The sequence below is a fragment of the Abrus precatorius genome, unplaced genomic scaffold (genome assembly GCF_003935025.1).
Source record: "Abrus precatorius isolate BTA unplaced genomic scaffold, Abrus_2018 Scaffold6, whole genome shotgun sequence".
Lineage (NCBI taxonomy): Eukaryota > Viridiplantae > Streptophyta > Magnoliopsida > Fabales > Fabaceae > Abrus > Abrus precatorius.
Genome location: NW_020874406.1, coordinates 25,433,156 through 25,571,908, shown reverse-complemented (window position 1 = coordinate 25,571,908; position 138,753 = coordinate 25,433,156). Strand labels below are relative to the sequence as shown.

Here is a 138,753-nt window from a genome sequence, read left to right as displayed (position 1 = left end):
ATATTGAACTAAAGTTCATTAAAATTGAATATCCCAACCGAAAAGCTCTCATTCAATTTGAAAACTTCATCTGTCCAATTTGAAAACTAAAGTTTGTGAGAAAAGAAAAGAAACTTCGCTTTAATACCTTTCCAACCTGGGATTGAAATACAGTGTCCTGCATGGCTTCTTGTCATCCTTGTAAGGTTCTCTGGGTTTAAAACACCCCACACCTGCTCTCTTTTTTAAACACCTTGCTGCAGACTAAGATAGCCACCAAACTCTATTCACAAATCTGCACACCTGCAACCAAAAAAACATGTAAATAAGGGGAGGATGACGTCTTTGATTAAATGAGAGGGTTATCAGTTATTATATGTGCAAACCTCAATGAGGTGACTTTAATTTCCCCATTTCTATTTTTTAAATTTGTAACATTGTTATTGTTGTGTTATTTTATTAGGCTTTTGCTGACAATAGTCCCTATCTTTCATGTCTGTAGATTGCGTCAGAAAAAGGATTTTTCTCCATCATTATTAATCTTCAAGTGAGTTCCTTTCTTCATATGACTATGAATCAACTTTAAACTTCTAAGGCTTAGAGTTTGAAGTAAATGAATGCATGCTGTTTGGTTGTAGGTGCCTGGATCAACTCACTATAGTATGGTATTTTATTATGTGACAAAAGAGTTAGTTTCTGGATCCCTCTTGCAACGCTTTGTTGACGGTGATGATGAGTTTCGAAACAGCAGGTTTAAGCTCATACCATCAGTCCCACAGGTATTTGCTGAAGTTTGTCTTTGTTATAATTAGGCAAATGCCTTTGGCAGTTAATTTTTTATTTTATGGCTGTATCATTCTTGTGTAGTTACATCTTTATACAGGCATGTTATACTGTATCATCCTTTGTTTAAAGCATGTGTGCTGGCTGTATGTGTGCTTTGCCATTTGTTTCTTGCATTCACTATTTTTTTAAATATTTTCCATGTGGTTAATTTTGAGGATGTTGCTTTTATGGCATCTGATTTTTAGCAGGAGCATTTTTCTTTCTGCTGTCCTTCAGATTAAGTATTATACTATAACCTATGGTCATTAGTATTACAGATGCTTTGTACCATATGTTACAGGAAAGCTTGTCAATCACATAACACATGCCGTTATTATTTTTTGAGAGCAGGGGGCATTGGAGAAGAGAGGGTTAAACTCAATGGATGAGCTCATAATTTTTTATCAGTTTGATAAATGATAAATAACTAATAAAAATATAGATTTTGATATCATAATTTGTTTTTGCTGTAAATGCATCATACAACAACAACCAAGCCTTTTCTTATTTGGCGAGGTCACCTATATGGATTAGATGATGTTATGTTTTGTTGGTAATCATGTGTATAGACAAATTATTAACCTCTGCATCCTTCTTAATTTGTTTCACGTATAGTTTTCTTAGTTTGCCTCTGCCTCTAGCAATTGGGCTACCCTTCGTCTGCATCATAATATGAAAAGAAAAAAGAAAGAAACTAGTATCATTGTCTAGAACAAGATTTATTATAAATTTTATAATTGCATATTCATAATACATTACACAAGTAAGCAGCATTTTACAATGTTATTTGTAAGTGTTTTTCCTTCATATTTTTCTAAATGGTTTGATGCGGCTCTCAGCCTGCACATAGCATTGCAAAAGAATGCAAAAAAAGTTAGCTCAAATATAAAGGCTAACTGAATTTATCAATTTTCAAAAACTTTGATCAACTGCAAATTTTAATTTGAGTTGACAATTTTTACTGTTCAACTATAGAGGGTAACGAGGATTTTACAAGTTAAACTGTGGGTTTGAAAACTATGGTATAAGCACTGGTGTGCATCTGTGTGGAGTTTCCTTAAGAAGTTTAGATGTCATTTTTTTATTGCTTCATGTTTACAGTTAGATGACCCTATGCCTGATTTTGGTCTGGATTGTAGAACAAGTTAGACCTATGAAGGTAGGACAGTGATTTGTTAAACATTTTTTAGGATTGCATTACATCTTATTATAAACAAAATTCACGAAGTTAACCATCTAACAAGGTTCCTTTGTTTTGTCACTTCCATTTTTTTGTGAGACTCCATGGGCTGATATGCATAGCAAGTCAGTTACATGACTCTAAGGTGTTTTCTTTAAGATATATGATTATATACCCAGGACATTCTTGGAAATACTATGGCTAGGAATGCTATTTTTAGTTAAAAAAAAATGTATGATTAGCATTTAATATTTTTGGAATGCTTTACAAAATACAAATGATAAGAGAAGGAATGTGGTAGAAAGAAGTGGGAGTACAAGTAAATAATTTGGTTACTAGATAACTTCCATTCTCATGCGATGGAAAAGCAACTTAATCACCTCTGATTGAGGGAATAAAAGTTAAACATAACATGAAAATGTCAATTCCATGGAATCAATAAGGCCCAGAAATATTTTGTTAAAACTTAAACCAAATATGTAAATATCATATTGCCAAGTTCACTTTTCCCAAGAATAATTTTACAGTCCTTAAAACTATTAAGTTGATATGCTGCTGCCTGCTACCAACTTGATGCACATATATTTTGGTCTGGCTCAATCCACATATCTGAATCTATAAATGTTATCATTTTTTTAGTTTTACTACTTTCGTTCAGTTTTTTTCACTTATTTTTATGGTTTTTGTTTTTCTTTCTTTTCCACTTCTATTTGTGTAATGTTGCCTTAAAGGCTGGAGAAACAAGTAAACAGTTTTGCAGTTTACTCTTTCCACTCATTGATTTTCCAACTTAAAAATGCAGGGCTCATGGATTGTACGGCAGAGTGTTGGGAGTACTCCTTGTTTACTGGGAAAGGCGGTTGATTGCAACTATATTCGTGGTCCGAAGTATTTAGAAGTAAAATTTCATTCAATTTCTTTATTAACTTTTGTTTGTTTTTGCTGTTAGCAGTTTCCTACTAATGAAATCATGTGTGTCCTAACTTGTCTGCCATGATTTTTAAATTTTTATCTGTAGATTGATGTTGATATTGGTTCTTCTACTGTTGCTAATGGAGTTTTGGGGCTGGTTATTGGTGTCATTACAACATTGGTGGTTGATATGGCTTTTCTTGTACAGGTGCGTTTTCTATGGTGTATATTTTATATACTAGTAATTAACATCTAAACAAGTCATATGATTTAAGTGGCAACAATAGGGATAGACCTGTTTTCTTGCAGCATTCAGTGTCAAAACTTTCATGTTCATTTTGTAAAGGCATAATGACTTTAATTTTACGTTTGCTAATAATACTTTAGTTGAAATTGGTTGGTTGTGAATATTTCAGATTCCATAGACCTGCTAATTGACTGCAAATCTGCATTATTGTTTTTATGAATTATGTCAAATTTCATTACCTGTCACCCTTCCAATTGCTAGGAATTATAAATACTCTATCAAATTGAGCTAGTTCTGCATAAATCTATCATATACATACATATAGCCTTGGGATAAATTTTGATTGTATTTTCCTTGAATTTGACAATATTGATGGATATTTATAACGAAAAAAGCTTCTAGACCTTGTGAGGTTTTGTTATTACAAGTCGTGTGGTTTTGTGCTTGTGCTTTTGTATTTGGGAATGGTATGTATATTCTGAAATTGATTGCACCTAAATTCGGTAAGAAGAAAAAATTCTAACATGTTTCATTACTATTATGTGAATGATGTTCTTTATTAAAATTTAAATAACCAGAGTTTGGAAATCTTTAAAAATCAAATGACTTGGTGGATAGCAAACTTTGTAGTAAAAGGTGTGAATTTGGTTGTTATTTGAGTTGAGGACTTGAGGTTGATAACTTATTGTGTCCAAGTGTCCATCAATCTACCTAATATGTATTGGGAGGATGGATGCCATGATATGGTACTTTGAAGCAGAATTATGAATGAGGTCAATATAATAGCTTTACTTTCTTCACAATCGATGTTAATAATAGCTACCTAATTTTGGTCTGGCTAAATTTGTTGCTTTATGTACTTTTGCCTAATCAAATGCCATTTTTGCTAAAATCCTCACAATTTGGTGTGAAAGTCTTGGCCCTAATTTAAATGTAGGAGATTTTTCTACCACGACCTAGAATGTGTTTTTAACAGGAGTATCATGTTTGCGGAGGGTTGTATTACTGGATTTTAAATAAGAAATTTATTTTATACATCATGGCATTACTGTCTTTGGTATGCGTGCTTGAGAGGTAAAAGTTGTACTTGCTTCTGAATAAAAGCTTGACAAATTTAAATATTAATTTTTACTATGAATTGGTTGACTGTTCATTGATATGTTTTAGTGTTTGTATTGTGAAATCTTGACAAAATTGTTATTATTTACAGGCAAATACTCCTGATGAGTTGCCCGAGAGGCTTATTGGGGCTGTTCGAATCTCTCATTTAGAGCTCAAATCTGCCATAGTCCCAAAACTGGATCCGGAGCCATCATGATGACTGACTAAGTCGTTCTTGTTGTTTTTTATACATAATCATTTGTTGGCAATATGCACGTGTACCATTTTTTTTTTCACTTGGTTGTAGGTTCATTGTTTTCTAATTGGGGTTTTCTATTAAATATTAAAAGGAAATTGTTCGTTTTTTTTTTCCCTTTGTTTTTTGGGGGTTATTTAGTTCATTTAAGGGTTAAGCTGTATTTGGTCATTGTATTCATATTCGGATATATTTTATCTGATTATGATGTATCAGCATATAGTTCTAAACATTTTTTTGCAACTCCCAGTAACTAAGTAGAAAAGGGAAAATTTTCTGTCCTTTCACCCTGTCATGGAATTTGCTTTGGTAATAATGTACAGAGTTTCTGGTTCGTTATATCTCACTTCGCACCAAAGATTGTATCCACATTTTGTAGTGATGCACAGTTTCTTTATCATTTCTTAGATTCTCTACTCCAAAAGGTTCGTAATTTACTATTTCATAATAATGTGAGTCACATTGGACTTTTGCGCGTATGATCCCGGGGGTGTAAACTGTAGGGTTGTATGCGTGCTTGATGAGATTACATTGGATGATTGGATGAGAATGGTGTCAGTATTTCATTGACAATTTCTCCCATTAGTTTTTGTTCTCTCCCTTTTGGCATCTGAAACGGCGTTGCCCTGATTTCAGGTAGCAGTTGTAGAGCCTTCACTACAGGAATCTGCAGAATAACCTGTTCTGATTGTTGAAGGCCGTTATTTATTTCTTAAAACTTAAAAGATGATCTCAATTTTTCTTTATTTGAATCTTATAGACTCAATTCCTTAAAATGTAAATTTCCCTAGGTTGCACGGCAGTAATCAGAGAATGGTTAAGTATTAATAAAGTACGCCAACACTATGATGTCATGACAAGTAACTAAATCCATTCTAGTTGAAGCAATAACATGTAATGTAACATTATAGTGGCGGAAGAGGATAGCGCCAGTACGTTGCATGAAGAAACATCAAACATATGCTGATGGAGCCGAGCCCCAGACAAAGCTCTGATTTATATAATCCTTGAAATCATCTAAAGCAGCCACCGAACTTGAATGAAACCCATGTTGAAACTTAGCACTAAGAATCCCAGCCATCTTCTTCATTTCTTTATCACCCATCAACTTCTTGATTCCCATAACTATATGATCCTTGGTTACCTTCTCCGATAGATCATCAGTGACCTTGTAACCCACCTTAAGATGGGACACCACCAACTTGGCGTCATGGTATTGGTCACCCCTAATGGGCCAGGCCAAGAATGGAACCCCACGTCCAATAGCTTCCATCGTGGAGTTCCAGCCACAATGGGATAAAAACCCACCCGTTGAAGGGTGACTCAGTATCAACAATTGTGGTGCCCATCCACGTATTATCAAACCCTTATTCCCAACTATACTATCCAACCCATGAGGAAAATACCCTTCTTCAGCTCCTGGACTGGGTCTACCCGAACCGGGTTGGAGCACCCATATAAACGGTACATGCTCACACAACTCCTCCATTGCTTGAGCAAGCTCTTTATACTCCTCCACGCTGAGACCCACTTCGCTTCCAAACGACACGTATAGTACTGATCCACGTGGCTTTGAATCTAACCACTGGATCACTTCTTCTTCCGTGACGCTGGACTGCCGGTTCGATTGAACATCCCGGTCGAGTAGAAGTGAACCCGCGGACTTCCAATACTGCTCGGGCAAAAGCGGTCCAACACCCCAGACCGGTTTACCGATATCGTTCGCGATGTAAGTAATAAATGGATGTTCCAGATCATGACACGTGTTGATCATCAACGCAACGGTTTCTTGAACCTCCTCCAACCACGGTGGTGGATCCCCGTGTTTCGGGGGTCCCCTCCTTCGTTGCCCCGCTCCACTCGGAGGCGGAGGAAACCCAGCTCCGCCGTGATGCGTCGGCGGCGGAGGAGGGTGGTGAGGTCGTTGTTTGAGGTCCGAATACGTGAGCGCCATGTCTTGGGGAAACCCGGGAAGCAAACGGGTCTCACCGGGTTTTAATTCTAACGGGTTGACTTTCCAAAGAGCGAGCTCCATGGCGGTGGAGCAGGCGCCGGAGGTGAAGAAGGCCACCATGGGAATCTGGAATTTCTTGAAAACATGTGCTGACCAATTCATCATGATGTCAATGATGGCACAAACGGGTCGGGTTGATTCCGATAGGATTTTTTCGAGCCCTTGACTAAGGTCTTCATGGTGTAGCGGTGGCTGTGACGGTGGCGATGGGATTTGAGCGATTCTGAGGAGAGGGTGTTGATGAAGAAAAGAAGGAATAAATGTGGCGATGTTGGAGGAGATGATGAGGGTCACGTTGAAGTTTCTGGAAGCGAAGCGTTTGCATAGCTCTACGCATGGGAAAATATGGCCTTGTCCGAAAAAGGGTAATATGTAAATTTCAAAAGACATTGTTTTAATTGTAACTAAAGCTGTATTGTATATGAGATTTTATAGGAAAATGATGAATATGATTGATTGGTTTTACTTACCGGTAAGAATTGGAAAATAGGGTTTATAACAAAACAAAAACATTGATTTCATTTGACTATTAGGTATTGGAACCAACAACAGGTCTTGTGAATTGGTTTCTCAACCTTTGGGTCATTGTCAAGAGAGGGTAGCTCAAGAAAGGGTAGCACAAGTGTTGCAGCATTTACTTTCTCTGATCTCATCACTTGAACAATTTCACAGGCCATTGTTACACTTGCAGGAATTATATAAACTTGAAAGGTTGGATAGAAATAGGATTATTGATCCCTCCACTAAACCATGAAAGCTTTGAAGGTTATACAGTAACACTTTTTATTTTAGTTATATTAGATTGCTTTAAATGTTGGCATAATGGTGGTGCCACTTCCAAGTAATTCGCGAATAGGATGTCCACATGGAACAAGAAACTGACATGATTTGTGGTTAATTTATGCTTAGGCTGTCGTTTACTTAATGCTCAAGCTCAACACTTAGACAGCAAATGGATTCAACTTGCATGTTCATTCCAAAGAGGTGGATGTTCACAAAATAAAGTAAATTTATAAATTATATTAACATAAAATTCCTTTTTTTCCATAAATTTGCTTTACATTAATCTTCCTCCATCAGAAACAAAAAAGTAGACTGAGTTGTTTTTTATAGACATGAAGTTAATGCGAAAGTTGTTTCTTGTCTTCATGGCATAAACAATGGTGTAGCTCTGAAGAAAAGACCAAAGCGGATTTACAAAGTTATGGCATGGAGGAAACAATACCATTACCATAACTTGAAATATCAAGTTGTTGGTAGAATCTCAAGTGCAACTTCCTTGAGGGATGGCATACTGTTTTGCTGATGTAGACAAACATATTTATTACTACTCCCCACTCTTCGAAGGACCTTCCAGGGTCCTGGATAGCACCTGAGGAAAATGCAATAAACACAAAATACCGAAGTGGTATGTTCACTCAAACAAATATAAATAAGTTTCATATGCAGTTATTAAACCAAAGTCTAGCTACTAACAGAAATTCCATTTCCATCTCCAAGCAACATATTGAATATTTCTCAGGTTACCACAATATTATGGCCTTCCATCATATTAGACTGATTGGAGTTAAGTAGCTAGCAGACCTGAATAGTGTTCCTCCATTGCGACCTTTGAAATTATGAATGTAATACACGGTTTCCATCATAGGCAGGAAGGTCTTTGTAAGAGCAGCAAGTTTTGGGTAGAAGAATGGTGGATAATCTTGATCCGGTCAAGGATAACTACTTTCTGAGTAAGCCAAGGAGATTGAGACTGAAAAATGTTGCAAAAGTTGTTTACCCAGAATCACATCTTTGACATTATTTACTTCAGGAACTCATTTTCTAGTTCTTACCAAACAACTATTTTTGAAAGAAAAGAATTAACAAATTTTGGGTAAGATCTGGTGTAGATCAGCTCAAATATGAAAAATCTGCACAATTTGGCAAAGGATACACCCAGATCTTATACGATCGAGTTCTCCATTGAAAATAATCAGTTTCCGTTCAGTGTTCAAGACTGCCTCTTTATAAAGTTCTTCCACAACAAGCATTTCTGAAATACAATGGAATGGTAGTCATGAAACCTTCATTGTTTATATCAACAAAAACAAAGGGTATTAGAATCTACCATTGACATTAAAATATGGGTAGGCTACTAAGAAAAGTTCATCTCCTGTCTTCACTCTGTCTGACATTTTTACTTTCTCAACAAAACCAAAATCTTCAAAAAATGAAGGCTTTGTCAAATAGTCCAGCTTAAAAGAAGATCCACTAAAGGCTGATTGTCTGGCAAAGTCAACTTCGCTAGCCTCTGGAAAAAACTGATTTTTACAAGGTTATGCATCAATTTCAACTGGTAGTGATAAAGCTGAATTATGACACTAAAAACTTCCACATAATCATCTCTACAGAACAAGACAACCTTTTGAATGACAGCACTAGCATCGTAGATATACTATGCATATGAAGAAAGGAGAGATCGCATGCATAAACAAGAAAGTAAGAGCTGTTTGGACCAATCAAACTATTGATAGTCCCCATGGAGTTAAATCTTGACACTAAGGTGTACTGATCATAATTAATGTTTATATGCCCTGAGTTGGAGTTATAGAGCAAGATTCTTGAAATTTAATTTGATTGTATGCTAAAAAAATAAACCAAAATCAAATTCCAAGTTGTTAAAGAAACACAAGGAGGACAAAACCATTTTTTACATGTAGAGTAAAGCTTTTTTACTCCAGAAACACGTGCCAAGGGCATAAAGCAGAATGATGCTTCAAATCAAGAAGATTACTATTCTTGTTCGTGAGGCTTTCTCTGAACTAATGAAGCGGTCACAAAATTCACGAATCAATTGCATGCTCTCAGTCATTTCTATTCCACCTTCTCCATCACCTGCCATGCAATGAGTGAGATGAATCAATTTGCACATAGATTTAAACCACAATAAATAAAACTCAAAACCAAGCGGAAACTGAAATATGTGTAGAACCTGGTACAGACCCTAGTCCAGCTGTTGGAAACTCAATCTCCTGTATAAGATTGTTGTTCATTACAGGCTCTATAATAGATTAGCTCCTCACATGAGTGTGTGTAACTTGCATTCTTGATTCCTAATAAAATTACTATCAGATATAACTCACCATTAGCTGAGTGTTATCCTTCATAGCCAATTCCACAGCTACTCTAGCCTGTTGGTTAATTCATTAACAAAGACACAAATTTCAGTGCTCAATTAGCATCTGTCTGAGTATACATAATAGAGAACTATAAATTCCACCTTTTTTAATAAAAAAAATCTTCTGGTTCAGTAAATTTTACTTATACTGTTGCACACATCACAAGATTAACCTAAGATCAATTAACCACTTACTTGTTCCAGAAGCTGGGTGTAATCAGTAGGGAAAGGTACATCAATACCAACAGAGGCATTGCCACCCCCAGAAACAGAACAAGATGCTAATTTTCGATTTCTGGGTGCCACTGAAGATGCAGAAACTCCTCTAATTCTGATAACCCCATCATTTTTTAGCGAAAAAGTTTCCAACTTGGCAACCTAGAGATTCAAAAAAGGAATCATATATGGAGCAAAATTATAAGAAAACTTAACACTTTTTTTTTTTTTGGTTTCTGATCAAATTTTATGGCAATTGGGTATTGGGTAAGAGTGTTCCATAATATCTTACCGTGGAGGTTGGTATAGAAGGTGTTCCAACTGGAGAATTAGAGAGAATGATGGTATTGGATATAACCATTTTCAACCTGCACCGATAAATGCCAACAGGTATAATTCATATGAGAATAATCCTGTTCTTTTTTCATTTTTCATTAAAAGAAAATAAAAACATTTTTTTAAGAACTAATTATAAATAGTAAAATATATATATATTTTTTTAATATAATTGAGAAAAGGTCAGACATAAAAAAAGAATGTAAGATAAAGTTTAGTTGTTGTATAATTCAAAATATTTTTCTAGTAAAACTTAACTATAAACTTATTAAAATAATTTTCATGTATTGTTGATAATTTTGTTGATTAAAAATAAATTTAATTAAAAATGTTTTTACACCAAATAACACGTTAGTCAAAAGTGAAGGAGGGAAGTGCTGGTACATGGCCACAAATGTAACTATCTGTGTTTTATTTGTATTTTTATATGCTAGTTAATTTTGCAAATAACTTCATGTGTATATATAATAATAAAATGATTACATTTAATTATAAATATATATTTAATAAATAAAAAATTTATCTAATAAATTATCATTATATATTTGTTATGTTTAAATGTTTTTTTTTGTCTTTTTACTTTTACTTTTTTTTAAGTATATATAAAATTTTAATTAAATATTAAACAATTAAAATTAAAAATAATTACAAATTAAGTTGGAGAATAAAATAATAAATTATAAATAATTTAATTTTATATTTTTAATTATGTATAATTTAAATTAAATTTATTTAGATAAATTATTTGAGCACCCGTGCATCCTCTGTAGGTGCAAGAATGGTTTTCAGTCCTACGATTTATATCTGTTGAGTAAATTATTAGTTCAGTCTTTAATTTTGTAATTTTTTATTTTTATTTTAATTTAATAAAAAATTATTTTAATTCTTAAATTATTTAAAAACTTATCACATTAATTCACATAGTTAATACACGTCAATGATATTTAATAAAAATATTTATATCACATATTAAATGTTAACTATCAACCAAAATAATATTAGATGTTAGAGGAGAGATATTAATAGAGATTTAAAATAAAATGAATGATAATTTTAAAATTTTATAAAAAAGTATTTTGAACAAATTTTAATAATTAATCTCTTATAAATTACACTGTATCTTTTAGAATGGGAAACATTATTATTTAATGCGTCAAATTTAAATTAACATGCCAAATAAATCATTTTATTAATATTAATTGATCATAAAAATTAAATTAAAAATAATTTAAGTAAATTAAAAAATAAAAATGATAATTTAACTCTTCTGTCAATTACAGTTCAACCACCACCAACTTTATGCTTTTCATAAATTACATTCAATTTCATAGCACAAGATTTAAAGATGACTTCCAACTCACTCTCACTCTTAAGTCAACTATCTTCATATTTCAAATGAAAGATCTTATTATATTTTTAAGAATCTTTTATCATTAATGAATGTTGTTATGGACTGATGTTAATTCATGTATTTTACTAATAAATATTATTAAATTTTTTTAATATTTTAACCTACAAATTTTTTTAGTTAAAAATAATAATTTTTTTTACACTAGTATAAGTTTAAAAATATTTAGTAGTCTCTTACACTTAATTTGAATATTTCATTTAACTTATATTTAATAATCAGTAATATAATAAATTATAATTTGATAGATATAAATTAAATAAAAGGTACAAAATGTAAAAATTTGTAGACTTACACTAGTATGAAAATATCTTATTCCATATTAAAAATATTAATTGTCTAATTCCTGTCAATTTCTATATTATAAAAAAATGAACAATTTAATAAAAATACTTTCAAAGTTTACCACATTCTTTTTCAACATTATTATTTTGTTATAATAATTTTACTTTTATTTAATTATTATATTAATTTAAAAGATAAAAATTATTATTTAACTTTCTTTTATTATTTTATATAAACTTTTTAGCATTTTTGAATTTATATTTATAAATTTTATTTTATTATTTTTATAAATTGTTTAAATTTTCTTTTATTTATGAACCAGATTTAAAAATGTGTTGGATTCAATTTTTTAATAATAAAAAATAACTATGTATTTAAAGAAATTAAAAATAAATTTTAAAAAGAAAAACAACAAATATATTGAAAGAATGAAAAAGTTGAAAGGAGAGAAGAAGAGTTTGTATAAGATAAAGCAGAAGAGTTAATTCTAGGATATTTGAGTAACCAATTACAACTATATTTTTGTATAACAAGAAATAATATTATTACTAAAGATTAATTTAACTTTTTTTTTGTACATTAAAAAAAAGACTGGAAACAAGAGCAAGCTATTATTTAAAGAAAGAGACTAGCATTTAGAAACTGAAAATTTTTTGTAGGTGAATTAATTCAAGAGACAAAATTATATTTGGAACAACAATTTATAACCAGAGAAATAGAATAATTTCAAATTCTTCTATTTTTTATTATTATAAATATATTTTTTATTTAATACTTATTTTATAAAGTCATAAAAATAATTTTTAAAAATTGTTAGAAAGATATAGCAAAACTAGTAGAGCAAGCATATTTATAGCAATAACACTAGGAATATTTATAATAATAACACCGCATTTAACCTTTTGTTATACACTGGCAATTTTTATTTTTATTTTTTCATTTTGTAAAATTATTTTGGGAAGTGTGCAAATCATGGCATAGGCTAAAAAGTAAATATAAGAAATTTATAATAATCACAGTTAAGAGAATAATTTTAAATATTTATATTTATATTGTAAATCTTCTTAATCCTTAAATAAATCATATTAAATAATAATTTTATCAATCTTCCTATAAATATTTTAAATGATTTTTTGCTATTTTATAAAGTATATTAAATAATATATTTTTTTATTTTAAAAATGTAAATACTATTAATAATTTTTTATTTAATAATCAATAAAATTTATAAGTATAAAATTTAATAGAATTTAGAATTATTTATTATTTAATTTTTAATTTTTAAAATAGTAAATGAATATATTATTTTATTTAATACATATTTTATAAATTAATAGAAATTTTTTTTTTTAAAAAATTGAATATTAAATCAGTTGGTGCAATAATTAGAGGTACATAATAGGGTCTACAAAATGGTTAAGGGCTTGTTGAAATTAAAGTAAAGTGACAGGTCATAAGGTTCTGATTAAGACACCTATGCTTATAATTAGGTTCAGCGGTAATGCAGAGTAGATGAATCAATTACTTCATTTTCCAATGAACTTTTCAACTAATGTCACCACTTAAGTCTCAAATTTTCTCGAGGAATATTAACTTTTGACAGATCAAACACTTGACCAAAATTATAAAAACCAACACATTATCTTAACACGAGTCAATTGCATTAGAATCACATGTCTCTGAGGGTAATTGTCTAAACACAAAATTAAGATGATAGTTAGCATGAAATCTTGAACGGTAGTTCAAAATTAAACTCTTTTAATTTATACTATTTAAGCACTTAAACATTATCTAATGTTGTAATTATTATAATATACGCTTCATTGAAAAAGTGATATCTTTGCGTTGCATATATATAAGATGAATGTCACGTAATAGCATGCAAATTCCCTCTATTTAGTTAAATGACACAATTTTTATTATGTTTTATGGGACGTGACACAATTGGTCGACGACGATAATTATAAAGCAAAGAACAAGTTCTATACATAGCGTTTCATGTATTCTTCAACCGTAGAGTACTTAATTTGAGGATACAGTTCACAAGCTTCGACCCCTTCTTCTCCTATCTCAAAATTTGTGAGGCACCCTTCAAAGCAAACATGGTAGTAATGTATCATTCCCACTTGCTCCGCATATGCTTGTCCTGTGTTTGTAAATACAAATATTATTCTAATTTCATAGAGAAAAGAATATTATTGTAATGATGACAAATAGGTAGTGTTATTTTTGGAAAATATTTTTGTAGACACATGCAAAGGTGTCCATACTTGAAGAGAGAAAAGAGTTGAAGAGAACAAAGCGATAAATATAATAGAATGTAAATGTGATCCACAAATTAAAAAACATTAAATAAGTATTAATACAGACTATTTATAAATCATAATTATATGAGATGTATAAGAATGTGACAGTATGGCTAAGCATGGGGACAAATGAAAAAAAGAGTTATGTAAGTGAAAAAAAAAGGTAAGGATGAAAAATATGATAAAAGTATTTTGACTTCTTATTTAAATACTGAAAATTAATATTGTACATCATTTTTATTTTTTTATTGCATGCATAGTAAAAATATATACAAAGGAACACATATAAAGTCATCAAAAAACTTCTCAATCTTTTATGATTTAGTTTCTAATAGCTTACCGTGAGACTTGCTTGAAAGTGACATATATATTAGGAAATTGAGAACTAATAATCATCAATAAAATTAAATATGTTTAAAGAGTTGATCTATTATTTTTATTATAGATGTGACATATAATATATATATATATATATATATATATATATATATGCAGATCTTTTTACACTAGTGTAAGTCTAAAATCTTATACTCAATTTGAATCCTTTATTTAACTTATATCTAACGATTAGTGAAATAATAAATTATAACTGATTAGATGTAAGTTAAATAAAAGATTCAGATTTAGTGTAAGCTTTTTTAAACTTACATCAATGTAAAAATACCATAAAGTCATCAAAAAGCTTCTCAATCTTTTATGATTTAGTTTCTAATAGCTTACTGTAATTGACTTGCTTGAGAGTGACATATATATTAGGAAATTAAAAACCAATAATCATCAAGAGAATTAAATATGTTTAAAGTGTTGATCTATTATTTTTACTACAGATGTGACATATATATATATATATATATATATATATATTCTTACACTCAATTTAAACTTTTTATTTAACTTATATCTAACGGTCAGTGAAGTAATAAATTATAATTAGTTATATGTAAGTTAAATAAAAGATTCAGATTTAGTGTAAAAGTTTTTAGACTTATATCAGTGTAAGAAAATTATGTTAGGCAAAAAGCTGGGATAATTTCTTGTAAGAATTCAGATTTTTTCTGAAATCTTCACTAGACTCTTTGATAGAATCATCATCTGAAGTTTCTATGAGAAGGTTATTAATTTGGTCTTTTATAAAAAAATCAAGATTAAGATTGTTATTTTTCTTAAGTCTACAGTATTTGCTGATATAGCCTAGTTTATCATAATTGTAACAGGTGATTTATGTTCTGAGTTACTTAGAAATGTTTTTAGGGATATGATCTTCTCCAAGTTTCTTAAAAGTTGTTAGTGAACCTCTTTCAGAAGGTGGTTCTGAATCAAGATTATTAATGACGTTGACACTTTTGGAAAGAGATCTAGTTTTGAGCCTAGCACTAGACTCTTCAAAAGATTGAGGTATTTCATGAACAATTTTAAGTAGATTATTAATTATACTTAATAACTTGATGACTTTAGAGAAAAATCTCTTACACTAATATAAGTTTAAAAACTCTTATATTTGATTTGAACTTTTTATTTAACTTACATCTAACGTTCAGTCGAGTAATAAATTATAACTTATTAGATTTAAATTAAATAAAAAACTCAGAGTGTAAGAATTTTTAGACTTACATTAGTGTGAGAAGATCTTACCCATATATATTATTTGGAAACAATGGAGTTGATCTTTTATTTTTTTTTATATCTAATATATTGCAAATGATATTATATTTTTTTTATTTAATGATATTATATATTTTTTTAATTTAATGACATGGATCTCACCTTCCAAGGAACTTAGAAACTGCTGAGGGGAAATTGAAGATTTCTTCAACTCTTTCCCAATCAGTTTCTCCCAAATTTGGACAACCTCTCTTTGGGATAATATATTTTCAGGTGGCCTTATGTAAACTGTCTTGTTTAAAGTTCTTGGGTCATCTATGGTTTTAATAGTGTACATGGCTATATCATCTTCTTCCACGTAGATCCCTGCCAAAATTCAAGTCGAAACAAGTTCATCAAAAATTGTGTGAAATAATTTAAGAACTCAGAAGAGTCACAAAACATTAGGAGGGAAAGTACACAGCTAGCTAGTTACCCTTTACGTTGCCATCACCATACAAGACCACGGAATCTCTAGAGGGGATTAGAAACCCAGGTTGACAGAGTCCACCAAGAAAGTAGCCAGCAAAACAATTAGCAGAAATATAGGTGAATGGTATGTCAGCCTCTTGAATTGCCTTTCTTACTGCCATTTTGTCATCGAATGTTACTCTTCCAGGTTCCAATGCATGCTCCATTCTTGCTGGATCTGTCCCAAACTCTGAGGGCAAAAACCTCTGTGCATAGTACAAAACAAAAATTTCTCAAAATCCACAAGCTCGGAATATTATTGAGGAATTTAAAGTTCATATTTGACTTCTATGCACCTACTTTAACTGATGGAATTTCTTGTAGTAATGAATGATCAGAATCAAATTTCACTAATATAACCATCATAATAAAATCATTGATTAGGTTATTACACAAGGCTTGTTTACTCAACGCATCTTATCAAATATATTAAATTGTTTAATATTGAAAGATTTCTATGTTTTCTGATATAATATATTTTGTAAACTTCTGATCGTGTGTTGATATAAACAAGGGAATATGAAAAATTATCTTATAAATAATTTACCTTGACATTTCCAGCTTGTTTAATTGCATCAACAAGTTTAAGTTGAAGTGGGATATGGTGGCTGCGGATGTGAACACCGGATATGGCACAAATGACAACATCGACAAGTTTTACAGCATTCACAAGGCTTTGATGGTCATTAAAAGAACCTGAAACGAGCTTAGCTCCTTGTTCTTTGAATGACAAAAGCAACTGAACCTTCTCAATCTCAACACCCATCTCTGGCCTGTGTAGAATATATGTTTCATGTCCTTCACTTAAACTTGCCTTCACCAACCTTTTTCCAAGGTATCCACTTCCCCCAATGATAAGCACCCTGCTCTTTTCCATCTCTCCTCTCTCTCTCTCTCTCTCTCTTGTCTGTGGGCTGGAAAAGTGTATAAATCTATTCATGAGATATGTATATATATATATAAATAAAAATAAAAATAAAAACTATATGTCATATTATATATAATGCTAATGTTTAGTGGTTGAAACAGTGAGATCAATATTAAAATTCGCGAGGTTTTGGTTGAGCTAACTTGGGAGGGATGCGAATGAACTGTTGCTTTGCCTTAGAGGTAAAGTCAATATTTCTACGATCACAGTGGAAGTGGCGTCCTCGATCGACATAGACAGTACCCATAGTCAAAAGTTATATATTATAAACTCATATCAGTGATACATAACTCTAATACGCTCTCGAAAGAAAATTTAGCGAAGGGAGAGATTTTTTCTTCTTCTAATTTTTATTTATCAACAATTTCAATAACATACAAGACTTGATCTTTTTATAAGCAAATATTTTAAATAAAATAATATTACTATTCTTAATTGTTAACTATCCTCTTGCAAAATTATTAGCTTGATCGATGCAATGGATAATTTTTTAAATATGTTGAATAAAAATTCAAATCGAGTATACTAGTATAAGAAGATTATTATATATATATATATATATATATATATTTAATATTGGTCTAAAAATTATATAACCCATAATTTAATACAGTGATAATAGTTTTTATTTTAATTTTTTTATTATATATTGTAAGACATACATTTAAAAAAAGATAAATATTGTATATGTAGTGATCAGGATCATTCTTCACGTTTCAGAGATATATAGGGGCATGATTGAAGAGGCAGCAACCCCTGTTTTTGGCCCTCAACTTTCTTGCCTTTGGTACTTACCATATGTATGATGTGGCCGTATTTGTAATGGGAAGTCAATTAAAAAACAATATGATGGAAATTTTCACTTTTTACGATGTGATTATTATGATAAGATCATGTCGTTTGTTGTCAATTGGATGATTTAGTGGGTGCATGTAGGATACTACCACTCGTCCAAGCAAGCCAGCAAATTCACGGGCTGAATTTTTTGTCATATTTTTCTCTTTACAAATACAACATTTTTTGGTATACTTGTAATGTACTAATGTTAGAATCAAATAAAAGATATTATTCGTGATAATTATAACCCTTTTTTTTCTCTCTTCTTTTTTACTAAAAGGGGAAAAATACCATTTTAGCAAGTCTATTATTTAAATAATGTTGAAAACGAGTCACATTAGGCTACATTTATAAGGTTTAAGTGACTTTTAAAAAAATAATTAAGCCTAAAATTCCTCTATTTCCCTAATGCCTCTTTTGAGTTTTCCAGTCTTTTCTAAAAGTTTAATTTAGTTTGATAGCTTATAATTTTGAGTAAATTAAACTCATATTCTCTGAGATTTAATAATAATATAACATCTACTTTTTTTTATTATACACACTATTTTTTTTTTATGCAATTATATGAGTTATAAAAGGTTAGAGTAATGTAAAAAAAAAAAATAGAGTATTCAGTGAATTTTTGTTAAACCTCATGAGATAAAAATGTAATTAATTGTCATTTTTTTTTCCAAATTAGAGCTATCTCTATATAAATTTTTTTTTTCTCAAACTTTGAACTTAAAGACCTAAGTTAAAGAAAATCGAACTTATGCTATTTGAATCAGTATAAGTACTTTCTTAACATGCAATAAGACTTTTCAAATATATTAAAAATATGTTTCTAAACAGGTAACAAACTTAAATTATTATATAAACTAATGATCTTTAAATAATTTAAAAATTATTAAATATTTAAACATCAAATAAAATTTTATTGCATTATTTTTATTTACGTAAATAGACATATATTAAATTAAAAGACTTTTTGCATTATATCCAAATCCTAACTTACTTAACTAAATAAATTTTAAAAAAATATTAACTTATTTAATAAATATATAGGTCCAATCTAAACGTATTTAAAAAATAATTTATGTAATAAATGTCATAGAAATATTAACTTGGATAGGCTTAATATGTTTTTTCATAATATTAAAGGAACACTTGAAATCTTTTTCTAACTTGGTAATTTTTCTTTTATATTTCTATGATATTTAATCATTTCCTTAGTATTTATATAACACTCTAAAACTATATCTGTTTTAGGTTGGAGGGAATCCTTAACAATCAAATTAGACTTTAAATACAATTTGGATCTATAATGAAGGGATAATAATACTCCAAACATATACAGAAATATTTAATGTGGATGGCGAGAGTGTTAAGCTAACAATCTAGAAGATGGTGACCAAATCTTTCCTTTTCTTAGACCCATATATACTGTACACACACCATTTTCCACGCTGTGAGTTTTATTTGACCGATGTATAAGTGGCTCATTACCACTATAGAAATCATTCCCAAATGGACTAGAGAATGCAACCCTTTTCAACCATTAATTCTGCAGTGTTACCTCATCAAAAATAAAAAAGAAAAAATGTCATCAACCGACTCAAACAGCTGGTGGGAAACACCAATAATTTTATCTAACCCTACTTTGATTGAGGAAAAAAAAACTTAAGTATAGGATTATAGTTGCTTTAAGTGTTATTCTCCAATAAATATTTGAGCTTTTTCTTCGTAATATAAAACTATAATTGATAGATTTGATAAGCCTACTGCTCCAAAAACTTAAGGTGCCAGTGAATTCACGTTAGTTTTTATATCCACCAACAATGAAATTCGTACGTTGCTTGAACTTTCAAATGACACCAACTCATGCTTGACCAATATAATTACTGAATCTTAAAGCCTTTGAATGGAAAACGCTTTGATTAATATATATATATGGTCACTATAGGTCAGCAGATACGTAAACCAAAAATATTGTTCATTTCAAGAAAAAGTGTTGTATGTATGATGCAAATGAAATGTGACATATCAGATGGCCACCCAATTGAACAAAAGAGTGGAGACCCATTATCACCAAATGTCGTCTTGCACAGTGGCTGAGTTAAAAGGTGAATAGATTTGGTAGAAAATAAATAAACAACTAACTAAAGTAAAAATCCTTTTCAAATAGGAATTAAAATGAGGTCTACTTCATATTTTCATGTATGAAAAGATATAAAATTATATGTGTACTAAAATCATCGTCTTTCTCCTAAGAATATTTAGAAAAAAAAAAAGAACTTTTTAAATCATTCGTTAAAATGCAATGGAAAAAATTAAATTTATGTATCATACGTAAAAAGTTTTCAACTATCTTTATTACATGGCAAAAGCTTCGTGGCTTTGTTCGTATTGGTACCCTATGTTGACAGTTCTGATTAGAAGCTGAAAACTGTTATAAATTAATTTCATATTCCAAGCTTTAATATGATTTTATCGACAACTCCTGCTTCTTAATTATCCACAAAGTTATAGGGGCTCTTTAGTTTCAAAAAAAATATTCTGTTTATTTACCTTTTATTAATTCTTATTTTGTAAATAATTTTACATATAAATTTTTATTTTATTTTTTCTATTAAACGTATCTAAATCCATTATTTTTAGTGGCACACCATATATTTTTCCTTAAAAGTATATGAACAAATTTATATATAATATGAATCCTTTTATAGAATTGAATTAGGAAATCATTTGAAATAAATCTAATCCTTGGTTTTTTAAAATATTGCACCGAATATAAATTAGTTGATTTATTTCTTTTTATTAATTTATACTTATGTTAGAATTGATTTATTGTGTTGTTTTTTCCATAAAATTTAATTAGCCTAACACTCGTTAGATAAAATTTATTATTTTAATAATAGATACATTATAAAATATTTTTAATTTTGTAGTTAATTTGAGATATAAAAATTAATCTGAATAATTTATATATTACTGTTTTTTTTAATTATGAAAAACTTTAGGTGGAAATTTGAATGTCTCGGAATGTGTTTACTTTGAACGGCAAAACATTATTTTTATACATGTATAATAGATTTATATATTTATTCATTACAAAAAATAAATTTTTTAAGCAAGAAAACTGAATTTGGTAATTGATTTTCATTAAAAAAAAACCTTTTTTAATTTTATAAAAATTAAGAAATTAATTATTACAATATATAGAATTATAACTCATATAATATTTTTAATTAATTGATGAATTAATTTAAATTATTACAATACATATTTACATTCTTATTTAATGTAAAAAAAATGAAAAAAAATGAATCAAAAATTAAATGTCCCAGACAGTGTCATGTGATATGGTCTGATAAAATAAAGCCACGAATGCTAAATTCTTTAGCTCACCCCCCCCCCCCTTTTTTTTTTGGCTCTTTTTATTTCGTGTCTCTTCGTTTTCATATTTGATGGGATACTGTTTGTTTGACTATTTCTTTCGACCCAAAAAAATAAAAGACTATTTTTTATTTATTTTTTTTACTTTTCTTTTCTTTACTTTCATGTCACGTAGCTCTCTTATTTTAGTTGATGTAACAGGGTGTGTAACTTGTAGTACCCCCAATAATCAAAAAATATTTTATATTAGTAAGGAAAATCACCTTTTTTAATAAACTAAATAGTTTAAGTTATTTTATTTGTTATAAAAAAATTATTACATTAACATTTGTTTCACCAAATATCCTGACCTTTAAATGTATTACCATATTTTTTTGCTTCATATTTATTTTGATAATTATTATACTGGATAGGGCACTATTCGGTCTTACCTTTAAGAAAAGGTAACCGAGTACCCTTCGATTTAATATAGCTGAATACCCTTTGTCAAATTAAAAGGTAATTAATCTAATTAAGGGTAATAATCAAAATATTATTTACTTTAATTAAAGGGTCAAAACCAAGGCTGACTCAGCAAGCCCATTAGCCCAAAACAATGCCTATAAAAAGAAGGTAGGAAGTACAGGTAAATGATAGACTTTTCAATATAAAATAGCATTTATTGCTCAAAACTGAATCATGATTTCAGCATCGGAGTGCCTTTTGCAAGTACCCTCCCCACGTCAAATAACGTCAGTAAGATACGGAAGGACGTCACCCTATCTAAGCAGAGAGTTGAAGACTAGTGTTTCCCTAGCAGGAATATTTTGGTGCCCATCGTGGAGCACAATTTGTCCCATTTTTTTAAGAGTAATCATGATACTTACAAGAAGCAAGCAAGACGGACAGACTCAGCAAGGCAGAACTTCTCGGCAGCAGGAGGATACTACACCTAATCAGCTGATCCCTAAAGTTCTAATGGAGGGAGGTGGCGATGAAAGCCTCTTTGCAGTGTTGAGGCAACTCAAAGCAGAGATGATGGAAATAAAGAAGGAAAGGGAGAAAGACGCTCTTGAGCTTTCAGCTTTGAGAAGGAAAAATGCCAACTTAAGGAAAGAAATAAGAACTCACATACCTTCTCAAACTACACCCCTCGCCCAAGAGCAGGGGGAGTCCTCGGCGTTACAAGAAAAGCCAAGGGTAGTTCAGCAACTTGGAACCCAAATTGACCGAGATGATGTAGTGAGCCGAAGCCCGTTTGCTCACCATATCTTGGATGACAAGTTACTAGACAACTGGAGAGGCCTAACAATAGAAAAGTATGATGGAACATCAGACTCTGGAGAATATCTGAATATCTTCAAAACTCAGGTCGGTCTATATACAGAAAATGATGCCTTATGGTGCAGGATATTTCTTACTTCACTCCGAGGATCAGCCCTCAGTTGGTTCAATTTACAACCCTCATCAGACGATTCAATTTACAGTTTGTCACTAGTCATCCTCATCAACTGACCTCGTTGGCTTTAGTTAATATTTGCTAGGAGAAGGAGGAAACACTCAGGTCGTTTATGGAACGTTTCAGGCAAATGGCCCTCACTATCCGGAACTTGGATCCAGCAATTGCGATGCACTATCTCACAACAGCCCTTAGGCCAGGACTGTTTGTCAACAGTATCTGCAAAAGAACCCCTGTCGACCTAGATGAACTACGTTGTCAAGCAACCAAGTACATGCAAATGGAAGAACTGGCCGAGTTCCACAACCAAGCCCAGATGGAGTAAGTGCCCAGTTGACGAGAATCTAAAGGGAACGAACACGCAAGAAACAAACACGAAAATAAGGACCAAAAGATCAGAACTGAACGTCTCCCAAGGAGACCTAGGTTTGTAAGTTACACAATGTTAAACGCCAACCGATCCAAGGTACTCGAGCAGGCTTTAGCAACAGAGATATTGACAATACCGAAGCACACGAACACTCCCAATCAGGCTAGAAATTGTACTTAGTAAATTTAGTGCACTCTTTCCTCACTCGGGTTTTGTCCTCTTTTCAGAATGCGAAAAGAGGTTTCCAGATAAGGGCTTTAATGAGACACTTCAATAAAATGATAGAATTTTCTTTACAAGTCAATAGTCTCTTATTATTTCCTCCCAGATACCTCACTCGGCTAAGATTGAATCAAAATAAGTCAACAGTCTCTTAAAATTTCCTCTCGAGTACCTCACGTGGTTAAGGTTGAATTAAATATTCTCTCTCAAGTACCACACTCGGCTAAGGTTGAATTAAATATTCCCTCCCGGGTACCTCACTCGGCTAAGGTTGAATCAAAATTCCTTCCTAAGTACCTCACTTGGCTAAGGTTGAATCAAAATTCCCTCCCGAGTGTCTCACTTTGCTAAGGTTGAATTAAATATTCCTTCCCAAGTACCACACTCGGCTAAGGTTGAATTAAATATTCCCTCCCGAGTACCTCACTCGGCTAAAGTTGAACTAAATATTCCCTCTCGAGTACTACATTTGGCTAAGGTTGAATTAAATATTCCTTCCCAAGTACCTCACTCGGTAAGGTTGAATTAAATATTCCCTCTCAAGTATCACACTTAGCCAATGTTGAATTAAATATTTCTTCTGGAATACCTTACTCGGCTAAGGTTGAATCAATATTACCTCTCGGATCCTCACTCGACTAAGGTTGAATTAATATCTCTCGTATATCTTGTTCAAATAAGATTTAATTACTTTTTATGGATAACCTATCTCGGTTAGTATCTATATTCCCAAGTACCTCGCTTGATTAAAAGTTTGATTATTTTCTCCTATCAGCCCCTCTCAGTTAAGGTAAAATTTACATTTACGAGTACTCATTATGTTCGAATGTTCGCTGACACATACCTCACTCAGCTATTGTCTAATAATGAATGATTGCTGTCGTGTAACGTATTCGGTTCGAGTCGTTAAAAAAAATAATAAAAATTACAAATATCATGGATAATTATCATCCTTGGATGCATGACGCCTAACCCCCCTTTGGCCTTATCCTTGGATGCATGGTGCCTAACACCCCCCTTTCGGCATCATCCTTGGATGCAAGGCACCTAACACTCCCCTTCGGCCTCATCCTTGGATGCATGACGCCTAACACCCCTTTGGTCTCATCCTTGGATGAACAGCGCCTAACACCTCCCTTTAGCCTACTCACTTCTTCATTACAACCGAATACCTCCTCCGTCAAAGTGCCATGGGTAAATACATTATTAAGCCCTCGCCTCTTACCTCTTCGGGCTTGGGGCTAGTGTAATGGATAGGGCATTATTCGGTCTTACCTTTAGGAAAAGATAACCGAGTACCCCCTTCGATCTAATATAGCTGAATATCCTTTGTCAAATTAAAAGGTAATTAATCCAATTAAGGGTAATAATCAGAATATTATCTACTTTAATTAAGGGACCAAAACTAAGGCTGACTCAGCAAGCCCATTAGCCTATAACAATGCTTATAAAAAGAAGGTAGGAAGTACAAGTAAAAGGTGAACATTTCAATATAAAATAGCATTTATTGCTCAAAACCGAATCCTGACTTCAGCATCGGAGTGTCTTTTGCAGGTACCCTCCCCACGTCAAATAACGTCAGCAAGTTACGGAAGGACGTCACCCTATCCAAGCATAGACTTAAAGACCAGTGTTTTCCTAACAGGAACAATTATAAGAAAATTCATAAATTACTATTTAAGAAATTAAAAAATTATTTGAATAATGTAAAGATTAGATATTTTATTGCAAGTTATATAAACTTACAAAAAAAATTGGTTCTTAATACATAAGTTACATATAGCATTAATCATGAGTCATATATTATTTATAAAATTTTATTTTTATTGAAATAATATTGTAATAACAAATTTATTTTAACTTAAATTTTGTAATGATTGAATATTATTATTCTTATCTTTTTTTTTTCATCCAGTTTAATATGAATCCAATTATATATATCATTAATATGAGTCATATATTATTTATAAAATTTTATTTTTATTAAAATGATATTGTAATAATAAATTTGTTTTAGCTTAAATTTTATAATGATTAAATATTATTACTCTTATCTTTTTATTTTTTATTTTTTAATTTGTTTTAATTTGGATTTGACTCCGTACACTTGGATGAGTCTACTATTGATTAGAGATTTTTTTGCATATATAAAAATTCAAATTCAAAACTTTATTTAAGCAATACCAAGCTGCTTGTCACTCAAATTAACTTTTATTACTCCTATCTTTAATGTTAAGATGAAAAAGATATATAAAATATTAAAAATTTCGCTATTCATGAAAGAATATTTAACTATTATATAAAGAGTTCGGTTCGTAATTAGTTTATCACATGCATACTTATTTTTCTAAGATTTTATTATTATTTTTTCTAAATTAACATTTTATTATTGAAAAAAAAACTAGAAGGAAAATTGTGCATAAAAGTTTAAAAGATAAAAAAATGGAAAATTTTTTTAATTATCTTTCGTAAATATCGGTACAATACTCTATTTTTTATATTTATTTTGTAATGATATAACATATAGGAATTAATTATATGACTGCTATCATTATTATAATTTTTCGTTTTATTTTCAACGTCAATAAATCACTCAAGTGCTATAATTTTCACATGCAACGTTTGGACAACAACCTTAGTTCCATACTCTTCATTTTTCAAATGCTACCTACTCAGATTTGACAAATATTTAAATTAAAATTAAAAATTTTCTTATTTCAGAAGCTTGAAGGAACAAGATCACCAAACTACCAAACAAAATTCACCTCTGCGTCTACATAACACATAATTTAATACCTAGGTAAATATTATACATAGAGCTGAACCTGTCTCATTAGCATTTGTTCTAGGCCAATGAAAGGTTGCATATTTTAATGAACCCCATTGAAAAATCACAAATATAAATTTAAACTTACAAAAATAGTATTCAAAACAGATAAATTTCAGTTTTTGCGGGTTTTGATAGATTTTTATCAGTTTAATCTGCATCAGATTAGAATGAAAAAGTTAAATTTAATTTAAACTTAAAATTTTATATTTAAACTGTATTTTATTAGATAAATTTGAGGTCACCGACTGAATCGAGCTATTTTACGGACTCTAATTAAATATGAAATCTGAGATTATCGAAAGAGATCATGTCATGGGCGGCATCAGATCAAATCGATGACTTGAAAATGGCTGCTTCTATTCATATAAGTCAAAATTCTGCATCATTGTACGATTACTGCATATTTAACAATATTAAAAGCCTAATTAGGTTAGCTGGTTGTAAATATGATAATAAATCTTTCTAGCTAGCTATAAGTCTCAAGAAAATTTTCAAATAAGCCCATCCTAATTAAATTGTGACGTTAGCTTTCACGAACGATAAAATTTTAAAATGTCAAATTCACATGATGCTATCATTTTTCTTTCACCTTCGTTCTCGTTTGATCTCGAGGAAAACTTATCTTGAGTCTTTGAAAAATACATTATGTTATCATTATCAAGTTTTTATTTCTTTTACTTTTAATAATTTAATTCATCTCTCTGTAAGAACTGCTCACCTTCAAACGAAGATGTTGGTGGGGGATTATAATTTAAAATCGTTTTTATTAAACTTTAAAATAGGCAGTTGTTAAAACCATAACATCATCTTTTAGTGATTCATGATGAGTGTTCCAATCACTCTTATTCGTTCCTTTGAAATTGGCAGTGTGTGTGTACAAGGTTTTGTGCAAGGCGATGAGGAAATCAACCTACCTTTAATCATTAATTCATATAAACTACCCATATTGCAATTTCTTTTTTGCAATATGATTTGTCATCAGCTTTTTACGTGGAGTAACTTGCACTACAAAGAAGACACGTTTTCTATACATTCTTTTTTTGGTCGATAGAACTAAAAAGGAAACCTCACTAAATTAAAAATTTTATATATAATAATAAAATATTAATGTGCACAAAAGTGACCAAGCATATACATTTCGTATTTAATGTTTTCAGGTAAAGGGTTGAGTTTATCAAAAGTCTTTATATATACATATAGTTGCCTATATATAGTGATCCATTATGAGAGAATCAAAGTAGAGAATAATAGAGGAAATGGGTAAGAGCAAGGTTCTTGTTGTGGGGGGCACTGGGTATATTGGGAGGAGAATAGTGAAGGCAAGCCTAGAACAAGGGCATGAAACCTATGTTCTTCAGCGTCCAGAGATAGGTCTTGACATTGAGAAGGTGCAGATGCTGCTTTCATTCAAAATGAAAGGAGCTCATCTTGTAGAAGCTTCTATCTCTGATCATCAGAGCCTTGTGAATGCCATTAAACTAGTTGATGTTGTAATTTGCACAATGTCTGGGGTTCATTTTCGGTCTCACCACTTATTGCTGCAGCTCAAACTTATTGAGGCCATCAAGGCTGCAGGGAACATCAAGGTATGTTAGATGAGTTCCATGATTTCCCTTCTAAATCTTAGGATTAATTTCGTATATGGTATTTGTCTAATAATTTTTATTTTTATTTTTTGTATAGACTTTAAAGACTTATACTTCCAGATAATATATAATCCTAACCTTTAATGTATTAATAGTTTTATTAACTAAATTATTTGTTGTTATAATATGTTATGAGTTTAATTTTAATCTATTGTTAGTATGTAAATTTTTACACTTTTAAAAATAGTGTAAATATATCACGTAAGTGACTCGATATAGTTTAAGAAAAGTTTCAGATTTAAGTTTATATATATGCAAAAAAATTGTATTGATAGATTTATTTATCACATCCAGATACGCGACTTGTGTTTAATCCTGATTAAATCAGATGAAAAAAAAATATAAATATAGATATTTTTTATTAATTCTTATAAAAATTAATAATTTTTTATATGACAATTTATGATTAAGTGACAGTAGAATTTTTTTTAATATAATTAGGATGTTTTAATTAAACTTCATAAATTATATTATTTGTATAAACACATTATAATCAAACGAACAATCTAATTTTTATTGAAAAAAAAAAACTATAACATTGATCCACTAATCTAACATTAAATTGGTTGCGAATGACATTTTTTTTACAGTTTAATATTTACCAATCTAACTTTATTGCATTTATACTAATAGTTTAATATTTATTAGAATTATATACATTAATAAAGATTAATATGATGTTAAATTGTTAATAAATGATTTTTTATAGTATTTGAATTTTTTTAAAAGCATCAAATATAATATTATTTGCAAATAAGTATATTCATCTCTATCTTATCTTTATCTTTAACATATATTGAAATTATATACCTTAAAAAATTAAAAGGATGAATTTATATCTTATCTATGTATTGTATCCATCAAATTTCCATGTCAAAAAAGATAGAACATTAACTGAGGCATGCGATTTCTTTGATAGGACTTATGGATACATTTACGTAATTAATTGGCAGTATGATTATACATCCCTGGCTGATGAATTAGTTGAATCTGCTTCCAATTGTGGGGTAATACACAATTTAATGGATGGATTCAAACTTATTGCACTAGATACGCTTGTCGGCTACTTGTTGCTGCAATATCTTCCTCTCCACTTGAATATAGCTCCTACAATCTAATTTATATTTAAAAAAAACATGTACTTAATAAATTATAAATTTTATTAAAATAAATTAATAATGTAAAGTATATGTTGTTTATTGGGACAGATTTAGAACACAAATAAGAGAGGGTAAAAAATTAAATAAACTTTCACATATACATTAAAAAGTTTTCAATTATATAGATAGATAGATAGCATATAGCTTATAACTGATAAGGTAACTAAAATTTTATATCTTTTCAAGTAGCTAATTGAATTGGAATAGTTTGATGGCATTAGTCTAAATGTATTAAATAATTTAAAAAAATATATTATATTAATATAATCTTATAATTGAATGAAGAGGGAGAGAATTTTAGTATTTACATTTATGTGTAATTTGTTTTAAAAATTTAGGATAGAAATGAGATAAAATTACTATTTGCTGTGAGTAGAATGTTAGTCTAATTTTTCAAAAAAGTTATAAGGTCTTTTGATTTTGTAATAACGACTCTACTAACTTATTTTAAAAATAAATAAATTATAAACTTTTTAACAAGTTATAAACTTGGGTTACTAAATACAATTTTTGAACTACTTGGTGAAACTAATTATATGATTAATTAAAATGTGTTAATTGATTAAAAAAAGATATTAAAACTATTTAATGTGAGTATAAATTTTTGAAAAGATTAAACATAAAAAAATATTAAAAGTTAGATTCTAATAAGCTAAAAATTACTTGAAATATCTTTCTATTAGTTTCTTGTAATCAAAAACTATAAATTTTTGTTGGCCGAAACAATTGTTTGCAGCTTCTAAATAAGATATAAACAACTATTATAAATACAATCTTTATTTTCTTTTGTTATAGAGTATAAGAAAATCAAACTCAATTTAAGCAATGTTTTGTAACTAATTATTGATAAATTGTGATGAATCAAATGTAAAAAAAAATTATTATATAATTCGATTCACATGCGTTTTAGTTAAAATATATTATATTTCAAAATCATAATCGAATCACAATTTTTTTAATCAATACACACGCAGTGAATTTAATTTGAACTCACATGTTTCTCTTTTGTTTGTTTGTTCTTCCCTTAGCGTTTCTTGCCTTCGGAATTTGGGATGGACCCAGCACTTATGGGAAATGCACTTGAACCAGGAAGAGTCACATTAGAAGAGAAAATGACAGTGAGGAAAGCAATTGAAGATGCCAACATCCCTTTCACTTACGTCTCTGCTAATTGCTTTGCCGGATACTTCGTTGGTAACCTCTCTCAAATGGGGACCCTTCTCCCTCCACGAGACAAGGTGCTTCTCTATGGTGATGCCAATGTCAAAGGTACACAAAATCTTTCAAATCTATAATTCTTTTTCTTATTTCTTATATAAATGTGAGTTGTGTCTTCAATGGCTGTGCTCTTTTTTGGTGAATGTGTGAATTGTAATAAACTAATCATAGTTTAGAAGAAAAATACACGCGACACACGATCCAGTGGCAAAGCTATAAAATATACTAACATCAGTATGTTCTGAGATAGAATGTAATTAATGACTTTAAATATTCTTTTAAAACACTCTTTCTGTGCATTTAAATTATCATCTTTTATCTCTTTTCTTATTACATTATACATATTATTTATTATATTTTGTTATTCCTATTATTCTCATGCTGCCTAACATTTTTCTTACATTATGCATGATTTACGTACGAGTATGTATTGGTGAGCGAAGAACTAACTCAATATATGGGGTTTATGCATGTTGTAGCTGTTTTTATGGACGAAGATGATGTTGCCACATACACAATCAAGACAATTGATGATCCTCGAACATTAAACAAAACGGTATACCTGAGGCCACCAGAAAACATTCTCACTCAAAGAGAGCTAATTCAGAAGTGGGAGAAAGTATCAGGAAAGCAACTAGACAAGTCTACCATATCTGCACAAGACTTTCTTGCTTCCATGAAAGGTAAAAATACACCCATTAAATAAACTAGTTTTTTCAAGCAAATCATGTCAACAAATTAGAAAACGAATAATGTCTCAACTTAATCTTCGAGATTGTAGATATTTGACTTTTGAATTCTTTAGATATTAAAAGCTCTTATTAATCTTTAATTTTATAAAATAAACTATTCATTTTAATTTTGATTTTATCTTATCCTGTTATTTTGTATTAAAAATAAATGTTGTTTTATAAAGTTAATGATTTATGAAAAAAAAAGTAATATTTCAAGTATTAAATTACTACTGATTAATATGAATTCCAGGTTTGGACTATGCAAGCCAAGTGGGAGTGGTGCATTTCTATCATATTTTCTATGAAGGGTGTTTGACAAACTTCAAAATAGGAGAAGGTGCAGAAGAAGCGTCAGAGCTTTATCCAGAAGTCAAGTACACACGCATGGATGAATACATGAAAGTCTATGCGTGATGAGATTATAGAATTAAAATAAAATCATTGTTGTTGTTACAGTAAAACAATTAAAGAGAGATAATGCTGATCGTTGTTGTGAGTGATTCTATTTGTCAGTTGAATGATTTATAATAATGTTTCTTGTAATTGTTAAACTTCATTTTTCCTCTGAATTCCCCAACAAATCAACGTAAATAAAATACGGTAACTTTGATTACTGTTGCTGTTGCTGGGCTTTGAACTATTGAAGAGAAAAACAGACATCCAAACGATGATTTTGATTTGACAAAAAGAATGTAATACATGTTATAAGTGATTTTGATGTGACAAAACGAAAAAGATAAAAAAGTAGGAAGAGTGTTAAATAGGTATTGACCATGTTAAAATGTCTAAAAATCTAAATTGTTTAAAAAGGAAAAAAAAATATTTTGTTGTCTTAAAACGCAACTTCAGTTGATAAAAGAGGGAGAAAATTATGGAGAATACTAGGGAAGAGGTATATATTATTCAATTCAATTATTAAACATATGACAATTCAAAAATTTTATACCCTATATGAAATCATATTGGCTTCCATTCTCCACATGCAGACACAAGGTCATTGCTACCTTTGATGTTTAAGTCAAACTGTATTGAACCCCCTTCAACCTTGGGCTTTTGATCCCTATTTTCTCCTCTCCCTACTTCTTGATAATGGAAAGGTGAGCCATGACTCTTATTATAAAAATCATTCACTTCTACTATGTTATCTTTGCTATCTTTATTCATGTTTTCCATGAAATTTGACAAAGCAGAGTTGAATTCAGTCAATTGAGCTCTTGATGCTTCAAGACTACCTGGCCCATCTAGAGAGAGGTTTCTCTGGGCTTTCTCTAACACAGCTTGCAAATACTTCCCTTGGGCCTCTATTCTCATCTGCAACTTCTTCTGTACCTATTGGCAAAAATTATAATGAAAAGACTTTACAATTGAATAATAAAACTTAGAAAATTTTAATAAATTTTAATTAAAAATAAAAATGTGTTAGAGAGTATTTTATTAGCATCTTTTATATAAGAATAATCTTAACTCAGTGAAGTTAGCTATTTGACTCTGGAAAACCAAATTCTCAAAACACAATTGAATGCAAGTTAAAAATGATAAATACCTCCAACTGTTCTTCCAATCTCTTTTGAACTTCAATCTGACGCCTCAATGCTTCAGCTATTGGGATTTCTCTGTATTGTTTATGGAATATAGTTAGGAAAAGGAGAAACTAAACAGGTGCATGAGTTGCATTTACACAAATTAAAATTGCTAATTAGGGAGTTAAGAAGTTTAGATGAGAATTTGGGTCGTTGAAATTATAGTCATGCAATATAATCTAAACAAAAACGTTAAATTATTACTTAAATTATAACATACCCCCTTTCATTGTCACATCTGTAACTAGTGTTAGGCTCTGAAGAACGATTGCTGAAATTTACATACGAGCATCCTAACAGAAACAGAAACAAGGAAAGAATATTATCAAACATTTTCATATTTTATATTGTCAATTTTAAGCAAATAGCCAAAAGTAATATAAAGAATAAACTATGGACAGGGTATCGATGTTTGTCAAAAATTGAAATGAACTCACTATTATTCTCTTTGTGCAGTTCTTCATTTTGTTTTCGAGCCTGTTGTCCAAGTCTATACTTCTGCAAATTTACATATAACAAGCAATACCATGTTATGCCTCCAAATGGCAATTATTTGATGATGGCTGGGAGAAAACAAGAAAATCAAAGACAGAGAGGAAGACAAATTTGAACAATACATAGCATAATTTTAAAAAATAATAATAAAGAGAAAAACCGGGCCACGAGTGAGGTGTTCTGCCTTAAATATTCCAAATTATTGGTTCTTTACCAATCCAAAATTAATATCATTAGTATTCTCACTCCTATTTTACACTGATTTACATCCTTCTACAATATTATTGTCTGCTACAAATTATTGATATTATCAAATCAATAACTTATTTTTTGTCTTTTCACTTCTCCATCTATTTTTCATTCTACATTATTAAACGGTATAATGCCAGAACTTTCAAGAGAAAAAACTGGTTACCTGTAAATGACTCTTCAAATGATATAGTGTCAGACCTTTCAAGCCCATTAACCTCATAACAGACTTTGGAGTCGCCTCTGAACACAAAGCAAACCATTTATTAATGTCATTTTGTGACACGCAAGAACCTCCACAACCATTAAGCCAATAGATTAGAACATAATTTGAATGATAAGCATTTACTAAACTAATATTAGATGTGTAACTTTATATAAAGGGATTAGATATTTCAATTACACCTTCTCCTTTCATTAATTCTCCTAATGGACCAAATATTTGTACCTTCAGGAAAAAAAAGCACAAATAAGGAAAAATAAGAAATGCTGGGCTGCAGCATCATGAATATTATGTTGTGTCAGATCAATTTCTTGATTTAGTGCAGCAAGTAATTGAAGGTTCTAAAAACACCCCATCGTTTAACTTATTTTATACCCTACTTTCAACATCAATTCCAACCAAAACTTCTCTTTCAAGTTAACATTCGTTTACCAACACAAAGTAACATAATCAAAGAAAATGAAACAAGAGGTTATACATACTGTCAGGGCCACCAAGCTTTGTGACAGCATCAACAAACCGGTCATGAAGATCTGCTGTCCATCTAAGCCTTGGTTTTGGGTCTCTTGTCATAGTCATCACCACTCCATTATAAGCTTCTCTTCCACCACCCTCCATCACTCACTTTCACACTTCAAACCTCACCCTCCTGCGGTTTCACTTCCAAGTAGCCTTCTTTTTCTTATAAACCTCCAAAAAGCAAATTCGAACCAATCCCACTTGCAGCTTTTGCTTTATACCTCAGCCAAACCGCGCCTTCATTCGATCAAGAGGTCCCAAAAGCGAAAAAAAAAGGCAAAAAGAGAAGATATACCATATACCCCTCTGCAACTAGCTACAATGTTTTTGCCAATGGAAGAATCTGTAATTCCACAACACAAACTTCGATTATTATTAGCAATTGGAACTAACCAAACGAGTCAGAGAACAGAACAGAACGTGATTGATTAGACCCAAACAGAGGAGTGCTGCAGTTAAAAAAAGAAACAGAAAAAAAAATTGGCTCAATAGCGTAAGAAGCAACACAAACAAAAGCGTCTAATACGACGTTTGATGATCTTATACAATGCTCTTTTGTACAGTGATTCTAATTATTGTTTCTAACCATGAAAAATTAAATAATAAAACACTGTATTTGGGTGCAATGCATTACGATTTGTGCGTTATACTATGATTAATTAAAATTAATCATAAATATAATTTTTATAGTAATTGATATAAAAATTATTATTATATTTTTCTTTTACAAATCATGTTTGTAATTTTTATTTTTTTTGTTTAGAGCATTAATAAATGTTCAGAAGCAATTATATTTAAGTCGTAGTTTTACAAAACTTATAATATATGATTAAGTGAAAACATTTAATATATTTAAATTAATGGTATGATAACGTCCTCTTAGAAATTAGCAGTTAGCTAGAATTGTTTGAGGAACATGTTAGAGGAAATCTCGGCGACGAATCCGAAGTAACATCGCGGATACTACGTTATTTAATTGGGGAGCTGAAAGACTTATGTGCAGCACGTTGTGACCGTTGGATCCGAATAATAGAAGAGAGGGGAGGGTGTTAGAACGATCGAACGGTAGAGATTGTGGGGTGGGAGCCACGTGGATGCCAGCGTGGAAGATTCGGAACAAAGGGAAAATGAGAGTGGAAAAGGGAAGGTCACATTACAGTTTTAAGGGTCACATGGATTGGATTGGAGGGAAAGGGATGTGGATCCCACCAAATTAACACATTTCGGTTTGTCCGTTAAGGATCGTCCCCCAAGAATATTCCCAAATTACCTATTTTTAATAAATTATATTAAAAAAATAATTTATCTTATGCTTAACAACGTAAAAATTAGTACATTTTGATTTCATTATGATAAAATGTATTTATAGATGATATATTATAAAAATATTTAATTTTTATGAAAAAAATTTAATATCTAACCGTTATTTGTTACAAAAGAGTTAAACATTGTTTAATTAGGTCATAATGATGTTTCACTAAGATAGTAGCATTCTTGGTTTAAGAATTGTTTAGTCCGTGAACTCTTAAAGACCTGATAATGCTTCAAGATCTAACACCATGGGTTCTCTTCTGTCTTGTTTACTCTCTTTTTATCGTCTTCTGCTTATTTTTATATACCTAGATTTTATTCCTTTTGTTGTTTGGGTCCATTTTTATATCCCATCATTAATTCTTACAATGTTGTTTAAAACTGAAATTCTAGTGTAAATGAGAAACTCAGCTTGTAGAATTGAAAAAAATTTGCTGCTGATTCTTCATTTATCCGACCTTGTGACAATTCCTTTCCCTTGGGACAAACTCTTGCTAGCTTCTTACCTAAACTTTTACAAAATGGTTAAGCAAAATTATTTATTAACTTTTCTCCTCACATATAATGTTTGCTAGTCTTGGCCTGTACTTAAAATGAAAAGCTAGACCAAGCAATTCTTTTCAAGAGGGCTTTAAAAAATATTTTAACGAACGAAACTTCTAAAAACTAATTTTAATAGCTTTTATTTTTGCTTCTTTATTTTAAATTCTAAAATACAAAACTAGTCAATAAAATTTAACTTTAAATTTGAAAATCATATTTTAACTTGATAGTAATTGTAATCTTAAGAAAAAGGTAAGGTAAAACATTATATGCTAACATATATGCTTGGCTTTTTTCGCATTGTGGTACAAAACGACAAACCATGTGGTAAATTACAATAACAAACGGCAATGTGATAGAGTATGGTACTACATGACAAGTTGGCCTGGCAATCCAATCTACTGTGGATCACATGTTTGGTTGGGCTACAATGTCGTGATGGTGGGAAAATGTTCGAAATCGCATGCCAACAGCATAGGTTGTTTCTTCGAAAGTTGACAAATAACTTTTTTAAATTGTAGTAGCCAACCTTTGTAGCATTTTCTAAAGACAGCTTCTCCTTTTAATACAAGTTTTTCTTAGGCAACACTGCAAATTCCTTATGTTTATGCTATTGCATTTGAGAACCTTCATGACACCAGGGGGGGCTAGTGAAGGACATGAAATGGAAGGAGGGGGAAAATATCCTAAGTTGTAACATAATGCTGATTACTGTCAAGAATTAACTAAAATAAGATAAATGTTACAGTGCCCTTAAGGAATTAATTAAATTTTTTTAAAATTATTGTTAAATAACATAACAACAGATCTTTCCGTAGTTTTCAATACACTTCTAACTTAATTTTTTATTTATGGATTCCTTAACTTTAGATCACAGCAGGACCCATTAGATAAAAATAAGAAAGCTATCGACAAAAACACTAAAGATGCCACATAGTATTCTTGTCATACATATTAAAAAACACAAACTTTGATTACTATTATTTCTCATTTATATAGTGATCAGATTTGTAAACTTTTAGAAAAGCCCTCATATATACAAAATAGCCCTATATGCATAGGTTCATAAGCATAGCCCAATAAATGTTTTCCATCTGCATCTGCAATCAATCCTCATCAGTATGACGAGAGGGGGCTGTAATTGACCTTCACAGACAATAAGAAATCATTAACTAAATTGATTATCAATTCCAACACATTTTTACCATAACACATTTTTGCTAACCTATGGCTAGTGACTGCTTGACTAAAATTAGAGCCTGCAAGTCATGCTTATGATCATAAATGTTTTTTAATATGTATGACAAGAATACTACGTGCATGTAAACAAAAACAAGTTAAAATGTTAAACAATGTGATGAAGGGTCCAAAAAACAATGGTAATCATTACTCACTAACATTTCCAGGCCCAGCCCACTTTACAACTTCAGCAAACATGTTAAACAATGCTTTTTGGATCCTTCACCACATTGGAGGCATCAACAGCTTTACAAATCCCGGAAGAGCAGTGCACTAACATAAGGTGAACAATTAATTGAAAACCATTTGTGAAACAGCCAAAATTCATGTCCAACATTCATTTGAAAAACCTTAAACTACTAAAACAAAAACCCAATTTTGCAAACAAACGGTAAGAATGGGGTTAAACAGGTATGTAATAAGAAGCAATTAATATGTGAAATAATTAGTTACTTATTAGGCATGCATTTAATTAACCCCACATTGATGTACAGTGGAATTGAATTCAAAAGGAAGCAATGAAATGGCAGGGAAAATTTTTCAAAGATGAAATAAAGAGAGGATGGCGACTAATGCATGGTGGAACTAACATATTACTATAGAGTAAAAAAAGTTGAATAAGTACTTGAAGAGTGAGCAGTGGATCATGTTGCACATTGAGCAACACATATAGCCCACAAAAGGACCTATGGTACTGAAATTGTTTTAATAATTGAAATTGAAAACATGATTAAGATCATAGTGAGACGAAACAAGAATTACTAGTGAACGAGTTTCAAACTCAGTTGGACCGGGCTAACCGTTTAGGCAGTCCTCTGTCTGGTACGGTCATACCCTCAAAACCCCATTATTCAAGTCATCATTCATCAATGTGGAGGATGCCTACCACCACCCTAGTCAAATCTTATCAGTCACTTTCATTATTTTTATTTATATTACTACTATATTTATTAATAATTTCTATTTTTTTTATTTAGACGACAATTATCTTCTGCAGAAGAGAACATTTTTCAGCTGAGATTATCATAAATATTCAACACTCATTGCCAAGTTAATATTATTTTCATAATACTGTCCGGTATGCACAGTTGTTATGTATTGGAATTTTTAACGTAAATTGATTTTACCGTGTTAGATATTTATTTTAATAATTTTACCTAAACGTTCAATATACATATGCTATACTTTTTTTGTATACTTCCATGTTATTATTTCAAATGTCTTAATTTACTTTCTTATACCCTCTAATGAATTTTTCTTTTTGTTAATTACTCTAGAAAGCTTACATCTGCCACTTTTTAATGGTAAGCAATCTAAATTATCATATAAAAAAAAACTTAAGTTCCGTAAATATAAAAAAGAAATTTAAAAATTCAAAATTCTAACTATAAGATTTCCTCGATTCTCTCTCATCTTCGTATTGTCAATTTAGATTACTGCGTTTTCAGATACGGAATTACTTTTGTCTTGTATTAGACATCCCATTTCAAAAACAGATAATCTATTACTCAATATCATTAAACTTAACCATAATAATAATCATAATAATAATAATAAGTAGAGTCTTTGTCTGTTTTTACTCATCTGAGGCACTAATAAACTAGGACCAAACTAGATATAAAAGAGGATGGAGATGACAAAGACTCTAGAGAGTGAAACTGAGAGAAAGCCAGTTTTCAGAAAATTTACTTCAATGAAGACTGCATAGCAGTGGCTTAAAATAAACTAATCCCAAAACACCTCACTATGAAAGAGATTTACAATAGTCTGCAGCCTTACTACTTAATATTGTCAGTTATTACATGTTTGATATGCTTAGCAAGAAGTTAAAACTTTGTACAAAATTGCAGACTGATTTCTATTGGCAAAACCAACAGGAAAAGGACTAGTTTTAGTCCCCTATCCCAATAATAACACACTATTGGTCCATTCCTAATCTACTTGTGATTCCTAATCCATTCACCAAATTGAAGCTAATGAAAAAATCTGGAGTCATATTAGGCATGGTACTTCTTTAAAAACTATTATGAATAGTCATGGATGACAATTATGTATTCTATCTATGTTAATTTCGTGAGCCCAGTTTGACTTTTATACACCATGTTTTTCTGATAGTGTTCTGTTACCTTCCTAATTCAATTGAGAAATACAATGTCCAGAGTCCATATGCATAAAAAAAGGTTTTTTTTTTTCTTTTAAAAAAATCACATGAAAATAACACAGACAAGCTCAGATTTAAGAAAGTTGAACAACACAAAGAAATAGGCCCCAAAAAATTTTAAGCCAAAAACTTGCCTTATTCAAAACCAAAATGATTAGCATTTGCAACTTGTTCACAAATCTATCTGGTTTAACTCTGAGAAGTTAGTTCATCACTACCAAATGTATCAATTTCAGGAGGTGGCTGTTGCAGGACCTGCAAAGGGGGTCTGAAAAAAAATATTGTCCTGTCAACTATTTCATAAACCCAACTGGCCATTTGTGGAAAAGACTACAACTTCCAGATAAAGTTTAAGCACAGTGAAGGAGAATTCCATGGAGATTTTTAAATAACAAGTGAAAAATTGATGCAAGTGTGAGTTTGAAGTCTCAAATGGTTTGAAAATAAGCTTTAAAGAAATAATGAGAAGAGATTTAGACTACTCATAATATATTATAGTCATATTTGAATTTACTTTTAAATGTTGATTATTCTACATGTACTTTAATGTTAGTAATTGTAAGTATTTTTATATATTGAATTCGCATTTGTAATTTTTTTTAACATGTTTCTAAACAAATAACAAGAGTTTGAATGAAGATGTAATGTCATGTTCACTCCTGTGTTATGTTGCTTTCTATATTTTTAAAATTATTTCCTTTTCCTTACTCTATAATTTTCTTTTTCTTTCTTTTTAACTAATGATCCAGAGGTCCCACATAAAGTAAATTTCAAACATCCTCTAGAATACTAGTACTTGACTATTTGATCAGATCAGTTTAAATTCAAGTACCCAGCCCCTAACACCTCAGATTCATTGCACAAGTTCTTAGAACTTATGAGCAATTTATAAAATATAACTCTGGTTTCCACAACAACACGGTTGGAGTCTTGCTCCAACAGTATTTTAATTTGATATTCTTACACAGCATAGCATAGACATTCATTGTTACTTTAACTATGACAAGTTTTTCACTTACAAAAGTAGAGACTAGAAACCAATGGTCCTTCAACTTCCACCAAAATTGACTAGTGTAAATTTCTCCACAGACAATCCTTCCATTACATCACAAATCAATCCAAACAAAAGCCATGCTGAGTATTCTTTTGAGTTTACAAAATATATTAACACTTTCCAGAGAATTATGAGTTATTGGTTGTCAGAACTGAACTATGACAAGTGTTTTAACCCAATTATAACATCTAACTTTAGCCAATTTTCTTGTGAGATTTGATTCGAGCTGTGTAAGTTCCTTAACTGAAACAAGGTAAACTCAACTCAACTCAACACAAGGTGATGAACTAATTAACATGGAACTAGTTATATGCAAAAAAGAACAGCTTAAAAATAATGATTTTATTATCATCGACAATTAAAATTGATGTTAAAATTTATCTAAAATTATGTTGCCATTACAAAGGCGGACAAAGTTCCTGAATATTGGATCCACATTAACATGTATTAGTTTATTTTTATGTTTTATTTAATATATCCACTTTATTTATATTTTTCGTTTTATTTATTTTAATTACTCAATTTATACGTCTTTATGATAAAAAACAAATTTTAAAAATGTTACTGTCAATACATAGCCATGATTTTAACAAATTAAAAGTACTAAGTATTTCAATATATTATACTAATAAAAATTTATTAAAAATTTATTTATTATATTTTTATCTCATAAATAATTTTTAAATAAATGAAAGTATGGGTTTAGTTAAAGTCTTGAAATACAAAAAAAAAACATTTAATTTTTTTTATTTAGTAGACAGGAGAATTTGTAGGAAAAATTAAAACTGTTCAAAATTTATCATTTTATTTCTTAAAAGAGCTAAAGTTAGCTAAATTGTAAGTTTTAGGATCTTGCCAATAAATATCTTAATAGCGTTAAAGAATCAATAAATAAAAAATTTGATTGAAATTTATGATAATAAAATGTTGATAATATTAAATATCATACTTATATATATATATATATATATATATATATATATATATATATATATAAGATAATTATTCCTTAAAATCACGGTTAGCATTCTCCAAATTTTTATCAGATCTTATATTTCACACGTTAATTTGAGTGAAAGATCACTTGTATTTTAAATAAACATAATAAATAAAATGAATAGAAAATAAGTTCCTAGATAAGAGCAAAATAAAAGCAGAGTATAACCACGTATGAATAAAGTGAATGACCTTATTTTACCCAGGCTATTCATGGTAAGTACAACTAGAAGTAATATTTGATTTTTAAAATTAAAAAAAGGTTTCATATTTTTAAAAGGCCAAATAATTTTTTTAGGGATAGACCATTTATTTTAATGCATTATATTTTATTTTTATTTAATTGATATATTTGTTCATAGAACGATTATTTAGTAAAATAAGCAAATAATAAGTCTTCAATAAACAATAATTATTCGAAAATTTCTTTTCGAATTTACATATTGTAAGAAATCTTCATTTATTATTATTAGCTACTCAATGACTATCCTTATTAGAATCTGTATTTCAAATATTTAGTATACCCTCATTTAATAACCATCCAACAAAAAATAATAATCATTCACAAAAGTTTTCCTTGAATTCAATAATCCAATATAAAAGTGTATTTATCAACTACTTATTAAGAAGAAATGCTACTTATTAACAAGAAATACCAATTCAAAATTTTCTTATAAAGTTATTTTTCCTTTAATTAAAATTTAAGAATAATCATCTCAAAATAAATTTAATGTATAAATTGTAGCCAGCCTTTGTGACTGAGTTTGGGAAAAACTACAAAACCTTGTACAAGTCGAAAGATTTTAATCCAGTAGTTATAAGCTGGGTATTTAATTTGACCGTTTGATAAAAAACCGGTAATGCGCCTCCAAATGCGCACTGGCATGTGTATATATCCATAGCTTAACCAGCAAAATTGATTTTAAATAATAATCAAATAAGCATTACATAAATAGGGTAGTTTGAACTATTATTATTATTATTATTGCCAGAAGTTAAAATTACAATTGGCTGCATGGAAGCATCAAGCGAGGCATGTTAAATTATGTAAGTGGACAGTATCTCAATGCTTGTAACTTCTCACAAGGTGGCAGAATCTGGCAAAGCAAAGGTAAAATATCAGAATAATTTTAAATTTGCAAAGAACAAACATGTGGTTGCCGGTTAAGCATCCAATAACCCAAAAAATAACATGCAGCTAATATATTTATTGGTAACATCAAATAGTCCAAAACATTTTGAAAAAAAAACCATATTTACATTTTTCCAGAACAATGCAGCTGATATAATTTACTGCAAGAAGTATATATAATACAAATATAGTTTATTTATTGGTTTCTTAGGAGCAAGTGTCCTTCATAAATGAAATAGATACACAAAAACAGAATACTGTAGCGGGGCGTTTCCTTTCTTCGTAACGTCTTTACTGTGATGATATTATATCAATTCCCTAGAGACAAAAAAGAAAGAAAATAAAGTAAGGTGGAAATTATAGTAATATATACACTTTCACTTAAATAAGGGCCTTTCACACCCTAGAAAGTTTCATTAGCCCAGCTGTGCACAGTTGCACACACACCCCCCCCCAAACCAAACCCTTTAGTGTAGTGTCACCTTTGTTTTGTTAAACGTCTCAAAACACATTTTCCTCTTTTCCCTGCACTCTTCTCTCGCCATTACTCTCTCTGACATCCCTGCTTTGGTTTTGTGTCTTCAAAGCACGTACAAGACCTGATGAAAGAGGTAACGGTTGAAGCTGATGGTGGGCAAGGAGGAGCACAAGGTGCACCTGAGAGTGGCAAAGGAACGGCTAGGCCAGACTTACACAACAGGGCCATGAAAATTTTGAGGGCAAGAGAGCCTTATAATGGGTATGAAGAAGTGGGAGAGAAGCCTTCAGGGTTTGAAGTTATGGGGTGGTACCTTTATGAGTTCTGCTTCTACTTTGTTCAAACTGTTCTCATACCTGTTGTGTTCCCTCTCATAATCAGTCAGCTACAGCGTCTTCCTACAGATTCAGCTCAAGAATGGGCCAAGAACCACCCAGCCATGCACTGCTCACAGAAGGAAATTCATCTGTGAGTGTCTACATTTTTTTTATTTAATTTTTTGCTTGTGTTTTGGAAAATTTAAGGTCTTTTGTTTTTTTTAAGATTTTTCTAACTGTCGTGTTTCTTTTAAGGAAAATAAAAATTGTTACTTTGTGTTTTTTTCTTCTGCCGTCTTGATCTAAACTGGTTTATGTGTTTTGGGTGTTGCAAAAAATTTGAAAAGGTTGTGTTTTGCCATGGATGGGTAATTGGGTAGTAGAAAAAAAGGATTTTTTATTATGGTTTTAAAAAACTAGGCAGCGTGACTAACTGAGCATAGGGTTCCTTTTTAAAAAAAAAATAATATTTTGGGCCGTTGGTTCCACTATAGTTCGCAATCATGAAAAGCCGTGTCCTTTGTGGCTTTCTTACTATCCTACTTTACTCTTACTCTACTCAAGAGTTAAGATTCCTTTTTCAAAGCACTTCATTACCCATCGGACATCAACCCCATTTATTAACTATGCTTTCATGTCGACCTTTGATGTACAAGAAAAAACAAGCTAAAGTTATGCACTTGTATACTTGGCCAAAACAAGAGAGAGAAAGAGAGTAAAAATCTATGCTTTCCTCCTGGGGAGTATAAAAATGTTTGTCGGACTCGCCCAAAAGTCATCACTCATCTTTTACACTTTTAAGATATTCATAATATTATCCTCAACGGTAAAATTTACCATTATGTGTTGCTTTACTCCACTTAAGCATACTTTATTTCATTATTAGAAAACACCAATAGTTACCCACCCTAATCACTTCTTTATATTAGTTTTTAATACATGAATTTTTATATGAGATCTATGTTATTCCTACTTATCAATTTTCTTATTAAAATGAAGAGTATAATATAAAAAAGTATATGCTTTAATATTGCGTAAATTTGAATTCTTTCCTTTTCGAAGCATTTAGCCATCCGTTTTGTAAAATACTTAAAATTTAAATCAAGTCTTGTCGGCAGTTAGTTTACGTTGGTAAAGATAGCTACTTTAACGACAATTCACAGTGCCGACAGCATGAAACTGTTTCCATAATTTATCCATTTACACGATTTATTTTTTTAACAAAAATGCTACCACTAAGAATTAACTGATTTTTTCTTCTTGCACAACGCAAATCTTACAAAACACAGCCTTAGAATTACCCAAACGAACATACAGTACTCACTACAGGATTACTATCTATAACTACAGGAACTAGACGAAAATACAGTACTACTCACTATGTAAACAGTGGTATCCATGTGCAATTGCATGTTTCCAAAGTTCCAATTATAATCATGGCAGCATTCCCATTAACGGCAGCAGTTTGTGCTTGAGCATGATATTTTGTGCCAACATTAGAAGACAATATTTGAATGAATAATCATGCTATTTAGTTAATTTAAAAACATCTAACCAAGTTGACACATCTGAGTTGGATAAGGTTTTTGTTTGTTGTTATTGTTGTAACTTGTAACAAAGTTGACCCATGTGTAATGTTGTTTTGCAGGTATATCAAACTCACAAACCACACCATAAGAACTAGTGGTGGTTCAAATTTCTCCTCTTTGGAATGGACATCAATTGCTTGGGCTACAGGTCTAGCCTTGGCTGCTCCAATTCTTGGCTTCATTTCCTTCCACCTTGATGGTCACTTCCCTAAGCTCATCTTAGCATCAGCCACAGGCATTGGAGTGTTCTTCTGCCTCCCTGCAGGGTTCTTCAAAGTCACAGCCATCTTCATTCCCTACATTGCTGGCATTGTTGCAGCTAGCACAGTTGCTAGTGCTGCTCACACACACCATCTCGGCCTCATGATTCGATGCTTCACAGGACCAATTCTTAAGAGAAGTGAATTCTCCATTAGGCAAGGGGTTTCTAGCAGACTCTCCCTTCATGCCACAGCTGCTGGTTGCTTAGGAGCTGCCATAATTTCATCATTCACTTATCATATGCTTCGCGAACTAAATGACAATGATCGCGATGTTATGAGCTTGTGGGTAGTTTCAATCTTCAGTGGCCTAATATGGCTTGTGGGGGTCTTACATTTGGTTACAGCCATAAGCAGAACCACTGATTCCATCTCTTTTTCATCAAGGCTTCACCCTTTTTCTATCTTCAAATACCCTCATGCAATTGGAGGCCTTGGTGCTGTTTTCCTCTCCTCATTCACCACAATGTCAATTTTCACTGGAGGAGTGATTTTCATAGTGGGCCACCTATGCATTAAGCCATTGCATTTGCTCTATTTCTGGTTAACTTATTTCCTTTTCCCTCTTGTTTCTTTGTCATTATTACAACCCTTGCTGAACGTGATCAAGATGAATTCTGTGAAAATGCAAATCGTGGGGTTCATTCTGTCACTTCTATCATCCGGGTTTGGATTCTATTATGGTCACAGCCACTGGAAATGGGGTCACTTAGTGCTATTTGGTGCTATTCAAAGCACAGCAACAGGGATTTTGCATGCTTTTGGAAGGGTATTGGTGTTGGACTGTGCTCCTTCAGGGAAAGAAGGTGCATTCTCTATTTGGTATGCTTGGATGAGAGCTGCAGGGTTGTGCGTGGGGTTCACGGTGGGATCGGTGGCGCCAGGCCGCATTAGAACATCGTTTGGAGCTGCGTTTTGCACTGCCATTGTTGGAATTGTGGTGCTGCTTTTCGGAAATATCAGTGATGTTGGAGGTGCTGTTGCTGCAGGACATGTCAGAGATGATTGTGAGAGAAGTTCGGGTGTGCCTGGCTTAGATTCTAAAGAATCTGCTCGCGTTTGAATAATCAAATGATGAATCATTATCGTACATTATTGGCTTGTGCGTTATATAATTCTTTGCAAATGATGTTAATGCATGCAAGAGTAAAAGGTTTCATTTTATGATTGATTTTAGATGTATTCTAGTGGTTAGTTACTGTTGTTGCAACGCATGCATATGTTTGATCTCTGTTGAGGATTTGGGATCTCGCCTGTGTAACTGTGTTATAGTATTTTGTCATATTTGTTTTCTCTTATACATCATTTCTGCCCCATGCAATCACCTTACTTTCATCTTGCATCATTCATAACATTTAAATATTTCTAGTATTCACCATGAAATTTAAATTGTTACTCTTTGAAAATAATTCATATCTTCTGCCACCATTTTAATGATTCTGTGTCTTATTTAGGGCTTGTTTGCTTTGATGTTTGCACACCTGTAATCGATTTCTAATTTTAAAAATGTGTTTAAGAATTTTCAAACAGGGATGTTTAATGGTAGTGATAAATTTTTGCTTTCAATTGAATTGATTTTGTCAGCTTTACAAATATATCTTCAATTTTTATTTTCTTAAAAGTAAAATGGTGTTTTCGGGTAAGTTTATTTTAAAAAGAAGTAATTGTTTTTATTTTTATTTTTCGGGTAAGTTTATTTTAAAAAGAAGTAATTGTTTTTTTTTTTTATAACTTCTGACAAGAGTTTTTGAAAGAAATTAATATTATTCAATGTGAACTTTTTAAAATTAATGGTTTCATTTCATGAGTCGTTACCCTTAAAATTCACTCCAACTATGTTTACTCTTTACCTAGGCTCTAAATGTGTTTTGTGTAAAGACCCTAAAATGTACTAATCAATCGTGTTAATCAACTAATAATGAGGTTTCTTAAACATGCTTTTGGGGTTCGATTCTTATCTTGTGAATGAGAAAAGTTTTGTTAAGAAAAAAGATAGTATTTTTTTTTATTTGCAACATACGTTATTTGTTTTGGTAATTTTTTCCCTCAAAAGTAGAAAAAACAAGATGAATTTGGTCCAACAGGCTCGCCTATTTAATCAACCTAAAGTGGTGTGTTGGGCATAGAATTTTGCACCTGTTAATTTGCCTAACACACCTTACTTTAGCATGTTAGAATTCAGATTAATGATTGGTCGAAATAGGTTGACTTGTTGAGCCTTTTTTCTATACATAAATTGAAACAATAAAATTTTATTTATTTATTATTTGATTATTAATGTAATACTATTTTAATGAATTTTATGTTTTTATTAATTTTTAAACTTTGGCTTCTGAGTTCGTTAATTCACTGGATAACCCTTAAATAGACTAGATTAAGATTTCTAATCTATTTCAAAAAAATGAAATTGAATATTTTTTATGGATTTTTAGGGACTTAAATTGAAATGGATTCACTCGCTTTTCCACCTTCTAATAAGGAAATAGTTTTGATTGGCTATTGAAATTCCAGTTTGAGAATGATATATATATATATATTATTTTTTTCATATTTACCAATAAAGATTTCAGGTGTTCAAAAGTAATTTTTAAGTTATTTATTCAATTATATTCTTCAGTGAAACTTAGATAAATATCTGTTGCAATTGCATTAGGATGTTCTCCTTAAAATTGGGCTTCATTTAACCGTAAATGCCTACAAGCCCAAATAATGCAAAAAAAAAAAAAGATCTTTCCCCAAAAAAAAAAAGCACTTCGGCAATCGCAGGTTTTGGTTGGATCGGAAAAATCTGATTCCATAGACTGCAAAATGATGCAGAGATGGGTGAGCAAGCTTCGTTCGTTGGCCGTTCAGTCTCGTCAAGCTCTACCCCCACCCTCTTCTCGGCGTCTCCTCCACCACGCGCCGCCGCAACCCTTTCACTCTGCTCCCGCTTACCGCACTCCTCCTCCTCTTCCTTTCAGTTTCTCTTCATGGCCTCTGCACCCATCTCGTCCTTCGCTATTTTCTCCCTCCGTAAGCCAATTAAGAGTAAAGCTTCTTATATTCCCTCTTCTTTTTTACGTAATTTGATGTTAATATTTTGGGATTGTAATTGTAATGTAGTTGGTTCAAGTGCGGCACGTGTCGTCAAGGGAACGGAAGCTGAAGAGAAAGCCAATGACACCAGTCACTTCCAAAATTAAGAAAATCAAAATGAAATCGTATTCGTGCGTTTCATTCTCATTGCTAAATGCTATTATAATATACCCTTTCAGTGTTTGTGTGTGGAGTAAGTGATTTTGTTATGCTTAGAGCAGGTCTTATAAATCGAGGTTCAGAACAATGAACGATGGCAACATCAGGCGTTGGAAAGAGGGCAAGCGTCATAATGCTCATTTGAAGGTTCCCAATTTTATTTTTCTTTTCTTTTACTTGGGCAATTTGAGGTTTTGTGATAGGTGATAATGTGATGGGTTGTTGAAATGAAAAGTGAGTTTCTTTATGGTTTTATCTTAATGTCAACATCAATTGTCTAATAGATCACATCGTACTCATTACCAAATATGTGAGCACAGTCCTTCACAAAGTTGTTAACTTCAGTATATTCCCAGTGAATAGCTGCTGTCTTTCTTAAGCAAGTTTCCTGTGTCATTTGTAACACATTACTTTCTGAATTCCTTAAATAAATAGGTGAAGCAGGAAACAATGGCAAGTTTCATGCAGATGAGAGAAATTATGTTTGAAATTGAGGTCATAATAGTTGTTTCTAACTTAATAGTGACTGATAGCTAGGTTATGATTTGAATTTCTTCATTTGTGAAAAATGGAGCAAGTTAGCAACCTGTGTTTCTTTAGGATGCACGAGTGTGAAATTTGACTGGGTGATGAGGCAATAATTATGCTGTGCTTGTATTTGATGTGTTAAATAGCATTTTAAAAAATCAGAATGCAAAATGGTCATATTAGCAGAACTGGCATTTGTTGTGGCTGTATGCTCTATAGTCAATACAGTATAGTATGATCGCACAATGTATAAATATTACTAAACATATGATTCATCAAAGAGCAAAAAATAGTTGCATGTCATCGCCTTTGTTTTGGGTTTGTGCTGTGATGATGTTGTGGTATACAATGCATAACATGTTTCCTATTATTTTCATCATAAATGTTGGGCAGTTGGCACCAGGCTCTAGGCTGATCATGACTGAGAAGTGCTAGCAGCTTCCTCTTTTCCCATGATATGGATACTTGACATAAATACTAACATGTTTGTGGGTCACTGGTATTCTTCAGTAGTAGTACTTGTAAACTCCCCTATTAGCTGTCTCTTGTGAAAATTGCTTGTGTGAGGTGTTGCAATACAGAACACTAACATAATACATCTATTCATTTAAAAACTGAAGACAAGGGAATGAAATTTACATTTGAACAAATTAAAATCTTTAAATCAATTATAAAATCGACATGGTTACCTAGCAAACAAAAGGAGGGCAGGGCAGGGAAGATGGGCAAAACAGTTAACATTGCTTCTCTTAAATTCTCTCTCTCTCTCTCATACAATATTTGTGATTTAGCCAATTTTTTTAATTATATGAAATATATCTTCTGACATTTCACTGTCCTTGAACTTGATGAATTTCTGGTATTCATTGCAGTCAAAGAAAGCAAAACGTAGATTGAGAAAACCCGCTATAGTCCCAGCGGCTTATGCAAAAGTAATGAAGAAGCTCAGTTTTTGTGGTTAGAACATTGTAAGTTGCTGTTGGTCGCAGCATGAAAGAGGACCGATCAGGTTTTGCTTTTTGACTCTGATCATCTGTCCTCTTTCACATTCTAGAATCTGTAGAACGAGCAAATTACAAAGCAATTTCTTTCTTATTTGTTTGATTGGAGCAGTTAGAATTGATAACATCTCGAGGCTATGCCTATTCAAAGTGGTATGTTTTAGTGGACAACATATGCAATATTTTTAGCATGCAGCAGTGACCGATTGACCCCTTGTTGTGATACATTTGATTTGTCTTCTGTCTGATAAAAATATCGTGTCCAGAATATCTCTACTTAATGTTTAAGGAGCTTTGAATGCGCGTGCGGGTTCAGTGCAAGTTTTTGGCTGAAAATAGCTACATGATCCCTTTTAGACTATAAACAATTTTGTTCAAATTGAAAGATCGAGTAAACGATAGTTCAACAACGTGCTGTAATCATTGTGATGGAGTAATTTGATGTTAAAACTTCGCCAAAATAAAAGACGGGAAAATTATAAAACAGTGCCAGCTCGTTTAGGAATACTAAAAACTTTCATCCATGCTAAAATTATGGAATAACAATATTCTAGTAAACACCAGTTGAAAGTTCGGTGCACTTTCAATTTTGGGTTAAATTAAAAATATATATTTCTATGTAAAACATTTATATTTTAGTCCTTATTTTTATTTTTATATGAAAAATTTATGCTTTATTTTGGTTCCCATATTTTTTTTTTCTATTTTTGTCATACGCCTAACAATATTTTTTTCCAATTTAATCTTTATGTAAAAAATAATTTAAAACTATTATAATGTCAACAGAGTGGAAATGAATTTATAATTTTTTATATAATGATTAAAGTATAATATTTTTTCATACAAGGAGTAAACTAAAAATTAGTGTCACAAGGAGCGACTGTATTTTCAAAATTTAACCTTATTTTTACGATGCATTCGGACAAAAAGTTTGTATATCCTGAAGAGGCTTTTTTTTATTCTTTTGTTCTACATGATTTTTTTTATTTAGTTATTACACGTATGATTATTGTTTATATCATTTTTCTTACATGATACTATTATCAAAATAATATTAAAAAAAATGTCAAATATTAAGACAAAAAAAAAATGATAACCTGTTTGGTTTAGGAAATTTTTTAAAATGTACTGAGCTAAAATAATATTATAACGAAAACAATAACTAAATTATAAAAATTATACATTAAAAAAAAAAAAGATCTGCCCATACAACAACCAAAAATTATGAAGATACATAGATATGTAATATCCAGGTACTCACAATTTCAGCCAACAATTGCAAGCAAACTTTGTCTGAATGCTGGAATTGAGCAAAGTACAGATCCAAATATACCATTCAGAGCATAAGCAATGGCACAAAATGGTAAAGCCTCAGGTTCCTTGGCAGATAAAGCTGCTGTTCCAAGCCCATGAGCACTGTATAAATTCATTCAAGACTAAGCAAAATAAACATATGCTTCAAGAAGAATATTGTTTATCTACCTGAAATGAATGTTTCTTATAAATACTATTTCTCCATAGATGATATATGAACTGTGCAGAATATACCTAGATGCGGTTGCTATTCCCCGAGCGATTGGATCGCGGAGACGGAGCTTATCAAGTGTTGATTGCACAAAATTTGCTCCAACCAGACCAGTTACTACAACTGCAGCTGCTGTGATAGATGCATTGGCGCCTGCAGACACCATGGTGAAATTTCAAAGATGAAATTGTTTATCTTTTGCTTGGGGAGGGGGTAACACAGGGTTTAAACAAATTAGGATTTCAGACTACTAGTGTGTTTCCATTTGCATTAAATGTTTATGTGTCTAAGTTTACTTCAACGGTACTAGTTTTATCTTCCATGTTGGATCTACATTTACAAATTTTCCAACGTGTTTCAAAGTATACACTAAGTAGCCTCTACATTTACTGCATTAGCTTCAATTTAGATTCACATAGCGACGCAAAACATAATATTTACCTTCAAAAAAAGAGACAATGCTGAGAGCCAACGCTACCGTTATACATCTGGGTAGAATGGATATGGTTAAAGATGGTTCTAAAGCGAGTAGGCGTCCAGCTAGAGCAGTTGAGTACAATGAGAATATGGTTGAGATGATGACAGAGGTGAAAATCTCAGCAGCATGCCTTTTTACAAGCTGAACACAGTAGATAAATCATTACTTGATACTTCAATAGATTTTAGCCATTATTTGTTGATTAAAGGGATGAGGAAGACAAGTTACAGAGCATATTTTGTAATTGGAACTTTGGCCATGGATCGTGTTTATGTCCATATATTCAGCGCACAGAAAATATGAGTTCCATGTTCTAATTTGAATCCATATCTGTTCAAGTAAAATTGAACTCTAAAGATATTTGCTGATAACTATTCTATTCACCTCCTTATAAAGGTCTTATTATCCAAACTGGAAAGAACAGATTGAATCTAGCATCATGGCATCATCATCATCATCACCACCACCATTAATTATCATTAATTCATTTTTTGTTTGTTCTCACGATTTTTAAATAATACTAGATCTTAACAATGTACTCGTTATCATTAATCCACCCTCAGTATTTTAATTTTTTTCTTTCGGCAGGGGGGGGGAGGTACTTGGGAAAAAGCTATGGCCATGAAGAATATGCCAATTTAATTTACAGAACTGCCATTACACATCGTTAATTATTCAGAACTCAGTAATAAATAACATGTCAAGCATCGCCCAGGAATAAGGTTGACAGAAACTTGCCTAACTTTGTAAAAAATCAAAAGAAACAACTTGCATAGTAATGAAAATATATTTGGCTGTATAGAAAATATTGTTTTTTGCAGTATAGAATTTATGTAGTGATGATTACAAATCCAGATGGTTACCTTTCTTTGTTTGAACATAGAGAAGGCAAATGAGAGAATAACAGATCCCAGAAATGCCATTAGAATGTCACCAGCTCCAGGATTAGACGAGGAATTTGTAAGGTAATATCCTGTGAAAGTCAAGAAGAATCAACAAAATTACATCAAAGCTAGGTCACTGCGTAGATGTTAGTATATATTGATAAATTTGCAGTATATTCAGCTAAATAAAAGAGAAAGCCATTTAGCGCCCCAATTTCAAATTAACATTATTATCAGACCGTAAATCAAACCAAATACGGTGAGCTCAGTTCAAGATTAACTTGACATAATTTGTTTTTCCAGATAACTCATTGTCATACGCACTTTAATTTCAAGTTGGAACTCAATTTTGAATGAAAATACTTCAAATGTTTATAATAACTCATAAGAACAACATGGTGCTCATTTGGTTTACTAGTGCAAGTGCTTCGAACAACGGTTGGGCAAATGGAAGACTTTTTGAATTTTGGGAAAACTTGCCTCATAATGCTCAATTTCAGCTTTTGCAGTGATTGGTATCTAAAACAAACAGGCTCCAGAACAATATAGAGAGTTGAATATTTAACTTTTGATTATAATTTATACCTAGAACAGGATCTAGCCCTAAGTTCGATAAAAACCCAAAAGCAATTGCTGTTAGCTCTGCAGACACCGCACAGAAAATTATTGGGTGGAAGATCTTCTTCACATTTGATGGCAATCTGAAAATAAAAAGAGTAAGAAAAGGCCTATAGTTGTGTCCAATAAAATGCTAATAGCATGTTCTATGAAAATATTTCACTACTAGCTCAATATAAATTTTAAACAAAGAAAGAGAAAGTAATTGCCCCAGAATCAACCATGTAAAAATTGTAAATAGTAATTTAAACGTGTAAACCGCATATGCAGTGATGAAAAGGAACCTTTACCCAGAACCAACCATGTAGCCTAACACTGTGGATGCAAGCAAGAATGGAAGGAAGGTTCTGGCTCTTGTCCCCAATGCTGTTGGGTAAACTAATGAAACAATAAAGGATATTAGGAGAACCCCAGTCCATGCCCAAACTTCGGTGGAAGAAAATGGCGGGGCTCTCTCCATAGGCCCTGCATCTATCAATTCTGTCTTCACAGCTTTCCTAATCCCTATAGCTGTTAAACCCGCAACACAAAGTGTAGCCAGCCATCCTCCAACTACACAAGATTAACAAGTCTCAATTCTCATGAAATTGTAACAAACATTTAATTACTCACCCACAGAGACATAATCATCATCATCACAATAATAATAAGAGCTTGACGAGTAATCTATATGCTAGCAATCAGCAAATTCAAAAGTTTAATAAATAGTTGACCGAGGACTGCACTAAACTAAAAAGACATACTTTGAAGCTTCCAGCACTGTGAAAGACGTGCATTCTTGGATTCATGTTAACCGCATAAAATCACATTTATTTCATTGTAACGTGATAATGTTTGGTTGTACTTGATTAAAAATGATTTTTTCTTCCGAACCCATGTTTGAGTATACATGATAAATTGTAGTTAAGTTGAAATTTTTCTACTGAGTTTTAATCCAAACTATCACTTAAGAGAAAAGTTTCGAAACATAAACTGCATTACTTTAAGCTCACTTTTAAACAAAATTAATTGTAAAAAATCAAGTTGATCCAAACCCAAGTTTACATTCTCCCCCAAACATACACATAGTTCGAAAGACAAGCTGAACCCAAAAGATAATTTAATTGAAGGACAAAAGATTGATATTTGATAATAACCTTTGAACAATAGAGGAGACATGGCATGCATATATACCTATAATGAGGCAAATTTTGATGGCAGCAGAAGGGGGAATATCTCTAACAGAAAGGGGTATTACAACCAAATAGGGAACATAGAACAAAGGGAGCCATCTCTGAATGAACATAAGCCCTGGTTCAAAGAAATTCACCAAGGCCACAGCTGCAGAAGGCACAGCATAATCAAGAATAACCAAAACAGAGAATATACAGAACATCCCAAACACGGCACTAGGAAACTCAATTGAAGCAGCAGCAAAGGCTTTCTTCAAGAGAAAGTCCATGGCCAGAATAAGCCCCAAGGAAACAATCCAATGTAACACCCCAAACACATAAGGACGCAAACTTTGCCTCAAAGGGTCAGTGGAATTGCTCCCAGTTTCGGATTGGGGTGGTTCTATCAAAGGTTGTTCGCTTTTGCAAGTATCTGAGGTACCCATTTGCTGCAGTCATGAACTGAGGGTGTGCCCAATCAATACCTAGGATGGATATGGTTGAATGTGTAAAAGGAACCATTTTTTGAAGATGTGAAGTGCATTCAATGAATGATGATGACTGAGAGAGAACAGACAAAAGACAACAAATAGAGTATGTGGCACGACAGCGTCAGACGCAGGTACGACCGTGGGGTCCCGGAAACCATATATCAACGGACGACAAAACAGTGATAAGAATTTTTAAAAATATAGAAAAAAAATATACGTATATTTTTTAATAAAAAAAAGCTAATTAGTAATCAGTACAATGCATTAACGTTTTATTTAAAAATATTTTATTTTTTATAAATAATTATAAAATAAATTTTTATAAAAAATTGATGTAAATATTGTTTTTACTATAATTTTTAGACTTTATATTTGTAAAATATTTTGCACTATAAAAATATTATCAAAATTTAATTCAATGTTAAATTTATAAATAAATACGTATTATAAAAAATCACTTAACATAAATTAAAAATGTAAATAACACTTAAAAAAGTGTTATTGTTTAAAAGATATTTAAAAATAGTTTCATTCAAAAAATAATACTCATAAATTATTTAACAAACTTTTTTTTAAAACATATTACGAATTATTTTTCTCGCTAACTTACTTGTAATTAAAATTAATTTTATAATCCAAAATTAAATTAATAATTGTTCCCAAGACAGACGTACACAGTGAAGAGTGAGAAGAGAAAGTTGACAAAACAGTACAAATTGAGGTCTTACAAATCCATTGGAAGTTGATTTTCATTTCCATTCAACTCACCCACAAGTGATTATGCTCCATCGTAAAGAATCCATTACACGAATTGAACCCACGAAAATTGTATTATAAACTCATCTAATTGTAGTTAAATCCTTTACTTTTAAAAAAAATATTCAATTTAACTTCCGTTCAATAAAATATGAATAAATATTTTATTCTCTTAAATTGTTTGCTTCTATCACTTTAATCTTGTCATTGTTTTTAATTTTTAAAACAATCATTTATTTTAATTTTTTTTATTTTCATTTTGTATTAAAAATTATCAAAATGAATGTCAATTTTTAATAAAATTAAAGACTAAAATAATTGACACTTACAATTTAAAAAAACTAAAATAAACGATGATTAGTTAAAAAAAAAAAAAATCAGCACGAAGTATTATTCTATTAGGAGATATGCAGGGCAAAATTTTCTAGCAATGTGATATTGTGACATAATGGTCTTCAATCCTTTAGAGGCCCTCATGATGCATGTATCATTATTCAATACACCCTCTTACATTGTCTATGGCAAATTTTCAATGTCATACTTGAGGTGAGTCCTAAAAAATGCTTTAGAGTTTAGAAGTCAAGCAATTTCTCAGCTGCCTTCGAAGGATCTTCCCAGTGGGTGACCTCGGTATCTTGTCAGTGAAAAACACTTTCCTAACCTTCTTATATGGAGCAACCTACCACAAAAGAGTTACAAATGGCAAAAACTCTTAGAAGCTAACAATAATATGACATTGTTCATAGAGTAGCTAGCTAATGCTACACCTTGATACATGTTGCATATATGCAATTTAAAAGGCATCCCTACAGAGACTAGAACTTTGATTCAAGAGTAAATGTGAATTGAAATATCACAGAACTTGAGTCTCTTTTATCAGGAGTCCAGGACAAACCTGTGCAGCAATACAATCCATAATATGCTTTGGAGACAGTTCACTTCCAACCTTCTTGACCACAAATGCCACTGGAATCTCCCCATTTTCTTGATCCATGGCACTGAAATGGAAAATGATGCAAACACTTCAGGACATATTTCAATGGCTAAAGAGGAGCTCTAAGTGTATGGATGACTAATATGTACACTTTGGAACGTGCATATTTGAATCATTTAAAAAACAAATAGCTTAGAAACTAGAGAATAAGGTATATTTGTAACTTTATAAAAAGCACCAGGCTGGGAAGACTTTGCAAGTGGCCACCTTTGTGAAAGTCAACGTGGGCGCATTTCAATTGTTAAACAAGCACAGGAAAATTATTTCAATTGCATTCAGGTCATACAAACAACTGAGTGTTCTATAAATTGCTGAAAAGAAGACTAAATAAAATGTTCTTACTTACCCTGTAACAGCAACATCAACAATTTCAGGATGCAAAATTAACACAGCTTCTAAATCGGCAGGAGCAATCTGTAACAGATCATGTATAAGAATATATTTACCACATACAAATTACAGAATATATGCCATGCATGAGACTATATGTACATGATACATCACATACAGATTGAGTTAAATATATGTATATATAAAAAATATTCTCCTTGTGATTGAAAACCAAGCAATATACGGTATTTCATGTGTTGCACTGAACAACAGACACTTAAGTACTTATTTGAACATGAGAAGCTTTTTCAGTTATTTAAGTGCATGAATAACTATATTTAAGTACTTATTTGATAAGTTCCTTTTAAAAGGATGACTTATGTCATACATAAATTTAACGATGAAACTTATTAGGATGAGCTAAAACAGCTTGTTTTCATAAATTATACCAATAAGCTTATTGAAATAAGCAGAAAACAGCTTATGAGAGTCAAAGTTATTCTTCAATAAATAACTGTGCTTCAAAGTTATTTTTCTTAAATAGTAAATAACTACTTTAAGAAAATGTAAGATGCTCAACCAAAATACTCTGCCTGAAATTTAAAAGCAATGAAATCTGTCTCAAAATACTGGCAATTTACTGCCATCCTACACTGTTCCCCCCCCCCCTCCCCCCCCAAAAAAAAAGGAAAACCTGTTGATTTGTTATGCATTTATGAGTACATACTGCTATAGTTTTCATACAAAAAGGTCTGCATTCCTGTAAACTTAATTGATTGTGATTTATTTATTTATTGTCCAAGGAAGGACCAACCCCACAGGGAAGGGGGTGAAGCACAATGTGGGTTTAAACAAGCACAATATCATTGCATGTCCACAACTTTACCAACTCAGCTGTCTCAAGAGAACAGTTATTTATTTATGCTCAAGCAAAGGATGCTATTTACTTAACCAAATTATTGTTACTTTTATAATAAGAAAAATTGGATACCTGAAAGCCCTTGTATTTGATAATATCTTTTAAGCGGTCAGATATGTGTAAATACCCATCCTGATCAAAATAAACAACATCTCCAGTATGTAGCCAACCATCTTTATCAATTGTTGAAATTGTGGCTTCCTCATTATTCAAGTATCCTGAGAAGTCATGCAAAAAAAAGAAAAGAAAAGAGAACATATTTCAATTAGAATATCAACAAAATGGCAAAGCATTAGTAGGATGAGGTTGATTTTATTAGATTTAGGAACATCAAGGAAAACACATACATGAAATGACAGAAACAAGAACTCATACGAACAAACTAGGACTTGTTTGTTGAAAAGTTGATAAATAAATTATGGAGCCTTTGAATGAAAAAACACACATTTAAATAAAAAAATATGGTTCAAATTAATTTATGCATGTATCTTCATTATATTCAATGGCTAAAAATTAATTTCTTCAAAATCAATTCTACTTAACTGTTAACCAAACTGGCACTTTTAAACAGTTTACTTGAAGAGAAATTTTACTTCAATTTTCTCTAAGCTAAATAGAACGAGAACTTTTAGTAACATTTTACAGACAAAGGCATGAGAGTTATATCAATAGCAGCAATATTTGATTGTAAGAATTTAAATAAATAAGACTAAATCTCATTCCATTCATACATTAAAACTGAAAGCATGAAACACTGTAACAAAAATGTAAATAATATCAATCACTGGAAGAATACTAAAATGGAGCTTCTCGACCAAATTTATGTGAACACTAATCTCATCAACCATGATATGATATTCATATTGTCAATAAGATGTCTAAGAAACTGACCTGCCAATTTCTCAAGGCACAAGGCTAATATTTTATTCATGGCAATAAATGAATACAGTCAATACTTTCTAATTTATATTGATTCAGGAACACAGATTTTTACCTTTCATAATTGCAGGCCCTCTCAACCAAAGCTCACCCCTGCTGCCTGGAGGCAAAAATGCACTGCTATTGCAATCTACAACTTTTGCCTCCATGTTTGGAGCTAATAATCCTACTGAAGAATAATTGCAAAACTTTCCAGAATTGAAGCCCCGTGTTCCTACTGCAGTCGACTCAGTCATTCCATAACCCTAAAAGGAAACAATCTTACAGCTGGAAATTCTCAAAATCTAGGAAAGCAACATTACCATAAACAAATAAAAGTTCAACTTCGATGATCCAATATTAGTTGTTAATGTGCATATCAGTGGTACAATAAGATTATTCATAAACACGGGAAAAATGTTTTCATTTAACAAAGCTTCCTGCTCAGAAATGTTTGTGTGTATCTCCTTCAAACTAAACAGTATATGGAATCAGCACTCAGCTAATAACAACAATGACAAACAACAACCAAAAAAAAAACTCAGGCAATCAGATGAATGATGGCAGATGACCCACATTCTTTGAATAAGACAACTTTGTTCCAAGGTTCTTTACCTGTATAAAATCAACATTAGGGAAAGCTTGGACGACGTCATTAATAACTCCTGCACTCAAAGGCGCTGCACCACAGGAGATCTGTATCAAACTCTGCAACTTACTTCCATTAATACCCTTTGCCTTCGTTACCAATGCTGTCAACATCGGTGGAACAACAGGAAAATGTGTAACTTCATATTGATCAATCACCCTGATAACTTCATCAATGTCAAATTTCCTCATCACAACAACCGTAGAACCCAAAGACAATAACCCGATAGCAAAGAGCGATAAACCATATATATGGAACATTGGCAAAACAGCAAGATACACATTCTTCAAGCAAGAGCATTCATACTGAGAAGCTTCAAACCTCACAAAAAGCTCAACCATAGCAACAAGATTTTTATGGGTTAGAACAACTCCTTTGCTCACCCCTGTAGTCCCTGATGAATACAGTATACTCGCACTGTCTTCCTGTTTAATAACAGGCCTATGAGGCAAATCAAAGTCTCCAGAAATCAAGTCACAAAAACTTGAGAAACAACCATGTTTCAAACCCTTCTCATTTTCTGGCACAGCAATAATGGGAATTCCCAATGATTCTAATTTATTTAAGTTTTCAGGCACAGTAAAAACCAGACTCACACCGCACTCACTAATCTGCTTACGAATTTCATAGCCACTACTAAGAGGATTCGATGGTGTAACAACAGCACCTAGATACAGAACACCCAAGAACACAATGGGATAGTAAATAGAATTTGGAAGCAAAAGCAAAACCACGTCACCTTGTGAAACACCCATTTTACGAAGACCAGAAGCCATGGATTTGATGAAAGGTAAGAACTTTGAGTAAGGAATGGAAGACCCAGATGAGGAATCAACGAGGGCTGAAACCCCATTATGGCGGCGAGAAAAAATGAAGGAAACAAGGTCGAGAAAAGGGTCAGTGGGAAGGTCCAAGGTAGCGTGTTTGCTGTGGTAGATTCCGGTTTGCGGTTGGTACCAAAGAGGGTGTGAAAGGGTGTTATGGGACATATCACAGTTTACGTTTGCCGCCATTGATTCAGAAAAGAGAAAAAGGGAGTGTGTTGTGTGTCGGTGTTAGTGTTATGTATGCATTTGATTTCAGTGTTGAAAGTAGGCTTGAAAGTGAAGTTACTGCGACATGCATCGCATAGGGACATGCAATTGGCGGGTACTGAAAATTTATGAAATGGGAGTAATGGAATTTTTGATAATTTGAGTGAAAAAGGACAAAAAAATCGTTGAAGATCGAAATAGTTGGCATGGCGATGCCAATTTCTTTCACTCCGCATTCTGAGGTTGCCGCGGGAATTACTCCATTCATAGAGTTTCGGTCAGACCAGGCTTCTACGCATAAACACTACCAGCAGCAGCCAATAATAATAATAATAATCAGATGGTTATGATTTTTTAATATTTTATAGATTAAAAATATTTATATTTTTTAAAATAAATTATTAATTTTATTATTTATTAATATAAAATTAATTATGATAATTATTCTATGTACGAAAGACTACAAAATACTTTTTTAATTTATAAAATATCGTATTAATAGTTATTCTCATAAAAGGAGTTGTGTGTCATAAAAACAATAGTTAAAAATTTAAAATGATAAATTTTTATTTAAAATTAGGTTGAATTATATTAAAATTACAGGTAAAGTACAATTATAATGTTTTTTAAATAAAATATTATATTTTATCAGTCAATTTAAAAATTAAAGAAAATATCTATTCTTTTTATTATACCTGCTCTTTACAAAAATTTTAATTATTTTACACATCTATCATAAGATGAATACTTAATTGTTGTAAAATTTAATAAGATCAAACCACAAAATTTTCATATATATTAAATGAGTAAGAATAATAGATAAGAAAAGAAGTTAATTAATTAGAGAGCAGGAGAATCGAATTGGAAATTATATAATAATTTTTATATAAATTAAAACATTAAATAATTTCCTTAAAGCGTATGGAACGACCTTAAATGACAAATTAAAAAAAATGAAAGGAGTAAGTAATGCTAATATATGCATTTTAAGAAAATAACTAAACTTTATCAAATTTATTTTTTAAGTAATTTTATTAAAATATCTTTATTAAAAGTGTTGAAATAATTAGAGTAATTAATTGATAAAAATTATTTTAAGAGAAATAAGAGTTATTTATCTCATACTCCGCAAAAAAAAAATTTGGAGTATAAACAAGGAGTGTTCTCAGAGCTTCTTTCATCTTTCAAACTATATTAAGCTTTGATTAAGTAGCTAAAGCCTTCTTACCATATCCCTTTAGGCCTTTACCATTTTGATTTTGTTTTGTTTAAATGGCATTAGTTTTATTGTTGGGATTGTTCAAATAGGATGTTATGGATAGCATTTTATTTCACATTATCTAATATCCTTATACCTATTTTTTCTTTCCCTCTAATTTGACAATTAGGTGATGGAAACACATTTTCTTTCATTTCATCAGAAAAATATTCAAACAATAAAGATATAACTTTATGCCAAATATCCAAACATGGTCTATAATAAATATGAAACAATGATATCAAATACATAAGGTTGTGGATACAAACAATAAGAAATGATATTTAGTTATGCAATTAAATTTAAAGAACTCGTCTCATAATGAGAAAGGAACCATAATTGAACTGTCGAAAATTAAATAATGGGGTAAAATTTTGAAGTTATAGAACAAAATTATCGGCACATATATAATAAGTTCCCTAGCCCAAAAAAATTAAAATGTAACAAGTAAATGCAATTGAATATTAAGGCTTTTTCTAAAAGATGTTTCACAGCCGCAACAGTTTATCTATTCTCATTCCCTTCTTTAAGTTCGAAACTAATATAAACTCTAATTTGAGTCCGTAAATATTATGAGAAAGGTTATATCTATTTTGATCATTTCTGTTATGAAAGATATTAGTCCTTAATACTCAATTAAAAATATCCATTGCATACTAAAAGATATAATTATGTACGCTAAATTCTATTTATTTGAGTCCTCCCTGACCTGAATTTTAGATCTATCCTTAATTATTATGAGTTTAATTTTTGTATATCAATGTAAAAAGTTTTCCTGTGAACAAATTACAATACATCATAAATATAATTTTTATATTAATTATTGTAAAACGTTAACAATGTTTGCTAAAAGGACAATCTATAATTAGATGTAGCATAAAAAACATCTCCACTGCCAATGTACTTAAATTAAATTCTTTTTGTATTTCTAAATTGTTCCAAAACCACATTGAGGACTATGCATAAATTAAGCAATCACCCAGTGAATAAGATTAATTTGGCAAGCATATAATAACCTTCCCTCCCCCCCACCACCCCCACCCCAAAAAATAAAAAATCTAGCAGTATTTGAAAACGAAACTAAAGAATTTACATTTAACGAAGAAACAATAATTTACATTTGAATTGGATAAAAATCCAAAACACATCTAAGTTGATAAGAACACTAAATTTTCAGTAAGGGGTCTCAATTAAGCAACTTGGTTAATTGGTATGCACTAAACTCGGTTTAAGGCTCAACTTAATTCTGATAAACATAACTGGGAGGGGAGGGAGGATGGTACTGATAGTAATATCCTGGTGCTGATGTTGGATAGTCACAATATTGAGGTGGAAAAGGTTGATTTACATGATGTGGTGGGGAGGGAGAACTAGGCTCACTTAATGGAGAACTAGCTACATTAGTTTGCTGTTTATCTACTCTCACTTCAAGCAATTCCTCTTCTACCTCAAATGACCTGAAAATTGGATGCAAGTAAGCATCAGCCAAATAAGCTTCTATGTTGAGGTCAGGTTCTGTGCTTTTCTCCAATAAATCCTTCGACATTGCTTCCTGAATAGATGAAGAGAAATCAGTCTCAAATATGAGCAATCACATAACATGTAGCCACCTCCAAAGAAAAGGGAAAGAAGCTTTGAGAATTCTACATTATACCAAAGGTTTGGTACCCTTTCCCAGTTGGAAATTTGTAATATTACCTCAAGTGGGTACATCCTGAATGCCGGCTCGAATCGACGCTGGCAGTACTTGTGGAATGCAAATGTCAATATTGGTAACATGACAAGCAAAGGTGTAGAATTGGCTGCCTTTTTTGTGCTAAGCAGACCCAAGAGAAGAAGCTGGGATATTAGTAGGCTTGCTATAATGCGGCTGTGAACAAGTGGCCAAAATGCCGCAGCACTTTCATACTGTTGATTGTAGACATTTATTATCTGCATAATTCAACATCATATAAAATTATATTTAGCCTACACCATATGACCTCACCTTTTATAATTGCATTTTAAGAGAGAAATGTTGCAAGCTTGTGAGAAGTGAGGCATCATACAGATTATCATCTCACTTGGAGCATACATTGCTCTAGAAATTTGGTAAAGTTGATGTTATGAATTTTAATGGACATAACAGGTATCTCATTGTTATTAATTTGTGCTTTTTTTTTCTATGCTGATTTCTTGAAAGCCCTACTCATGACAAGTAGCTAATGTTATCTAGAGCATCTCGCTAGGTAGTACAAAACTTGGACGATTGTCAAGTATGTGCGAGCAGTTATGCATCATATACTGCAGTCCAGTAAATCCAAGTTAATTATCAGATGATAGATAATGCTTTGGTGCTTATTAGGCAATGTCTGACAATTCCCAAATCTTAGAAATCCTCAAGCCCTACTCAGCAAAATTGGTATGGTTTAAGTTCATACAAGAAGAGACACTACCTGATGGCGGTAAACCAAATATGCAAAGGCAAAGAAGACCAGTATGAAAGGAAGTAGGATTGGTGTCACCACAGCATACACAATTCCAAGAAGGAAGTATAGTTGAAGACTTGGAATAGTCTCTGGAAAGTCCACACTCCCAGGGTCCATGGCTTTTCCTCTATCTCTCTCAGTTTTAACTAAGAACATGTTCTTGAGATGATATATAACCAATGGCTTTAATCTGAGAATTTCACCAGCAATTCCAGCCCAGCCATCAACCATTATGTATGTCATAAAGAAGGTAGCCTTCATTGGAATGGAAACTCCAATTGTTCTAGGAATCCTATAATCAATAATATAATTTGCAAAGACTAGTCAGGTAGCAAGCATATGTATGAGATTAGTAACAGGAGAGAATGAAAAAATATCCGATGCAATGAAAAAGAGCAGGAAAAACTATCAAATACAGTGAAAACTTCAATCATGTTGCAAAAGGTTACTGCATTTATTGACATCAGATATACGAAATTGGAAGGAAGATACAAGAATAGGGCAAATCTGACAAATAATATACCAAACACATATCATGTATAGGATTGTTTCTCCAGATGCAATTAAATAGCTACTAGCTAGCCAGTCATTATTTTACTTCAGAACTTCTTAATTGAAGACTAGACTCCAGATCAAGTAACGAATGATACAAAATTTTTGGTTATTATATGGAGGTGGTCACCTCAAGTGGTTGAGTCACAATTGGTTGAATCAAATTTTAACAACGCCAGTGAATATTAAAATAACTTTATTTATACACTAGCGCCAAGTTCATAGTATATATCTGATGGTTAACACACAACATCTTGAGGGGTTCACTTCTCCATAGACTTAATCTTATATTTTGCATTTCCTACTCTTCATCATACTTGAGATTGCACATTTCTGCCTTTGTTTCCCATTTTCTTTAATTTTTTTATTTTATTTTTGGAGGTTTTATTATATATGGACTTCATTTAAACAATATTGATGGTCTTCTGGAGTTCAAACAGTCCAGGAAAAACAAACATGCCTAATGCCAACTGCGAAGTTGTAAAATCTAGTACAACCACTTGGAACATGGGCAATTATATATATTCAAGAGTAATAATTGTCTAGAACACATACTGTGTAGGTGACTGATGAAGGAAAGCATGCAGTTGCTCAAATGCAGTCCCAGTCACTATGCTTCCCAAGAAAACATTCACCAGCATAAAGTAATAATATTTTGCTGCTGTCTTTCGCTCAAGTGTTGACAGTGCAATATATCCCTCAATTTTTGACATGATCATCAGAACTGTGGGTAGAATATACAAAAATATTTTAAGAGCCAAACCAGGAAGGAAACCCTGTAGAAAGGACTTGATGAATTTCCTGTCAAAAGCCAAAAAGCCTTTATGAGGCTAACTATAAGAAAAATGCAGGCCATGAATCATGATCTAAAGTCTAAAATTAAGAAGCAAGTTATTTAGTAGTCAATTTGAAGGATGGGTACAGCAGAACTTTGTTAAGTCAATAAATTCATCCAATCCTAAACTGAGCCTCATCTAAACATTTCTATAATTGAATGCTAAAACCATCAGAACCTACAAGAGTATTAGGTGGCTTATGAAAGATAAAGGTGGCAAAATAAGATTTGGAACTATGATTGTGCATAGATAAAAGTTAGTAACAAATAGGTATTCTTATCATTTCATTTTCAAGTAGCAAATCTAGACCAGTAATGCATATAATATATTTTACAACTCAAAATTCATCAAAAGAGAATAAGAAAACACAGATATAAAATTTTTAAGAGAAAAAATGATTAAAATAGTGTATCAAAAAGATGGATCAAGTAATAAAACATACTAAGATAAAAGCAACTCGTTTAGTAATTGATAAAATAGTCAATTTCAATGCCTTCAAGACAAAAATACTGCATCATTACCAAGAGTCTTCAAAAGCTAAATTTAACAAGGATTGAGCATTATCCTACCCAAGAAGCAAAGACAGTGGAACGATGAAATTTAAGAATCATATACACCAACTTCTAGTCTATTTAACTTGTTTCTTATATATTCAAAAACATTTAAGTTCACTTACAATTCTATTACTGGTCCGAGGAAAGGGGCAACTCTTTCAAGACCCTCCAAATTCGCAAGGGATTGCACAAAAGCAATGGGAATCATGTAGAAGAATACCAAGGCAAACACTGACAATGATATTATAAGTTTTCGGATGCTTAAGGAAACAAATGGTATGGCCAAGTTCCGCCAATATACATCTCGAGGCTCTGGAGCCCAATCAGTTAGCCAGAGTGTAGGATTCTTGCTTTGTTGGGTTTGTGCACAAACCGATGCTCCCCAACGTGAATTGAATGAAAGAAAAGCAACTGGCAAAATAGATTTGGGATCTTTTATAATTCTTTGGCGCTCCAATGTCATCTGCATAAGAGATGCACCATAGCTATATTAAAGCACCTCAATCAAAATATATTAAGTGCATGTATTAGCACAAGGGCAAGGAAAATTACAAAATCTTAAAAACAGAAAAGGAAATAACTATAAAGATGTAACATGCACAAAAAAGAGAAATAAACATGACTTACCATTTTATCAAGCTCCTTAATAGATTGTTTGTAGTACTCAATAGCATCAACTTTTCCACCCCAAAGCCCTAAAAATCCTGTCTAAAGATGAGAAGAGATAACAACGTCAGATCCAGGATCCAAGATCATATTTTTGTTAAGTCATATATTGTACTGCTTGCTTTCCAAGCAATTAGATACCTTGACAGTTGGCCTTTTGTCAGGATGCCTATCAAACTTAAGCTGGTAATAGTCCAACCAATTTTGGAGTCTATCTCTTCTTTTTGCAAATTTAGAAAATTTGTTTGCATTATAAACAGCCTGAAAAATGAACGCATAATGATATGAATATGATGTAATGCAAAGAAATATTATGCTGGATTAAAATAAATCAGTATGAACACCACGTATAAATGTGATACTGTCATTCAAATTATAAATTTAGTTTATCTCTAATGAACTTCCCCAATGAAGAATATAATAAAAATTTTACCTGATGTCCAATATAATGATTTGGGTGGTTTGTTCGAAAGAAGCTATCAACAGTATCTGATACTGTGTGACCAGAAATGTGAGGAATATTCCGGACAACTACCTGCAACAAACATGTAAACCATGAAGATTTAAAGAGGTTCAAAGAAAATTAGAGCGGAAAATAAGCATTCATAGGAGTGACAATCCAAGCTAAAAAGTATTACAAAACCATTACATCTTACATCTCCATTGGAGTTTCATGACCACTTTATTCAACCACCAAGAAGTCAAGAACAGGGGGTCAAAGTTAGAATTTAACTAACTCAAAATTGACTCCCTTTAAAAAAGTAAGCCCTATAGAAACACAGCAAATAATAATAGCAGTATTCACGCAGTGAACTATAGAAGTACAGATTCAACTTTGGTTTTATCAAATACATTTTTCACCTAAAAGCCAGAAAGCATACACATGCAAATAAAGCCTTGCCAAAATACACATGCACATACACAAAAGATAGTAACATACAAACATCAATCGAGAGTGTGGTTATGAACTCCAACAAATGCTTACTTGCAAAAAGAAACCATTTTAAGTTTATTCTGGTCGATAAAAATGAATTAAAACTTATAAATAAAAATGAATTAAAACTTATAACTCACTGTAAATTGCTCCACACGCCTGCGTTGTGAGGCCAAGAAATGCAATCTCATTGTTGCTATGTTATCATATTCCTTGTAAAGCAGGAAACAAATCCATATTGTGAACAGGTATTCCAATGCTATGTGAACAAAAAATCTGAAATTTACAAACAGCTGTGTTAGACAACTATGAGAAGTGGTAACACAAACATATTATCATGAAAATGCAATGTTGATCATAATACACATCAAAATAAACATGAAGATTTAACCAAAACAAGAGAGAGGAAGAAGATCAGAAAATATGGTAGGAAGTAGATATAATAGACACCAGGGATTGGATATTAGTAACAGATATATAACTCTTTCTTAATAAAACCTAGTATCTTTGGCTCAGGTGCCATGACTCTGATTTACCAGATATTCCAAACATTTATTATATGTTTTTTTTTTTTTTCAGTTGTATACAATTAAACTTGAACTCTTCTAAGAAAAAAATTTAATACTAAGCAGTTAGATATGTCTTAAGCCTGTATTGAAACTGAGGTCATAGAAGTTCAGTATCACAAATTACTTGGGACAATATATTACAGGATACAATGTTTGATTGATATCCCATGTTTTCTCAGAGGTATATGTAAAAAGACTTTCTTAGATGTGTAATCATACAACATAAAGAAATTGCCAATTATATTCACCAACTTGTTTTGGGAGAATAAATAAAATTTCATTTTCACAAATCATGATACTTAGTCTGCTAGTTTACTGTCACCCTATTTAACATGAGACGATGTAAATTAAGCTTCAGATACATTTTTCCTAATAACATTCTAATCCATAAGTGACACGAGTAGTTCATACCAAGAGAAGGAAGTATCAACTTGGACCTCAAGCGAAGAATTACACCAAAAAGAACATTCAGAATTATATTTATTTATTTCATTTTTAAGGGTTAGAGGAAAACATAATCGTACCTTATAGATTTAGGTGGAACATTTGATATTGAGAGTTTATCAATATCACTCACTACCAATTCTCTTTTTAGGAAAAATAATGCCCCACTTGATACATTGACTGGAATAAGAATGAGAAGTGCCACAACTGAAACTGGAACAAAAATCTTTAAGCTGAAAATAAGAGATTAAAATTAGTCAGAACGCTCACAATCACAACACAGTAAAATTATTTCAATATTAACATTTTGAAAAACAAGACGCTTATTTCCCTTAATTTTCATGATCTCAAATGCATAAAATAGGCACAAACAGTCATGTCACGTGCAAGTTCATAGGATGGTATTAACTATGATACACAGAAAAAGTGCGGCATAACACGTAACACCAAAAAGTTCACACAGAACAAAAATAGAGGGAGCTTGAAGGAAACTGGAAAACGCAGCAACACGGACCACACCACACAAAGTTGAAACTTCCACGGAAGGGCTTTTAAAAAAGCTGCCATTACCAAAAGTAAAGTTGAAAACCACACGGCATAACTCTAGAATCTTTCTGACAATTAAATGCATACAAATAAAACCACCGAATGCTTAATATTTTGAGAAGTAGAACAATTTTCCAAACATGGTCGACACATAACAATGCATCGCATCCATCACACAACAGCAAGCTTTTTTTTTTTTTTCCTTTTATTTTCAAGTGACTAGGCAGTGTAACTAAAAATCAAATCTTTTCTGATAAAATACAATAAAAAGGAAAAAAAAATTCAAGCGTGGTTGCCGCATAACAATGCATCACATCAATCATACAACAAACAAACTCACAATTCCCAGAAGTAAGTAAATTAAATTTAAAAAAAAAAAGATCTAGAAATAAATCCTTTTCAGAACCAACTATGAGCTGAGTTGAAAATAGCATGCAGTTGTTAGAAACAAACAACAATAAAACATTACAAAGAAAGAACTTAGAGAAATTAAAGAAAAATTGAAACTTTGTGCGAAAAAAGAATGCCAGAGACTAGAAGAAGAGTACCCCAGAGTATAGATTCTAAGGAAAACAGCAGAGTCAAGGCCAGCATGGTTAATAATCTCAGTCTCACTCATTCTCAAAGCTTGTGGCATCCAATTCAGGAATGTTAGGTAAGTCCTGAAATTGAGGTTCACAAACTTTCCCACAAAATTCCTAGAGCTTCTTGGACTGCTTCTTCCACCACTGATATACCACTTGGGAAAGTAGACTCTATCATTGATGGGTTGGATTCTGAGCAGAGCAAAAGCCAGCAAAAAAGCAAAGGCTGAGAGTATGTTGATGGCTGCAGATACACCAATGTCTGCAAGGGTAGCCATTGCAGAAACCAGAAAGAGTAGAGAGAGAAAGTGTAGATACAGAGAGAGAGAAAGAAGATGGGGTGAGGAAGAAAATTAATAAGGGGTGGAATAGTGGAATGAGAAGGCAAAGAATAACTGATTCTCGGTAACTTCAATTCTTTAATGCAGGCAAAGAAAAAAAAGTTGGGTTCTTTGCTGTTGTTTGACTTTATTTAGCTTAAATTAATAAACTTCATTAAAATTTTGAGTTGGGTTTTGTTTGATTGTGATGAGTAAGAGGGCACTTAGCAAGTAGCATGCGGTAATAGAAAAGGATTTTGGGGATGGGAGAGAAAAGGTGATCTTGTTGGAGGTGGTGATTACAGTGTGGCATGTTCTGTTTTTTCTGTTCTTGTTACTCCACTGTTCACCTAGTACTTCTAGTTTTCTATCTCTTTAATTGTCTTGCTTTTGTTATTGTCTCTATGTTTATTCCTTACTGTGAAACTCATTAAATAATAAATTGAAAGGAATGAAAAGGGGTTTTCATTTAAAGAGACTAATCTTTTTACTTTTTTTCTTACTTTAATTCGCCTTTTCCACGCAGCGGGAAAAGTTTCCTGTAATGATGTGAATCGCTATGTTCGCGGCAATAAATCGGCTTACGTTATTCCTATTCTATTGTTTGAATAAATAATGTTTCTAAAACTATAATATATAATTCTTAAATGTTTAAGTATTTAGTTTACATTTTTCAAACTATTAATTAATTAATTAAATTATAATTGAAGTTTACTTTTATATTAATTATAATAAAAAATATTTTTATTAATATAACTATTCAAAATTAGATAATAATGTAAAAAGTATTTATACCATTAATGTCTTGAAATTAAAGCTTATATTTACTTAGGTATGATATATCTTAAGAATTTAATTTAAATGCATTTAGAGATGAACATTTTTTATACTATCACTTAATTATAAATTATTAATCAGTAAAAATCATTATATTTGTTTTAGTTAATATAAAAATTATATTAATAATATATTTCAATTAATTAATAAAAAAAAAATTTACACTCACAATACAATAAAATTAAACTTTTGTTTTAATAAAAATAAAAGTAACTTGATGCATATAATATTGTGAGAAATCAAAGAGGTTTTAAATGTAAAAATATTGAACCACGTACGACTTTATGAATTAACAGCGTATTATAATATCTATACATAAATAAGAGTTCAAAAAATATTTAAATTTGTTATGTAAAAATTATTTGCCCAACTTGAATTAAGAAAGTTCGAAAATAATATTTATACTATTATTAATGATATATTCTGGCATCATTTAATGAGTATAACAACATATAACATGTCAATTCTATAACATTATGAGTATATCAATGTTTTATAAATGACATTTAATATTATTATTCAACAATAAGTTCAACGTCAGTTAATGAGTTTAATATCACTCATTTTATTAAATAATATGATAAAATATTATAAATGACAATTTTTTAAAATTAATAATATGTTTAAATTCAATTTGTATTCAGTTATGTGAAATAATATTGAGTCTACGACGACAGATTTCATTTTATTTTTTAATATATATTAATTTTTATAATATATACTTTGTCAAGTTGTAGTTCGAAAGTAAACAATAAAATTATCATGAGAAATATTAATAATATATGATTTAATATATTGGTTCTGTTATATTTTTTTAGTTATTGAAAACAGTTATAAAAACATCATAAAAATATGTAATTTTTTTTTTAATTTAAAAAGTTTATTTTTTTATTCTAATAATTAATTTTCATACTTTTATACATTATTTAATAAATTTTATCTGATAACTAAATATATGTTAATGTGTTTCTATCACTCATTTAATAAAATATTACTAACTTTAATTGTAATTATAATAAATATTTATTAATATTTTGTTAGTCATAACTAAAAAATGTTTATTTTTCAATACATTAATCGTTAAAATTTAAAAAAAAATATTTATCAAATGATTTATATTAATAAAGTATTTATCCTTTAACCATAAAAAATAAATAGATTTATTCATTCAATACACAACATATCAATTTTATCATTCAGTATCGTGGGCATTCATGAAATAAAGTACAAATTTATAATTTTTTTTTTATAAATTAGGTATTTTTCTTATAAATACAAACAAAAGTAATATATATTTAAAAGGTTATATAATATTTTTATTTAAAAATAGATGATTAACATTATATTTTTATAAATGTCTATTGTCATACTAATACTAATATATTTTTATAATTGTAAAATGCATTACAATTGCTATAATTATAAAAAAAATATTAAAAAAACATTTTAAAAAAATTGATAATAAATACATAAGTATAATAATAGACACACTTTTTGCATTTTTAATAGTACATAATTCAACTGTATTTATACAATGACAGCATAAGTGTTAGAAATACATTTTTAAATATACCTTATCAATTTATTATTAACTATATTTTATTAAAAATTATAAAATTGAGTACAATCTACTTCATTTTTATAATTGTTAAAAAAATTAATTAATAACAAAAATTACATTTAAATGAACGTGATAAAAATTTGAGTTGTCAATATTTTTCTAAGAGCTTATTTTATCTTTGTATTTATCTTTTTGATGATTTTCTTGCATGTTTAAAAAAAAAAGTATTAAATAAAAAGTATATTTAATAATTTAAAAGTATAAAAGAAGAGTTGAAAAATGAAATTATTTAAGTACATTAATTATATAAATAATGAAACGGTGGTGTTTAAGAATACGGGGTAGTCACGACAGCGACAGCGACAGCGTGATTGGCGTTAGCAATTGGCAATTGGCAATTGGGTTTCATTGTTTGTAGGTAGCATTATCATTATTATTATTATAGTATTGGAAAAACTTTTAGGTTTGGAATACCCAACTTTGGAGTTGCTTTGCCCTTTTGATTTGGAGAATCTCCTAACACCCATGTCAAGAACAACACATCTTATTTTATAAATTACAATTTACAAACACCCTTTTGGAACTCTCCACCAGATAACATTATTATTTTTATTAATCATTCAAAATAATTTAAACACAACTCATTTATAGTATATTGTTTCAATTATTTTCTAAGTCAAAAGTTACATGGTGTCTTCACATGACCTTGGACTAATTTTTACCTCAAGTTTGTGGCTACAACTAATTAGAGAAAACTTCACACACCAAGTGTTTGAATTTTGTCATCTACAGAACCAACTTTAAGAACATTTTCTGGTCTCTTAATTTAGACTAAAAGAATCACATAACTCAATAATTAAAACATGGTGATGGCGTGTGTTTGAGGTGGAAGGAAAGGGATGGTAACCCACCCGTGACAGCATTGCCAAATGGGTCTCATTGTTTCTTTTTGGTTTATGCAGAATGCAGAATGCAGTATGCAGTATGCAGTATGCAGTATGCACTCACAAGTCAACTTTTCTAAACCAAAGCCAAACGACAACCTCAAACAAGGGGCCCTTTGCCTGTTTATTTTACTTTCCATTACATGCTTAAATAATTATAATTTATAAACATATAAATAGTATTAATATTCAATTGTTTTTTTATTATGTTTTATCATATTCATCATTTTATACTTAAATTTACAACATGTTTCAATTTATATTTAAATATTTATAAATATATTTATTTTAATACTATTAATTAGAATTTTTATATTAAATTGTTTTTTAACATGAACCTAATCACTCACTTGATGAAACTTTTATCAAACACAAGTTATCGGAGAGTGAAGTTACTTGATTTCAAATAATAAACTTAAAAAATACACTAGCAATTACCTTTTTCTGAATTTTTTAATTTACTATAAAAGGTAAAAGTTTAAAGAAGCTAAATAAAAAAATAAAATAACGTGATTGTTTTTCAAGTTGGGTCTGTAATTCACAAGTTAGGCATTAAAGTAAGAAATCATCTGAAAAAACAGATGAGTTTGTGGAAAGATTAGATGCTAATTAAGCTAAGATTAATTGAATTTGAAGAGTAATGTTGGATGAAAGAGTGGTAAATAAATAATATCACTTCACTTGTCATTGGAATCACAAACTAATTCATCTCTCTGCCACCTGCTTTAGTGCAGAAGTCACAGTTTGGATGACTTTCCATGATACATAAAGATAGGATTGAAACTTGATAAAATGAAATATTTAATCATTTTTAAAATTTGTTATTAATTTAATTTTTTTATAAATTTGTTATTACTTTATTATATTTTAAATTACATTAATTATAGATATATTTTTTATAATAATATTGTAAAATTATCAAATGTATTATTTTATTAAATTTAACATGTAATATTATTTAATTTTAATATATATGATATATGTGCGTGCGTACACATATACATTAAAATAAAAATAATATTAATTATTATTTTTAATAAATAATATTTTAATGTTTTATAAAAAATGTATTTAATTTTATTAATTTAGCTATTAATTATTATAGTATTACAATAAAGATTATAAGTACAAATTTATAAAAAAATGAAATAATATATTATTTATTAAAATATAATAAAGTGATAAAATATTAATTCCTGTGATTTTAAGTTAAATAATTAGATTAAAAAAATTTATTATTAATAAAATAATATTAAAAAATATTTTACTAAATTTAATATTTAGTGTTATTAATAACTTATCTAGTGGTTATAGTAAAGATAGATAGGATAGGACATGAAAACGTATCATATCTGTTATTAATCAAGTATTTATTAAACTATAAGAATATGATTAATTACACTGGTGTAATTATTATCTTTAAAATATTGTTTGAGTTAAAAGAGAGAAAAAATATAACAATTTTTTTAAAATATTTTTAATTTATTATATTTTCTTTTTTATTTACTTTTTCTTATTTCTCTATTTCTATATGATTTTTAAAATAATATTAAATTAGTTTTATATACTTTTAAAATAAAAAATTATATTAAATTATTATATATTTTTTATAAATTAAAAACAAATAATTTATACAGAATATAAAAATTTATATTTAAATTTAGTAAATATACATAAAAAATAAATTTATTATTTTCTGTATATTTATATCATATCATTATTTCTATTAAATATGCATCAAACACCTAAAATTTAATAATTAATTTAAATTTACTTTTAAAAGATAAAATATATATAAACAAGATATATAAATAAAAAATTAATTAATAATTTATCAATGCTTTTATTTTAACATTTAATATATATTTTTAAATATAAAAATATGAATTATGAAATTATGTATTTGTAAATAATTGATTTATTTAAAATTTGACGGGTATGATTAATATACGTGTATATTGTTAAAATGACAGCTTATTTAATTTGGTCTTTAAACATGCTTTTATTTTGACACAAAACAGCTATAATAAATGTAAGCAAGTTTTCCAGCTTCAAATTTTGTAAGACATAATAAGTACATGTCTGGAACAACAACTAATCTAAGGTCTTATTAAAAAAATTATGATACATGTTAGATTGATGAAAGATCACAGAAGTATGAGTAAAACTTGATTGGATATCATCATAATTGGCATAAAGCAATAATGTAAAATCCATTTGAAAAGTGTCAATACAGTGACTTGGACCCTTTTGCTTTTAGATGCCTATCATGATTTTGATGTAACCTATATTTTGGTTTTTCTTCTCATCTTTCCCCTCCCAATTGTATTTGGTACTGTTAGCAAATTGTGTGTATTCTGATCTCTCTTTTTGCCCTTTTTGGGTCTCTCTCTGGTCTCTCTTCAATGACTCAAAATGAGTCTCTTTAGATTAAAGTAAAAAATATGCTTGTGCAAATCCATCATTTTGAAACTTTTCATGGATTTTTTTTTTCTGAAAAATGTGATGAAGATTAAACGGCCCACGATTTGATGAGTGCATCAAATGTACCAAAACCCACAACACCCACCCCAAATCCCTGCCCCTTTCAAAGAAAAAAACAATAATCGGACCACCAGCCCATTCAAGAGTTTCTTTTTTGGTAGGCCTTCTTCTTCTTTCTATTATTTTATATGTATTTAAGGATATTCAATGCTGAAAAAAAAAGAGATAATAATAAGAGATATTAATAAACAATACATTTTTATTAAAAATAATACTATAAATGTATTAAATTTTGTGCCATCTTATAATTTTCAATATTTTTTCTTGTATCGTTTAGCATATATGAAAAAAATTATATTTATTTAGCAAACTCCCATTTTGTTAAATTATAAGTGTCACCTATGATTTTACAAAATATTTCCTTTAATTTATACGTTTACAAAATAATATTTATTTTACTCCATTTTAATTCAAACAACAATGATAAATTAAAGATTTTATAAAGAAAACTAATGATTGACACATATCTTTGAGGATTAAAATTGGGCCCTACTCTTTTTAAAATTTTAGGATGAACCATTAAACTTGATGTTGATGCTATTTTCTGCTTGAGGTATTCAACGAGGGAACATTTAGTCATGGTATATATAATTCTTTCTGGTCAGTAGCAAAGGAAGTTAACCTTATAAAGATCATCATTCCTTTTGATTTAAACCATACACTCACCAACAAATGGTATGAAAAAATATTCATGGTTAATGTATAGTTATGCCAGCATAGAGTAAGGATAACGCTAGAGAAGGTGATGCCAAATTGTTCAAATCTTGTATCAACATAACTGAATCTCGGCACTGCTTTTCCTTCTCTGTATTATGAGTAACAACAGCTCAGATAAATACATGCAAAGTGTTTTTCATCGTCTTGAAGAACAGCCTAAAAATAGACAAAATAGCATGAAAGACAGTGGAAATATGCAAAGCGTGAAAGAAGAAGAAAATGATATTGAGAATTCAATAGCTGCCTTGTCCATTGCGTATATATATGGCAGGTTCCTAAGCCTTTGCTGCTCCTACTGGAGTCTCAACCTTAGTGCTTATTATCTGCTCATATAGGTCTCTTATCTTCAAACCAACTATGGTTTGGAACAGACCTGTTCCATTGTTGCTACCTGGGAAATCAGCATGCTTCAACATTTGTTGAGTAACTTCTCCATAGAACTTGCTAGAGAGGTTGCTAAGGTGGCTTTCAACATATATTAGTTCATCTAATCTGTCAAATTGCCCATCCATTTCTACAACGGACACCTATTGCACAAAAAGAAAAAGAAAGTGAGCAAAAATAGACACATAAGTTACATGACTGTGTAAAGTAAGAGAAAAACCAATATATGAATACCTCATCATGCAAGAACATCTCAAGTAGGCGTTGAAAAGTTTCTAACTTGAATGAGCACGTTAGACCTTGAAAACTATACTGTTTTCCTTTGTTTTAAACTTTTCCAGAATCAGTGGACTATTGCAATTCTATTAGTAGTATCTATAATGAACCTAGTTCAAACTATAAAGTTAATTAAGAATTTAATTATATGACAGATTTGACCCACTTATAGTATATTAATTATTGAAGTGGCTGATAAATCATTCTCTTACTTTTTATGTCAACTGATAGGGTAGGCTAGTAATTAAATAGCCAACTACACTTTTATAAGTTTTTAATACTGTGAACAAGATACGACTTGTTAAATTTTCTATTTTTTTGGTCTAAATATGGATTAATTAACGCAAATATTATAGTGTAAACAAAAAAGGGAAAAAAGTTTTGGAGGGTAGGCATAAATTAAGAGGTACCTCGCTTCCAAAGTAAGTGTCTGGTCCATAGAAGAATTTGATGCCAGGATAAGAGCATGTAAGCTTCCTTCCGCAGGGTATCCAAGAAATGGTAGAGCCCTCATCAAACAAGTAAACTGGGCTAAAATGCTTAACCCCCTCTTTCTGTATTAATCTCACCCTTAAAATCTTACCTTCATTGTCATCTGGAATGAGTTGGGTTGGCAACACTTCTATTACTGCATCTGCATATTGCTTTTGTGGATCTGTAAAGAAGTTGATTCATACATAACCAGTTAACACTGATACAATTATTGAGCATAAAAAAAATGTTCAACTTGAAAGACTATAATTTGGGATGGGTTTTTATTCATGAGTTGGAATCTTAATTACCAATATAAGCGTCAAAATCAGGCTTTCTTGCTTCAATGCTAGCCTTGATGCTTTCAAGACTATGTCCACGTTCTGCCATGTCTCTCTAAAATATTTGTCAAATAATCGTTAGTTCATAGTAACGGAGAAGAATAGGAAAATTTTCAATTGTACTATGTATGTATTCACCTGAATTTTCCAAGCGAATTTCACCTCATTGCTAATGTCTAGGTAGATGCTAAAGTCCAAGAGTTCTCTAACCCGAGCATCAAACCTGCATGCCAGGGAAAGTCTCAAAATCACATAAGCTCATAGGAAGCAAAGACAATTAAGTGCCACAAGGTATTAGATTTTTCCCCCATTAATAGTTTACCAGTATTTATATTGTTTTGATCAATTTGATTTTCATTTTACTGAATTATGTAAAAATATTAATTAACAAGGTAAGTGGAATATAGATCCGTATCTGGGCACCAGAATTGATTGTAGTTACTAGATCCACTTTGGGTAGAATTAAACCAAAAAAAAAAATTATATCGCACATAATACCATGAATTATGTGCAAGACATTACAAAAGACTAAAAAATTGAGAAATATTTTACAAAAAAGGTTAATGAACTCAACTATATTTGCGGAGTTAGGAGCTAATTAAGAGTGAGTAGGTGACCAACACGTATTTATCATTTCTTTAGACATAAAAAGTTTCTTCCTTAAACTCTACGATTCATTGCAAAATCTAAATATTTTATAAGCCTAACATTTCGGAACTATGAAAATGTCGAAGCCCGGAATATTTCATGTCCCATGAATTGAACTACTAAAATATCTACGTTACTATACAGTAATATTGAACCGTGTATGCATGATGGCCCACCATATATGGAAAGGTTGGATGGAAAGTCGCTAGCAAATTCCTCAGCCATACAATCAAACAAAGATGGATAAGGTATCAGCTTAACGACCCGTGTCACATTTAATTATACTCTTCACAACCCCTTGATTGATAAAAGAAAGTTAGAGAATTTCAAACATCTGTAACATCCCCACCACCTGCTTCTGAAGATTCACTAAGCAATACACTCAACCAATCAAGTTTCAATTTCATACATACTAATAAAAAACAAGAAGAAACATTAGTGATGAAATAATCTTCTTATTTTTCCAACACCGTTCATAGACAATTGAACTTGTTTGAGGTTTCGAGTGAGCTAGAAAGGAGAGAGGGAGAGAGAAAGAAAAGATATACTTACATTGGATGCAAACCTTCAATGACTAAGATTTTAGGAGGTTTAATGAGTTCTGGTGGATCCAAGAGACCAGTGACATGGTTGTAAATGGGTTTTTCAACAGAAATTCCATCCTTAAGAGCTTTAACTTGTTCATACATGAGATCAAAATCGTTCGCTCTTGGATCAAGTGCAGTGACACCCTTCTCTTTTCTACCCGTTCTATCCAATGAATGGTAATCATCTAAGCATATCACTGTGGTGGTGTCACTGATGAGAGTGTTGGAATCAGGGTTGCCACCCTTTGGTGGTTCAGCTGCTCCTCCAAACACACTGGTCAACCTCCTCATGAAAGTACTTTTCCCACAACCTGAGTCAGCAGCTAGACCAATCACCACTGTCTGCGAGTCACCTGCTGCACATGTTATCACATAGGGGCTGCCAGTGTTGCTGCCTCTCTTGCTGTTCCTCCTACTTGTGGTGTAGAAAACTACTTGTTTTTGATGAAAACCCAATTGTGTTTTTGATGGGATTGAGATGGAGCAATTTGTGCTGAGAGACTGTGTTGAGTAGACAGTGCAAGCTGCCATTATTTCCTACTCACGTTCTCTCTCTCTCTCTCTCTCTCTCTCTCTCTCCCCTCTATCCACTTAATAGAATTTCTAGAGAAGAAGAGGTGTTAAGTTGGCTTGTGTTTTGAGGATTATGGAGGGGACATTCCAAGAAGAAGTTTGGAACACATATAAAATATGAGGTGGAATTAAAACCAAACCAAAGGCATTTCAGCAGGAAAAAAAAAGAGAGGAAACTAAGGTGTCTTCTTGTTTATGGGTTTCTGTGACTACCCCTGGTTTTGGACAAATTTGGAGGTAATTTTAATGCAAGAAAATCAGGAGTTTATTGAAATCAATCAGCATGAAAGGGGTATAGTTGTCCTTTTCGTATTTTCTTTTTTATCTCTCTTAAGAAAATATAAAAAGACAAAAGCAACAACAGATATTTCAAGTTATTAAAAAATGGGGAATTGATGAGGTTATGGCATAAGTGATAAAAACCAACATGAAAGGCTGCTTGTGCTGAGTGGTTAGTGCAGCTTGGATATTTGACATGCCACGTGGCAACAAGATGGTGGCTCTTTGAAGATGAGGGATTAGGGGTGTGGAGTGAAGTAGATTTCATTCAAGTGTATACCATCCAATTCAATCTTGGACTCTACCAATGTTTCTTTTGTGTGTGTGTGTGTGTAAATGTCCCATTTTTCCTTTCTTCTTTTAGATCAATACGTAATGCGTATGTGTGAACTATGAACTCTTGCCATAGGAACTTTGAAACCATACTTTGATCAAGGACCACATTTGTTCACTTCAAGAGTTTCAAGACAAGATGTGGAGGTTGGGTTGTGAAGTACAAAAGCATATGCCTCATAACCACAAACTTCATATTTTTATTGGCACTAAGAACCACATGATATAATATTGCTAACAGTGAAGTAGTAATATGGCTAATATTATGTGTGCTTCTCTGATGGTGCAAAAGGGACCTTGTTGCAATGGTCAGTGGCATGAGGTAAGTTAAAAAGAAAAGTAAATGCTATTACCAATCGCTTAATTCATTAAAAAAAAAGTGTAATTAAATATCTTAAAAAATGACCAGATTACTAAAACTCAAATTGAGACTTTATTAGAAAATTTACTGCCATCTTAAATTGTTTATTCAAAATTAATGATTTTTTTTAATATAGTGCTATTTTTCTTATTATGTTAGTCCTTTTATCATTCTAAGTAATCTTTAAGGACATATATTATTGAATATTATAATAAAAAATGTTGAATGTTCATCATGTAAAATATAAAGTTATATTGGTAATACGTTATTAACAAAATGTAAACCTACAATATGTTAAACATGCATAACTGCGAATTGAAAATTTTATTTTTTTAAAAAATATTTTAATGAATAGAAAACTTACAGTAGGAAAAATAGTTTATTCAGAGGAGCGAGAGAATTTTCAAAAGGATATACTTTAGAATGAGTTTCACAAAGGATAAATTATTTTCAAAAGTGAGCGAGCAAATAAAATCTTTAATTAACCGTTATTGCATTTGAGACTTCGGAAAATTGTTTATTATTATATTTTATTGTGAAGACCAAGACAATACACTTCATAAGATTTTATTTCGATAGCCTGATAAATATTATGAAGAGCTTCGTTGATCAATATCGTGAGTTTTTTTTTAATTATTCTAGAAAATTTCAAAGTTAATGTTTAATATAAAAAAATGGTGAAGTCAACTATGCAAAAACTTAGAATATGTAAACAAAAATAATAACGGTGAGATTTTTTTCCCAATAAATTTGGATCAACGTCCTCCATTAATGTTGTAGTAAATTATCCTAATTGAATTACAAATATGTGATTTATTTCTTCTTTAGATCTCCATCACTTATGGCCTTTTTAACATAAATAAATTCATATCGTATTCTCGAAATATATATGCATAGTAAAAAGTAATCTATGATTTATGTCTCAAATCAAAACCAGCGAAACATTAATTGGGATATATATTTAAATTCAATTTTGTTGGATTTATATTTTTCCTGTATCCTAATTATTTTAAAATTAATGAATTCTATATTTGTCTCTTCAATTAACTAAAACATGCAGGTACTATATAAAGCACCTATCTATCTGACCATGGTCAAATAGCTACATGCTACTATGATATATAAGTTTAAATGTGTCCAATAAGTTTGCAGAAGTGTTAACTATTTGGTAATTTATTCTGCAACCATTTATAAGAATTGATTGTTCCATCATAGTTGGAGTATATTATGCATACTCTTCTAATCAGTTCATCTTCAGCATAAGGTTTATGAAGTTGTTTCAGTTCGGCCAGTTAGTTCTGGCAATTTTCCAATCAAACCAAATATACCTTTGACTTTCGAAACTTACATAAGAGATTGTAGTCACTGCATGAACCCGCAAAGCGCACTGCCATGGTCCTTTTACAACATTCCGAAGCCAATTTAGCTTTACCCAAAATAAATATAATTATTTATATTGAACAATTGGGCTATTTGTTTGGTATGTGTATTGGTACCTAACTAAAATTTTAAAGTAAGTGTTCAATTTTAACTTTTGGGTTGTTTAATTAAAATACAAGGTTTAAAATGAGTCAACTTCTAAAAGTAGATTTCAATGTTAAAAACAATTAGGATTTTAACTAGGTGCTCTAAACCAGTTGGCGTTCACTAGGTAAGGAAAAATGCTTTGAGCATATTGCCACATCGCCTATAAAAAGTGAATGTGGAAATTATTATTAAAAAAAGCATCCCAATATATTACGCAAGTTTGGTAGTTTGAGACACTCAAATAGCAGAAGCCAAAAAGTTCATATAATGTATTTACATTTTCCCGTGAAGAATATTATTAAATAGAATCTGAAGAATTGCTGTTTTGGTCAGGTGCCGTTGGGTTAGTAAATCAGCAACTTGCTTGGTTTTGACGACATTCTATTTTGTCAACGTTGCAAAGGTTTTGACTTTTGACTAAATTTGAATGGGGTTATCCCACTAAGCCCTTCGCGTAGGTTTGCGAACACAAACTACCAAACTGCGACTGAAATTCCCAACAACAACAAGATTTGAAGGGAAAACAAAAGGGAAGAGCGAATAGTCTCTCCAAATTTAAAAACATAAGGTTCATATAATATATTCACATTAAACTTACAAAAGATCTACTAATAGGAATTACGAAACCTTTAAAATAAAATATTGTGTTTGTCATGAGGTAAGGATGTCAGTCATTTTTTTGTAGACACACTATGCTTTCCCAGAAGCCACCAAAGTCGGGTCCCGGATTTTGCTGGTGCCTAGGGGCATTCAGCTTTCTTGTTTGGTTGTTTTTTTTTTTTTTTTAATGTACAATATTCACGTTTTATTTCAACCATGGTTTGTTACACTTGAATTCCATTTATAAGCAAAGGAAATGAGCATAAAATGGGTGTGATGATCGAAATTTAGGAGACACAAGTAAAGGAAATTTCACAGCAAATTCAATCACATGAATATTCATCCTTAATATAATGTGAAAAACTTAAACAATTTTTTTAGTAGTTAAACATTTCTTAAATAGTAACACGGATAAAGATGTAGAGGGAGCAAGTGGAAGCTCTTCATTTCAACCCATCCCCTAAGAAATAAATAAATAAATAACCAAATAATTCAATGTCCAACAAAGGACACTGAAGCAAAAAAAATAAAATCATCACCATGAATACGATCGAGGCTTTCAACTCCTTGGCTGATCGGCTAGAACGCGAGGGCCATGCGTCTAAACAATATTCCTAGTTGCAAGCCCATCTTCACACGTATTCTTATCTGAGAGTATGGGCGAACTTGAACGTCCAAACTCTACTAATGTAAAAGATTCTATGGACGAATGTTAACAGTCACCCTTACTAATTTTGTCTATTTTATTATACAAGATATTTTAGAGTCTATCTGTTTCATGAAATTCATTTTAAAAGAATTGAGATTAAATTAATTAATTTATGCTTGAAAATGATATTTCAAATGAGATGATATACTCAAAAAATTTGATTATCTAATTGTATTATGTGTGTGAAAATTCATCAATAAACATTTTTTTATTGAATGTAAATTATCTAATAGAATATTTAATTCAAATTTTTTATGAAATAAATCAACTGTAAAATTTCATATAAAAATATAATTAAAAATTACTTCATTATATTACTTTATTTTAATAGATAAAATATTTTTAAAATATATAAATATCATTTTAAATAATATACTTATAAATATTTAAGTTATATAAAATTTAATATATATATATATATATATATATATATATATGTGTGTGTGTATGTATAACTTCAAAAATATTTAAAAGAATCACAAATAATATTTATAAAAATGAACTAATTTTACGCAAAGCATACATGCTATAAAACTAATTTCGGTAATGAATAACTAAATTTAAACAAACTATATTTACACCATAAAGGAACTTTGAAATCAATAAAAAGATTTAAACTCAGCTCAACTTTGGATGCTCCAGTACATCATTTCCTCCGTTACCCATAGTTTCACTTCGGAAGCGGTAACTCAATTGAAAGATTAGGATAGTTCCTAATTCCTACATTAACCATTTTTATCGGAATCAACAATAAATTTTGGCGGGCCATTAGTTTTTTTGAGGGACATATCACAACTGCAATACCACTACACTAGCACTTCACTGGAAATACACTAGTAGATACTAAATTTCACAGGATTCATTACACAGTACACACTAAACCCTGGTACAATTACTACAAAGAACACGATCAATATCACACAAGATATTTATGGGAAAAATAAGATAGACAAAAGAAAGAATATACTAAGCCACCGGGAAGTGACTGACATTGTAAAAGCCGTTGGATCAAAATCCTGAGAACAGTCTCACTTATGCCCCCGGAAATACATGTATATTTTCTGCAGACAGAGAAGAAATGGAAACAATCATCAAGCAATAGTGTTAAACACGCATTCTAAAATATTATATGGGCAATTTAGGCTGTTGAAGTAATAAAATGCACAAAAAAGTTACTGTTTACTATCCTGACGCGATACTAGCAAAAAGATCTTGAGTTAATTCTTAGAATAGTTTCTAGTTATAGACAGAGATCATAATTGAAGAAACAAGAATCTGAACACTTAAATTACCCTCCCCAAATGTTTCAAAACAGGTTGAACCCTTGTACTGTTCTGACTCTAAACTGTTTGCTTCAGGTTCAACCCCCCCCCCCTCCCTCCTCCTCCTCCTCCCCCCCTGTAGAACTCAAAATGAGTGCTTAAGCCTTAAATTCTTATATTAGCATATCACGATAATCAAATTATACATTTATTCTCTCTTGGTCCCATTTGATGTCTCTTCTACAAGACACACAGTTAAAAGTGTTGAAATTTCAGTTCAGTCTTAGACTCAAACATGTTCACATATAAACAAAGAGCTTTCTGTATTTTTTTAGCTTTCCCCTTTTCTTTTTTCTTCCTGGATGATTGAAACTATGAAGATCAATAAACTATTTTACTGCTCATGACTTTACAAACCAAAAACTAATTTGGGATGAAAAAGTAAAAAAAAAAGAAAAAAAAGAATTTTTTTCAGAACATATCGAGCAAAAATTTGAACAAGTACTAAAATTGGTATTGTTAATATTCCTTTTATCAACATATGTATGCACACACACACTCCCAACAAGCTGAACAAGGTATTTCAAGTTCACTTGTCTAAAGCACCTTCATGTTGTTTGTTGTTTCTATTGGAGCACACTATATATCACATCGCATGAACAGAAACAAAGGATGCCAAAAATAGTTCATCTTCATAGTAATAAGAATTCAAGTCAATGAAAATGTCCCTCACCTGAAGCACCCATAAGCTTAGAAGAGCCTCCAAGCAAAACAAGCCAAATCCAACCAAATAGAATATCTGCAAGAATACAAAAAAATTGATTGGATCCAAACATGCAAGCAGAGACAAAAGGTTATGTAACTTGATTTTTCCTACATTATAAATTCAAAATAACAAATGTTGGGAAATTTTCATTTTTCCAGCCTCTTCAGCAAGTAGAATGTGATCAATCAATGTTAATCTCCACCTATACTCTGATAATTCAGGGCATCCAGATTACTTTCATATTTCCATTAACGTCCAATTCCCACAAATTTTACATCACTTCATCTAAATTAAAGGTCCTCACAATTAGTTCCTTGATTATCATATTTTTTGGTTTGCTCAGACAAAGTCACCCAAAATCAACAGTCAGCTGTCTCCAACTCCCCATGACACTTGTTGCCATTGATTCATACCTAGGATCATAATTCTATAGGAGGAAGGGGCAATCAACTTAAGAAGACCAATAGCTATCATGCCTATTTACCTTTAAATTATTATTATTACTATTTAATTTATTAATTCCAGATTTATTAATTCCAGCGTTAAAAAAATTCTCATATGTCAAATTACAATATTCAAGAGTAATACATGAATAGAAATGGTCCTAAATATCCTGTGCAGTATGTTTGATCAACAAAAAACTGAATACCATAATAGTTACAACCCTACAAAATAAAATTTTCATGGTTCAGAATTATTAAATGATGATATTCTAAAACATGAAACAATTTCACCGAGAAAGAAAGTAAATGCTAATATATGTACAAAGAATACAACTTACCCCAACCAATACGTGATCTGAGAAGACATCAATTGCTGCAAGGATGCCCCTGCAATTTAAAATGAATTAGTTCAAATGTAACTAAAAAGCAATAAGTACTTATTTAATACATTTACAATATATACAATTAAGCAAAAGGACAAGATAAGATATCAGTATGAAATGGCATCTGACTATTACTGAGAAACAAGTTTTCGTATAAACCTCCAAAATACTTGCAAGGATCCTATCATTTTCTTACATTCATGAGCTTATTATAAAATCATTTTTTCAAACAAGCTGATAAGAGATAACTTTTGGGTTCAAAACATCAAATTATAATAATTTCCCCGCATCATACAAAGAAAAAAGCCTACTAAGAGTACAAACCAGCACAGCCTCCTTTGGGTCATTTGACTTTTATAGTATACTTACTATACTAAAAAATTACACCCCATTCCAACAGAGTTTAAAAACCTCATGGAACTTGAATAAATTATGTAATACAATTTGCAGAGCTTACGTCAATGATTTCCCGTGGAAAACAATTGGAGGAGCAATCGCAGCAAAGATGCAAAACGCAATATGAAGCTGCATCAAGCCAAGGCAATTAATAGAAGATTTAATAAGACACTCAGCAGTAGTAAGCCAAAATAATGTAACAGATTAACATACCAAATAGAACATGAAAAACCAACCAAACTTCAGTGCACTATCCGTCCTGCACATCAGAAACAATCATAAACAATAGCTATCATCCTCCCCAATCAGGTTATTAGGGTAAATTATAATGTCTCCCCTGCCTGTAACTAAAAGGGACCCATACTAGACCTAAACCAATAAACAGTTTGTGCTTAAGTCATGTTGAAATGCCTGTACAGATAAGAAGGAAACAATGTAGTTTACCTCATAGCACGATACAGGGGTCTGTACCAAAGAACATATGAAAGGGGAACACCAAGTAGAGCATAAATAACCGCAAGGAAAAAAATTTTAACACCTGCACATTGTAAGCTTCAAACTAAGGCCCAAATCACATCATTAACTAGAGAGTTGGGAACATCCCAAGTGTAGAAGAATTAGCTCACCGCCGCCTCTGACCCAACAGACAATCACAGCAACTACATTAAAAACTAGGCAGAGAACAATTCCTGCAAACATGTCCAAACATTAATGGAAGAAAAATAATTAGACACAGCCATAAGTGCATAATAGAACAGAAGACACAAAAAAGGAAAAAAAGTAGTTGGTTGTGTGTGTCCTTGTATATGTATCAAGTTAAAGAAGGATGTGATTTAGATACTCTATGAGACAAATTTCCACAAGAAAAAATATTTTAACATATTTAATAAAGAAGATATGTAGAAAGTAGAAACTTAATCACAGAAACCTACATTCAGGACTATCATAAACAGGAACCTCCAAGATAACAAATAACTATATATAAGAGAATATTGAAATATTGCCTATGATGAAAAAGATAACAAAAAAACAATAAAAATGGTTTGGACACATGCAAAAGTAGATAAATTAGTGAAAGCACTAGTGAGGAAAATGGATAGCATGACTTTTAGTCTAGTGGAAAGCAGTAGAGAGAGATCCCAAAAAAATTTTGCAAAAAATTATTAAAAGAAATCTTATAATAAACAATATTTTGAATGGTTTAGTTTCTTTTATAGAACTTAATGATGTTGCGTAATGTGTATTCTATGTAACCGACTTCATCTAATTGAATAAGTCTTGATTGTGTTGTTGTCTAAAAGTATAGGAAAGAACTAATTTATTATTTATTTACCATTGCATTCACTTTCGAAATGATGCAATGGAAAGTTTCCTCCAGACCATTAAAATTATCCAAACAATAAGGTAATTTTATTTCATTCTATCCCCATCCCATTTAGTGCTGTCCATCATCACATATACAAACATAGCTTAAAGAATGAATAATGATTATGAAAAAAAAAACACTTCTATTATGCCCTTCACCTTGGCAAAACTACGTGCAGTTACTAACTAAACCAAGAAGATAATAAACTACTTTTCTCGACAACAATCCAGTAATCAACCAATCAAATAATGTATAAATAAATAACATTGTTAAGCTACGGTACCTAACCAACTTGCAAATGCCAAATATTGCAGCCTCTGAGCATGAACTGGTATTTCATTTGCAATATCATGGTGAATGATTGGGAAAAATGGAGGCCAATTCTTATCATCAACAGGCACACCAGCTGATAAGCATATTTATTTTTGAAACAAGAAAAAAATGTCATTATTGACTCGGCATAAATTGGAGACCCAAATAAAAAAACACTTAATAGAAAGGCCAACATGGTGGGGTCTCATCTTTCACCTTGAGCAACAGCCTCTTCTCTTCTTTTTATTTCCTACAGATGCATTTTGAAAGAGTTGCAAAATCCACAAAAGCAAAGTATATCAGTTGATTAACAGTGGTAGAAGCAAGATCTTATACATGCAGGCAGTTATGAGAATATAAGCACATCACTAATTGATAATGACAATAAAAGCAACAAAAAAGAATGTTAGAAACCAAAATCTGAGGAAATCAATTGTAAAACCAACCTTCTCTCTCCTTTTTAAATCTGCTTCCCAAACTGCTAGCTCTTGACCTTTTTTCTTAGAGTCCTACATAAAAATAATGGAGAATAAATTCAGTCACTAAGAAGAATCTTATAGTCTTAAGAAAGTCCCCAAATTAGTAATGACATTACATTTGTAGTATCCAAAGGAATATCAACTGTAGCATCATGTCTTTGACCAAAGCCCAGTGGCTCAGAGGCTAATGGTGGAATGCGTGATTTTGATGCAGGAGCTGCAGTGCCATTCTGTAAGAATAAATAGAATGACAACCCCAAGTCATACTTGTGACTTAAATGAAACTATAGAGCATCAAATGCCAGGCTTACAAAACTAGCATTTTGCACAGAGATGAAAATTATCATGGCCATATTATTATAAAAGGTGCATTCTATAATTAGGCATTGAAGTTAGTTCATCAGAACTACAAAGTTTCAACTAGTTAAATATCTTATACACTTATACATGCAGCTTAATTAAGAACTCAAAGCTCAAATTGATCAACTGGTTGCATTCTCCTGTAAATGATAAAATTACATTTAGGCAATGTTGCAACCGAAAGCAAACTCACATAAACAGCACTCTGCCAGCAAACTCATGAAATGCAGAACTACCAAACCTGTCAAGCAATCATGCTTTTGAGCATTATCTTTTTTAATATACAGATATTCAATGAAGATGTCATAAAAAATTTCACATTGCAGTTATTGGGAATATGAACAGAATGTCTACAAGCCCATGGTATTATTTGCTTAGATGATACATTGGTCAGTGGGATTTCGCAGAAGTTATGTTCAACACGGCAACAGAGCCATTGATATATCCTACTTCACTACAATTCACCATTTGCCTTCATCAAACCTATCACTTCTTTTAGACTCTGCTCATCCACACCAAATTAACTTAAGCTGCTCAGCTGCATATACACAATTGAGCGAACAACAGAAAACGATATTGCATCAATCATTAAAACAAAAAACCACACTTCTTTGGCTAATTCCAATTACGGAGGTCCTAAATATTGAGCCATAACAAGGAATCAATAACACCGTACAGCAGCTAAGCATCGAATAACTATTTCATTCATCGCACATTTTCCAATACACGAGCTCACTTTTCATTAAGTAACTCGGAAAACTTCATAACCGAAGTCGCAGGTCTACACATTTTCCAGATCCAAGCCCTCCACACACCTTCAAACTAAATTCCTCGCTGATTTATCATTACAGTACCGATTCAGCACACACTTTTCTCAAATAATTTCATCCGGAACCAGACAAGAAAACGAAACGAAAGCATAACGACGCAAATTAACAGCAGATCCATATCAAATGACGAGCCATCTAAGCTGTTCCATTTTTATACTCTGCCGAGGTGGAGCCCCGAATTTAGGGAGTTTGAGGCGAAAACAATATTAGATCTGAAAGAGAACAGCCAAATATAGATATGGAAAGAGAGTGAGGAAGATTTAGATTACCGAGAAGGGATTGACTTCTTCTTCGTCGAATGGATTGGGATCGTGGTGGCGATTCATGGTGAGAACTTAGATCCGCAGAAAATGTGCGAAAGAAGTGCCAAAAACACCGAACCTGAAAGATTAGGGTGCGTGAGAGAGTGAGACAGTGCTAGTGCGTGCGGTAAGTGACCGCACTTATCTGCCTTTTCTATGTGGCTTCCTTCGCTTGTTTGCAACGCGGGATATGGATTTAGAATTAGGAGAACAAGCAACTGAAATTGAATTTCTATTTTTTGCCCTTTCTTTGCTTGAGATTTACGATGCGTGCCATTTGAGTCGGTTTTGTGCTGCTTTCAGTGCGGTGGCGAAAGTGGAAACTTCAAAGAGTTCACGTGATTGTCGCGTGTTGTTTTGTCACGTGGCGAATGTTGGTTGGGCTAAATATGAGAATATGTGGAGCATGTATCACTGGATTAGAGCTCGTACATGAAGCGGTGACTTCTTAACAGCATTAACACTTTCTTTTATTATTTTTTGAATAATTTGGCGCAACCGACTTCGGAAGCGACAGGTAAATCATAACCCCAGTTTGTCTAGATTAAAAAGGACGAAAGAACGATTAAGAATTTTGAATTTTAAATTTTGAAATGACCAAAAAAAAAATAAAGTGTGTACGAATGAAAAATAATAATAAGTAATATTTTTAAAATTATATTCATTAATTTTATTTAATATTAAATCTAATTATATATTATAAGCTTTAATAAAAATGTAGCATATATATACTTATTGTGTGTTATTAAAAATTATTTACTGATTTTTTTGTTTTTTTAATAATATTTTTCAAATTTTAAATATCTTAAAAGATATTTAATTTAAAAATAATTTTTATTTAATTAATGTCATCTTTCCCGTGCTGTTTTTTGTATGCATAAATGCTCGTTCTTTCATGCATAAAATATTGTTCACTATTTTGTGCATAATTATCTAATGTTTCATGCAAAAATGAAATAAATTAAATAAAGATGACAAAAGATCCTCCTTCTAATGAAAAACTAAATAGAAATATAATGATTGAGGAATAAAATGTTTAATTTGCATACTTTGAAGCCCTTAAAGATCAAAATATGGGATTACTGTGAAAGAAAGAAAAAATATGCACCAGTCACATACTCACATGATACAATTAATTGACATTTAACAAGAGAATAATAAAAAATTAATTTACACACTTCAAATTCTTGCAAATTAACATGCACACCTTTTAAAATAAAGAGCTAAGACATGTATGGTTAATTTATATTCTTTTATAACTTAATCTTTAAAATAATTTTGCTTTGTTTTTTTTCACGCATTTGTTAAGTTTGTAAGTCAAATTACTATTTTAATTAAGAGAAATTTTATAAATACACTCTTTTTAATATATATTTTTAATGTTAATTGAACTTTATTAAAAACTACAAAAATTATATGAGTTTTAAAGTTAATTTTTAATAAATTTTAACTAATAAGTTAACAAAAATATATTGTCAGTATTTTTCTTTATTACATCGTTGCATGTTTAACTTAATATTTAAACACCTAAAAAAGTTTATGTTGTGACTTGAGTGTTGAATTGCGGCAAGACTAACTCTGAATAAATTGTATTGTAATTTATCTTGAAATGTGCATCAACTGCCTAATAGAATATAACGACGAATACATGTTATGACTCGATTTGTTGGGTGGTTCTTTTTCCTTTTGCAATACTATAAAACACGAGTTATCAATTAATGGTATTCCTACATCGAATAATTATTATCTATCTCACTAACAAATCAAACCTTTTTACTTATTGACTAATGTATCAAGAAAATTTTCCATTTTTGACTACTTGTTCGTTGCATTTGAAATTTTCACTTTTTTTTTTTAATTTCTTAAGTAACTAATAATTATTTCAAGTTATTTAATTACTCACTTATAAATTTTATGGAATTTGAATACGCATATCAGATGAAACACGCAATCATCCATAAATTATGCTAATTATGTTGTATTTCGCACATTTATTACACAGTGAATTACATGTGGTTTACTCGAGCAACACTTTACCTTGCCATCTATGCTTATTTTGCTTTTAATATTTTTCACTTTTTTTTATTTTAAAAAATTTACGGTGGGTCCACCTCACTCTACACATATCATGATTCACGACTATCAAAGCATGTTCGCCCCATCTTTGCCCGTCCATTGTTAACTAAAACATCTAGTTAGAAGCTCTTGTAATGTCTAAAATTGACAATATGTATTTCCATTCGTCCTAATAAATAGGATCTAATAACACAATAATTCGTCTGTTATTTACTTCACGACACAGTATACAATTCATCAAGAAACATCTAAATTACAATTATATACGCATCTTCGTACTTAGCAAGACTAAAACTTCAATTGAAAAGACTAGCAAAGTAATTAAAAATAACAAAGCATCTAATATAATCCCATATATGAGTATGTTAAACTTCTAGCGATGCATAATCACAAATATCATATGAGAAAAAAGTTGAACTATACATAGAAAATCTTCTATAACCTGTATATATATTGTAGGAAGGATAAAGAAAAGGATGGTTAAGCAGCATACTAGCTGTCCACCTGTGGTCAGGATCCTTCACAAAACACTTGCTCAAGAAATCTTTACAATCTTCACTCAGTCCATTGGGTATCATTGGTGCTTCTTTTAGGAATGCAAGTTTGAACATTATGTCTTCTTTACTTTGAAGGTTCTTCCAAGCACGTAACCCAGTGATCATCTCAATTACTATACACCCAAGAGACCATATATCTAATGATGTTTCAATTCGTCCCATAACTGATTCTGGTGACATGTAAAAGGGAGTTCCTCTGAACTTAATCTTCCAAAAATCAGCATCAATTGTCTCTTGTCGAGTCTTGGATAATCCAAAATCCGCAATCTTTAATTGATACCTTGCACCATCCTCGGAGGAAGGAAAGAGAAGAATGTTATCCGGTTTAAGATCACAATGAACAACTCCTCTTTCATGAATGCAAGAAAGCCCTTTGAGAAGCATGCAAGTGTAGATTCTTACTTCATTTTCCATAAGTGGCTTCTTCCTTATTAAATCTCCAAGAGAACCATAAGGAGAAAATTCCATAAAAAGATCGTAGGTGAGATGACCCTTTTGCACTGTGAATTGGCCAAAATAACATTGAACGATTTCTTTGCAACCAATGAATAACTCCATTATTTTTTTTTCTTTTTGCAGTACGAATGAACCAAATGCGTTAGATGTTGAACTCTTCATAGCTGCGACCTTCGAATTCCATTTTTGGGGAGCACTAATAACAACAAGGTAAACAACGGCATAAGAACCCTTTCCCAATATTCTTACCTTCTCACATTCTGCCATGTTTTCTTTCCCTTGTAACTCTTTAGTTGCGTTGAAAGTAAAATAAATTTGTGTGTAAGGTTTATTTATATACTATTTCGTAATCGAAGCTTAATGTATCGCTTCTGATATTCTAACGTGCCTAAATCTTCGGATACACTTTTGCAAGAAATTTGATGCTGTGTTTATTAAATGTGTATATCTTGTGAGACTTTCATGCAATTAAAGATTTTCTTTGATGTTTCAAAGATACTTTAGTTTCGATTTATAGTCTTTCTTTCAATCTTGAATCAATTATATTGATTTGTTATACTCGGCAATCAAGTTTGTTACTTGCTGTCAATGGTAATTTTAGATTCTTCATTTAATGCTACTATAATAGTAATTAACTAACACCCAAAAAATATATCATTTCAGACGTAAAAAAAAATTGAACAAAAAAAATTGTAACTAAATCGTGTGACACTTGCATTGAATTAATGAGTTTAAAAAGATTTCTTTTGATGTCTGAAAAACATTTTAGTTTTGCCATACAGTCCTTTCAACCTTGAATCCATTACATTGATGTGTTATGCGGGCAATATAGTTTGTTATTTTCTGTCAATATTTATTTGGTATTTTTAGATTCTTTATTTAATTCTAGTTTTAATTGTAATAAAATTACACAAAAATAAATAACAATTTCCGGTGTACCCAAAAAATAAATTACCAAAAAAAAAAAAGTGACAAGGTTGTTCTTATTATTGCATATTAGACCTACACGATTATTTTAGACAACATGAATTTAATCAAGTTATTATTTTTTTGTTGAACTAGTCAAGTCATCGCTCTAGTAACAAGTGGAGCAACAAAATAGCTAGATAAAAAATGCAAGTTTCAACCTTATATATATATATATGTTAGGATCTATTGACACCAGTATAATATAACGATTGACAAGGATGTTAAATTCCAAGTTAGTTGACACTACCATGGATCCTAATATCAAACTCTTGCCAAATCAGGGGAGCCTCTTCTAGATCCTGAAAGTTACAAACGATTAGTAGAGAAGTTAAACTACCTCGCTATTACATGTCCAAATATCTCGTTCATAATAAGTGTAGTAAGTCAAATTCTCAACTCTCTATGTAAGGAACATTGGGACACAGTTACTCGCATTGTTGTATGAAGCCAAAGGACACACTTGAAGTTGTGTGGTATTTTGATGCAAATTGGGCAAGATCTCCCATAGATAAAAGGTTCATCTCTGAATTATGTATATTTGTCGAAGATAACCTTGTCTCTTGAAAAAGTAAGAAGCAAAATATTGTAAACTGATCTAGTGCGAAAGCAGAGTATCAAGTTATGACTATAACGAGTCAGAAGCTTATATGACTCAAACAGTTGCTTCAAGAGCTAAAGTTTGGAGAAGTTACACATATGTCACTTATATGTGATAACCAGGCCACCATGCACGTTGCCTCAAATCCAGTATTCTATGAGAGGATAAAGCACATTGAAATTGATTGCCACTTTATTAGAGAGAAAGTCATGTTTGGAGAAATATCTATTAGTTTTGTCAATTCCCATTATCAACTAGTAGATATATTTACTAAGTTACTAGGGAGTATAATAGCATACCAATATTAAAGAAAGTGTATACGAGGCAATATAAGAATAAGGTAAGAGACTAGAACGAAACGAACAAAGGTAGTTAGGATCAGTAATTAATAGAATAAGGGATATAAAAGGAAGAAGAGAGACAATAGGAAACATGTTAGTTTTAGGAATTGCATTAAGAGAGCATTCGGAGACTCTAGGAGTATGTTGTACACATTGTACTATTTCTATCTTGGGGTCACATTGACCAAAGGAGTTCTTGTAAACAATACATATATTTTTCTCTTACTATACTAGACCAGTTTTAACAGGGTCCTCGGATTAACTACATATGTAACTAGGGATGGTAATGGGTAAAGTACCCAATGAACATCCGCAAAATTTATCCATAATGAGTAAGATATTTATCCGCTATATGAGTACGAGTATGGGTGTGGGTAAAAACCCGCAAATTTTAATGGGGATGGGTGCGGGTATGGGTATCTAAGTACCCACCTCGCCCCATACCTGCATATATATATATATATGCTTGAATTTTATTCTACAATTATATATTGAATTTTTGTATTATTATATTACTTATATGAAGTTATATAAGATTAATATAAAAATATATTTAATAATAAAGTAAACCAAAAAATTTATTTTGGTTTATATTTTTAATAGAAAAATTTATTTACTATTTTATATCATTTAATTAGGCTAATACAATTTAATTATTACATAATTAATATGAGATTGACTTTTTAAAAAATATTATTTATATATGACACACATAAAATATTTTTCACACAAATATTTTTGTTAATAAAATCATATTGATGTTTAAATCATAAAATGAATGATAAATAATAAATATATTGTAAATATTTTATAAATTTTACAATCACCCACTATTACTGTAAACTTATTATTTATTAATAATATTTAAATTTTATTTTTTATATTTTAATTTAAAATAATAATTTTCTAAGCAACATATATATTACAAGCACAACTATAATCTATTGAATCTAAATAATATTATTCTTACTATTTATTCACGTTCAAAGAAGTTTTTGAAAAGATATAAATATAAAAATTATTGTTAGTTTTTATTTGTTAATTTTTTTCAGATAAAAAAGTATAATTTTTTTAATATACACATATATTTCTTTATTATAAAATTTTATTGTGACTATTTATCTTTTATTCAAATTATTTCTTTTAAAATTTATATACATTATAAATATTTAATTCATTAAAATAATTTTTCAAAAATTTGTATCTTTGATAAAATACTTTCGTATAGTATATGAGTTAAAAATACTAGTATTAATATATATATATATATATTAATTATATTATATTATTTTAATTAAATTTATTATTTTTCTTACAATTTTAAATTAAAAAGTTAAAAAAATATTTTATGTATCCAATTTCTGTTGTTAATATTGAACTTTTCTACTCTAACTCTATTTTCATTCTCAATGTCTGTCTCATTAAAAACTAACAACTATGAAACGTTATTCATTAAAGTTAATTGTCAATGCCGTCACAAGAGGTTACCAAGTAATTCCACGCGAATGAACAACTATTGTACATATCTATTTCGTTGTCGCTCTGACATTGCCAATAGATCAAATCTCACACAAGATAGGGTTATTACTGACAAATAACTTGTGTGTTTAATTTCGCTTATTGTTTTTAAGAATTTTAGTTTAGAAAATTATTATATTAAGATACATTTAACATTTATGACCTTTGAATATTTATTTTTTATTTATGTTTGTACCTTGTTCAGCAACTATATATTGAATTTTTGTATTATTATGCTACTTATGTGAAGTTATATAAACATATTTTTCTCAAACAAACGCGGGTAATGGGTACAAGATGGGTATGCAGGTACCCAGAGGGTACGTGTACGAGAATTAATGTTCATACCTACGCGGGTATAGGGCCAGATACAAGTATTTTTTTTAAATGCGGGTATGGAGATGGGTAGTATAGTACCCTATCCATTGTTATCCCTATATGTAACAAGCTTGATGCATATGATTTATATGCTCTAACTTGAAGGGGAGTGTTAGAATCTATTAGAATATTGTAAATATAATAATTGTATATTTTATACTTATGTACTATTTCCTATAAAATTGAATAGCTCTGTTGTGTTCAATACATATGGATTTATTCTAATGTCTTAATATTTTCTCTTTCAATAATTTCATTTATTCATTTACATGTATGTTTCTTTACTTTCTCATTTAAAAAATATGTGAATAAATTAAGGCTTAAAAAAGGTTTTTGTCTTTAAAAAATTTGCAATTTTTTTTTTCCTTTTATATGGTCCTACATTTAGACACTTTACTTTTTTCCAGTATCTATCTATGTAACAGCAAACTTAACTCATAATATGGCAGGGTTGATGTAGCATCTACAGTTTCATTTGCTATATATTTCCAAATCTCCATTTCAAAAGTTTTGACTTTATGAGCTAAAATTCCACTCAATTATACGAAAAATATGATGTTATTAATGACATATCTCATTCATGATATCTTCAATCAAATTAATTGAGTCAACTCTAATGTTATGTAAACAAAGATTAAAATAAATTAGCAAATTATTAATAGAAAGACCTAATGAAAATGAAAGATATATTTTGATGAAAGATTGGAAAAAGGTATAAAGGACGGACCAAATAAAAAATTTTGAATTTTGGAAGACCAAAACTTTATTTAAGCTATAAATTAAGTACTCTTTTGAAACCTTTGGTCAAAACATGAAGATTTAAAGCTTTCTTATCCTTTTCAATTATAGGGATGTAGCAAAGGTACTTCAGTTTGGGGAAAAAATAAAATTAATGATATGCATTTCAAAATATTATCGGCATAAAAATTAGGTCATTGTAATTTCAGGAGTTGAAAGTAAGCAGAAGTGCTATTCTTGTGCTGGCATTCCTGGCATCATCCGGACAACAGGGCTTTGAAATTCTTGTTGGTCATAGGCTCTCTAGTAGCGGGGTAAACTATCTTATGTTGATTTTGCAATTACTGGTATCAGAGATGGACCTTGAAGCTGGAGCAAATGAGGAGCTGCCAGAAATTTTCAGGGAGAGGTAATTATATTTGAGTGTCTGACTGAATACAATCATGAAAAGTCCATTTCTCTTATAAATAAATTTTCATCATTTTTAGATAATGAAAAATATTTGTAACACTGTGCTATACAACCGTTTTCTAGGGGATACTTCTATTTTTGTTTTTGAATGAATAAACATAATCCATGTCTGTGTTTCTTACATTAATGCTGATTTTGATGCTGAGATATTGATGAAGCCATCCAGTTTGAATTTATTTTGTTTCCAATTTCACGTGTGCAATGTGATTGAAGTCTGTGATTTTCTCTGACTCGTGCTGAGAAATTTGTTGTCAGGACATTTCTGATACGGGAGATACTGATATTACTTAACAGACTAGTGTCTAGTCCTTCATATTCTGCCACCGTCTTGCGGAGTCTAACGAACACTAGGGATATGGCTGGGTTGACAATTGATGTTGCAAGCAGATTATCTCGGAAAGGAAAGAAAAATGAGGAGCAAGACAATATGGCAAAACATATAAGAGAAATCGAAATCGTTGACCTTGCTCTCCTATTCAAGAAAAGGGTATTCACATATTTAGGTGATGGCTTATCATGAAAGCGTCCTCTTTGTTAAAAGGGTATTCACATTTATGCATGCATGCACGTATGCATGTATCATTCTACTCAGGTTGGAGGAACTGATACTGAAATGGTGCCGAGTAGATAGGCAGCAAAGGCACGCTAATCTTTTATGACGAGTTTTAGCAATCGTGCCTGGGAATATTTTGGTTGGCTCGAGAAATATATCTTTTATTCAAAATTTTGTGTAATTGTGCGGCAAAATGGTGTGGTGCTTGAGAATATGATCATTGAGCAATTTGAGTTCTGAGAAAATGATGTCCCATTTTTCCAAAATGCAATTCTCCCTTTGCTTTTATTGGCTCTTGTCTCAATCTATCTCTGTCTCTTGGTTCGTTTCCTTTTTTGAATTGATAGGGAAGCTGGACATTAGGAGTGTAAATGGATTGAATGAAGTCGAATATTTAACGTTATGCTTGGATTGTGATAAAGATAAACAATTTAAACTCGACTCATTTATTAAAAGCTTAAAATTGGTCTATTTAACGATCTTTCTATTTTATGCATCAATTGCGTTAGGTTAAATGGTAGATAATAGAAAGTTAATGTTAGAAAGAAGGGATTTGTTCTATTGAAAACATAAAAAAAATGTTTACAAAATTAGTTTTTTTTTAAAAATAAAAATTAGATTGCACGTTTAACCTTGAAAAGAAAAAAAATAAGTTTATGTCCCATTTAGTACATTAAAATAGATATTGAAAAGATTATTTTAAAACTTTTTAATTAGTAAAATAAACAAGTATAATTAACATTTAATAAGATAGTGTCAAATCAGCGCTGAAAAATTAAAGATTAAGTTTAGATTAAATTTTTTATATATTTTTATCGTTACGTTTCTAATTAAATGGTGACGTGCTGTCTTTTAGAAAAAACAGCAGCGTATATTTCTCAATTGAATGTTATTCAATTTTACAAAGAATATTTACATACTAATTACATGTAAGGATCCAAATTTTGTTGTTTAGTTTATTTACATATTAGACAAACTAAGTATTTGATTTTTCGTTAACATGATAAACTAATTACTTCCTGATTAACGTATGAGATGTTCTTTTTAAAGAAAGGGAAAAGAAAAATGTTAACAACAATTTGAATACCTTTCCTTTTCTTTCTTCGTTTTTAGCAAATGACGACAGTGCCTAACATAGTTCCCCTAAATCCTAACGCCACATTTTACGATACACATCCTTAACTGCAAATTGCCAAATTGTTCAAAATCTCCAGGTTTGGATCCGAAGCTTCCCTCACCAATCAATTTTGTGCAAGTCTTTCACTTTCGATTGAGAATCTTGGTGCAACTGCAATTTGTAGATCTCAAACAATCACACAGAGAACGTAGTTTACTAATTGAACTCCTTGCTTTTGAATTTTGTAATTTGTTTTGCATTCGATTTTATGCAGGAATTAATTTCTAATATATAGTCATCTCTACTCTTTGCTGAACCAATGTCATGGAAACAAACGGTTTTGAAGTGTCTGCTATATGAATTAAGTGTTCATTGAGGTAATTTTGTTCAACTTCTCCATTGCTTGTCCTTTCTAATTTGTTTGTTTTTTCCCCATTCACTGCTAATTGTTGTTATATCAATTTCACTTGCGTCGAAGATAGGATATATCTTATAGTAAGTATCACTGGTAACATATTATTTCTATAATCATGAAAAAGATAGAGAAAGAATGGGATTTAGATATGAGATGCAGGAAGAATCATCTACAACGAGTCTATTGAACAACGATTATTATTGATTACACTATTTAGAGAGCTGGCTTCTATACAGGGAATGAGTCTGCTCATTTTTTCAACCACAATGAAGGTAGTTAACAGATTGCTACACCTTACACAAATTGCGACGATCATGACTGTGCCAGATTGGGGAGAACAATCTTTGAGACTGTCTAGTGCATAAACATCCCAACCACCATCTCTCCAGTAAGTAGTATATATTTTTTAAAATAATTATTTTTAATTATATTATACCTCTGTTTCAAAGATTTTTTTACTATTAATTTTTTTAAAAAAAGTTATAAGATATATTATAATAATTAGTAAATATTATTATTTTTATTAAAATTTTCTATTTTGATTTAATTTTATTTTTGATTTATACTATTAGAGTAATTATAAAAAAAAATTCTATTGTGTTAAGCCTAATTAGAAAGCATATAATATAAAATATAATTTAATATTTAGTTTAAATTATGTGTTATTTTTTATTTAAATTATTTTATTATATTTTTAATTTGAAGTTTTTTTTGTCATTAAATTTTTTTTATAAAAATACTAACTATTATTTCATAATTTTTTGAATAATTATTTTTAATTTTATTGTATTTCTATTTCAAAAGTTTTATTATTATTAAAAATTTTGATATATTATAATAATTAATAAATATTATTATTTTTGTTTAAAATATTCTATTTTAATTTTATTTTATTTTATTTTTAATTTTTGATTATAGAGTATAGAATAATTGGAAGAGAGTATTTTTTTCGTATTAAGCTTGATGAAAAAAAATATATTAAATAGAATTTAATATTTAATTTAAATTATTTATTATTTTTATTTAAATTATTTTATTATATTTTCAATTCAAATTTTTTTTATTATCGGAACATTTTTAAAAAAAAATTAATTATTAATTCATAAATATTTTAGATAATTATTTTAAAAATATTCACTGAAAATTTGACCATGTTTTAATCAAGATGAAAAGAAAAATTTTTATTACAAAATTTTTAAAGTTTTTATTAATTAATAATTAAAAAATTAATGTAATTAAGCAAATTTATTTATTTATTATTAAAAAAATTAAAATTAAAAGATATTATAAAATTTATTATTTTTATTATTTTAAAAAACTCTTAAAAAATTTCCTTTTTATGACATGTATAAAGGTAGATTAGGTTTAGTAGATAGATTAAAATTAAATTTTAAAAGGTTAGTCTTCCAAATTAATTTTGAGTGTGTGTAATTATGTTTTAAACACAAAAATCATTTTAAACAAAAAATCAGTCCAATGCTGAACTTCGAAGAGTCTAAGGTCAAAACCCTAAAAATTATAAATCTTCGTGCGAGCAACACTTGCAGTTTTTGGTACTGGTTCGTGCTGCTTCACGTGTTGTTCGCTTCCCGGCACGTTTGCACTGTACCACTTTCCATCTCCAAACATGGGTCGGAAACACGACGTCGTTTTGCTCAGCGAACCAGTCGCCGAAGAAGCCCCCAACAGCCCCGAACTCGAATCAGAGAAGAAGAAGAAGAAAAAGAAGAAGAACAAAGACAAGCATCAAAACGAAACAAGCCCCAAACGAAAGCTCGACCAACTCGACCTTCAAAACGGCACCGAATTGAAGAAGAAGAAAAAGAAGAAGCACCACGAGTCGAAGGAGAGCGCCGAGGAAACCAACGGCAACAACAACACTAACGGCACTAACCATGACGAAACGGTGACGGATGGTTCCGTGGTGGTTACTGGTAAGAATGTCGGCAACGCGAAATATGCGGCGGTGAAAACATTTGCGGATTCGGGGCTACCGGAGAACGTGCTGGAGTGCTGCAAGGGTTTCGAGAAGCCTTCGCCGATTCAGTCCCGAGCGTGGCCTTTCTTGTTGGACGGTCGTGATTTGATTGGAATCGCAGCCACTGGCTCAGGTGTGTTGCAATGTGTGTGCATGCGTGTTGTGTGTTCCATGAACTTGATTCTGATTTTGGTGATTTTGAAATCAGGGAAGACGTTGGCTTTCGGCATACCGGCAATTATGCATGTTCTGAGAAAGCGTAAGAGTAAAGGTTCCAAGGGTCGGAATCCTCTTTGCCTCGTGCTCTCTCCCACCAGAGAGCTTGCACAACAAGTATGTATATTTGTTAATGCGCGGGGTGTGGTTAAATTGAATTTGAATTTACGTTTCACTATTTTTATACTTGTCATGTGCATTTTGCTCTTGTCTGGTGCAAATTAAGAATAGCATCCTATGTGACTTTAGTTGATTTTAATCCTTGACCTTTCTAATTATTTGGAAATTTTATTTTTGAAACACCTAGCCTTTGTTTGGGGAAAAAAAAGACGAGGCACGAATGAAAACTGTGAATGAATCAAGACATTGTATGCATAATATTATGAGGCTGGCAAATTGCTAGTTGTTCTTTTCTTCATATTTTTGTTTTCCAAACAAATGCTTTCATTTAGTGCGCTTCTTAGAAGTGGAGTTTGTTAGGTGAAAAATGGAGAAGGAAAAGTGGAAATTGATAATGGTAGGGTATTCGTGCAATAGGTATAAGTCTGATATATTCACCTTTTTTATACCTGAAGTTTGGTGTAATTGAGAGCTATCCATTGCTGATAAAAGGTCAGAGTATTTTAAGATATCTATCTCAATTTTCTGGGTAAAAAGGGTTTACTTGGGTTTCTAAAATTCAAATGAAAGGTCTGTAAATAATGTAGTTGCTAGCTATCAATGTATTTAAGATGTGTACTCGAACAAGAGAAACCACAAATCAATTCATCATTTATGTGCTTCCAGCTGCTATTGTTCAATTAAATTGTATGAGAAGTCAAGTTTTTGTGCCTTGTGACATTATTTCCAGGGACTTTATCTTACATTTCCAGTTTCCACGGGTGTCAGATGGTATTGCTGATTTACTGAATGATAATAGCTTATAGTTATCTTTAATTATGTTACAGATATCAGATGTCATGTGTGATGCTGGTAGTTCTTGTGGTGTGGAATCGATCTGTTTGTATGGTGGAACCTCCAAAGGGCCACAAATCTCCTCACTAAAATCTGGTGTTGTAAGTTATCAAGTTCTCCTTTCCTTTGGATGGTTTGTATTCAGATGGCAGTTGAAGCCACATGCTTGTTCACTTCCGTATTGATGGAGCTTTTTTTATCACTTTTTATATAAACATCACTTGGATATTTTAATCTCACTTTTTTGATCCAGGATATTGTCATTGGAACCCCTGGTCGTATCCAGGATCTGATTGAAATGGGTGTCTGCTGCCTTAAAGATGTATCTTTTGTGGTAAGCTGTAAATTTTCTGGCAGAATTCTGTTGTTTAGTCCTCTCTTCTTTTTTCGTTCATTCTTCTTTAATGAAAACAAGTTGTTATTCCATCATTCTTTATATTTTTAAATTGAATGTGAAGTAGATGCTTTTTATAAGTAACATATGCTGAGCCTTTTGCACATATTTTCGTTTATTTGTCCTAGGTACTTGATGAAGCAGATCGGATGCTTGACATGGGTTTTGAACAAGTAGTTCGCTCTATACTGGGTCAGACATGTTCTGGTATGAGACATTTTGATAAACTGTCGCCTTTATTTCTTGCCATTAACTTATTCTTATCTAGTTTTTTCTGCTTGCCGTAAATTTGTTGTAGTCAAACTACTTTGAACCTTCTGTTCAGATTCTCCAATGAGCTTACATAGATGTATTTTGTTAACTCAATTTTTTCCCAGCTTATTTTTATTTCACTAAAGATTATATAATTGTCTGCAGTTCGTCAAATGGTTATGTTTAGTGCTACATGGCCTTTACCAGTTCATCACTTGGCACAGGAGTTTATGGACCCCAATCCTGTAAAAGTCTGTATCATTGTTTCCAAAAGATTTCAAACTGTTCTTTTTATGAGTAGTGGGATTGGAGGAAGAAATATTTAAATTCGTGACAGGTTGTTGTAGGTTCAGAAGATTTAGCTGCCAATCATGATGTCATGCAGATAGTTGAGGTGCGAATTTATCAAATCCACATTTCATATATACAGTATTTAGGCTTTCCATTAGCATCACTTAATTCCTTTTACATTCATAGGTCTTGGATGACCGTTCACGTGATAAACGCCTGGTTGCTTTGCTGGAAAAGTACCACAAATCTCAAAGGTAGCTCTTCCTCTGAATTCCTTCTTCAATTTAATTGCATTTTTTTCTGAGTGATCAGTTGCCTCTTAGAACTGGAGATGTCTTCCCAGTCATCTCCTTTTTGTTTTTGTCAATTACCAACTGTCAACTGTAAATTATATAGATCTTTTTGGTCTAGGTCTTTTCATCTCAATTAAATGATAAAGTTGGGTATGAAGTTAAAGATCATAGTTCAAAATTTAGCTTGCTGTTTGTGGATTTCAGGGGGTGGGATGTGGAGTATGACTTTCCTATAGGATATGAAAAAAGAAATAGGAGTGTAAATTTCCATGACTCTAGCTGAATTTTCTGTACATGAGAAAAAATGTCAGTTTCCAATGGATGTTTTGATATTTATTGATGATTTGTTAACTGTTTAGATCTGCCACATGTTGCTAAGATCTTGTACATTTTTGCAGGAATCGAGTATTGGTTTTTGTTTTATACAAATGGGAAACCACACGAGTTGAAAATATGCTTCAAGAAGGGTACATAGTTACTGCACACTATTTTTTTTAATAATATACCTGGTGAAAATATCTGGTCCTGGCTCTAAAAGATCTAGCTGATATAGTTTTACTTGTAATTGCTACTCTGGATATGTTAAATATCGTGTTCAGGGGTTGGAAGGTTGTGTCAATACATGGGGACAAAGCCCAGCATGATCGCACAAAGGCACTGTCATTATTCAAGAAGGGGAGCTGTCCTTTGATGGTAAGCTGTTTTTCATTGTTATAATTAATTATTAATCATACAAGTTTGTTGGCCCAAAAGTTATAAAAAGCTTTATTTGGAGAATGTTCATTTGCTTCTCATCATTTTGTAATTATCTTTTTGCATTACGTTCTCTCTACTTGCTATCTCTTGACAATGAGATTCATACATATACTTTTTTGTATTCTTTCTCCCTTTCAAAGTCCTAGTTTTACCAAACTAACTGGTGGATGAATCTAAAAATCCACTTTATAATTCCCCTTGGTCCCAACCAAAAATGTATAGATTAGAAAAGAAATTATTAGGACAATCTATACCTTATCATTGTTAAGGCTACCACGATCCCTTGAATGTTCTCTGCTCTTTTTGTTGCTTTCTTCAGTCAGTTATTTGACTTCACAATTTAATGGCCAGATTGCTACTGATGTGGCTGCCCGGGGATTGGACATTCCAGATGTTGAAGTAGTGATCAACTACAGTTTTCCTCTGACCACAGAAGATTATGTTCATAGAATTGGGCGGACTGGACGAGCTGGTAAGAAAGGTGTTGCCCATACATTCTTCACGCAGCAGAATAAGGTATTATTAAATATTAATTCTCTTTTTATATTCTAGGTTCTTATTAGGCCCTCTGCATGTATTTATCATATAGTTGGTGCTTTGTCTTTATGCCCTGGTATCAACTGACGAGTGGAGATATTTCAGGGGCTTGCTGGGGAGCTGGTGAATGTTTTAAGAGAAGCAGGGCAAATTGTGCCAGATGCCCTCTTGAAGTTTGGCACGCATGTAAAGAAAAAGGTCTATTTTCTTCTCCATTTTGTCTATGCACCAACTTAGTTATTTTTTCTGTGATGAAGCTAGGATAATCGTTTCTTTGTTTGGAAATTCTTTTAACTTCTACAAAACTTTTTTTTTTTGTGTTTACTTCTGCAAAACATTTGATTGATTCTTAAATATGATTTTTCCAATATATTTATAGGAGTCCAAGCTTTATGGGGCTCATTTCAAGGAAATTCCTGTTGATGCTCCAAAGTCTCAAAAAATTACATTTGACAACTCTGATGATGAAGACTAAATGCTGGTGACTTATGTTTATTTTTGGTCGGAGGAATATGTGAATTCGGTCATTTTAACTCCTTAGTTTAGTTATTTATTCCCTTAAAAGATAATAAGGAATTATTATAAGTAGATTAGTGAGTCTTATCTTGTTGTAGCACTTACTAATATGTGCTGGCAAGCATTTGTTCTTTTCTTCACCTTATGAGATGATAATTTTTAATTCACACATGTATTTTTGCCATCTGGGATTGTCTTTTAATTTTCAAAGTTTGACATTTTATATTTTTAATTAATTGATTAATATATTTCTTTACTATTTTTCTTTGGTTGTCCCCTTGATTTTATTCCCCTGACTACATATTCTTTTTGTAACAAAAAATATGCTTGTTATACCGATTTATGTGGATTGTAATGTGAATACGTCAGTTCCATTGAGAATTAATACATACATACTTATGAAAGGATACTTGACTATGTTACACAGGTAACGAGGATTGAGTACGGTGTATGATATTATGGTGATTTTTTTATAAATAAGATAAGAGGTATGCAAAATTTAACAAGTAATGTACAACTTTTTTTAAAATTATTTATATTTTATTAATTTATTATTTGGTGATTTCTTTCACTTTTCACATAACTAATATTCATGTTAGTTTGTCATCATCACTGTACTACTATTAGTATTTAATCTTTCACAAAATATATTAAAAAGCGTGTATGCACTATCATATTAGTTATGATATTAATCCCATTATTATTTAAAGAAAATGTAGATTTAAAAGTAAGGTGGTAGTCATATATACACAATCATCAGGGTACAATATGAGTATGCTGTTAATCAAGAAGTATCTGTGCATCATAGATATTTGAACATCAGCACCAGTTTGAAATGTTTATTCCAGTTTGCTCACTACTAATTTTATGGCAATCCTGAGTTGATACCGACAACCGTGTCATGCAGATTATGTGAGGAGGGATCAGTTTTATTGTTTGTTTTCTTGTTTTTGAAAAATGTTTATAAATTATTCTTTAAAATCATTCTAAAAGGAGGGATCAATTTATACTGCCAACGTTCTTTTTAAATATAATGACCTTGGTTTGATTTAAAGAAGGATCGTGACCGATGGAAGTTCCTGCCCATGGCCATGGATTTGATTTTCGATTCGCAATGGCCACCATTGATGGACGTACCCGTAACCGTCCTTGGATTTGTTTTTCATTCTCTTGTAATTAAAAAATAAAAATAAAAGCTAATTCAAAAGCATATATAAAAATCTGAATTTACCAAATTATTATTTGTTTTTTGGGTACACCTGAAATTATTATTTGTTTTTGGTGTAATTTGATTACAATTAAAACTAGAATTAAATAAAGAATCTAAAAATACCAAATAAACATTGACAGAAAATAACAGACTATATTGCCAGCATAACACATCAATATAATGGATTCAAGGTTGAAAGGACTGTATGGCAAAACTAAAATGTTTTTCAAACATCAAAAGAAATCTTTTTAAACTCATTAATTCAATGCAAGTGTCACACGATTTAGTTACAATTTTTTTTGTTCAATTTTTTTTTACGTCTGAAATGATATATTTTTTGGGTGTTAGTTAATTACTATTATAGTAGCATTAAATGAAGAATCTAAAATTACCATTGACAGCAAGTAACAAACTTGATTGCCGAGTATAACAAATCAATATAATTGATTCAAGATTGAAAGAAAGACTATAAATCGAAACTAAAGTATCTTTGAAACATCAAAGAAAATCTTTAATTGCATGAAAGTCTCACAAGATATACACATTTAATAAACACAGCATCAAATTTCTTGCAAAAGTGTATCCGAAGATTTAGGCACGTTAGAATATCAGAAGCGATACATTAAGCTTCGATTACGAAATAGTATATAAATAAACCTTACACACAAATTTATTTTACTTTCAACGCAACTAAAGAGTTACAAGGGAAAGAAAACATGGCAGAATGTGAGAAGGTAAGAATATTGGGAAAGGGTTCTTATGCCGTTGTTTACCTTGTTGTTATTAGTGCTCCCCAAAAATGGAATTCGAAGGTCGCAGCTATGAAGAGTTCAACATCTAACGCATTTGGTTCATTCGTACTGCAAAAAGAAAAAAAAATAATGGAGTTATTCATTGGTTGCAAAGAAATCGTTCAATGTTATTTTGGCCAATTCACAGTGCAAAAGGGTCATCTCACCTACGATCTTTTTATGGAATTTTCTCCTTATGGTTCTCTTGGAGATTTAATAAGGAAGAAGCCACTTATGGAAAATGAAGTAAGAATCTACACTTGCATGCTTCTCAAAGGGCTTTCTTGCATTCATGAAAGAGGAGTTGTTCATTGTGATCTTAAACCGGATAACATTCTTCTCTTTCCTTCCTCCGAGGATGGTGCAAGGTATCAATTAAAGATTGCGGATTTTGGATTATCCAAGACTCGACAAGAGACAATTGATGCTGATTTTTGGAAGATTAAGTTCAGAGGAACTCCCTTTTACATGTCACCAGAATCAGTTATGGGACGAATTGAAACATCATTAGATATATGGTCTCTTGGGTGTATAGTAATTGAGATGATCACTGGGTTACGTGCTTGGAAGAACCTTCAAAGTAAAGAAGACATAATGTTCAAACTTGCATTCCTAAAAGAAGCACCAATGATACCCAATGGACTGAGTGAAGATTGTAAAGATTTCTTGAGCAAGTGTTTTGTGAAGGATCCTGACCACAGGTGGACAGCTAGTATGCTGCTTAACCATCCTTTTCTTTATCCTTCCTACAATATATATACAGGTTATAGAAGATTTTCTATGTATAGTTCAACTTTTTTCTCATATGATATTTGTGATTATGCATCGCTAGAAGTTTAACATACTCATATATGGGATTATATTAGATGCTTTGTTATTTTTAATTACTTTGCTAGTCTTTTCAATTGAAGTTTTAGTCTTGCTAAGTACGAAGATGCGTATATAATTGTAATTTAGATGTTTCTTGATGAATTGTATACTGTGTCATGAAGTAAATAACAGACGAATTATTGTGTTATTAGATCCTATTTATTAGGACGAATGGAAATACATTGTGTCAATTTTAGATATTACAAGAGCTTCTAATTAGATGTTTTAATTTATTTCTTGAATCTTTTTCACTATTAATACTCTTTCTTTTAACTTTTGTACAATTGAAGTTCAATCTCTGGTTTTGCGATGAAAGTGAGTGTAAAATGTAAGAAAAATAACTTTAGTGAGATTAAATTTTAATACAAACACTTAACGTTAAAATTTTTGCGCATAACAGTGTTCTTTTTAAACGGTTGACGTATGTATTTCTTTTTGTGAAAAACGATTGGGTTAATAATAGATTTTGACGTAACGCCACTAATATCCTTTGCTCAGAATTCGTACAATTTATATCCACTGGGTTTGAGTGAAGGTCTAATAATTTAGACACATCGTTAATAATTTCGTATTTTCTAAGATGAAAAAAAAAGTGTAAAGTAAGAAATCAAAAAAAAAAATTTCATCATTAATTTAAAATTAATTATATTTATAAAATACTTAATTTTAAATCAAAATAAATAAATCTTTACTTTCTCATGTTACATGTCTATTTACTTTTCATATAACATGAAATTAATTAATCTAACCGTTTATTTGTTAAAATTTTAGTTAAATAATCAATTTTTGTTTAAGTGAGTTTATTTTTTGTTCATTCTCTTCCTAATTTATATATATATATATATATATATATATATATATATATATATTTATTTATTTATTTATTTATTTTTATTTTTTTTATTGTGCCATAAAAACTAACAATCTTGTTTATTAAGTTGGGTTAAATTCTAGGTTTGTATTTTTTTAAAAAAATTGAAAATGGGTAAGTTAAAAACAGTTTTTTCTTTTTAAAAGTAAAAATAATATTTTTTAGTTAATATAACTTTTATTTTTATTTAAAGATTTTTTAATTGTTTTAAAATATAATTTTTAAAAATTAAAAAAACTAAGAGTATGTTTGTTTCCAAACTCAGAATTCGAAATCTAGTCACATGCTTGAGTACTGCTAGCTCTTATTGGAAACACTATTTGTAAATGTTTCTAAGTCCCTAAAATTTTGAGATTTTTTTTTCAGACTAAATTGTATTTTTTTTTTCACAACTTTTGGTATTTGCTCGACATTGTACGATTTTAATTCCTATATTTTTTTATTAAACAAATTTCATCCTTTCCTTAAGATATCATCCAACTCTTAACAACAATATCCTCATGTACATGCCAACCACCTTGCATTCCAATCTTAAAGTCCTACAGAGACAATGCCTATGTTATTAGATTCTTAAAAGGATTGAACAAGGAATATTCAACAGTAAGGTCTCACATCATGCTTATGGATCCCCTGCTCACGATTAACAAAGTTTTTCTTTGTTGGTTGGTTAAGTATATTTTTTATTTTTAAAAAGAGAAAATTCTTTTTTAAAATGAAAATAAAGATGCTCTTAGTCTTAAATTTAGACGTCAATTGGAGGAGGGGAATTGAGAATTGAAGGAGAGAATGTGGGAAATTTCCAAACTCAGAATTCGACCTCTAGTCATGAAGCTCGTGTCTTGCTAGCTCTCACCTGGTAAGACTTCTAGTAACAGTTTTAAATCCTTAAAATTGAGATTTATTTTTCTAAAAATGAAATTGAGCGAGTAAAAAGCATGACCCATAAAATGTAGCCTGTGATCAAATTAGTCCAACTTAGACTCGAAAATCTCTTGACCCAGAATGGATGAATCAGAATGTTTCAACAGGCTAAAATAATAAAAACATATTCTTTGCTTTATTATTATTTTTTATAAGTTCCTTAAATTAAAACTAGATATATTGTCATTTTTCAAAAAAAAAGAATCAAATTCACTCTTGGTGTTTTTCTTTTGCAGCAACACCATACGTCAATTTGTCGAGTAACATCTACGAAAGATTTAGAGGTCAAACAAACGACGCCATACGCGTACCATTGAACTAGTCTCCAGAATTTTGTTATAATTGAGATCGTAATTTTTTCTTTAGCTGATATTATGAATATTTTGACTTATCAATATCAGAAAAGTTTGCTAGACGTCTTTGTCGATTGTTCCCAGAAAGCACAATGAAGAAAAATGCAACCAATAGACTCTTACAATGAATCATCTTTAAGTTAGCATCGATGAGGACATGGTTTGAAGTTGGCAGTTTGTGACGCGGAAAAAAAAGACATTAAGTTCAATTAAATAAAATAAAATAGTAGCAGTTGACCACTTCCTTTGTGGCGCTTATGAGAGTAGATTCAGAGAATATTACTCGTACACGTAACAATGAACATGGCCATATAAGCACAACAATAAAGCCAGAAAGGAATTCAGAAATCTCATCGTCACAAAATTTCTTGCAACCCTTCCCAACAGAAAACAAATCCAAAAGCATCTAAGTAAAGGGCATTGAGAGTATGGCAGATAGTTCAGTATCATTTTTACTGGACAAGCTTACTTCCTTGCTTCAAGAAGAAGTGAATCTACAGATAGGGGTTCGTGAAGATGTTCAGTACATCAAAGATGAACTTGAACGCCACAAGGCCATCTTAAGGGTGGCTGATTCTCTGGAAGACAAAGACCCTGAACTCAAAGCATGGGTTAAAAGAGTAAGAGATATCGCTCACGACATGGAAGATTCTATAGATGAATTCAATCTTCACCTTGTTGATCCACATGGGCAAGGCAACAATTCATTTCATAAGATTGCTTTTGGCATTAAGACCGTGAAAGCCCGGCATAGAATTGCTTCAGACATACAAAGTATCAAATCCAAAGTGGAAATTATCTCCCAGGGACGTCCTAGCATAACTGGAATAGGCTCAAGCTCGAGTCAATGGCTATCATCAAGACTTGACAGCCAAGGAGATGCACTTCTGCTAGAAGAAGCTGATTTAGTGGGTATTGAGAAGCCCAAAAAGCAACTTGGTGATTTGCTTTGCAATGATGAACCAGGTAGGGCTGTGATTCCCATTTGTGGAATGGGAGGGTTAGGGAAAACTACATTGGCAAAACAAGTCTACGATGACCCAAAAGTGAAGAAGCGTTTCAGGATTCATGCTTGGGTTAATGTTTCTCAATCTTTCAAATTAGAAGAGCTCCTGAAAGACTTGGTTCAACAGCTCCATAATGTCATTGGCAAACCAGCTCCGGAAGCAGTTGGAGAAATGAACAGTGACAGGCTTAAAGAGGTGATTAAGAACTTGCTTCAGAGCAGCAGGTACCTCATAGTGCTGGATGATGTATGGCATGTCAAGGTATGGGATTCTGTCAAACTTGCATTGCCTAATAACGACCGTGGCAGCAGAGTCATGCTTACCACACGGAAGAAAGATATAGCTTTGTATTCCTGTGCCCAATTGGGTAAGGACTTCAACCTTGAATTCTTACCCGAGAGAGAAGCTTGGTCTCTTTTTTGTAGGAAAACGTTTCAGGGTAACTCATGCCCTCCTCATCTGGAACAAGTTTGCATGAATGTCTTAAAGATGTGTGGGGGGTTGCCACTAGCAATTGTGGCGATCAGTGGTGCTTTGGCTACAAGAAGCAGGGCAAACATAGAAGAGTGGCAGATGGTTTGCACTAGTTTTGGGTCTGAAATCGAAGGCAACGACAAACTGGAGGATATGAAGAAAGTCCTTTCCCTAAGTTTCAACGAGTTGCCTTATTACCTTAAATCCTGTCTATTGTATTTAAGCATCTTCCCAGAATTTCATGCCATTGAGCGTATGAGATTGATTCGGCTGTGGATAGCTGAAGGGTTTGTCAATGGAGAAGATGGAAAGACACTAGAGGAAGTTGCAGACAGTTACCTCAAGGAGCTAATCAACAGAAGTCTGCTGCAAGTGGTAGCAAAAACCAGTGATGGCAGGGTGAAGACTTGTCGCATGCATGACCTTCTAAGGGAGATTGTCAATTTGAAGTTAAAGGATCAGAACTTTGCAACAATAGCCAAAGAACAAGACATAATCTGGCCAGACAAAGTTCGACGCCTATCAATCATAAACACGTTGCATAATGTACGACAAAACAAGACCATATTCCAACTTCGGTCTCTGCTGATGTTTGCTTTATCAGATCCACTAGAGCATTTCTCTATACATGCGTTATGTTCCACTGGTTTTAAGTTACTGAGGGTGTTAGATTTGCAGGATGCACCTTTGGAGGTTTTTCCTACTGAAATTGTCAACCTTTACCTTCTCAAGTATCTAAGCTTGAAGAATACAAAGGTGAAAAATATTCCGGGTTCAATTAAGAAACTACAGAACTTAGAGACATTAGATCTTAAACATTCCTATGTCACTGAATTGCCAGTTGAAATTGTGGAGCTGCAACGATTACGCCATCTCTTGGTGTATCGATACGAGATTGAATCCTATGCATATTTCCATTCAAGGTATGGCTTCAAGGTGGCTGCTCCAATTGGACAAATGCAATATTTGCAAAAGCTATGTTTCATAGAGGTAGACCAAGGAAGTAAAGCTTTGATGATTGAGTTAGGAAAACTTACTCAACTGAGGAGGCTTGGCATTAGAAAGATGAGGCAAGAAGATGGAGCTGCTTTGTGTTCATCCATTGAGAAGATGATCAATCTCCGATCATTGTCCATAACTGCAATTGAAGATGATGAAATAATTGATATTCACAACATTTCAAGGCCACCTCAGTTTCTTCAGCAGTTATACCTGAGTGGACGGTTAGAGAAGTTTCCTCACTGGATAAGTTCTCTCAAGAATTTGGTGAAGGTGTTTCTAAAATGGAGCCGGTTAGAGGAGGATCCTCTGGTACATCTTCAAGATTTGCCAAACCTAAGACATGTTGAGTTTCTTCAAGTTTATGTTGGCGAGACAATGCATTTCAAGGCTAAGGGATTTCCAAGTCTGAAGGTGTTGGGTCTTGATGATATAAAAGGATTGAAATCTATGATTGTGGACGAGGGAGCAATGCCTGGTCTCAAAAATCTCATCATCCAGCGCTGTGATTTACTGAAGCAGGTACCATTAGGCATTGAACATTTAACTAAACTAAAAACGATAGAGTTTTTTGATATGCCTGAAGAATTGATTGCAACACTGCGTCCAAGTGGAGGCGAGGATTATTGGAGAGTGCAACATGTCCCAGTAGTTTATTCTACGTATTGGAGGGATGGTGGTTGGGATGTCTACTCATTAGAGACTTTAGGTGAGAGAGAGAGTGATTCCAGTCATAGCGCTGCAATCCGAAGTCTTGAACGTCGTATGCTCTGGAAGGTTTAACTTGGTTTTCATTTTTTTTAACACACTTCATATGCTACTGATGCCAAATTTTTGTTTTACATCAGATTGCATACGTAAGTGATGGCATTTTTTTAATATTCCATCAGATAGTATGCGTAAGTGATTGTGATCTGTAACTACTAAATAAATCAGGAAGCATGATTTGTTTCTTTAATTCTGATGTTACTGAATAAAAATGTTTAATATTTTGGTTTACCAACGCATCCATTATATGTTCGCTTTTGAAGTTATGACTGTGATATGTAACTACTAACACTAGTTTGTTAGCTAGCAGTAAAGGATTCAGAAATTTTATGCTGTGGGAGTAATATAAACATGATTTTTTTTTCAGACTTGCTATTTGTTGGATAGTGGCAAGTAAATTATTCCTCTTAACCAGTCTCCAACTGCATAGTTTATGTATCTCAATATTCCCATCTACCTTTGCTTAGTTATTTGGAGTTATGGGCTGATTTGAACAGGTTACTAATGCGTGATCCCAGAGCTAGGTGTGTCATATGTCTTCTGCGACCATTTTTTTTTCACGGCTAATGATAGTTCATGAATTTTGACAAATATTTTTCATATTTAAATTTGACAAATTTAAATCTATCCAGTAACGGTTCTATATTACAATAGATGCGAGGGTAGCAATTGATAGTTAATAACCTCCTTTGGTTACTTTTCGTAAGCCAAAAGTTCATACTAAATAGGATTTTCCGTTCTTATATGCTCTAAGCGTATCTTTAGTTGATAATTGTAGTTTTTTTTTTTTTTGAAGTGTAAAGATTTTTGAAGTTTTATCTCTCTCAATGAAGTTATTTTTAAATATGTGACTTAAGAAACCTAATTATTTATCTACTATTACAAACTTTATTGATAGAGGGAAATATGAAAAAAAACTTTCCAAAGAAAATATGACATAAAAAATGAGCCATAAAAAATAAACTGCAGCAAAATAATTGAGAGTGAAACACTAAACAAATAAAAGAAAGTGATAGATTGAGATGGAAATGAAATGCACTGAAAACAAACATTGAACCAAAATCAATTGGAAGAATGTAAGAAAATGAAAGCTTATAATTATTATTTTAGAATGGTTTAATCTAGTTTTCAATGTTCTTACAGATAACATATAACATATTATCTTTAAATGTATGTTTTTTTTAGATGACACATAGTATTGATTAATGATTGAAAAAAATATTAATGCTAAACTTGAGTCAGAAAACAATTTATGGTCTAAAGTTTTTTGTTTAAGTAGAAGTAAGATATAAGATAATATTATATCACAAATTTTTAAGTTTAAGTACTTTGGATTGATTCCATAGAATGATTAAGAAACTAATGAAGATATTACTAATAGAATACAAGCTAAATAATTCAAGTGAAAAAAAAAGTTATTTATGACCATTAAATATTTATCAAATTAAAAGAAAATTTTTTATTATACTATAATACGATTAAGTATCTTATATAAAAAATTCTATTATATTATAATATAACCAGCTATGAGAATGTAAAAAGAAATGAATAGCACATTAAAAAAGATTAGATATGAAATGATATTATACGTAAAAATATTAGAGAAACACCTACAATAAAAAAATAACTGAAAAATGTCTAATGTGTGGTTTGATCACGTAAAAAAAAATTTTAAAGACTAATAAAAAGTGTGGAACGTACCAACATCTGCTAGTAATATCTTTGACCTGTTCTTTAACTCGTTATCAATATTTGTTCTCCCTATGGGAACTTTTCTTCTAATAACTAATTTTTTTTTATATAATCACTAACAACAATAATAATAGACTCAACCTACTTGCAGTTTATATAGTTTAAGATTTCATAAAATGCTTATGTAGTGCTCAACTAACGCGGATGATACTTGGGTACTCATAACTAAGCCTTGTTTTCAAAATATGACCCGTAGAAAATGTTTGAAACTTGCGTTCTATTGTAGAAGGCAGTGCGTACTGCTTTAGGCATAAACTCTCTTCGGTAAATTACATCCACAAGCAGTCCATGAGCCTATCCTTCTTATACTAGAGAATAAACTGTCTTTGACTTCTGGACCAAAAGAAAAATTGTATTTGACTTTGCTTCCGGTACAATGAATGTGTCCTTAGGTGGTTGCTTTTTCATCACTTTTTCGAATTTAATTTTTAAAAGAGAGTAATATATTTTGAAAACTTGTTTCCAAAAAATATATAAAAAAAGGGGCTGATGGGACTAAGATATTTAATTTTTCGAATTTCAAATATTGAGCCTAGTGTGCCCAGACCATTCAAAGTACATTATTTTAAGGCAAAGGAAATTATGAATAAATATGAAATTTTAATATACGCCGCCTTTTGTGTATCACTAATGAATGCCAATACTTCCAAAATAAAACAGTGTTTGTTCGAAACAAGAGAAATGGAGAGCGAGGAATTTTTATATAGTTTACATGTTTTGTTAAAATATTAGAGAAAATTAAAATAATAAATTTTAATGTACTATGAAAATTAAAGAAATATTTTATACTGTATATATGTAAAACAATCGTAACAAAGTTAATAATTTATTTTAAAAAATATAAATACTTTTAATATTTTAATAACAAGTATCAAATAAAATAACTACTCAATTTTAACTCATTAAAAATCAGACATGTTAAAAGGAAGAGAAACTTTAAACTAACTAAACAAAATTATCTTTAATTCATGTTCCGATGACAAACATAGAATTGCGATCAAACAATCAGAACTGCCATCACCAACTCAAACCCGTCGCTCAAACATAAAATCGTGATCAAACAACTAGAACTATCATCACCAACTCAAACTTGACGCTGACATAATATTCTCAAACATGCTCATAGTTGCTATCATTACGTATTATTTCATATAAATTCAAATCCAGAACACTATACACTGAGATCATGTTCGAGATAACCCAATCACCACATAATATAGTCGCATCATCATGTTTTGACAACTTTAATAAATGACAATTTCATTAACATTTATGTATTATCCTACGAGTGTAGGATGCACATCCATGTCGAATGAACATGATGACAAGTGTGTAACCCAATGAAATTCCTAACATCCCATGTATAACAATGAAGTTTCATGACTTAGATACATATTTTATCATATTCTATAGTAACCCTAACTAAATTTTCTTTTAGACATCAAAGTGGTTCTTACAGAAATACTTACCATTAGAGCCAATATATGACCAAGAGTCATTGTCAACCACCGGCTAAGATACTCTATATCAAAAGAACTCTATCTCAACAATTTGGTATGCATTAATTTAATAACAATTTGACTATGTTAAATAAATAATAAATTTATTTATTTCCCCTTTCTCATTTTTCAACAAAATAAAATGTCTCTCCTCTCTATTAAAATCCTTTACTTCTTCTCACCTCCCCTGAAACAAACATGTATGTATTAAGGATTTCGTCTTGCTTCTTATGTACTAACACATCTGAATGGTTCTAATTTTAGCTCCTGAACGACGTTCTATTTTAGTCATTATAATAATTTTATATATCCTATAACTCGATTAATCTCAACGAACTTCTTAGAGTTACTAAACTTGGTTTGGTCATCAAATTGATCAGGATGGATCACCGATTAAACCAATTAAATTGTGTTATAGATCATATATGAGATGAATATAATCATAGAAACATTATAAGTTGATAGACCGGTGATCAGCTCAAGCTAGATTTCATTGATAACTAAGGAAGTAGTAATGTATCATTGTTTTCAATTCTAAACAGACTGGTAGTTTCCCCCAGATTTTGAATGTATCCTCACCCTTGGGTGTAAGATTGAAGGCTTAATTGTTTTAAAATTGAATAAAATTAATTTTGATAAAAATAATTTTAAATAGTTGGGCATAATTAAATGTGTAAAAATTAATTTTAGTCACAAATTTTTTATGAAATGCATTTTTTTATTAAAAGTTATTAAAACCAATTTTTCAATTATAAATCCAATAAGCCTACCGACTGATATAGTTAAACCCTTCCTTTTTATTTTTGGTCAAGAACCTTTCCTTAAACTTACACACTTGAGAGAGCTACTCGTTTACCCAACTTGAAATCGCAACCGGTGAATTAGTAAAATTACGCAGTAACTATAAAGGGGAGAGAAAATAATATATGGATGAAATTGTACTAGCAGAGAAAAAATGGCCGGAGAGACGGGAGAGAATCTGGACTTTTCATTTACTAATGTACCAAAGCTCTTTTTGGGGACTAATAATTTTCTTTACACTTTTGGCAAATGCAAATCGTTCCATTCCCTTTTCCCAAACCTAGTAGACACCATCTGTCTAATTCGAAATAATATATATAGAATCAAATTCGTTAGCCTGTCAAATTTGTGAACTTACGCTGCTAAATAACTTTAATAAGATTAAATTAATCTAATCATTAATTTGAAAATTTTTGTTAAAAAAATTAATTTTATGAAATTTCACACAAAATAAAATTAACAGATATTTCATCACATTATTTTATTTTAACAGATAATATATTTTTAAAATATAAATAAATATTAAATTTTGAATAACATACCTAAAAAATGTCCAAATAATATAAATTTATATATATATATATATAATTATAAAAATAATATAAAGTGATTTCTTAATTGGATTCATCTGAAACATTATTAAATGATATAAGTATGCAGGTGTTTTTTCCAGATAAACAAGTGCATGCACATGTGTATTTTATAAAAATAAAAGAAAGTATATTGTCTTAATCTACCAAATATTTTAATGCATAAATCAAAGAAATAGAAAAGGTTAACCAGCTTCTAAATAGGAGAAGTTGCGTTTCCACAAGCAATATAGTTTTAATATCCTTTACGCGTTTCTTCCTCATATTGTCAAACTAAAACAAGTCAGCAACCTCATATAATTATTGATTTATCTTAAGAAATATTTAACTTTTAGTTGAACTTACATATTTTATGTTTCCTTTTCATATAGGTATTTAGTTATCTGCTTCTTGTGATGCTGTTAGATTTCAATTTTTTCTAGTTATTTAGGTATAAGATATCAACAACAAATGAAACTCTAGTTATTAAACTCGACCAAAGAGTGTCTTTCTCGCTATAAGACACTACCAAGAAAGGCACTTCATACAGCTAACAAGCATGAAATCTAAGTCTCTCTCTACTAATCTACAGCGTATGTAACTAATCTAGAAAGCAAGAGATCATGGCAGAGAGTGCCGTGGGTTTTCTTCTCCAAAGGCTTGCACCGATTTTTCAGAATGAGATGAAATTGTTCCCAGGGGTTCAAGCAGAAGTAATATATCTTAAAGAACGGCTGGAGTCATTAAGAGCTTTCTTAAGGGTTGCAGATGCATTAGAGGAGAGCGATGAGGAACTCAAAGTTTGGGTTAAGCAACTCAGAGATGTTGTTTACGAGACTGAAGATCTTCTTGATGAATTGGAACTTGCCCAGGCACATAACCAGACAAACAGATTTTGCATCTCTCTCCACATCAGGAACATGAAAGCACGTTATCGGATTGCTCATGAGTTAAAAGGCATCAACTCACGCGTGAAAACTATTTTTTGAATTCATAAGAGATTCCTCAGTAAACGTGGCACTGCTTCAGAGGCTTCACATTCCATTTATACAGGTACTACTAACTGCAAAGACTCTTTAAATCTTTAGTGATGCATATCCTAAATTCCTAATGTTCGTGTGACAGTAAATTGATGCTGGTCCAATTGAAGCATTTTCCACACTAATCACACAATTTCTTTTCGAGCTGTTCTCTACTTTTCTTTATTCTCTCATTTTACTATTAACAGAAAAAGAACAAAGGGGGATACTGATCAATCTGCAGGGGTTTCACCAGTTAAGTCTAGGATATGAAAGCTTCAAGTAATAACAATTTTTTATGGTCCATTAGTACTAACAATTTAAACACCTCCAATTGGCGACCATGTTTACCTCTCCTCTCACGGCATTGATTTATTTATATGCCACTGACATTGCATGTCTTTTTATACTAGACCAAAAAAAGATCAACATAATAAACGAGGTATAAAAAAAAGTGAGCATGGGGCAGTGTGTAAATTGCATTCTAACAAGGAAAGTATTTGCTTTGCTATTACACAATTCTCACTTATGAGTACAATAAACATATTCTTAAACAGGAGACACATGGCATGATCAGCGCGGAGATGCCCTTCTCCTGGACAACACTGATCTAGTGGGCATAGAAAGGCCTAAAAAGCAGTTGATCGGGTGGTTGATTAAGGGTTGTCTTGGACGAAAAGTGATTTCTGTTACTGGAATGGGAGGGATGGGAAAAACTACTTTGGTAAAGAAAGTATATGATGATCCAGAAGTAATAAAACACTTCAAAGCCTGTGTTTGGGTTACAGTGTCTCAATTTTGTAAAATTGAGGAGCTTCTCATAGACTTGGCTCAGAAACTTTTTTCTGAAATACGACGACCAGTTCCAGAAGGCCTCGAAATTATGTGTAGTGATAAGCTGAAGATGATTATTAAAGACCTATTGCAGAGGAATAGGTACCTAGTGGTATTTGATGATGTGTGGCATGTATGTGAATGGCAAGCTGTCAAATATGCATTGCCTGACAATAATTGTGGCAGCAGGATCATGATCACCACACGCAAATCTGATTTAGCCTTCACTTCCAGCATAGAATCCAATGGTGAGGTGTATAACTTGCAACCCTTGAAAGAAGATGAGGCTTGGGATCTATTTTCCAGAAAGACTTTTCACGGTCATTCATGCCCCTCACATTTAATTGACATCTGTAAATATATATTACGAAAATGTGAGGGTCTGCCCATTGCAATTGTGGCAATCAGTGGCATCTTGGCCACACAAGACAAGCGCAGGATAGATGAATGGGATATGGTTTGCCGTAGCCTTGGAGCTGAGATTCAAGGCAACAGCAAACTTGATAATTTTAAAACAGTATTTAACCTCAGTTTTAATGAATTACCTTACTACTTGAAATACTGTTTCTTGTACTTGAGCATCTTTCCTGAGGACCATCTGATTCAGCGCATGAGATTGATTCGCTTATGGATAGCAGAAGGATTTATTGAAGCCAAAGAAGGAAAAACAAAGGAAGATGTAGCCGAGGATTACCTCAAGGAGCTCCTGAACAGAAACTTAATACAAGTAGCAGGGACGACATCTGATGGAAGGGTCAAAACTTTGCGAATCCATAATCTTCTACGAGAGATGATCATTTTGAAGTCTAAGGACCAAAACTTTACAGCCATTATCAAAGAACAAAATGTAGCATGGCCTGAAAAGATTAGGCGCCTTTCCATGCATAGCACATTACCACATCGACAGCAACAGAGGTCTGTTTCTCAACTCCGTTCCCTCTTATTGTTTGGGGTTGTTGAAAATTTATCCCTAGGCAAACTGTTTCCAGGCGGTTTCAAACTGCTTAGTGTTTTAGATTTTCAAGATGCACCTTTGAAGAAGTTTCCAATAGCAGTTATTGACCTATATCATTTAAGATATCTAAGCTTAAGGAATACAAAGGTGAAAATGGTTCCTAGTCATATAATAGGGAAGCTGCATAATCTAGAAACATTGGATCTTAAGAAGACTTCTGTCAGAGAATTGCCGGTAGATATGCTAAAACTGCAAAAGCTTCGCCATCTCCTTGTATATCAGTTTAAAGTCAAAGGTTATGCACAGTTCTGCTCCAAATACGGTTTTAAGGCCCCCCTTGAAATAGGAAATTTACAGTCATTGCAAAAACTTAGTTTTGTAGAGGCCAACCAAGGCGGTGGTACAATAATATTGCAGTTGGGGAAGCTAAGTCAACTAAGAAGGTTAGGCATCATTAAACTCAGAGAGGAAGATGGGAAGGCTTTCTGTTCATCCATTGAGAGATTGACTAATCTCCGTACCCTCTCTGTTACTTCTGAGGGTGAGAATAAATTCATTGACCTAGAATTCCTTTCTTCACCCCCTCCGTTACTTCAATGCTTGTATTTGTCAGGACATCTACAAGAGTTACCAAGTTGGATACCGTCTCTGCATAGCCTAGCCAGGTTATTTCTGAAATGGAGTTATTTAAAATATGACCCACTGTTACATCTGCAGGATCTTCCAAACCTTGCACAACTTGAACTACTTCAAGTTTATGATGGTGACACATTGCATTTCAGGTGCGGAAAGTTCAAAAAGCTCAAGGTTTTAGGTCTTGACAAATTTGATGGACTCAAACAGGTGACAGTGGGGAAGGATGCAATGCCTTGCCTAGAAATGCTGATAATTGGGCGTTGTGAATTCTTGAAAAAGGTGCCATCAGGCATTGAACACTTGACTAAACTGAAAGTCCTTGAGTTTTTTGATATGCCAGATGAACTGATGAAGACAATATGTCCACATGGTCCTGGAAAAGATTACTGGAAAGTTTCACATATTCAAGATGTTTATTCTACTTACTGGAGAGATGGTGGTTGGGATGTTTATGCACTAGACAGTCTCAGAGATTGTTCTCCCCAATCTGGCACAGTCATGAGAAGTCATGATCGTCGCAATTTGTGTAAGGTGTAGCAATCTGTTAACTACCTTCATTGTGGTTAAAAAAATGAGCAGACTCATTCCCTGTACAGAAGCCAGCTCTCTAAATAGTGTAATCAATAATAATCGTTGTTCAATAGACTCGTTGTAGATGATTCTTCCTGCATCTCATATCTAAATCCCATTCTTTCTCTATCTTTTTCATGATTATAGAAATAATATGTTACCAGTGATACTTACTATAAGATATATCCTATCTTCGACGCAAGTGAAATTGATATAACAACAATTAGCAGTGAATGGGGAAAAAACAAACAAATTAGAAAGGACAAGCAATGGAGAAGTTGAACAAAATTACCTCAATGAACACTTAATTCATATAGCAGACACTTCAAAACCGTTTGTTTCCATGACATTGGTTCAGCAAAGAGTAGAGATGACTATATATTAGAAATTAATTCCTGCATAAAATCGAATGCAAAACAAATTACAAAATTCAAAAGCAAGGAGTTCAATTAGTAAACTACGTTCTCTGTGTGATTGTTTGAGATCTACAAATTGCAGTTGCACCAAGATTCTCAATCGAAAGTGAAAGACTTGCACAAAATTGATTGGTGAGGGAAGCTTCGGATCCAAACCTGGAGATTTTGAACAATTTGGCAATTTGCAGTTAAGGATGTGTATCGTAAAATGTGGCGTTAGGATTTAGGGGAACTATGTTAGGCACTGTCGTCATTTGCTAAAAACGAAGAAAGAAAAGGAAAGGTATTCAAATTGTTGTTAACATTTTTCTTTTCCCTTTCTTTAAAAAGAACATCTCATACGTTAATCAGGAAGTAATTAGTTTATCATGTTAACGAAAAATCAAATACTTAGTTTGTCTAATATGTAAATAAACTAAACAACAAAATTTGGATCCTTACATGTAATTAGTATGTAAATATTCTTTGTAAAATTGAATAACATTCAATTGAGAAATATACGCTGCTGTTTTTTCTAAAAGACAGCACGTCACCATTTAATTAGAAACGTAACGATAAAAATATATAAAAAATTTAATCTAAACTTAATCTTTAATTTTTCAGCGCTGATTTGACACTATCTTATTAAATGTTAATTATACTTGTTTATTTTACTAATTAAAAAGTTTTAAAATAATCTTTTCAATATCTATTTTAATGTACTAAATGGGACATAAACTTATTTTTTTTCTTTTCAAGGTTAAACGTGCAATCTAATTTTTATTTTTAAAAAAAAACTAATTTTGTAAACATTTTTTTTATGTTTTCAATAGAACAAATCCCTTCTTTCTAACATTAACTTTCTATTATCTACCATTTAACCTAACGCAATTGATGCATAAAATAGAAAGATCGTTAAATAGACCAATTTTAAGCTTTTAATAAATGAGTCGAGTTTAAATTGTTTATCTTTATCACAATCCAAGCATAACGTTAAATATTCGACTTCATTCAATCCATTTACACTCCTAATGTCCAGCTTCCCTATCAATTCAAAAAAGGAAACGAACCAAGAGACAGAGATAGATTGAGACAAGAGCCAATAAAAGCAAAGGGAGAATTGCATTTTGGAAAAATGGGACATCATTTTCTCAGAACTCAAATTGCTCAATGATCATATTCTCAAGCACCACACCATTTTGCCGCACAATTACACAAAATTTTGAATAAAAGATATATTTCTCGAGCCAACCAAAATATTCCCAGGCACGATTGCTAAAACTCGTCATAAAAGATTAGCGTGCCTTTGCTGCCTATCTACTCGGCACCATTTCAGTATCAGTTCCTCCAACCTGAGTAGAATGATACATGCATACGTGCATGCATGCATAAATGTGAATACCCTTTTAACAAAGAGGACGCTTTCATGATAAGCCATCACCTAAATATGTGAATACCCTTTTCTTGAATAGGAGAGCAAGGTCAACGATTTCGATTTCTCTTATATGTTTTGCCATATTGTCTTGCTCCTCATTTTTCTTTCCTTTCCGAGATAATCTGCTTGCAACATCAATTGTCAACCCAGCCATATCCCTAGTGTTCGTTAGACTCCGCAAGACGGTGGCAGAATATGAAGGACTAGACACTAGTCTGTTAAGTAATATCAGTATCTCCCGTATCAGAAATGTCCTGACAACAAATTTCTCAGCACGAGTCAGAGAAAATCACAGACTTCAATCACATTGCACACGTGAAATTGGAAACAAAATAAATTCAAACTGGATGGCTTCATCAATATCTCAGCATCAAAATCAGCATTAATGTAAGAAACACAGACATGGATTATGTTTATTCATTCAAAAACAAAAATAGAAGTATCCCCTAGAAAACGGTTGTATAGCACAGTGTTACAAATATTTTTCATTATCTAAAAATGATGAAAATTTATTTATAAGAGAAATGGACTTTTCATGATTGTATTCAGTCAGACACTCAAATATAATTACCTCTCCCTGAAAATTTCTGGCAGCTCCTCATTTGCTCCAGCTTCAAGGTCCATCTCTGATACCAGTAATTGCAAAATCAACATAAGATAGTTTACCCCGCTACTAGAGAGCCTATGACCAACAAGAATTTCAAAGCCCTGTTGTCCGGATGATGCCAGGAATGCCAGCACAAGAATAGCACTTCTGCTTACTTTCAACTCCTGAAATTACAATGACCTAATTTTTATGCCGATAATATTTTGAAATGCATATCATTAATTTTATTTTTTCCCCAAACTGAAGTACCTTTGCTACATCCCTATAATTGAAAAGGATAAGAAAGCTTTAAATCTTCATGTTTTGACCAAAGGTTTCAAAAGAGTACTTAATTTATAGCTTAAATAAAGTTTTGGTCTTCCAAAATTCACAATTTTTTATTTGGTCCGTCCTTTATACCTTTTTCCAATCTTTCATCAAAATATATCTTTCATTTTCATTAGGTCTTTCTATTAATAATTTGCTAATTTATTTTAATCTTTGTTTACATAACATTAGAGTTGACTCAATTAATTTGATTGAAGATATCATGAATGAGATATGTCATTAATAACATCATATTTTTCGTATAATTGAGTGGAATTTTAGCTCATAAAGTCAAAACTTCTGAAATGGAGATTTGGAAATATATAGCAAATGAAACTGTAGATGCTACATCAACCCTGCCATATTATGAGTTAAGTTGGATGTTACATAGATAGATACTGAAAAAAAGTCAAGTGTCTAAATGTAGGACCATATAAAAGGAAAAAAAAAATTTCCAGACTTAGTTTACAAAAAATTAGAAATAGGAATCAAATGAAAAATTTGCAAATTTTTTAAAGACAAAAACCTTTTTTAAGCCTTAATTTATTCACATATTTTTTAAATGAGAAAGTGAAGAAACATACATGTAAATGAATAAATGAAATTGTTGAAAGAGAAAATATTGAGACATTAGAATAAATCCATGTGTCTTGAGCACAGCAGAGCTATTCAATTTTATAGAAAAGAGTACATAAGTACAAAATATACAATTATTATATTTACAATATTCTAATAGATTCTAACACTCCCTTTCAAGTTGGAGCATATAGATCATATGCACCAAGCTTGTTATATATGTAGTTAATCCGAGGATCCTGTTAAAATTGGTCTAATATAGTAAGAGAAAGAATGAGAAAAATATTTGTATTGTTTACAAGAACTCCTTTGGTCAATGTGACCCCAAGATAGAAACAGTACAATGTGTACAACATACTCCTAGAGTCTCCGAATGCTTTCCTAATCCAATTCCTAAAACCAACATGTTTCCTACCATCCCTCTTCTTCCTTTTATATCCCTTATTCTATTAATTACCGCTCCTAACTACCTTTGTTCGTTTCGTTCTAGTCTCTTACCTTATTCTTATATTGCCTCGTATACACTTTCTTTAATATTGGTCTGCTATTAGACCCCCTAGTGATTTAGTAAATATATCTACTAGTTGATCATGAAAATTGACAAAACTAATAGATAATTCTCTAAACATGACTTTCTCTCTGACAAAGTGACAATCAATTTTAATGTGCTTTATCCTCTCATAGAATACTGGATTTGAGGCAACGTGCATGACGGCCTAGTTATCACATATAAGTGACATATGTGTAACCTCTCCAAACTTTAGCTCTTAAAGCAACTATTTGAGCCATATAAGCTCCTGACTCGTTATAGTCATAACTCGATACTCCGCTTCTGTGCTGGATCAGTTTATAATATTTTATTTCTTACTTTTTCTAGAAACAAGGTTATCTCCGACAAATATACATAATTCAGATATGGACCTTCTATCTATGGGAGATCCTGTCCAATCTGCATCAGAATACCACACAACTCAAGTGTGTCTTTTGTCTTTATACAAAAGTCTCTTTCTTTGAGCTCCTTTGATGTATCGAACAATACAAGTAACTACGTTCCAATGTTCCTTACATAGAGAGTTGAGAATTTGACTTACTACACTCATTATGAACAAGATATCTGAACATGTAACAGTGAGGTAGTTCAACTTTCCTACTAATCGTTTGTAACTTTCAGGATCTAGAAGAGGCTCCCCCTGATTTGGCAAGAGTTTGATATTGGGATCCATGGTAGTGTCAACTAACTTAGAATTTAACATTCCTGTTTCTTTCAAAATATCCATTGTGTACTTCCTTTTCAATTGTTAGATTGTTGATTTGTACAGTTAAAATTTGATGTAAGTCTTTGTGTCAATAAATCCTAACCTATATATATAAGGTTGAAACTTGCATTTTTTATCTAGCTATTTTGTTGCTCCACTTGTTAATAGAGCAATGACTTGACTAGTTCAACAAAAAAATAATAACTTGATTAAATTTTAGCTTATAAAGTTAAAACTCCTGAAATTGAGATTTGGAAATATATAGCAAATGAAAGTGTAGATGCTACATCAACTCTGCCATATTATGAGTTAAGTTGGATGTTACATAGATAGATACTGGAAAAAATTAAAGTGTCTAAATGTAGGACCATATAAAAGGAAAAAAAAAATTGCAGACTTGTTTTTAAAAAAAATTAGAAATAGGGATCAAATGAAAAATTTGCAAATTTTTTAAAGACAAAAACCTTTTTTAAGCCTTAATTTATTCACATATTTTTTAAATGAGAAAGTGAAGAAACATACATGTAAATGAATAAATGAAAAAAAAAATAGTAATTTAGATGGCTTCGCATTACATTTCTCATTTTTTCATGCATTAATTTTCAATCCACAAAACAAAGCTTTAATGAGTTATAGGATACTTCCACAGGCAACAGTAAATCAAATGGTAATTGATAGCTGTAGGAGTGTGGCTGATTAACTGCTTGAGGTATTTTGTTGAACATTTCCACATGGGAGAAAAATGCACAAGATAACCCATAGCTGTGTGTGGCTGATAACAGTGGTTTAGCTATCATAATAAAAGTAAACACATCACAATATTCACAATCTGATATACCAAAATGTTATGTGGACAATATCAGCATCTTTGTTAGCAAACATACCAGTAAACCACCTCTATGAGATGCTACACAATCAGCCAGTCCTTCAAGGATGACTTTAAAATTTTGGAAATCTGAAGCAGATTCATTGTCATTCATAGCACTGCTATCATCCCCCTCTTTGCAACCACAGCAGAAAGTGACCAACAGTTTTGGACCTTGAACGCATGAAAATAAAATTTAAAACAAATAAACAAATAAATATAAAAGTTGGGATCTGCATGGAATGCACAGCACATACAAACAGACATTAACTCTCAGTTCTAAAACTAGAACGGTACATAAGCAACCAGAGCATGACAGTCTAAATTAAACACCCTAAGAACACAGATATGTGGAGCTTCAACGCATCCTCCGCTTAAAGACCCTTGATTCAGTAAGAAGTATCAGACTTTGTGCACAAGCAACATGGAATTGGATTTAGATGTACCACATCCTACTAACTATAAGAGCTTCATTTGAAGTTAAATAAAATGGAAAACTGAACTAATTAAGATTGTTATTGAGTTCAAGAATATGCTCAGGTATTTGCCAGTGGCCAGTCAGTTTTGCCAATAATTTGATTAGATGACAATGAGGCAGAAGAATGTACTTCCAAACATCCATGCCGTCATTGTAACAATAAACAAAAGGAAGCAATATAGTTTTGTTGATCTTTAAAAAGTTAATGAATGCATTCAAATATTTTCAAATTACGGAGTTGAAGAAACTGCTAAAAAGGAGGGGAAAAAAAAATAATCCCATCCAATTCCAAGCCAATTGACTGAGGTCTACATTTATTATTTGTGTTGTCAAGTGTTGCTTCAACAGATTAAAAGAATACATGATAGGTTTTAGTATATTATTTTCATTCAAAATAATTACTTTCGTACCAAATAATAAGTAAAGATATAAGTGAGATGCAAAATATTTTAGTGGAGGAAACTTACAATTTAGAACTAGGTACAGAAGTCGTAGAGCATGCTTTTTAACAGGTAGCCCAGCATCCTTCTTAAGCAACTCACAAATAGTTTTAAAAACTGTTTTCTTGCTAAACCTGTGTTCACAAAAATTTCTCTGGGCATAAACATAATATCTTCAAAAGTTAATTTTTTAACAGAAAGTCTATCTTAAAAACTTACTGCTCCCTCTCAAAGTAAGCATTACATCTCAGGAGGAGTAGCTTCATAATAGAAACTGTCTCAACTCTCACACTTTCTTCTATGATCCTCGTGGCAATTTGATGCATTATCTCAAAAAGACCAATCCAATTTACACGAGTTTGTAAGGAAATTTGATGGTTCCAGCACTCTTTTCTGCTTAGTATTCCTTCGTTGAAAAGCTTTCCATCTTTTACACCTTCCAATCCATCAGAATCCACAAGGTCCTTCTCAACACAGACTCCTTCAATGAAGACATTGTCCCTGAGCAGAGTGCACTGGAAAGATCAAATCATAAGTTCATAAGAACAAGAATAGCATAAAGGAAACAAAGAAAAATTGATTTCACATACATTGAAGCTCATTTAGCAGTTTATATACCCTATCCTGAATTTAGTCTTCCTCAAGAGGAAAAAAGTTTAGATCAGTAAAATTAGAAAAAGTAGTCTATCATGAAGGTTCGGCAGCATTTTCGGCAAGCAACATGATGATAGAATCGTTTATACAACAAAACACATTGAGCAAATAAACAACAAACCAAACTTCATTTCCCACCCCCCCCCCAAAAGGCCCCAGTGCCCCTCCACCCAAACACCGACCTCCAAAAGCCCAGTAAAAATTAGCCAACAGGGTAGAGACAGAGGGAGGGAGAGCAAAAGAAAAAAAATTCCTGTATTACATTTATCATATTTTGTCCCAGCACGGGAACTGACAAAATAAGTATAAAAAATTACAAGTAATACATTATTTTTGCCAGTACAACATTTTAATCTCATGAGAGCATGATACATATTAATTTCTTGTATCTAGCATTCTCTGAATGCAGGCACACAAACACACACCTATGGACATGCACACATGTGCGCATGTTTACACTTGTTCAATTATAGTGTAAGCTTGAAACATTTAGGCAGACATTCGGTTTTCAAGATGTTTTCATCATAGTTATTGTTAAATATATGTAAATATATTATTTAGGAAAATACTATCTGTTAAATATATTTAAATATATTATTTAGGAAAATAGTAAATATATAATTATAGTAATTAGATAACCGTATATTTGTCCTTAATTTTGTAGTTATAATTATGATTCTCGTTATCAATATAAATATACATCCCGTATTGTTGATGAGACTCACGAAATTCCTTTTATACTTTCTTGTTTTCTCTCATCTTAACATGGTATCAATATAAATATACATCCCGTAGTGTTCATTTGTTGGCAACACTGTTCACTAGCCGGCAACTTTTCCAACTATACTGTTCACTCACAGATACTTTTCTGGCCACACTGTTCACTCTATGACGACTTTTGTGACTGTACTGTTCACTTGCTGGATACTTTTCCAGTAGCACTGTTCCTTGCCAGTGACTTTCCAGCCACACTGTTCACACCACTGGCAACTTTTTTGGAGTGCTTCTTTGACCGGCTTCTCACCACTGCTGCTGCTATTTTACCTTGTTTTACCACTATTTGATTGTGTTTCTCTCTCTTCTAGGTTGGCGACTCCTACTCCTCTCAAACCTGCTTCCACTCCCAACATTCCACTAGCACTTTTCAACAATTTCTTTTGTTGGTATTGGGATCGCCAGGCCTCTGGTTACATTGCTTCTATTGTGTACACGGATAATTCTTTTGTTGGTAATTCTCATTCCCCATCTCTTCTTGGTCCATAGGTGCTTGATTCAAGTGCCACTAATCATATTAGTGATAATAAATCCCTCATTTCCTCCTTCTCTACATTTGGGTATTTACCTTTTGTTACTATGGCCAATCGGTCTCAAACACAATCTCAAGGTGTTGGCACTGTCTCTCTTCTTCCATCATTATCTAGCGACAATGTCTTATATGTTCTTAGATCTCTTTTTAATCTTTTATCTATAAGTCGGCTCACTCACACACTTAATTGTGTTGTCTCCTTAACTAAGAATTCCGTTTTACTCCAGGATTGGATGACGGGGCAGATGATTGGTATCAGCTATGAGTCACGTGGACTTTATCAACTCCAACCCCTCACACATGCTAGTTTGGCGGTGGATTCCCCTCTTCTTTTGCATGCTAGGTTGGGACATACAAGTCTTCAGAAGCTACAACTATTGGTGTCAAGTCTGTCTCAGTTATCTACACTTTCTTGTGAGTCATGTCAACTAGGAAAACGTGTACGTAGTTCCTTTTCGAGTCGTGAAAATAAGCAAGCTACATCTCCTTTTAGTTTGGTTCATTCTGATGTTCGGGGTCCTAGTTGTATTGTTTCTACTTTAGGTTCTAGGTATTTTGTTACTTTTATTGATGATTATTCTCATTGCACATGATTATTTTTAATGAAAAATCTTTCTGAATTATTTTCTATTTTTCAAAATTTTTTAATGAAATTAAAGTTCAATTTGGTCTTTTCATTCACTCTTTGCGTAGTGATAATGCTAAGGATCACTCAGTTTATTATTATCACTCAGCCACATGATGCATTTACTTGGTTGTGCATGTGGACGATATTATTATCACTGGCAATGACCATCATGGCATAACACAGTTGAAGAACTACTTATGTCACCATTTTCATACGAAAGACATTGGAAAACTTTGATATTTCTAGGGAATAGAGGTGGCACAATCCAAGCATGGTATTGTAATTTCTCAAAGGAAGTATACATTGGATATATCGCAGTAAACAAGTTTAATGGGGGCCAAATCTGTAGATATTCCTATGGATCCTAATTCTAAACTTCTACCAAATTAGAGGGAGTCTCTTGTTGACCCAAAAAAGTATAAAAGATTGGTTGATAAACTAAATTACCTCAATTACTCGACCCAACATCTCTTTTGCTATTAGTGTGATAAGTCAATTCCTCAATGCTCCCTCTGAAGGACATTGGGATGCATTGATTCGCATCTTGAAGTATATCAAAAGTGCTCTAGGAAAAGGTCTCCTATACGAGGACAAGGATAATGATAAGATTGTTGGATATTATGATGCAGGTTATGCAGGCTCTCATGATAGGAAGGTCCATCTCTGGCTATTGTGTTTTAATTGGAGCTAATCTAATTTCCTTGAAGAGCAAGAAGCAAAATGTGGTCTCTCTTTCTAGTGCAAAAGCAGAATATTGAGTCATGGCTTCAACCACATGAACTTATATGGCTAAAATTGAGATTTGGAGAAGATACACAAATGACACTCATTTGTGATAACCAGACAACCTTACACATTGCCTCAAATCCAATCTTTTATGAACGAACAAAGCATATTGAGATTGATTGTCCCTTATTTCGTGAAAATATCTTATCCGGAGTTATCGCCACAAGTTTTGTCAATTCAAATAATCAATTGACAGATGTATTCATAAAGTCTTTAAGGGGGTCCTCGTATTCAATACATATGTGATAAGCTTGGTGCATATGATTTATATGCTCCAGCTTGAGGGGAAGTATGAAATATATGTAAATATATTGTTTAGAAAAATAGTATTTGTTAAATATATTTAAATATATTATTTTGAAAAATAGTATCTATATAATTATAATAATTAGGTTACCGTATATTTGTTCTTAATTTTGTAGCTATGATTACGATTCTCGTTATCAATATAAATATACATCCCGTACTGTAGTTGAGATACACAAAATTCCTCTCATGCCTTCTTGTTTTCTCTCATCTAAATAGTTATCAAACCCAACCCAGACATTTAAATTGATCACAACTCGTAAGATCAACCAGTGAGCCACTAGATGGATAGTAAATGTATAAATTGAAATATAATATAAATACCATAAGTTCAAAAAGAGAATGGGGCCAATTTGAATTGAAACCTCGGGCTACTGGACACAAGCAACATAAATATCAATAAGAAGTTGTCAAAAATAAGGGAAAGTGTCACCCAAATAATGCATACCTTCGTCCAAAATTCTTTTCCAATTCCATTAGGAGCTTCAAAAGCATATGCAGAACACATAAAGAGCTATGGACAATGATAACCTGAGGAAGAAGGGTGAAAATTGTCAGCAAGGGTTATAAAATAAAAAACAAGGGGAGAAGAAAGGACATCTGATGAGATTACTTTCATGAACTTAAGAAACCAGCATAGTAACTTTCAAGCATAAGGACCTTTAAATTCTAAAATATCATCAAAGATAAAATGACAGGAGCCAATAATGACCCAATGTGCCCTAACTCTAATAGAAAATTCATTCAGAGAAATCATAGTATTCCAAAATATTGAAGCACTTAAGAAGTTTCTTACAAATTTGCTCCAGTGAACGCCACTCAGCAAAATAAAGAAGATTCAACTGACACACAACTTAATTTTAAACTAAAACACTCAACTTATTAAAATGTATCCCCAAAAATCCATCTAATAATTAAGCTCATATTTCAAACTTAACAAATAAGACCCACACAACCCGTGCAGCTCCTTCCGGACACAAAATCTGGAACATGCATCTCTATGAAAGAAAACTCCTCTAAACTCTAAAGTGGGTTTGTCTTTCAGACTTCAGTACATAAAGGGTGTATGCAACCCTAAGTTAACTGAGTACATTATAATCTTAATACATTAATATCTTCAAGGGTGGATAGTTGATTCATCTTTATTTATTAGTGAAATGTCAACTGTCTATCATCAGGGATGCAAAGACGTATTTCGTATAATAAAATGAGAGAAGTCACTGCCTATGGGTTAGTTAGCTGAAGGAAAACCAGCAGGATCTATTAAAATTGCTAACTAATCATTCTTCTCTAGAGCTACTGCTGAATGAGGAAATTGAACTACCCACTGATAAGAGCAATATAAGCTTGTGAGCAATTTGAAAATGAAGCATATATTCACAAATTTAATATAAAAGTACTCACATTTTCCGTACCACATAGATCAAGCAACGGGTCAATCAAAGTTTCCAACACATCTGTTCCATCAGCTATCTGCAAAACACATCAATAACTGGATAACATACAAATTACAACCTTGACTAATATTAATAAACAATAGAAACCAGCTTTATAACAAGAGGAAACACATCAAATATGTAACCATAAAAAGAGATTGGTTCAAAGACTCTTAAAAAAATAAAAAAACAAAATACATTCATTATGCAATTAAAAGAGAAGAGAAATACAGAAAATGATGACCAAGGTATCCTTCTTACTGTGCAGTAAACATGAAAACAAAACCCCCTTTAAAACAACCATGTGGAGTAACCAACAGGCAAGAAAAGTATAATCTACCAAATGAGATTTGCTGAGCCCATGCAAAATTTCTAACTCATTTTTTTTGCAAATATCCCAAAATCTATGAAGCATCGAAACTGCTGTTCGGTGGACTATTGGGTGTCGAACACGGCTCCGACACTGACACTGCCCGAACGCAGCTCCGACACGGTTACACAGTTGTCTAAAAACCTAAAACCATTTTTGTGGCTGCACATGGCTGCGATATGGCTCCGCATGGGAGACGTGGTGGCACCAGAAAAAAAATTTAAAAGTAAAGAAAAATATTAAAACTTAAAAAGTTAAAAAAATCTTTCATCTGCCCCTGAAAACTCCCTCTTTTCTTCCTTCTTCACGTTTCGTTTCTGTTCTGCTGTGTTGGGTTTTCCCTACACATTTCTCTACTTGCCGTTCCCCTTTTTCCTATCACCGTTCATCGTTCTCTAACAATGTTCATCTCGGTCATTTTTACTAGTTTGCTTGCTCATCTCTGTTTTCCGTTTTTCTCCATCTTTGTTTCATTTTTCTGTTTTCTTGTTTCTGTTGCTGTTTCAGTGTTGCTGTTCTGGGGTTCTGTTTCTGTTTTTGTTTTTGCTTCTGTTTTGCATTCATCTATGCACATGTACATTTCATTTTTTCCACTGTTTGTTGAATATTTGCTCTTGTTTCTATTTCAGTTTTTGCATTGTGAAATAATGCTGCTTAGTATCTTTTGTTACAGTATCATATGAAAATTGTGAAGTCAAGCTCTCAAGATAAATGAACAAATCTTAATTTTCAATTTAAATTTTTTATGTTAATTATATTTATAAGCGGTGTCCCAGTGTCCTATATTCTAGACATTAGCCGTGTCCCAGTATCTATGTCGTGTATGGCGTCCCTGTCGGAGTCGGTGCTTCATAGCCCAAAATCAATAATAAAGGCACTCGCCATGTTAAACCAAACTACTATTTTTAACCTGGTATATCACCACTGGATCAGAAAGATACATCTTCATATATGAATTCTAAAGGAAAGGATAAACAAACTCAAGGTTGAACTAATACCTTTGTCAAAGCAAGGTAAAGATGTGACACCTTCACTGCTTCTGGAGTATGAAAACAATCCTTTAGATAATGCAAAGCTTCTCCTGAAGAGCTTAAATTTGTAAATAACTCTCTTGTTATTTCGGAGGGCAGACTCATGTTCATGCAGCCAAAAAGAATATGAAAATCTCTTTGACAACCAGCAAGCAACTTGGATATTGCATTACTTCCCATCTTTTTGTCAGTTGGAGATCCCCATATTGCCAACAATTTCTGGGAGAGGTCAAGATAAGCAGCCGGATCACCACTTAGATAATCTTGATGATTAACCATGTTTGTTTCAACTCCTTTAGCTTTAAAAGTTGTTTCAACTGGCAGTGGCAAACAACAAAAACAAGCCAAAGGGATTGTCACTATGTCAGAGGCAAACAGAAAGTTGTTTTAAACGAGAAAGAGGGATTTTTCTCATGCCTCACCAGTTGGGTTATTTGAAGATACTCCATTTTGAAATTTTGAAGAGATTTTATGGTTGTCGGGAGCAAGAGTTCCAAAATCCCTGTCATTTTGACTCTTCATTAATAATAACTTTATGCCACATATCGATGCCATATGTAGTGCAACAAAACATGAGAGAAGGAATATAAAATACAATATCACGCCTTACACGCTAGACACTGGCTAGTTATTCATCATGGCCAACCTTGGGACAATTGAAGACAGAACTTACTGCTGACAGGTTAAACTCACTCAAGACTAATCTAGTACTCAAGCAATTTGATTATTAAATATTTGACATGAACTCTGAGTAATTTCGTTGGGAATTGGGACCATTTGTCAAGACACAATTGGCAATGGCCACATACAACTCTTACCATTGATATGACATGCAGTAATACAAACAGATATACAGGTTTTTATTCAACAATAGTTGCACTGAAAGGGCTACAAATTTTGTTTTATTTTCAGCTTTAGCTCATAAAGTTCCAAACAGAAAATCAAATGCCTCTTTTTCATCATAGTAGAGTAGTTCATTTTCAATGGCTTCAGCCTTATGACATCATTCAAGATATGCAAGCAGCAATGGTATAAACCTGCAATATAATAAAGAGCAAAACTATATGTTGGCTTGTTGAATAATCTGAGATGCACCGAAAGGGGACAATATAGACCCAGAACCAAATGAATGGCCTACCTTTAAATGAGGTCTAAAACAAAATTAAAAGTCTGACTTACTTGTTTATACTCTTTGAACATTTAGTACAAGCATTATCTTCTTCATTCCTGGAAGATATGAATTTGGCATGATCTTCTTTCTTGTCTCTTTCTTTCCTTAACTTGAGACACTCCTTTTCCTGAAAGTATGTAATTAAGTTATGACATGCCAACATTTTACTGACTCTTGGAGTCAACCAATTAAAAGCAATGAATGTGTATAGTTGCAACCAGCATACCAGATTTGCAATCTCCTTTGATGCACGCCCCAGTTCCCTCTGTCCTTGCCATGATACCAATAATAACAAGTTCAGTATAAGAAAAGCTTAAGTGAATCTTTGCTATTTAAATTTTAAAAGAGATCAACCGTG

At 31.5% G+C, this 138,753-nt stretch overlaps 21 protein-coding genes across 38 annotated transcripts in view; 10 read left to right on the top strand and 11 right to left on the bottom strand.

Moving 5' to 3' along the window:
• LOC113868395 (protein ENHANCED DISEASE RESISTANCE 2-like) overlaps window positions 1-4,829 on the top strand; it is a 13,541-nt gene extending 8,712 nt beyond the window's left edge. For 2 of the 5 annotated variants that reach the window (XM_027503906.1, XM_027503911.1), the window contains 5 exons: window positions 482-526; window positions 618-758; window positions 2,787-2,882; window positions 3,003-3,104; window positions 4,354-4,820. In XM_027503906.1, coding sequence (XP_027359707.1) covers window positions 482-526; window positions 618-758; window positions 2,787-2,882; window positions 3,003-3,104; window positions 4,354-4,461 — 492 coding nt within the window. In that variant the 3' untranslated portion in view covers window positions 4,462-4,820. Of the gene's footprint in view, window positions 1-481; window positions 527-617; window positions 759-2,786; window positions 2,883-3,002; window positions 3,105-4,353 lie in introns of all 5 variants that reach the window. The other 3 variants (XM_027503907.1, XM_027503908.1, XM_027503910.1) reach the window with 3 other exon arrangements.
• A 487-nt stretch (window positions 4,830-5,316) lies between these two features.
• LOC113869599 (scopoletin glucosyltransferase-like) lies at window positions 5,317-6,976 on the bottom strand. The gene has a single exon (XM_027506017.1). It carries the CDS (start codon window positions 6,902-6,904, stop codon window positions 5,453-5,455), a length of 1,452 nt encoding a protein of 483 aa, XP_027361818.1. The 5' UTR covers window positions 6,905-6,976; the 3' UTR covers window positions 5,317-5,452.
• A 574-nt stretch (window positions 6,977-7,550) lies between these two features.
• LOC113869106 (protein LOW PSII ACCUMULATION 3, chloroplastic) lies at window positions 7,551-10,272 on the bottom strand. 3 transcript variants are annotated; one of them, XM_027505252.1, is made up of 9 exons: window positions 10,183-10,272; window positions 9,870-10,052; window positions 9,640-9,687; window positions 9,489-9,528; window positions 9,291-9,394; window positions 8,625-8,817; window positions 8,451-8,549; window positions 8,099-8,216; window positions 7,551-7,886 (listed from the first exon to the last, which is right to left on the bottom strand). In XM_027505252.1, exons 1-9 carry the CDS (start codon window positions 10,249-10,251, stop codon window positions 7,760-7,762), a joined length of 981 nt encoding a protein of 326 aa, XP_027361053.1. In that variant the 5' UTR covers window positions 10,252-10,272; the 3' UTR covers window positions 7,551-7,759. The 3 variants fall into 3 exon arrangements, with proteins under 3 accessions (XP_027361053.1, XP_027361055.1, XP_027361054.1); XM_027505253.1 differs by having other exon boundaries at window positions 7,552-7,886; window positions 9,291-9,391; XM_027505254.1 differs by lacking the exons at window positions 9,291-9,394; window positions 9,489-9,528.
• A 3,629-nt stretch (window positions 10,273-13,901) lies between these two features.
• LOC113869519 (bifunctional pinoresinol-lariciresinol reductase 2-like) lies at window positions 13,902-17,214 on the bottom strand. Its single transcript, XM_027505876.1, has 4 exons — window positions 16,885-17,214; window positions 16,303-16,543; window positions 15,990-16,193; window positions 13,902-14,065 (listed from the first exon to the last, which is right to left on the bottom strand). Exons 1-4 carry the CDS (start codon window positions 17,212-17,214, stop codon window positions 13,902-13,904), a joined length of 939 nt encoding a protein of 312 aa, XP_027361677.1.
• A 10,239-nt stretch (window positions 17,215-27,453) lies between these two features.
• Window positions 27,454-31,524, top strand: LOC113869210 (isoflavone reductase homolog). The gene is made up of 4 exons (XM_027505428.1): window positions 27,454-27,923; window positions 30,172-30,412; window positions 30,841-31,044; window positions 31,346-31,524. The coding sequence occupies exons 1-4, from the start codon at window positions 27,594-27,596 to the stop codon at window positions 31,507-31,509; spliced, it is 939 nt and encodes a 312-aa protein (XP_027361229.1). The 5' UTR covers window positions 27,454-27,593; the 3' UTR covers window positions 31,510-31,524.
• A 521-nt stretch (window positions 31,525-32,045) lies between these two features.
• On the bottom strand, window positions 32,046-34,666 carry LOC113869427 (myb family transcription factor PHL11). Of its 3 annotated transcripts, XM_027505747.1 has the most exons (7): window positions 34,125-34,666; window positions 33,825-33,867; window positions 33,586-33,662; window positions 33,113-33,173; window positions 32,896-32,968; window positions 32,639-32,708; window positions 32,046-32,424 (listed from the first exon to the last, which is right to left on the bottom strand). In XM_027505747.1, the coding sequence occupies exons 1-7, from the start codon at window positions 34,167-34,169 to the stop codon at window positions 32,053-32,055; spliced, it is 741 nt and encodes a 246-aa protein (XP_027361548.1). In that variant the 5' UTR covers window positions 34,170-34,666; the 3' UTR covers window positions 32,046-32,052. The 3 variants fall into 3 exon arrangements, with proteins under 3 accessions (XP_027361548.1, XP_027361547.1, XP_027361549.1); XM_027505746.1 differs by lacking the exon at window positions 33,825-33,867; XM_027505748.1 differs by lacking the exon at window positions 33,825-33,867 and having other exon boundaries at window positions 34,121-34,242.
• An 8,369-nt stretch (window positions 34,667-43,035) lies between these two features.
• Window positions 43,036-46,537, top strand: LOC113869607. The gene is made up of 2 exons (XM_027506026.1): window positions 43,036-43,543; window positions 45,041-46,537. The coding sequence occupies exons 1-2, from the start codon at window positions 43,200-43,202 to the stop codon at window positions 46,302-46,304; spliced, it is 1,608 nt and encodes a 535-aa protein (XP_027361827.1). The 5' UTR covers window positions 43,036-43,199; the 3' UTR covers window positions 46,305-46,537.
• Window positions 46,538-47,979: 1,442 nt separating this feature from the next.
• LOC113869482 lies at window positions 47,980-50,270 on the top strand. Of its 2 annotated transcripts, XM_027505812.1 has the most exons (5): window positions 47,980-48,256; window positions 48,347-48,450; window positions 48,541-48,625; window positions 49,879-50,015; window positions 50,120-50,270. In XM_027505812.1, the coding sequence occupies exons 1-4, from the start codon at window positions 48,050-48,052 to the stop codon at window positions 49,966-49,968; spliced, it is 486 nt and encodes a 161-aa protein (XP_027361613.1). In that variant the 5' UTR covers window positions 47,980-48,049; the 3' UTR covers window positions 49,969-50,015; window positions 50,120-50,270. The 2 variants fall into 2 exon arrangements, with proteins under 2 accessions (XP_027361613.1, XP_027361612.1); XM_027505811.1 differs by having other exon boundaries at window positions 49,879-50,270.
• An 831-nt stretch (window positions 50,271-51,101) lies between these two features.
• On the bottom strand, window positions 51,102-55,196 carry LOC113868706 (plastidal glycolate/glycerate translocator 1, chloroplastic). The gene is made up of 7 exons (XM_027504535.1): window positions 54,686-55,196; window positions 53,803-54,064; window positions 53,480-53,595; window positions 52,874-52,983; window positions 51,974-52,151; window positions 51,556-51,685; window positions 51,102-51,423 (listed from the first exon to the last, which is right to left on the bottom strand). The coding sequence occupies exons 1-7, from the start codon at window positions 55,107-55,109 to the stop codon at window positions 51,273-51,275; spliced, it is 1,371 nt and encodes a 456-aa protein (XP_027360336.1). The 5' UTR covers window positions 55,110-55,196; the 3' UTR covers window positions 51,102-51,272.
• Window positions 55,197-56,432: 1,236 nt separating this feature from the next.
• LOC113868705 (4-coumarate--CoA ligase-like 6) lies at window positions 56,433-60,894 on the bottom strand. The gene is made up of 6 exons (XM_027504534.1): window positions 59,687-60,894; window positions 59,148-59,337; window positions 58,226-58,371; window positions 57,251-57,318; window positions 56,806-56,908; window positions 56,433-56,589 (listed from the first exon to the last, which is right to left on the bottom strand). Exons 1-6 carry the CDS (start codon window positions 60,731-60,733, stop codon window positions 56,476-56,478), a joined length of 1,668 nt encoding a protein of 555 aa, XP_027360335.1. The 5' UTR covers window positions 60,734-60,894; the 3' UTR covers window positions 56,433-56,475.
• Window positions 60,895-63,083: 2,189 nt separating this feature from the next.
• On the bottom strand, window positions 63,084-70,889 carry LOC113868906 (CSC1-like protein At1g32090). Of its 5 annotated transcripts, none has more exons than XM_027504893.1 (11): window positions 70,130-70,889; window positions 69,116-69,268; window positions 68,163-68,298; window positions 67,522-67,623; window positions 67,230-67,349; window positions 67,050-67,130; window positions 66,545-66,885; window positions 65,588-65,833; window positions 64,448-64,772; window positions 63,711-63,944; window positions 63,084-63,564 (listed from the first exon to the last, which is right to left on the bottom strand). In XM_027504893.1, the coding sequence occupies exons 1-11, from the start codon at window positions 70,441-70,443 to the stop codon at window positions 63,253-63,255; spliced, it is 2,364 nt and encodes a 787-aa protein (XP_027360694.1). In that variant the 5' UTR covers window positions 70,444-70,889; the 3' UTR covers window positions 63,084-63,252. The 5 variants fall into 5 exon arrangements, with proteins under 5 accessions (XP_027360694.1, XP_027360696.1, XP_027360695.1 ...); XM_027504895.1 differs by having other exon boundaries at window positions 63,197-63,564; window positions 67,041-67,130; window positions 67,522-67,619; window positions 68,159-68,298; window positions 70,130-70,614; XM_027504894.1 differs by having other exon boundaries at window positions 63,197-63,564; window positions 67,522-67,619; window positions 68,159-68,298; window positions 70,130-70,614.
• Window positions 70,890-76,940: 6,051 nt separating this feature from the next.
• Window positions 76,941-80,806, bottom strand: LOC113869881 (phosphoribulokinase, chloroplastic). 2 transcript variants are annotated; one of them, XM_027506386.1, is made up of 6 exons: window positions 79,761-80,596; window positions 78,699-78,783; window positions 78,531-78,615; window positions 78,159-78,403; window positions 77,333-77,615; window positions 76,941-77,176 (listed from the first exon to the last, which is right to left on the bottom strand). In XM_027506386.1, the coding sequence occupies exons 1-5, from the start codon at window positions 80,324-80,326 to the stop codon at window positions 77,364-77,366; spliced, it is 1,233 nt and encodes a 410-aa protein (XP_027362187.1). In that variant the 5' UTR covers window positions 80,327-80,596; the 3' UTR covers window positions 76,941-77,176; window positions 77,333-77,363. The 2 variants fall into 2 exon arrangements, with proteins under 2 accessions (XP_027362187.1, XP_027362186.1); XM_027506385.1 differs by having other exon boundaries at window positions 77,134-77,615; window positions 79,761-80,806.
• Window positions 80,807-84,767: 3,961 nt separating this feature from the next.
• On the bottom strand, window positions 84,768-91,272 carry LOC113868453 (secretory carrier-associated membrane protein 4). The gene is made up of 12 exons (XM_027504042.1): window positions 91,044-91,272; window positions 89,701-89,814; window positions 89,552-89,614; window positions 89,322-89,355; window positions 89,077-89,199; window positions 88,054-88,116; window positions 87,872-87,965; window positions 87,641-87,686; window positions 87,489-87,556; window positions 86,987-87,035; window positions 86,173-86,238; window positions 84,768-85,238 (listed from the first exon to the last, which is right to left on the bottom strand). The coding sequence occupies exons 1-12, from the start codon at window positions 91,098-91,100 to the stop codon at window positions 85,206-85,208; spliced, it is 810 nt and encodes a 269-aa protein (XP_027359843.1). The 5' UTR covers window positions 91,101-91,272; the 3' UTR covers window positions 84,768-85,205.
• A 2,245-nt stretch (window positions 91,273-93,517) lies between these two features.
• On the bottom strand, window positions 93,518-94,432 carry LOC113870471 (mitogen-activated protein kinase kinase kinase 17-like). The gene has a single exon (XM_027507061.1). The coding sequence runs from the start codon at window positions 94,430-94,432 to the stop codon at window positions 93,518-93,520; it is 915 nt and encodes a 304-aa protein (XP_027362862.1).
• A 4,483-nt stretch (window positions 94,433-98,915) lies between these two features.
• Window positions 98,916-99,904, top strand: LOC113869806. The gene is made up of 2 exons (XM_027506285.1): window positions 98,916-99,116; window positions 99,434-99,904. Exons 1-2 carry the CDS (start codon window positions 99,034-99,036, stop codon window positions 99,696-99,698), a joined length of 348 nt encoding a protein of 115 aa, XP_027362086.1. The 5' UTR covers window positions 98,916-99,033; the 3' UTR covers window positions 99,699-99,904.
• Window positions 99,905-102,782: 2,878 nt separating this feature from the next.
• LOC113868738 (DEAD-box ATP-dependent RNA helicase 5) lies at window positions 102,783-107,705 on the top strand. The gene is made up of 13 exons (XM_027504586.1): window positions 102,783-103,374; window positions 103,450-103,574; window positions 104,405-104,512; window positions 104,665-104,745; window positions 104,934-105,012; window positions 105,223-105,308; window positions 105,395-105,451; window positions 105,535-105,602; window positions 106,040-106,108; window positions 106,241-106,334; window positions 106,749-106,913; window positions 107,040-107,132; window positions 107,314-107,705. The coding sequence occupies exons 1-13, from the start codon at window positions 102,891-102,893 to the stop codon at window positions 107,407-107,409; spliced, it is 1,605 nt and encodes a 534-aa protein (XP_027360387.1). The 5' UTR covers window positions 102,783-102,890; the 3' UTR covers window positions 107,410-107,705.
• A 1,671-nt stretch (window positions 107,706-109,376) lies between these two features.
• On the top strand, window positions 109,377-110,291 carry LOC113870470 (mitogen-activated protein kinase kinase kinase 17-like). The gene has a single exon (XM_027507060.1). It carries the CDS (start codon window positions 109,377-109,379, stop codon window positions 110,289-110,291), a length of 915 nt encoding a protein of 304 aa, XP_027362861.1.
• Window positions 110,292-112,720: 2,429 nt separating this feature from the next.
• On the top strand, window positions 112,721-115,967 carry LOC113868668 (disease resistance protein RPM1-like). Its single transcript, XM_027504468.1, has one exon. The coding sequence runs from the start codon at window positions 112,895-112,897 to the stop codon at window positions 115,727-115,729; it is 2,835 nt and encodes a 944-aa protein (XP_027360269.1). The 5' UTR covers window positions 112,721-112,894; the 3' UTR covers window positions 115,730-115,967.
• Window positions 115,968-120,669: 4,702 nt separating this feature from the next.
• LOC113868859 (disease resistance protein RPM1-like) lies at window positions 120,670-124,471 on the top strand. 4 transcript variants are annotated; one of them, XM_027504817.1, is made up of 3 exons: window positions 120,882-121,388; window positions 121,912-123,103; window positions 123,926-124,416. In XM_027504817.1, exons 2-3 carry the CDS (start codon window positions 122,052-122,054, stop codon window positions 124,314-124,316), a joined length of 1,443 nt encoding a protein of 480 aa, XP_027360618.1. In that variant the 5' UTR covers window positions 120,882-121,388; window positions 121,912-122,051; the 3' UTR covers window positions 124,317-124,416. The 4 variants fall into 4 exon arrangements, with proteins under 4 accessions (XP_027360615.1, XP_027360618.1, XP_027360617.1 ...); XM_027504814.1 differs by having other exon boundaries at window positions 120,670-121,388; window positions 121,912-124,471; XM_027504816.1 differs by lacking the exon at window positions 120,882-121,388 and having other exon boundaries at window positions 121,840-123,103; window positions 123,926-124,351.
• LOC113868860 (putative disease resistance protein At1g58400) lies at window positions 120,957-121,353 on the top strand. The gene has a single exon (XM_027504819.1). It carries the CDS (start codon window positions 120,959-120,961, stop codon window positions 121,322-121,324), a length of 366 nt encoding a protein of 121 aa, XP_027360620.1. The 5' UTR covers window positions 120,957-120,958; the 3' UTR covers window positions 121,325-121,353.
• A 1,491-nt stretch (window positions 124,472-125,962) lies between the features above and the next one.
• LOC113870469 overlaps window positions 125,963-138,753 on the bottom strand; it is a 13,755-nt gene continuing 964 nt past the window's right edge. The window contains exons 3-15 of the mRNA XM_027507059.1: window positions 138,622-138,660; window positions 138,404-138,522; window positions 137,647-137,726; window positions 137,192-137,541; window positions 135,792-135,860; window positions 134,836-134,918; window positions 130,927-131,208; window positions 130,735-130,841; window positions 129,809-129,963; window positions 129,566-129,714; window positions 127,036-127,048; window positions 126,751-126,950; window positions 125,963-126,433 (exon numbers count right to left, since the gene is read on the bottom strand). Coding sequence (XP_027362860.1) covers window positions 126,169-126,433; window positions 126,751-126,950; window positions 127,036-127,048; window positions 129,566-129,714; window positions 129,809-129,963; window positions 130,735-130,841; window positions 130,927-131,208; window positions 134,836-134,918; window positions 135,792-135,860; window positions 137,192-137,541; window positions 137,647-137,726; window positions 138,404-138,522; window positions 138,622-138,660 — 1,911 coding nt within the window. The 3' untranslated portion in view covers window positions 125,963-126,168. The remainder of the gene's footprint in view (window positions 126,434-126,750; window positions 126,951-127,035; window positions 127,049-129,565; window positions 129,715-129,808; window positions 129,964-130,734; window positions 130,842-130,926; window positions 131,209-134,835; window positions 134,919-135,791; window positions 135,861-137,191; window positions 137,542-137,646; window positions 137,727-138,403; window positions 138,523-138,621; window positions 138,661-138,753) is intronic.

What these genes read in the sequence shown, in the direction of transcription:
- LOC113868860 (XM_027504819.1), top strand. Translation starts at nt 120,959, where the DNA reads ATGGCAGAGAGTGCCGTGGGTTTTCTTCTCCAAAGGCTTGCACCGATT.
- LOC113868668 (XM_027504468.1), top strand. Translation starts at nt 112,895, where the DNA reads ATGGCAGATAGTTCAGTATCATTTTTACTGGACAAGCTTACTTCCTTG.
- LOC113868738 (XM_027504586.1), top strand. Translation starts at nt 102,891, where the DNA reads ATGGGTCGGAAACACGACGTCGTTTTGCTCAGCGAACCAGTCGCCGAA. An exon ending in CCAGAGAGCTTGCACAACAA is followed by an intron (nt 103,575 to 104,404) that starts GTATGTATATTT and finishes ATTATGTTACAG; the next exon opens with ATATCAGATGTCATGTGTGA. An exon ending in GAAAATATGCTTCAAGAAGG is followed by an intron (nt 106,109 to 106,240) that starts GTACATAGTTAC and finishes TATCGTGTTCAG; the next exon opens with GGGTTGGAAGGTTGTGTCAA.
- LOC113869427 (XM_027505746.1), bottom strand. Translation starts at nt 34,260, where the DNA reads ATGGAGGGTGGTGGAAGAGAAGCTTATAATGGAGTGGTGATGACTATG. An exon ending in AAAGCTTGGTGGCCCTGACA is followed by an intron (nt 33,663 to 34,124) that starts GTATGTATAACC and finishes CTTTGTGTTCAG; the next exon opens with AGGCGACTCCAAAGTCTGTT. An exon ending in ACTGCACAAAGAGAATAATA is followed by an intron (nt 32,969 to 33,112) that starts GTGAGTTCATTT and finishes TGTTTCTGTTAG; the next exon opens with GATGCTCGTATGTAAATTTC.
- LOC113869482 (XM_027505812.1), top strand. Translation starts at nt 48,050, where the DNA reads ATGATGCAGAGATGGGTGAGCAAGCTTCGTTCGTTGGCCGTTCAGTCT. An exon ending in ATCAAAATGAAATCGTATTC is followed by an intron (nt 48,451 to 48,540) that starts GTGCGTTTCATT and finishes TGCTTAGAGCAG; the next exon opens with GTCTTATAAATCGAGGTTCA. An exon ending in GTCATAATGCTCATTTGAAG is followed by an intron (nt 48,626 to 49,878) that starts GTTCCCAATTTT and finishes TATTCATTGCAG; the next exon opens with TCAAAGAAAGCAAAACGTAG.
- LOC113869806 (XM_027506285.1), top strand. Translation starts at nt 99,034, where the DNA reads ATGTTGATTTTGCAATTACTGGTATCAGAGATGGACCTTGAAGCTGGA. An exon ending in CCAGAAATTTTCAGGGAGAG is followed by an intron (nt 99,117 to 99,433) that starts GTAATTATATTT and finishes ATTTGTTGTCAG; the next exon opens with GACATTTCTGATACGGGAGA.
- LOC113868705 (XM_027504534.1), bottom strand. Translation starts at nt 60,733, where the DNA reads ATGGCGGCAAACGTAAACTGTGATATGTCCCATAACACCCTTTCACAC. An exon ending in AGGGCCTGCAATTATGAAAG is followed by an intron (nt 58,372 to 59,147) that starts GTAAAAATCTGT and finishes ATGACTTCTCAG; the next exon opens with GATACTTGAATAATGAGGAA. An exon ending in GTTGATGTTGCTGTTACAGG is followed by an intron (nt 56,909 to 57,250) that starts GTAAGTAAGAAC and finishes TTTCCATTTCAG; the next exon opens with TGCCATGGATCAAGAAAATG.
- LOC113869210 (XM_027505428.1), top strand. Translation starts at nt 27,594, where the DNA reads ATGGGTAAGAGCAAGGTTCTTGTTGTGGGGGGCACTGGGTATATTGGG. An exon ending in AGGCTGCAGGGAACATCAAG is followed by an intron (nt 27,924 to 30,171) that starts GTATGTTAGATG and finishes TTCTTCCCTTAG; the next exon opens with CGTTTCTTGCCTTCGGAATT. An exon ending in TGGTGATGCCAATGTCAAAG is followed by an intron (nt 30,413 to 30,840) that starts GTACACAAAATC and finishes TGCATGTTGTAG; the next exon opens with CTGTTTTTATGGACGAAGAT.
- LOC113868453 (XM_027504042.1), bottom strand. Translation starts at nt 91,100, where the DNA reads ATGAATCGCCACCACGATCCCAATCCATTCGACGAAGAAGAAGTCAAT. An exon ending in AGAAGAGGCTGTTGCTCAAG is followed by an intron (nt 89,200 to 89,321) that starts GTGAAAGATGAG and finishes TATGCTTATCAG; the next exon opens with CTGGTGTGCCTGTTGATGAT. An exon ending in TAAGCTTATGGGTGCTTCAG is followed by an intron (nt 85,239 to 86,172) that starts GTGAGGGACATT and finishes CTCTGTCTGCAG; the next exon opens with AAAATATACATGTATTTCCG.
- LOC113870471 (XM_027507061.1), bottom strand. Translation starts at nt 94,432, where the DNA reads ATGGCAGAATGTGAGAAGGTAAGAATATTGGGAAAGGGTTCTTATGCC.
- LOC113869519 (XM_027505876.1), bottom strand. Translation starts at nt 17,214, where the DNA reads ATGGAAAAGAGCAGGGTGCTTATCATTGGGGGAAGTGGATACCTTGGA. An exon ending in AACAAGCTGGAAATGTCAAG is followed by an intron (nt 16,544 to 16,884) that starts GTAAATTATTTA and finishes TACTATGCACAG; the next exon opens with AGGTTTTTGCCCTCAGAGTT. An exon ending in TGGTGATGGCAACGTAAAGG is followed by an intron (nt 16,194 to 16,302) that starts GTAACTAGCTAG and finishes GAATTTTGGCAG; the next exon opens with GGATCTACGTGGAAGAAGAT.
- LOC113869106 (XM_027505252.1), bottom strand. Translation starts at nt 10,251, where the DNA reads ATGGTTATATCCAATACCATCATTCTCTCTAATTCTCCAGTTGGAACA. An exon ending in TGGACTAGGGTCTGTACCAG is followed by an intron (nt 9,395 to 9,488) that starts GTTCTACACATA and finishes CTCATTGCATGG; the next exon opens with CAGGTGATGGAGAAGGTGGA. An exon ending in AATGGAGGAACACTATTCAG is followed by an intron (nt 7,887 to 8,098) that starts GTCTGCTAGCTA and finishes CATTTTCCTCAG; the next exon opens with GTGCTATCCAGGACCCTGGA.
- LOC113868706 (XM_027504535.1), bottom strand. Translation starts at nt 55,109, where the DNA reads ATGGGTACCTCAGATACTTGCAAAAGCGAACAACCTTTGATAGAACCA. An exon ending in GGCTACATGGTTGGTTCTGG is followed by an intron (nt 53,596 to 53,802) that starts GTAAAGGTTCCT and finishes TTTTATTTTCAG; the next exon opens with ATTGCCATCAAATGTGAAGA. An exon ending in CTATGTTCAAACAAAGAAAG is followed by an intron (nt 52,152 to 52,873) that starts GTAACCATCTGG and finishes TACTGTGTTCAG; the next exon opens with CTTGTAAAAAGGCATGCTGC.
- LOC113869599 (XM_027506017.1), bottom strand. Translation starts at nt 6,904, where the DNA reads ATGTCTTTTGAAATTTACATATTACCCTTTTTCGGACAAGGCCATATT.
- LOC113868859 (XM_027504814.1), top strand. Translation starts at nt 122,052, where the DNA reads ATGGGAGGGATGGGAAAAACTACTTTGGTAAAGAAAGTATATGATGAT.
- LOC113869607 (XM_027506026.1), top strand. Translation starts at nt 43,200, where the DNA reads ATGAAAGAGGTAACGGTTGAAGCTGATGGTGGGCAAGGAGGAGCACAA. An exon ending in TCACAGAAGGAAATTCATCT is followed by an intron (nt 43,544 to 45,040) that starts GTGAGTGTCTAC and finishes GTTGTTTTGCAG; the next exon opens with GTATATCAAACTCACAAACC.
- LOC113868906 (XM_027504895.1), bottom strand. Translation starts at nt 70,443, where the DNA reads ATGGCTACCCTTGCAGACATTGGTGTATCTGCAGCCATCAACATACTC. An exon ending in CTCGGACCAGTAATAGAATT is followed by an intron (nt 65,834 to 66,544) that starts GTAAGTGAACTT and finishes GGCTTTTGACAG; the next exon opens with GAAATTCATCAAGTCCTTTC. An exon ending in CTTCATCAGTCACCTACACA is followed by an intron (nt 64,773 to 65,587) that starts GTATGTGTTCTA and finishes TATTGATTATAG; the next exon opens with GATTCCTAGAACAATTGGAG.
- LOC113870470 (XM_027507060.1), top strand. Translation starts at nt 109,377, where the DNA reads ATGGCAGAATGTGAGAAGGTAAGAATATTGGGAAAGGGTTCTTATGCC.
- LOC113869881 (XM_027506385.1), bottom strand. Translation starts at nt 80,326, where the DNA reads ATGGCAGCTTGCACTGTCTACTCAACACAGTCTCTCAGCACAAATTGC. An exon ending in ATTGAAGGTTTGCATCCAAT is followed by an intron (nt 78,784 to 79,760) that starts GTAAGTATATCT and finishes CCTGGCATGCAG; the next exon opens with GTTTGATGCTCGGGTTAGAG. An exon ending in TGATTTTGACGCTTATATTG is followed by an intron (nt 78,404 to 78,530) that starts GTAATTAAGATT and finishes ACTTCTTTACAG; the next exon opens with ATCCACAAAAGCAATATGCA.